General features: G+C 34.5%; 5 protein-coding genes, 2 long non-coding RNA genes and 4 other non-coding genes across 13 annotated transcripts; 10 read left to right on the top strand and 1 right to left on the bottom strand.

Moving 5' to 3' along the window:
* Positions 1-6466: 6466 nt before the first annotated feature.
* On the top strand, positions 6467-12741 carry LOC132294745 (WPP domain-interacting tail-anchored protein 2-like). The gene is made up of 5 exons (XM_059792713.1): positions 6467-6764; positions 8475-9036; positions 9131-10266; positions 10469-10666; positions 12270-12741. The coding sequence occupies exons 2-5, from the start codon at positions 8505-8507 to the stop codon at positions 12498-12500; spliced, it is 2097 nt and encodes a 698-aa protein (XP_059648696.1). The 5' UTR covers positions 6467-6764; positions 8475-8504; the 3' UTR covers positions 12501-12741.
* An 8287-nt stretch (positions 12742-21028) lies between these two features.
* On the bottom strand, positions 21029-22202 carry LOC132296102 (uncharacterized). The gene is made up of 2 exons (XM_059794344.1): positions 21926-22202; positions 21029-21798 (listed from the first exon to the last, which is right to left on the bottom strand). The coding sequence occupies exons 1-2, from the start codon at positions 22200-22202 to the stop codon at positions 21029-21031; spliced, it is 1047 nt and encodes a 348-aa protein (XP_059650327.1).
* A 497-nt stretch (positions 22203-22699) lies between these two features.
* LOC132296101 (glutathione S-transferase T3-like) lies at positions 22700-23973 on the top strand. The gene is made up of 2 exons (XM_059794343.1): positions 22700-23215; positions 23395-23973. Exons 1-2 carry the CDS (start codon positions 22700-22702, stop codon positions 23971-23973), a joined length of 1095 nt encoding a protein of 364 aa, XP_059650326.1.
* Positions 23974-27149: 3176 nt separating this feature from the next.
* LOC132294744 (uncharacterized) lies at positions 27150-33296 on the top strand. The gene is made up of 2 exons (XR_009478194.1): positions 27150-32012; positions 32328-33296. It is a non-coding gene; the product is annotated as an uncharacterized LOC132294744 (long non-coding RNA).
* LOC132298100 (small nucleolar RNA R160) lies at positions 28124-28202 on the top strand. Its single transcript, XR_009479525.1, has one exon. It is a non-coding gene; the product is annotated as a small nucleolar RNA R160 (small nucleolar RNA).
* On the top strand, positions 28932-29010 carry LOC132298096 (small nucleolar RNA R160). The gene has a single exon (XR_009479521.1). It is a non-coding gene; the product is annotated as a small nucleolar RNA R160 (small nucleolar RNA).
* A 2572-nt stretch (positions 33297-35868) lies between the features above and the next one.
* On the top strand, positions 35869-47754 carry LOC132294742 (uncharacterized). 2 transcript variants are annotated; one of them, XR_009478193.1, is made up of 6 exons: positions 35874-36267; positions 36386-36438; positions 37562-37625; positions 38292-38658; positions 45249-45596; positions 45813-47752. It is a non-coding gene; the product is annotated as an uncharacterized LOC132294742 (long non-coding RNA). The 2 variants fall into 2 exon arrangements; XR_009478192.1 differs by having other exon boundaries at positions 35869-36267; positions 36386-37625; positions 45813-47754.
* Positions 47755-65949: 18195 nt separating this feature from the next.
* Positions 65950-73792, top strand: LOC132294741 (uncharacterized). 2 transcript variants are annotated; one of them, XM_059792712.1, is made up of 3 exons: positions 65950-66251; positions 72707-72861; positions 73168-73792. In XM_059792712.1, exons 2-3 carry the CDS (start codon positions 72792-72794, stop codon positions 73647-73649), a joined length of 552 nt encoding a protein of 183 aa, XP_059648695.1. In that variant the 5' UTR covers positions 65950-66251; positions 72707-72791; the 3' UTR covers positions 73650-73792. The 2 variants fall into 2 exon arrangements, with proteins under 2 accessions (XP_059648695.1, XP_059648694.1); XM_059792711.1 differs by having other exon boundaries at positions 71112-72861.
* On the top strand, positions 68104-68187 carry LOC132298103 (small nucleolar RNA R160). Its single transcript, XR_009479528.1, has one exon. It is a non-coding gene; the product is annotated as a small nucleolar RNA R160 (small nucleolar RNA).
* Positions 69002-69080, top strand: LOC132298099 (small nucleolar RNA R160). Its single transcript, XR_009479524.1, has one exon. It is a non-coding gene; the product is annotated as a small nucleolar RNA R160 (small nucleolar RNA).
* A 48730-nt stretch (positions 73793-122522) lies between the features above and the next one.
* LOC132296100 (uncharacterized) lies at positions 122523-123512 on the top strand. Its single transcript, XM_059794342.1, has 2 exons — positions 122523-122706; positions 122866-123512. The coding sequence occupies exons 1-2, from the start codon at positions 122523-122525 to the stop codon at positions 123510-123512; spliced, it is 831 nt and encodes a 276-aa protein (XP_059650325.1).
* The last annotated feature ends 185 nt before the right edge of the window (positions 123513-123697 follow it).

Below are 123697 nucleotides of genomic sequence, written 5' to 3'. Positions count from 1 at the left end.
AATTTCTTGAAAATTTTGAATTCGTTAGCTTAAAAGTTTTGGTAAAATCCTACTAAAGTTTTCCTTGGTTCAATTTGGGCACTTAATTTGAAACCAGTTCCAGTGTTCTAATTTGCTGAACTTCATTGGATTTGTTAAGTACAGAAGCTTCAACATATGTAATATTATCGATGTGAACCTGTTTGATTTAATTTTAATATAAAAAATAAAAAATATATAAATATAAATATAAAAAAAAAAAAAAAAAAAAAAACTTATGCATAGTTACTGGAAAAATATATGTATCTTGATACAAAATCAACAAATCTTCGATGTCCTAATTATTATTACATGTTACATGATCTACCTAATGCAAGAAAAAAGACTGAGTCAACGAAGCAGAAAGCATAGTAGAATTATTTACCCAATGCACAAGACTTAGTTAAACATCAATTCTCCATGTTAGGTGATGGTTTGATTGAAAAGAATTAACATATATAAATATCTTCATCTTTCTTAAATACTTTTGTAGCTTATCTTTAGAATTGTTTTTATATACAGGCCTTTCCCATTGAAAGGTTGTGTCCTCCTTATTAAGGTATCAACAAATAGTGCTCCAAATTAAGCACATTTTTAATTAATTACATATATTTGGTTTGGAGAGTGAATTTGGCTTGGGGAGAGATCATCATACATACACATACGAAGATTTCAGTACATCCGTAATGCTATGTTATCGATATCACATAAGTACAAATACAATATTTATTAGTGATTCATATTATTGTATGCCACTGTTTAATCAGTTGGTGTCATTCATATTCTAAAAATATTAAAGTTATATATATATTTATATAGGTTTCTATATACATTAGTGTTTGATGAGTTAAAACTTGCAAGTGCTGTGTAACAATATGATGTAAACTATAATTAATTCGTATTAAGTCATTCATCACAAATAAACATGAATCCCATAATCTTAAAATTTCATTATTATCACATATCTATAATTCATAAATAAATATAGTTAGATATAAATACCTTGATCTGTGATTAAAAATATTGTAGAGATCAAATCCAACGTCGAAATTCTTTCTACGGAGCAAATAACGTACTAAACTACAATAGTCAAAATGTAGAAACCGATTTCTCTCTTTTGCCCTTTTACACATATAAAACTTTTACGTGTTGTATCATTAATTGTACATAATTGATGAAATATATGCACTTTTATAAAGACAGAGAGGACTAGTTTTCCTTTTAATAACCTAATTCCATTTTCTATCAAAGTAGGAAGCAAGAAAGGAAAACACTTTTTCAATAAGTAATTACCAAAAAGGTAATTTATAAGTTGACCAAATAATATAATATTAATCTGATATCTATTTTAATTAACCACCCACTAATATGTCACATGTCCAAATCATGTGAGTCACAATTAAATAAATAATCTTACACCTGACCCTATTCGGACATAATATTATTCGTTTTTGGCTTCTCCCGACCAGAGACCTCGGTCTCATCCATATTCTAAAAGTATTAAAGTTATATATATATAGGCTTTGAGGTTAAAATTTGCAAGTGTTGTGTTAATACCTTCATCCTATACCGACATAATATTATTCATAAGTTTATTCTATCCAGACATAATATTATTCAGAAATTTTTCAATATTGATTAACTTTGAAGTTCTGATGGGTTCACGGTCATCACAACTTTAAAACAGGTTATGTTATGATAATGATACCCTGTAAACTTTTCAACACTAGTACTACTAAGAGTTAAATACGTTTAATTTTGGAGTTCTAATGAGTTCACGGTTATCACAGTTTTAAAACCCGTTATGTTATAGAAATGTGTAGAACCTATAACACTTCACCTTTCTTAGGTGATGTGAGATAATGGCACCCTGTAACCAGTCAATACCCGCCTACATTACACCCGCCCATATCATATAGACAGTCACATATTGAAACTTGGGTTATTCTTATTCCTTAAATGGTTTTGATCCCTTCTGAGATTGAGAGACCTAGTTTTTAAGGTTGTGACATTTTAGTATTTAAAGATTTTGAATCTCCTTAATTTTTGTCTATAAAGTGCTATAATTCCATGTGTTTCAAATCAACATTTTGGTCCGCAAAACTCACCATTACAATCACTTAATTGCCTGTTGCTGTTGGCAATGTCTCTACGAAAGGGCTTAGTGGTAGGATTCACATTTCTCCAATTAATCTTGGAGGAGACATGTTGTTAGGAGTGATCCATGTGGTATTAACACTAAGTGCCTATACATTATTGCTTTGCATATTGTCCAACTACCATTTTATTTATTTTTGGCACCATTTTGGCTAGCTTTTCCAGGCAATTTTCTGCTTTGGGTAACAACTATAGTGCTTTGAAAAAGCAAGCCAAACATAATTAGGAAAAGAATGGGAAACAAGTAACAAGGCAAGGGTTTGGTATGCATTTTCTTTTGCACAATGCCGAATGCCAAAACGGTTCATGAATAGCAATCAATGTTTATACACAGTAACAATGAGTACTGTATCAATAAACAGTACCTATATATATATATATATATATATTTGAAAAACTCTGAAATGACCTTTTTAAATTAGCCATTATATTTTTTGAACTTGCAACACTCTTTTTGTCAAACATGTTTTATATTTTTGCTTTCAAAATTTTTTGCAACAAATAGACATTACCAAATATGCTTCCAATTATTACTATTCAAAATACAATACAATAAAACACTTGTTTTGTTTCGGGTTAAAATAAAAACAGAAAAATAAAACACGTGCCAAATAGGCCCTAAGTGATTTGCTGCATGGTAGGGTATTTTTAGGAGAAAAATATATCTTTAGCACCATTTTTATTTATTTAATAAATTTTGTTCCTTTCATGACTATCACAATTTATTTTTTATTTATTTTATTTTTTTGCAGTAGCCCTAGCTTGCTAAAATATAAATGTTACATTCAAGTATATATATATATATATATATATATATATATATATATAGTATAACCTATTATTTATATGAATGCAAAAGTGAAAAATGAATAAATATATGGTCATCACTTGACAACTTCATTTATTAACAATGTGCTGGTCCAATTGCTGGGCTTGGAATGTGGGAAGTTCTTGTTGAAGCCCAATCTGAATGTTCATTGGCCCACCCAGATGTCATAACCGAAATCAAAATGAAACACCAAAGTTTAGGGAAGTTTAGAGTTCAAGATGATTGGCGGGTCAAGGCCTCAAGTTTGTCTCTGGTTCCCCTAATGTTTTTGTACTTGTTAAAGACTAATTGGATTTTAGACAAGATGAATGTTAGGAGGGAATTTGTGCAATAGGTCGTCCTTCACATGCATCAAATGATATCACCGATACAGAATTCAACATTCTATATCGGGTCTCCGTGCTATGCATCAAAATAGTGATGTTTTGGTGCATAATATTGTGCACAGATTCTTTCCGTACAAGAGGGATTCGAAAAAAATTCTTTTCCAGTTACTTTTTATTGGATTAGTCCAGTGAGCGGTAAAAAAACTGACTTGGCGGAGTTAAATTCATATTTACTAAGTTTCTAATGAATTGACTTTCACTTTATGATCCCAGTTGGTTCAAATTTAAACCCTAAAAAAAAATATAATAACAAAGTATAGCAGAAGAACTATGGGAAGATATGTATATATATATATATATATATATATATTACATTTGCTAATTTTGGCACATATATGTGTGTATATATAAGGAGAGAGGCGGAAAAGATAAAAAAAAAAAAAAAAAAAAAAAAAAAAAAAAAAAAAAGGAATAAAAAAAGGGAAGAACACATAATAGAAGTAGCCAGTAATATACATATATAGAGAAACTTAGCCACACTTTTTTTTTTTTTTCAATCCTTCTCTTTAGAATTTAAAGTTATGAGGTAAGATTTAGTTTGTAGTGAAAGAATTAAAATTGTTCAATTTGACCGAATCCTACGCAATTACGGTTTGAAATTTTTGATTTGAAGAAGTTTTGTCAATTGAGTGATTTAGATCTATTTTTGAAGTAGCTGTATATTAACCCTAATAACGCATTATTATGATTTGTTCTTCCTTCTAATTTTGTTTAAGTAACATGTTATGTATATATATTTTAATTTTTGTTGAATTGTTTTAAAGTGAAGTTATTTTGCTTTTTAATTTTGTCTTAAATTCAACCAAAAGGTAAAGTTGAATTTTATAATAATATATTCTGTATAACACTACCGTCAAATGTTTACTTGACATCGTTTAGTGAGAGAGTGGAGAGGATTTTTTCCTGAAGGGATCTATATCTCAATTGTTGAATAAAAATGAAGTGAAACGAGAAAGTATTAAATATCGGAAGGTATGGTACCCAAAGTCATCCCAACCCTTGAATGTGGTGAGGCCCACCACCACATTCATGATCCAAGGATTGCCATTGCCCTGGGTATTATATCCTTAGGGTATGTAATACTTTAAACGAGAAAGTATTAAATATTCGAAGGTATAGTACTCCTAGACTATTCCAGTCTTTAAATGTGGTGTGACCCACCACTATATTCATGTTTCAAAGACTGTCATTGCCTGAATATTATATCTTGAAATATTTAATATTTTCTCAGTGGACCAAATAGTGGACCAGACAGCGTATTTGATCATATCCAAATAGGAATTAGGTTTGATGAACATATCCCATATGAAGGTCATGTAATCCATACATAAAATCATAATCCAAAAAAAGCAACAAACTAAACCTGTTGAACCAGATCTGTGTAGTCACTATACTGTCTATTTATAAGTGAAAGTTACTATATATATATATATATAATATCGTAAGTCTAAAGACTATGTCTAAACACAATAAAATAGACTTCGTATTGAATGGTGGTCTCAAATTAATGACAATTTATTATTGATATCGTTCGAAGATCACGACTCACTAGTCGTCAATCTTTGGAAATTAATGTCGTTTTACTTCATAAAAGTAATTAATGCATCACAACGTACGTCACAAGATACCTAGACTTAAATGGGCTTTTATTGTATTTATATGTTCTTGTCCTATTGTGTGTCGTTTAAAACCAATTATTGGATTATTTTCGAAAAATAAAAACTCTCAATTATTGGATTCTGCTGGTAAAGCTAACATGCGCCAGCGAACATGCGTCCCACTATGGTTTTCTAATTAATTGGGTCTCCCAATTAGAATATTTTCATTGGAATGACACCGTTTAGGATCAAACAAAATATTCTTAAATTACAAAATTTGTTTGATAGAGAGACTTATTTAATGACCTGAGATTATATTGTCACTAAAAATAGAATGAAATATTCCTAGCCTTTATTGCTAGACTAGAAGTAGAGTGGTTCAAACTTTTTTTTGGTTGGAAGTGTCAGCTTTATATCCAATTACATTTAAATTCTAATTAATAAGAATAATCCATAATAGTATGAATTTCTTTTTTATTTATTTTTTATATATTAGTATATTACTTTTCAAAAATCTTGTGCGGACCCCCGATCACAATTTGTGATCAGGTCTTAAGGTGATTTTATTATTATACTCCCAAATAATATAAAATAAAAAAAAAAATTATTGCACTTTTGACTTTCTTATATACATATATATTATAACAAAAATTAAAAAATATATAAGAATCATAATTCTGTACTAATAAAAAATTAATCATGTGCACTATATATATAATTATCAATTTATCATTAAAACTCCATAAAATTTGGTAGGGTCCTTTTTAATTTGAACGGAATTATTATTAAAGAGTTCTTTAATTTTTTAAATCAAAATTAAACTACTCCCTATGTCTCTTATTAGTAGTCAATTTTTCCCTTGTCCCAAATTAAATGTCCACTTTGAAAGGTCAAACAAAATAAATGCTATCTTTTCATAATTATTACATTTTTAACTTTTCAAAAATCTTACAACTTGGAATTATAAATTTTTAAAATTTGAAGAACAATTTAGTAATTTGAAATGAGGACAATGCATTAATTGCATGTCTCCTTAAAATATTATAAAACAAAAAATGAACAACTCATAAAGGACTGAGGGAGTATTATAGAAGCAAATCCAACTATACAGTTCGGGTTGGTTTGTTCCATTTGCGATAAAATGATTTTTTTATTTTATTTTTTATAATTTACACACTTATTCAAGTAAAAATAAAGTAATTGTAATTGTGAACGGACAATCATTACAGTAGTTAGTTGAAAATCAATCACAATATATGTAAGACTCTAGTAATTATTTTCAACCAATTTCAACCTCTGTTAAATAAAATTTTAAAAAATACAACATTTATTGGTTGGCGAATGAATTAAAATTAGATAGAGTGTTGTAATCAAATATAAATCCGATAGAGATGAATGGGACCCAATAAAGGCACATCATGATCTTTTGCATCTAAAGCTAAAGATGAGAGGACAAGAGAGCGCTCACTTTTTCTTACTTTACAGCATTGGACCAGAAAACCTAACCAAGCACAGAAATTAAAATGCACGAGAAAAGATCATGTGCATTCACAGGTTGACTGGACCATACGGGTCTATCCTGCATCCGCGGCTCATGTTAGACTCACACCACTCAGTCCTAGATCAATGAGAAGACTGTTGAGTCTCTCTCATTGAATTAACGGTAATTAGAAACATATATGGAATGAGAGACCACAGTTCACGAATCACGACCCCAACCGTAGTTTCTGTCTGTTGATTTCCTGATCCTAGTGAGACCCATAAAGATTTTCCAAGGTAACTCCTACTTTACTCAATTCTGTAAATTTTCCCTGAAAATTTCTGGGATGATGAAAGTTTCATTCACAATTACTGTAGCAGAATCCTTGCTCGAAATAATAATTTTGTTGTTGATTGTTTCATGCAATTCAATAGTTTTGACTTCCAAGGATGATAATTGTGTGTGTGTGTTTTGTTTATAACTTTTATGTATGGTTTACTGATGGCTCTGTGCTTGATGGTTGAAGTTCTATTATTTCGATTGAAAGAATTAATTGTTGAAATTTAATGTGATTTAGTGGTCCCAATATTGAATGACTGGTTTATATTTAATTTGAATTACTGGGTAACAAGACAATGAAAAAGCTATGAATAAGTTTCAAAATCTTCACTGACTTTTGAAATTGATTTGAATTGTTTAATTCAGATTGAGATATGATATACTGTGTGATAGCAGACGCTCCTTTTAAGAAAAATTGTAGTACTTAGTGCACTAAGTTTGATGAAGGAAAGAGATACCTATTTACACTAGAAGAACTATAGTTATATAATCTTCATGAATCTTCCTTTAACAAAAAAAAAACAAACTAATGTGCCTATCCAAAGTTTCATTAAGGATATTGAGAGTTCAAATCCCTTTGGGGCCAACACTAGGGAATTTTCCCGGGACAGAGAGACTGCATGTGCTCGGTGATGGATTATGGGATGCTCTAAGAGGCCCGACACCTCCATTGTGGACCGGGGGGGGGGGGGGGGGGGGGGGGGGTGGGGGTGTTGTAAAAGTGGTGTTCAGTAGACTAATTTGTAGGAGGCTAGAAGCATACTCTTGTGTTTTTTGGATTTAAAAACCTAGTATTGGCTTCCACTCCTTTTAACCTAATTTGGGTTTTCTGAATTTTTACTAAAACAAAATGCCTTTGATCCTAATTTGGGTTTTCTGAATTTTTACTAAAATAAAATGCCTTTGGTGTGTGTGTGTGTTTTCTCCCTTAAGTAGACCTTTTAGAGGTCACTTATGTCTTCTATATTTGTTATTCGATTTGATTATGTTATTTGACTGATCAATTTCGCCCTCTTAATTTTTATGTGACACTGTCACAGCATGGTTTCCCCATATTAGTTATAGAGTTCTTGGTTCATTTTTATTGTGTGACTACTTGCGTCTAACTATCCACACTACATTTAAATGAATATTTGCAGTGTGTAATATAACATGCATCTGAATTGTGAGTTAGTGAGATAGTTAAACCCTAAAAAGTGGTTGTGTCAATCCATCAAATACAATCCCATAAATAATGTTTGACATAACTCAGCTGTGACATTTCATCAAGGAAAATGCATAATAGTATTCTTGATAAAAATAGAGAGCATCATTGAAATTATGTTGACATTTTTTATGCTTCACACTCTGTTTAGAAGAAAAAAAAAAGGCTTCTAGTATATGGAACTGAGAAATACGAAGTGGCATATTCGGTTGTTTAATTTGTTTGTCAGTGATGCTGATGTTTATCCAACACCATCTAAAACTACTTTTTGTTGTTGTTCTTTACTTTTCCTTTTCCCTTTTCTTTGGTGGAGAGATTGGGGTGGAGATTAAGGGCAACTCTTCACTATTTGTTTTCACTCTTTTTGGGCATTGTTATATTTCTAATTGTGTTGAAAAAGTAAATTAGGTGCTTGGAAAGTTGGAATTTCTTTTTTCTATATATTTTTATTTTCGTTTCTCAGGTTGCAAGCCAGAACAAGATAACAACAGGAATGGATGACTATACTGCTCATAATGTTGATGATGATACAGAGTTGGGCAAATTTTACACACATGAAGGTGACACATCGGATGCTAAGGATACAGGAGAAATAGAGAGTATCATGGAACTTCTAACTAGAGTGGACTTAGACTTGGCATATTCTTCTGAGAAGTTGGCAAATTTGGATACACTTTTGATGCATGTGATGTCTTCTGAAAATGCTCTCGAAGCAATTGCCGCGGAAATTGATAATAGCTCGGAAGATCTTATGGAGAAGGCATTGTTATTTGATTTGTTATCTGCTATTCTAGATTCTGAGGTAAGAGATCTAGACAATTTCATGCGTACTCTCCAAGCAGTGATTGTTGATGCCCATCAGAAAATAACTTCTTGCAGACACTTGAGAGAGTTGTTTATTGTAATGGAAGTCAAGTTACACGATTCTGAAGAATCATTGAAGAAGTCAAAGGAGGAGGTGTTTGAGATCAAGATGCACTTAAGCAAGCTGCAAAGAAGACTTTTCAATTTTATTCATAATGATTGTAAGTAATTAAATTTTGTCCAATAAAGAACCAGTTTACTCTTAATTATATAGTGTGATGAATGAGTAGTTTTCTGACACATGCATGTTAACAGGGAAATATGACAGCCTTCTGGGGTTATCAGAAAACGGTCAAGTTGCAAATGTTGTTATGAAGCCAAAATTGCAGACTGTTGATCAACAAAGGCATATACTAAGGATGCTGGAGAAATCTCTTGGAAGAGAGCTACATCTCGAGAAGAAGTTGTCAGATTCAAAACAAAATGAAGAAGATCTGAAATTAAAGGTACGTTTAACTGAACAAGTAGCTTTGTGTATGGAAGAGGCAGCAGAGGTTGTTTGGGGAAGGTTTTTAGAAGCAGAAAATGCAGCAGAGGTGCTGATGGGGACTTCAAAGGAACTGGTTGGTCGACTTCAAATTGTTCAATTCAATTTAAATGGTTCATGTCAGCGGGAAGATGAGGCAAACTCTAAGCTCTTTGTTTGCCTAGAGCAGCTCAAAAGCAGAGAAAATACTTTTAAAAAGCTTGAGAGCCGCATTTCAGAGCTTATTGCTGAAAATTCTGAAGTATGCTCTTTGAGGGAGAGAGTTAAATTGCTTGAAGAACAACTGAAAAAATCTGAGTTTCAGCTGAAGAATGCAAATGCCTCCATTGAAGCCAATCAAGAACAACTTAGAGAGATGGACCATATGGTTGATTCTCTGAAAGAAAACATTTATATTGCAGAAAGTAGAGTGCAAACTGCAGAGGCTAAGATTACACGGCTAACAGACACAAATGTGGAACTTACGGAAGAGCTGGGTTTTCTTAAAAATAATAATGATAGTGACACAAAGAAGGTTAGCTTACTCGAGAAGCAGTTGAGGGAATTAGAAATTCAACTACAACATGCAAGGGCATCCTCTGAAGCAAGTCAAGAGCAACAGAATATGTTGTATTCTGCAATATGGGATATGGAAACTTTAATTGAGGAACTGAAATCAAAGGTTTCAAAAGCTGATATCAAGGCTGAGAATGCGGAGGAGCAATGTGTTGTATTAACTGAAACAAACTTAGAGCTTAACAATGAACTAAGTTTCATGAGGACAAGAATAGAATCTTTGGAGACATCCTTGCAGCAAGCTGAAGATGCAAAAGCAACAATTGCAAAGGACATTAATGTTAAGACCAAGTTTATTATGGACATGGTTATGCAACTAGCCATTGAAAGGGAGCGCGTCAAGAAGCAGGTATTTACTTCACCATCTCCTTGATTCAAACTTGGCATGCACCTATTACTTGCCCCTTTTCTATCTTGCTCTTTCCAATTTAATTCAGTAGCCGGAGACTTCCTTGCCATTTTTGACTTTGTGCTTTTTTGTTTTTAGAATAAGGGAACTGATATATCGGCTCATCTAATCTAAAAACTTACTGGATTTGATTTTGGTGCAGTTATATTCTTTAACCGTCGAAAACAAAATTTTGGTGGAGAAGTTACAGAAAACAAAAGGTGATATATTTGCAAGTCTGGATGAGAATTTAGGTGCTGATGATGACGAGTTCCTTTCTTCTAAGCATGATTCGTCTAATGCTACTAGCACAAAACCATTTGAGGAAGCACCAACTGAATCATCATCTAGAAATTTCCAGGTTAGTGCTACTATTTCTTTTCTTATTTTCTGTGACAGTGGATGTAGAAATTTGTGTGTGTATGTGCATGAGAGAGATAGAGATAGAGAGAGAGGGAGAGGCATCGATGTTATGTCTGCCTGATCCCCAGCCCCGATTACTAGTAACGGACTCGACTTCTTTAATGTGATCTAAATGATAAGATCAGGCTTAACACATTCAATTTCCTGCCTAGAGAAGAGAGACCACATACAATAAAACAAAGCTGTGTGAAGCCTTTGAGGGCCTCACCAATTAATGTCCAAAAGGAATTCTTCTTCCATCAAGAAATGCATCAGCGGACGGTAGTACCTACAAACAGATAATAGCTACTACTCTGACTATGATAGATAATTTTGGGATGAGAGTAATTTGTAGAAGCAGTTGAGCATACGTAAGCACCATCAAACAAGCAATAAGCTTAACTCATTAGTCATTATTCATGAGTATGTGTTTGATTACATTGAAGTGGTTGTAATGACTTTAAGATTGATGATACCGCTGACAAAGATATCATAGATTGATAATTTCTGGAGTTCAACAAATTATAATAACAGTGTATAATCTCTTTCTATATCCCAAATCCTATAACATTGCAACTGACTGGACCAGATTTGTTTGTTTTGCCATCTAGCATTTGTTAAATGAATTCTCTGTTTTGCAGATTCTCCTACCATTATTTTTTTGCCCTTTTTCTGTTCTTTGTCTTGCAGTTTATTTCCTTTTGGTTTCTGGTTTGACTTAAAAACAACCTTCATTCCTGTAATTCTGTGCTCCGTTTCATAGCTTAGTTCAAACACTGCAAAGAAGTAACCCTAGAGTTTAACGCAATGATACTGCTGAATGGGTGTTAACTCAGGCTTCTCTTTTGCTTCCAAGTTTTGCTGTTTAGAATAACTGTCTTTTGCTCTTCTTTTTGTTTCTTGTCTACCTTAGGATGGAAAAAAAAAAAAAAAAAAGACACTCATATCATGCTAGCAATTTTGAGCTATCTACCCATTGTATGTATTTGAAATTAGTGGCAAATGGTTTTCCTGTTACCTAGCAGCATATCGTATGTAGGTCTAATTGGTGCTTTGTAATTCTAAGCAATCAACCTATTACAATAGTTCCAGCACATGGGGTTCAAAAAACTGATGCACTGTTAATCATCTACTTAAATCTTCCATCAATGACATAATCAAAATATGCTGCCATTTGATGAGCGTAGATCAACTGTTCTTTCGCTGCCTTCTCAATTACCAACCATGATTTGATAGTTGGAGCTCAGCAAAACTGAAAAACGAAAGTCATTCAAAAATAAGCTTGTCAACAAATTCAATTTTTACTCTCTTTAAGTCAATATTTCTTATGATATAACTTGCTGCATGTTATTTTTCACTGCAATGTTCGGGATTAAACTGGAAATTTTAATATCACAAAAAACCTTGTTACAAAACTAATGGAGCATTTACTTTCAGAAATTTATAATGTTGACAATTTCTTTTACCTTTGTGAGCGAGCATTTTTGGCAGACAGACAAACTTTTTCTGTATGTGACTGTATATCATGATTCTAAACATCAGTTATAAATGATTTGAATCAGGTGGATGTATCACCAAAAGATGCATCTGCGTGTGTGACTGAAGTGGAATCTTCTGTTTCTGCAAATGATGCCACAAATATGGTTCCGGAACTTGAAGCAGATGGGACGGTAGAGGAAGGGCAACATAATCGAATGTGTATATTCATGGCGTTTATTGTTTTACTTCTCTCGGTGTTAGCAACATATATGATTAACAAGAAACCTCTCCTCTCTGACGCGCTTGATGGTTAATGATTCTTCACTTCCATACCGCCGGGAAACTTTCCAGTTTAGCACATGCATCGTGTTCTTCCAAATATTGTTTGTACCATTTCAGATTGGTTGGGTGTGTTCTTCATAAGTTGCTTAGCCTGCACAAAATTTGTTACTGTATATTCCCAAGATTGCTTCTTTTATTAGGGGAAAAAAAAAAAAAAAAAGGAAGGGTATCATTTCTTGTACTGGATAGTAAAAAAAAAAAAAAAAAAAAAAATTGCAAATTTGTTTATAAGATCTGGAGTTATATATGAATGCTGTTATGGTTTTGGCGATTTGCACAGAGTTTCTTTGCATCTTTTGGGCAGAGGCAGAATCACTTAAATGAACAAAATACTCTTACTTAAGAGGGAGACGGTGAATATTGATTTTTTATTGTTTAGACGATGAATTTCATAAACTTGGTTTGAAAATTTCACTGTACTTTGTGAGAGAAATTTCTTTGTATTATTGCAATTCTGAATTATGTTAGATTATTTTTGATGAAATAATACAAAGCACAGATGGATTTAAAGTGTGAAAACTAGCCTAATTCCGAAATATGATGCTCCGTATTGCTATGAGAATTGCATCCTTGATCTTGGGGAAGCTGCATAATTTTTGAAACCTGTTAACTTCCGCCTCGCCATCCTCTTGTTCTTGAATATTTTGTTCAAGTTGATTTCTTTCCTTTTTCCCTTTTATAATCCTATTTGATGATAATATATAACACATTTCATGAATAATTATCAAATAACTTCATTAAGATAATTAATTAAAATATAGTCTATGAGTGGATCTTTTTTCTCTCGTATCCATGCAGGAGTATAACATAATTTAAGTTATATACCTTATATATTTTCAATTTAATAATATAAAATATTTTTAAAATAATAAGACAGTATCCAATGTTTTACAGTGGGATATGGTTATTCTGTAACATTGAAGAATAGACGAAAATTGGTGTATTGGAAAAGATTCTAAAAGGATTGGAGAATTTGTAAATACTTTATATATATATATATATATATATATGTATATATATATATATATCGTAACTAAATCTCCACGGTTAATATCAAAGTGAAAGATGTATGTATATTGGCCAGAGTGACATTTGAAACTCCAAAATGTTGGAGTGAAGGTGACCTAAAAAAATTATTTGAGATGAGATTAAGGAGATATTTTAATTTTAGCGGATGTAATTTTAAATTTTTAATAGGTATATAAAAAAGGAAAATCAGTATAACATTTTGAGGAGTGACTCAAACAATTGAGAATAAAACCTTTTTTTATAATTATAAATAAAAAGATAAGATATAAAAAATATGAAAAAGTTTAAGTTTTTTTATAATTAAAAAAAAATACCACTCCTAATCATTCCAATCATTCTATATAACATTAAAGAAACTTGTAGAATTAGATGTGACCTTCTAAATACGTACTGTTTCTACCACGTTGAGAGAGTTATTGAACTAAACGCCTACAGACCATTTTCTATATCCTTCTAGATCCCATTTGTATAACCTTTCAGATATTTTATATTATTCCGATAGGATTTATGTAACTTTCTAGATACTCGTCAATCAGAAACTCATTTCATTGAATAAAACGCCTACAGACCATTTTCTATAAACTTCTAGATCCTGTTTCTATAACCTTTCAGATATTTTATATCATTTCAGATAGTGTTTCTGTAACCCTGTAGATACTCGTCGAACGAAACACATATAATTATCTATAAAAACAAATCGAGCGAAGGTGTCATCAAGGTTAAAACAGAGCGATGGTGTCATCTAGGTTATCTCTTCCATATATGCTATATATACATATTTTATTACGTTTCCATTATATTAATATAACATAGAGCGCTCACCAGATATGTAAATATAAATTTGGGTGCTAAATTAACATTAGTATATCCACAGTTGTTTGTTGATTACTTTGGTTAAACATAGTTTGAGTTTGCCTTTCCAAAGTTCAAAAATTTGTTGTTTCTATCAAGCTGCTCGCTCACTCTTTACGATCTTATTTTAGGCATTGGGATACAAATCTTAGTCTTTTTAGTGTTGTGTTTTACTGAGCAAGTCCAAGTGAATATGTTCTTTACCTCGAAGACGTCATACATGTGTATAGAACTTTGAAGCCTCACGCCAAAAATCATATAGCTCTGGTTATGTACTCCATTAAAACACGATGGCTTGATCAGAATCCAAACTGTTGATGGGCATGACTATGATTTTTTGCGTCGTCGTTTTAAAGGTCTATACACAAGCACGGTTGGAACACCATATTTGATAATCCAAACTCTTGATCGGCATCAACATACTGTTGTTGCTTGCATTGTGCAACTACCCAGTTGGTTTTATTCAATTTCCAGAGCTCAAAGTGAGATATTTTTGTGCTTTTATTTATTTATTTATAGTTTTATATACCTTCACTTTTGGCCAGTTGAGAATTTGTCTTGGAATTCAACGTGCTTACAGGGTGAAGGTGCCAAAAGCTGCTTAGGTCAATGAACAGACCAGCAGCTCAATAGCCTCTTACGGATTGACTGGTATAATTGATGGTAGAGTTCTCTTGTTAATTGCTACTAACATTTTCAGACACAGTTAGTAATTCAAATTTGATGTTTAGGTCAGTAAAGTTGATTGTGCTGATACGAGAAACAAAAGATTTATATACTCGGATAGTATTTATGGTGTGTTGTTATGTAATTCTAATTATCATTAATTTGTTATTATTATTGTTGTTGTTACTGTATCATTAATTTGATTTCAATGTTAATGTGGTGAAAAGCCGTCCTGATTGTATTGACATGTTCAAAGTTCCTAATGAGTTTCTGGAACAAGTTTGCATTAGTAGATTTTGCTGGACATAGAAGTGGGAGCATTGGGTGATGCAATCAAACGGTTGAAATTCATCAATATTTCGAGGATGGTGTGACACCTCTTTCCAAATATTGTATGCAAAAAAGAAATTTGAACGTTGAAGGCTTTTACTGTTAATGATTTGAAATACATGTATAGCCAAGCTTATGGATTGATCTTTTCATAAAAGATTTGGTGTTATAATTACAGGCATTAAGAAAGTGGTGGTACCTTTTTGTCTCAATTACTTACGGAATTTGAATATATTGATAAAACATGGATGATTTTGGAGCATATATATGGTCAATATCTAAGTATAGTTTCATTTCGAGAGCTTTGAAAGATATTAATTAGAGATATAATCCTAAGCTTTGAATTAATTTGTAAAAAGTTTGAAGATCCAAATCTGTGTTAACACAGCTTGAGAATTTTACCATCATCGAACAATCAGCATTGTATAGGGTAATTAAAGATTTAGTTTCGGATAATTAAGAAACAAAAATATAAATTAGACGAATGAATTAGTCGAAATAAATCCTACAACTCTCCATAAACCCTCAAGAAACTCGTTGAAAGAAAATGAATAATTCTATAATCCTCTATAATCTTGTAAAAAAAACAAAACTAGTTAATTTTATAATTCTCTATAACTTTTCAGAAATTTGTGGAAAAAAGTGACGTTACAGAAAGAGACATTTTAAGAAATCAATAATTCTATACATATTCGTAATTCTCTATAATCTTATTGAAACTTGTGGAAGAAAATCGATAATTTTTTATGTCCTTAAAAAAACTTGTGAAGAAAAGTCACTATATATGTCACCAATACGTAGATAATTTTATAGTTTTCTATAAAGTTACAGAAACTTGTTGAAAGAAATTCAATTGATAAATTTTTAATTATCTATAATATTTTATAAGCTCACTAAATAAACTAGATAATCCTATAAATTTATCTACATCCTTTCAGAAACTCGTATTGATAGGGTTCGAGAAACTCGTCAAAGTCTCTACAACTTTACAAGAAGCCACAACACGTTAGTATTATAAAAATTGTAATGACTCGGTCATTTTTCTTTCTTTCCATTCTATCAAATTTACGAATAAATTTTTTTTTTTTTTCTGTTGATTTCTTTTTTCGAGTTTTCTTTTTCAGTCACTTTTCACTATCTTTTCATTTTGCGTAACTTATCGGGTCGTGCTCGGATTTGATTCTGACCTTACATGCATTCATTTAACTTGATTTCTATATGATCCACATTTTTACTTTTGTAGAAAAGTATGCTAGATGTTTACTTTTGTCCGTAGAGGTATAATTGTAAAGATTCTTGAAAATTATTTTCTTTACTTTGGGTGTTTTTCGTAATTATATTTCGATAAAATTTTGTATTTAAGATTCTTTTAAATGTATCTTTTGAATGACACTTCATTTTGGGCTTTCTGAGAAATTCACTTTTTGAGTTATTCAGTGGGGGGCATTTATGTAATTATGAAAAAAATTTAGAAAAATTTCTCATTTTGGGTTCAAACTTTCATGAGAGGTTTATTTTCACTTTTTATGGACTCTGGCACTTCCGAAATATTTTTTAGATTTTTATTTCATTTATTTTGAATTTTCGAACCCCGCTAATCGTCAATCTTGTCTGGGCTATATCTCCTCGCTCGGGACTCGATTTTTGACCTTGTTTCTTCCGTTGACCTTAGAATTCCATTCCAAAACTTTTTTGTTCATGGACCATCGGCATTTGAACGCGTCTTCACTAATTTCACTTTTTGGACTGGGATGGGGCCTGTTCGGACTGTTCGGGATACCTTTTTGACCTATTTAGGATTAGCGGATGAGAGAGAAAGTTTCACTAACTTTTTATTTCCTAAAATAGCAGCAGCAGCCACCATTCTAGAGCTTAGAGGCTGCCCATTCTCTCTCCTCTTTTCATCTATTTCCTCTTTGAATTTTATCTTCGTGGTTTATACTTTTTTGATCTCCTCGACGACGCGATCATTTCTATCCGATCGGTTTCCGATTTGCAGCACTTTGATTTTTGGGCTGAGAGTTCAAGCTTGGATTTAGATCTTCTCACTTAAGGATTCTTGCTCTCCTTGTTGTTTCCATCAAAACTCCGAAGTTTCATCACATTTTATGGAGTTCAATTTTGGTGGGATTTGAGATTTTCATCTCAAGTGAGGTAGGGGTGTTTCATGTTTATAATCTTAGTGTTTTATATGTTTATGAGGTTTATATAACTTATATGCATGTTTAAAGTTTAGATTTAGAAATAGTTTTTCTTTTAATTAAATGATGATTTAATTTCATAGTTGAAGCATTCTTAGATTTAATTAATAATATGATATTTGGAGAGTCCATGACTTGTAGTTCATCATATATTATTTTTCGAATTTTTGGATGACTTTTGAGATTTAAAGATTTTTAATCAATTAAGTTGATTAAAAATTATTTAAGTGTTTTAGTGGCTTAATTAGACTTTTGATTTGATATTTGAGTTATTTATGATATGTTGCTTATTATGTGTTAATTTCATGTTATTTGGTGATGTTTTGCAACCTAGAGGAGTTAATTAATTTTTATTTTATTAGCTTCCATTTAATGAAATTATGATTTATTTGCACCTTTGATCTTTTCAAGGCTTATTATGTTACATGTCATGATAGTTGAGGACTTAGGACATGTCTTGTGTGTTCCCACGAATTGATTGTGTATGATATTTGATTATGTGCATTTGGTATATGTGTATATACTTATTGTGCACAACTTGTTGATTTTGAAAACTTTGGATGTCGTAAGAATGACCATGGCTAGGGCACGACTCTAGTACGGGGGACAGAAGGAGCCCTCTATTTTATAGTGTGCACTTAAAAAGCAAGCACCCACGGGCTAGTAACCCAAATGATGTTTGGGTCCAGTTTTATTCCGGCTTAACGTCCAAGTCTCCACTTGTTTGATTTCGCATTTCAATTCCAAGTTGCTTACTTTGTAAATTTATATTTTGTTATTTGGTATTTGAAGTTTCATGTTATTTAATTGCTTATTTATTGTGGCTTATGATTGGGATGTTGTAATATAGCTAAGGATGATCCCTTAGTCTCACCTTGGACATAGACATTAGGTGGCATGCAACACATGGATTGATTTATATCAACTTATAAAGATTTGCAAAACTTTAGGTTATACGCATATTCATTTCCTACGAGTAACTTTATGTTACTCACCCACGTAGTGAGGACATTTTTTAGGTACAAGAATCAAGATTCAGGATTTGCATTATGTCTTGGATGATTGGTAAACTTGAAGTATTTGATTCATGGAAATGTTAGCATGAAATGCTATTTTTAGTTTAAAATGTCAAAACTTGTATATTTGGTTCTAAAAATGTAATGTGTACATAAGTACACCTTTTGTGATGTATTTGACATGTATGTGATGAGGCCAATGGTCAATGACCTTATTCTTCACTTTTATGCTATTTGATATTATGCTTAAAAATGAGAAAAATTGAAAAATGCGAAACTTTAGCATGACAATTTCAGCTTGGATGGTGGGAATTGTGTTTTATCATTTTTCATAGTGTTCTTATATCATATATGACGTGTGGTCATGGGCCAAACAATTCTTTGAATGCATCAATGATGGTTGACTTCAAATTTCGCTTAAAATGATTATTTTTCATGATTTTGGAGCTTGGACATGTCATATTTTGTATATAGTGTATTTTGACGCCATGGGCCATTGAGACGCATTTTATTATATATATTACACTTGCTAGAATGATCACATTGCACAAAATATCATGGTTGTATGTTATGGTTGATGGTAGGCTTCAAATTTTTCATTTTAAGGCATTTTTGAAGTTTAATATGTTAGATTTTGCATTGAGCATAATTGGGGGTCATGGACCATTCACACAAGCTTCAAAACACTTATTACGTTTGCGTGCACAATCTTTTTAACCCATAATTTCATATTTAGTCATTTGAACACTTGGTTGCTCTCATTTTTTTTTACATTTTTCGCAAAATCTGGTTTAGCGGCATCTTGGGGTTTTTTGTTTGAAAATAAATTCTGGTCTTGACATGTTCACTTAGAAAATGTGATTTTAGGGGGGGTTTCTTCATAACTTTTTTCCAAAAAAATGTCGTCTCGGCCTCCAAAACCCTTCATCAAATCTGATTTCCTAGTGCGCACTTCATCAAGGAAAAAAAAAAATGTGATCTTAAGGGTATTTTGGGAATTTTATGTCAAAAATAAAATTTTCTTTCGACATGGTCAGCTTGGAGAAGTTATTTTAAAGGGGGTTTCTTCTTCGTGTTTTTTCAAAAAACGTCGTTTAGTACCTTAAAATGGCACCATGTTTCAACATTTTTTTTGCCCAGCAATATTCATGCTGTCAAAACACTATTCACGGCCGCGGCGACGTCCAATCTTCGTTTCAACTTTTCTCCTCCATCCGGATTTCGAATTAAGTGATTTTTGAGTCTAACTTTATTAATTTTTCGCCGTCTATCCAATGGTGTGCTCGGTAGCATTCATAACTTTCTAAAAATTATGATTTTTCCCCTAGGGCTAAACTGATCCATTTTTAAAACTTCGCTTCCGCATTTGTTCTTGTTTCCGCTTCCGCATTCCGAATTCATTATCTGGTCAACTTTCGAGTCGCATTTGACTTATCCGGGTTGTGAAAATTCAGAACGTCACAAAAATAATGCCATATGTGATTGTACCGCGAGAGTAAGTATAACATGGCAAATGTAAAGAGTAAGAAAAGTACGTGGCAGATGCAAAGAGTACTTGTCGAAGTCTCTACAACCTTACACGAGGAAATCACAACTAGTAACTCATGTCAATATTATAGGAATAATGCCAAATGTCATTGTACCGTGAGAGTAAACCCTATCCTACACCATCACAAGTGTTGGTCTTGTTTAGTGATTGTGAATAAGATTAAGAGCAACCGGTACAAGGGCTTTATTGCTAGCTAGGGAGTCAGTATTACTAGTGTTTGAATTGGTATAAGGCTAGCAATTTATGGGACCCAGAGGAAGACTAACAAATTACATCGCAACTGCTAACAATAGTATTGCGAGCCAAACAAGGCCTCACCTGCTGCAGCAACGGCTCTTTTCCCTTTTCTTTTTTTTTTTTTTTTTTGTTTTGTTTTTTTGTTTTGTTTTTCTTTGGCCCACAACTGCTTGGCTGTTTTCCCTTTTTTTTTTTCTTTTTTTTTTTTTTTTGGTTTTTTTCTTTACTATGTCTTTTTATATGTAATTTATTTTTATTGTAAAAAATAAATTTATGATTTTGATTATTTTATTTTATTTTTTATTTTGAAATAAAAATTTATGATTTCAAAATTTGTCAACAAATATATATGAATTTTTTAAAACAAAAAATCATATTGTTAGAAATGGCTTCTTCTTTTTCTTTTTTTTTTTTCTTTACTATTTCCTTTTATATGTAATTTAATTTTATTGTAAATTTTTTTATTTTATGATTTTGATTTTTTTTTTCTTTAAAATTTGTCAACAAATATATAAGAAAAAAAAATTGTAAAGTAATATTTTATTCATCAGAAACATACAATATGAAGAAATACATCTTACTCAATATTATTGTTAAACCTCTTCATTGCCAAATTTATTTCACAAATGCTCCATAAGATCTCTCCTGAGATCTCCATTGTTTTCTACATTGCGAATCCTGCTGAGGCGAGTGGAGATGTGTGCTGCCAAAAATGATCGGTCTCGATTGTACTGTGGAAGGTAGACCGACTCATCTGTTGGAGGTGTCCATTCCAAAATGTTAGTGTCGCCCTCGTTTTCTATGATCATGTTGTGCAATATGATGCACGTTCTCATTATCTTGCTCAGGTCTTCTTTCTTCCAATAATATATTGGTCCATGCGTTATAACCCACCTTATCTGCAACACACCAAATGCCCGTTCAACATCCTTCCTAACGGCTTCTTGTCTTTGAGCAAACAATTTATCTTTTTCAGTAGTTGGGTGCGGGATGGTTTGAATCAAAGCTGCCCACTTAGGGTATATACCATCAGATAGGTAATACCCCAACGTACGGTGATGTCCATTCATCTCGTAATTAACTGGAGGTATTATACCATTAATGATACGATTGAATACTGGGGAATGATCTAAGACATTCACGTCAATGTGTAAACCAGCCATACCAAAGAAAGCATGCCAAATCCATAGATTTTTTGATGCAATCGCCTCCAATATGAGGGTAGGCTTACGACCTCTCCCCTTGTGTGTGCCATGCCACCTTTTAGGGCAATTCTTCCATTCCCAATGCATACAATCTATACAGCCAAGCATACTTGGGAATCCTCTTTCTTCCCCTTCTTGAAGTAAATGTGCAATGTCGCTTTCGTTTGACGAGCATAGGTACTGCTCTGCATACAATACAATTACAGCATCACAAAATCTCTTCAAGCTTTCAATTACAGTGCGTTCTCCAACCTTTATGTACTTATCACAAAGATCCGCTGAAATTCCATAGGCAAGTATACGTATTGCTACTGTCATCTTCTATATAGGGGTGCACCCCCATACGACCAGTAGCATCGGGCTTCTGTTTGAAGAAGTTGTCATGAGTTGTAATATCATTCAAAATACGAAGAAACAACTGTCGTCGCATTCTAAACCGTCTACGAAAGTATTCAGGTGGAAACACAGGATTTTCGGCGAAGTAATCTTTCCAGAGTTGTTGTGCTGCATCCTCCCGATCACGTTTAATATATCGTCTTTTCTTTGGTTTAAATAATGCTTTTAGATTCTCAGGCGTAAAAATACCCATAATTGTTTTGATCCTTTTTTTGATGGAATTGATAAACCATCTCCCGATCAGAATCTGACGAATTTTCTAAAGAATCAGATTCGAAGATTTGAAAAGATTGTGATGATGATGCCAGTTTTTTTCTTATATAAAAGTTGAGAATTCAGAGAAGAGAAAAAGTGGTAGAGGAATCAAATAAGAGAAAATATGGACTTAAGGAATGAAGGAAAAGAAAATGGACTTGAGCAATTACAAAAGACTAAATTAGTGGTTTATATAGCTGTTGGAATATAGCCGTTGGGAATATAACCGTTGGAATATAGCTGTTGGGAATATAGCTGTTGAAAATATAGCCGTTGGGTATACAACAATCTCTATAAATACAACACTCATTTCACTCAATACTCATCATTCAACACTCATTTCTCTCATCCTTCAACATTCATTTCACTAAATCATCATCCTTCGACATTCAATGGATCAACGACCTCCATTCAACAACCATCATTTTAACCAATATGGAAACTTTGAAATACCATCTCACTTCAATTCTGGGTGGCACTCCCAAGATCCAATCCATTCTGAATATACATCTTAGCCCCAATTCCAAAACCAAATTTATCCAGAATACACACCTCAATTTCAAAATCCATTTTGTCACCCTTATACATCTCAATTTCAAATCCATCTCAATAACCCCTCAATTCCAAAATTCCTCTCAACCTTCTCAATCAAAGCCACCCTCAAAGAAAAAGGATGGGAATTGGTCCGAAGAAGAAGATATAGCATTGTGCAAAGCATGGATCATGATTGGTGAAGATCCAGTGACGAGTACAGATCAAAGTATGGCTACATTGTGGCAACGAATTCAAGCTCATTGGGTTAGGCAATTGGGAGACAAGATAACTGAAGAAAGATCATACGGTGCTCTGATGAACCGTTTTTCAAACTTTCAACGTGATGTAAACAAATTTTCAGGATACTACAAAAATGTCCACGACAAACCAATCAGTGGTTACAACGAGTATGATATGGTAAGTTTTTACTTTGTACAATATTTTTTATTCTTAATTTTAATCCAACTTATTAATTTCAATGATTATTTATTTTTTATAGATGAATGCTGTTAGAGAACTATATAAACTGTAACAGAAAAAAAAATTAAATACGAGCATTAATGTTGGAATGTTCTTGGGATTCGAAAAAATGGCAGATGCATTGCAACGTTAACGAAAATCCAACTAGACGACCAATGAAAAGAGGTGTTGATCTTGATATTAATGAGCCAAGAAATTGGTCGGAATCGACTCCAACAACACCAGGTTCATCAACTCCTACAGTATCAACTCCAGGGTCGGTAAATCTTGGTGATGACGATACACCAGTCGATATCGAAGGTTCGAATATGTCACGTCCCGAGGGACAAAAAGTAAGGAAGATTCGTAAAAAGAAAACGCTATCTCTTGAAGCAAGTATTCTTAAACAATTGGAAGCTGTAATAGCACAAGGCGTCATGTTTGGTGAAGCAGGTGTGGAAGGAGAGCGAATGAGACTTCAACTTTCCATGGAGAAACAACGGACTAAGCAGCTGGCGATAGAATCAAATTTGGAGAAAGAACGGACTAAACAGTTAGAAATAAAAACAAGAGAAACGATGGCTAAAATGGAGTTTGAAAGAGATATAATGCGTCAAGATCCATCGAAGGCTCCAACAGACGCATTAAAGGCATGGATCATTCAACAACAAAATCAAATCTTAAATAAACTAAATAAAGGTGGTGGTCATATGTAATTTATTTATATTTGTGAGAAAATATGCAATGTCTTTTTATTTTATTTATTTAATTGTGAGAAAATATGTAATGTCTTTTTTTATTTTATTTATGTAATTGGGAGAAAATATGTAAGGTCTTTTTATTTATTTTATTTATGTAATTGTGAGAAAATATGTAATGTATTTTTGATTTATTTAATTATGAGAAAATATATTAATTTAAATGTATTAAAAGAAGTATTCTATTCAAATATATAATAAAAAAAATTTCAAGTGGTTGAAAAAGTAGTCGTTTTAAAAAATACAAGCAAAAATAATAAAATAATAAACATCAATTAACCCATACCGTGACTAAAAGATAGCAATATATAATAATAAAAAAAAAATTCAAGTGGTTGAAAAAGTAGCCGTTTTATAAAATACAAGCAAACAAAAAAATAAATATGTTTTTAATTTTTTTTACTCAAAATATTAAATGTATTAAAAAAAGTATAACAAAAAATAATAAAATAATAGATATCAATTAACCTATACCGTGCCTGAAAGATAACAATATACTGTTGCTAACCACATCAATACAATTGTTGATGTGGCTAGCAATCTAACAAAGCTTTGCTAGCCTGTATTGTTAGCACTATACCACTTGCCCTAAACCCTCAATTGCTCTATGACAGCTGGTGGTATGGTCTCCAACCAGTTGAAAACCAACATTGCCCATTTCAGATCCAGCTCAAAACAATGTTGGGAGATTGTCCATTCTTGCAAATTTAAATCATTAATGGGATTAGGTACTTGTATAGACTATAGTCAACCTTGTGAGTTACTAGATATTAAGAAAAGTGAGTCTTTAGATATAACCCAATTACTCATATATTTTTTAATATAAATTGTCAAATTATTTTAAATTTTGAATATAAATAAATAAATATTTTTATATTAAATTTATTAATTTTTTGATCTCACTCATTATAATTTATTTCTTTTTATTTTTTACTTTTTTGAGAAAAAATTACTATATATCTTATTTTGAGAGTTATCACCAAAAACAAAAAAAAAAAACAAAAGAGAGAGAGAGAGAGAGAGAGAATGGTGCTCACATCTAGGTTTCATTATCCATTAGTACTAGAACTTAGTTAGTACTAGAATTTTTTGATCTCATTCGTTACAATTTTTTTCTTTTTATTTTTTGTTATTTGTTTTTTTGAAAATAAAGTACTATACAAATTATTTTCAAAGTTATCACAACAAAAAATGAAAAAAAAAAAAAGAAAAAGAGAGAGATAGAGAAAGGTGCTCACATCTAGATTTCATTATCCATTAGTGCTTATTGTGGAACATACATATTGCCATTACTTTCAAAAATATATATATAAGGTTTTATGAAGTATGGTTTGATTTTGAGTGCATTGAAAGGTTTTTAATTTGATATAGTCATAACCTTTTAAAATAACTTGTAGAAATCCAAATCCGTGTTTTCACAGCTCCAATATTTTACCTGTTTATTGTAGAGCATATTTAAAGGTTGAGTAAAGTACAATAACACCCCCTCAGGTTTGGCATAAGGACAGATAGATAAAAATTATCTTATTTTTGAACAATTACACCCGTTCAAGTTTGATAAAATAGACAAAGACACCCAACAATAATAAATTAACTTTATTATCCTTTAATATAAAATTGACAAATACAATTGGCTTAAATGTCCTTACCCTCTTCTTCTCTTTTCTCTTTCTCTCAAACCCTAACTCAAACAACTACTAATATATGTATAGACAAACGGCACATACACTCATTTACATATATCATCACCACTACCACAAATCACACACACACATGTATCACCATCATCCCTCAATATCATCATCATCAATTTATCACGGTGACGAGTAAGGAAGACAGAACTGCCGAAAATTGGAGCCCGATCTTGATCTAACCCACGACGGCGCTCAAAATTGGAGCCTGATCTTGACCTAACCCATGACGACGATGTGAGACGGTGGCTTCAAGACGACAGCGGCGATGTGAGACGGTGGCTTCAAGACTGCGACGACAATGTGAGACGAGATGATGGCTTCAAGACGGCGACGGATTCTTCACAGCAACAGAGCCCAGAAAAAATGGAGCTCGATCAAATCTGTACCCACAGATCGACCGCAACAGAGCCTTGCAGCTAGCGAAACATCAATTGCTGTTGAAGATGGTGAGCCGCTCATCGGCTGGTGGTTGGAAAGTGTGGAGGTGGTGTCATGGCCAAAGCTTTCGGGTTTGGGTTGGGAGTGGTGGTAATTGTTGTGTGTGTGTGTGTGTGTATAAATATATATTCAGTCGATATACCAACCCCAGTTTCAGTCGCGAAACTATTAAGGTTCCTGTTTTTGTTTGCAAGTTTGATCTAGAAAACCTGTCTGTGGCTTGATTTCATCTTTCGCTCTAGGCTTCATACTGCAGCCCTCAGTACTTGACCACCTTTTTCATAATAATCGGAACAACAAAGGATTCCCAAACACTCTCGATTGGTTAAGGCAACCAAATTTGGGATAGTACTGGTTAAGGCAACCAAATTTAGGCGAAACAGCAATGTTTCGTTCTTTTGTTTCACCACTTATATTTTTAACTTGAGGATCCTCTTTCCATTTCAAATGGATTTGCAACTGATTTTCTGTCTTTGTTTAAAAGGGTAAAGGATAACAAGATTTATATAGACGTATATTGAGATAGAGAGAGATAAAAAGGGTAATTTAGTTATTTAAATATTTTGATATTTTATAATTAAAAAAAATATATTAGTGAAGGGTAAAATGGACTTTTCACATGTTTTAAGGGTTTGTTTGAGGTAATGACAAATAAATGAAAGTTAAGCTTATTTTTAGACAACCACACCCCTTGTGAAATTTAGTTATTTAAATATTTTGATATTTTATAATTAAAAAAAATATATTAGTGAAGGGTAAAATGAACTTTTCACATGTTTTAAGGGTTTGTTTGGATAATAAATTTCACAAGGGGTGTGGTTGTCTAAAAATAAGCTTAACTTTCATTTATTTGTCATTACCTCAAACCTTAAGGGATGTCCATATACTTTACTCTTAGAGGTTTAATTTTAAATTTGGGTAAGATATGAGTTGAACGTGAGAGCGTGCTCGCTGAACACGAGAGCAGGTTGTAAATGTGACATAGGCTGTGCGGCGCTTTGAACATGAGAGAATTGTATGACGAAGGTTCGTACCCCACTCGAGCACAGGAGCCTGGACGGCTTTGAACATTAGAGAATTGTATGAGGTAGGTTCAGACCCCACTCGAGCACAGGAGCCTGAACACTATTATGGGGCTAGTTTGTCCTGAATAATGTTAGGCTCGTTTGCCAGCCTTTGACAATATTTTGGTCCAGCCCAAATAAACCCATATTCCATTATATCAAAATGAACCCAAACAAAATTGGCCCATATTCCCTCTATAAATTCAACTAATCAGAAGCCGAAAGTCATGATGCCCTAATCTCATTTCCAATCCGCCGACCACATGATGCCATGCCCTCTCGTCTCTCATGATCAGAAGCTTTGCGTCAAAGCTCTGCAAATGATCCTAGCTGAGCTGAGTTTTGGTGTTCGAGCTATGCTCGAGCTCGATCAAACTCGACTCGGCCAGTGCTCGAACGAGCCCGGTTAGGCTGTTCGTTTATGCATACTAATATATGAATCTATGTATACATACCCAGTGATCTTCCATGTTTGATTTCCAAATCTCATTCCCTATTTTGATATATGCATCTATGAATCTGTAAATGCATACCCATTGAGATTGAGTCTTGATATAAGTATTTGACTAGTTTTCTCATCACTGAGACTAGTGTGGAACTTTCATTAATGGTTCTCTCTTGTTCAGTTTTAGTGACGAAACATAGATCATTGTTGAGAGCTTAGAAGAACCCACCATTGCATTGTTAAAGCTTCCCCAGTTTTCATTCTTAAGAAGTAGGACTTTGTATGCCTTTTTTTTTTTGAACTGCTGGTAGTGTGGAGCCTATTAGGCTTGTATAAGCACCATATACTGTAATTGTTTAATGCCTTGCTCAAGTATTTGAAGTCCAGAAGTTATAGGTTTAAAAAAATAATAAAAAAATTGTTTTCCTTTTGGCATTTTGGAGTACTCTGTAAGGACTAAGAAGCAACACAAAATGATGAAATTTCTCAATCTGAATTCCAATGTGGAATCTGCATTGCAGTAGCCTTCAAAGTTCTCTGATTGTTTTGCTAGATGATATTATTTTCTAAAACATGGTTGCATTTGATGTCGAGTCCCTTTCTGGATGCTTATTTCACAACTCTTATGTCATTTGTTGTGTTGGGGCATTTGATTATTTGTAATTCCAGATATGTGAAATACTTAAATTTGCTGCCTGGACTACTGATCCCAATGCTTTGTTTAATTGCTTTTTGTCGCACCAAAATACATAGTCTGTTACTGTATAATCCTTTCAGACTATACGAGCATGGTGCCATAGAAATAATTTTTCGTCGTTCATTTGTTTTTTGACTCATCTGTGTCATACGACAGGACCAATGAAAATTTGGAAAAAGACATCCAGCTATGACTGTCAAATTTCTAAACTTGGATGTTAGAGTCCCACTAATAATGATCCTTGTTGTCAGTCTAATTCAATGAGATATGTTTAGGGATCATTCTAATTTTTTAATAGACTTCTTGACACGATCAATGACCATTTCTTTTTGTCACATGGGAGAGACTCAAAGGCTGCTGTTCTATTTTATCTTTTAGAATGAGGAAATACTTTTAAGTATGGTCGTCAATAGTTGGCCCATTTCTCTACCAGATTTGGTTTCCACCAATATGTACCTTTTGGAGCACTTTTAAATGTTAACATGATTAATATTGTTGCTGGTGATAATGTTACTGCTGTTCATATTATTTTTTCAAATTTAGCTAGCCATTTTTTTGGAGTACCCTGCTAGAAGCAAAGCAAAATGATGAAATTTCTTAATCTGAATTCCAATGTGGAATCTGCATTGCAGTAGCCTTCAAAGTTCTCTGATTGCTTTGCTAGATGATATCACTTTCTAGGCATGCTTGCATTTGATGTTCAATAGCCATCGAGTCCCTTTTTGGATACTTATTTCATAACTCTCTCAGGGTTCCATGAAATAGTTCTTCCACTTATTTATTTTCATATGTGTGGGATAGCTCTTTGCTTATAACTTAATAGGGTGTATCTGAAATCCATTCTCTAAAGATTTAGCATCTTAATATATATTACTGCAGTGTCGGATGTGTTATGTTACTTATAAATATTTAGCAATTAAGTGTTCCCCATGTCATTTGTTGTGTTGGATCATTCTGTTACAGCAGTGTCAAATGAAATGGTCATTCGATTGTTTGTAATTCCCCATGTCTTAATATGTATTACTGCAGTGTTGGATTTGTCATGCTTCTTAAATTTGCTGCATGGATTACTGGTCCTAATGTTTTGGTTAATTGCCTTTTGTCATGTTGACTAGGATTTTGTTCTTAACAAGGAGTTATTTCCACCTTTATGATTCAAAATAAGAGATGCAGATCTTATTCTTGTCTTCACTAAGTTAAGAAAGAAAAGGAAAGATTTTGAGCACCAAAATACATAGTCTGTTACTGAATACTCCTTTCAGACTTTACGAGCATGGTGCCACAGAAATAATTTTTCATGGTCATTGTCTCTTGTCTCATCTGTGTCAAACGACAAGACCAATGAAAATTTGGAAAAAGACATCCAGCTATGACTGCTGACTTACTTAACTTGGATGCTAGAATCCCGCCATTATTGGTCCCTTGTATATATTCATTTTCTGCATTAAATTGTTGCGAGTTTAATTCAACTAGACATGTTTAGGGATTATTCTGACCGCTTAATAGAAATGTTGGATATTTATTTGACATGTGCATTGATAAGTGACCAAATGGGACAGACTCAAAGATTGCTGCCGTAGCTTATCTTTTAGAACAATGAGTACTTTTAGGTAATATATTCAAAGATTTGCCCTTCTTCTTTGCTATCTTTACTCTTTAGTTTCTATCAATTCCTACCTTTTGGAGCATTTGCAAATGATAACTTGATGTATAATTAATTTGTTATTGCTGCTGATGATGATATTACTGTTGTTATTATTATTATTTCTATTATAGTTTTTGTGATGTCGTGGCCGGAATTTTGGTGCCGGCTCGCAACCAGCCCGTTGGATGAGCTTTTTGTGGGCCTGAAAATGGTTATTTGGTTATTGTAAAATTTTAATTAAACCCTGAAAATGTTTGTCATTCCAAAGGGGTTTAAATAGGCTTGTGCAATTTGCCTTTTTTTACCTTCAGTATATGAGATACCTTAAAATCCCCAGAGACATACCATGCACTAGGGAGGAAGGAATTGTGCTTTAATTGTCTTACCATGTTGAGGTGAACTTGTGATTGCGAGTATGAATGTTCTTTTTTGCTGTCTCAGTGGTATGCCTTTTCTTGTCCTTCTCCTCCTTTTGGTTGATGGGTTGATGATATGAGTGCTGGTTTACTGCTAATTCAATTATATGTCAAAGCTCTTCTTGTTGTTGTTGCTTAGATGACTTGATGTTACATAATGTTGGTTTAGGTATTGGAATAAAAAGTGAACATCTTTGTCATCAGTATTATTCAACTTGCAAGCAAATAGACATTGGCACAATATATGATTAGTTGCATGGTCCGTAGGTTTTGTATCACAGAGTAAACTTTCTGCTGTAGCTTTTTGTTTCTCCCCCATCTTCACCCACTGATTCAACCTTCAAGGTAGGTACAGTTCAAATCCTAGTAATGTGCTAGCTTCTATTTTACTAGTTTATTTGTACTTTTGCCTGTAGCATGTTCATTTCAGCCGCTCTAATAGTAAAAGTGTGCTTTGCTTACGTGTACAAAAATGTGATACTTGATCTGACAAAACAAAACTTGGAATGTTGCTTCTGCTGCCTCATAGATATCCTAAACCCTTGCTGATGTAATTGTGATAATTTCATTCCCTTCAATCGAAATATTAGTTTATGGCTCAATTAAACACGTATGCAGTATGCACCATTCTATCACAAAAACATATATATATATATGAGAAAATGAAAAGTAATGGCATGGGTCACCCCCTTCTTTGTGCCCAATCCGCTGACGAGTTAAGTGAGACCTCTCTAGTAAAGTTACCATCTAGGGAACCATCAATTTTTCTTAACATACTTATTTATCTCAAATTTCTTTGTCTTTTCTATTATTCTCCATTTTTTTTTTACCAGTTTTTGGTTTTCTCAGTATGTAGTAGAGCTAGTTATTTTACTATTTTAATGGCAACAATAAACTATAAACTGTTATCTCATGTAAAGGGAAGTTAGCAATATATTTTTCATGTTATGGATTCGAGTTCTATATGTTAGTTGCAACTGTTTTGTTGAGAGTCATCAACTAAGCCAAATAACTCTATTCTTAATGAGCTTGATGTATTATTTTGTGCTTAGATGGAAATTAAATTATTGTACGAGTGTTGCCATATGTTGTTGGTGCAAAGATGCCTTACAGAATTTCAGTGTTCGTAAGTTGTTGCTTTTATGCTTTGTGCTTATTTATTTTCTTCTTTTGTTCTTCTCTTTATGAACTAAGCCACTGATCATTGGCTTTCTAGTTTCTTTTTCTTTTCTTTTTTCCATAAACCATGTATCATGACAAGAAACTAACAAAACTCTACAATACAATTTTCTTACTGCCTAATATTGCACTTCTTTGAGTCGATTCCATTTTCTTTTTATTGCAAATTTGAGAATTCTACTATCTAATATTGATACATTTGCGATTTCTAATATGCAATCCATGAATTCTAATATGTAAGCCAAGACGTGGAAATTGATGTTCATGGTGGTGCAATCCCTATAGCTATTATAGATTGTATTGGACAATCAGAACATCTATTTGAAGGGGAAAAATCGTCTCCAGACACCCTCTCACTGGAGGGTGTCCATTGCTGACATGGAGGCTAGTAAATGGGTGACATGGCAGGGGTAAAAATGGTATTTACTCTTCTTATGTATGTATATAATCTGTACCTATATATCTGTACCTATGTATCCGTACATTGTCTTCCACTTCCTCGCTGCCCACTGTCACACTGACCTCCACCGCACCATCCTCACAACCTTCCCTTACCTCACCTTCCGCCTCTGCCACTTCGACACCAACTTCGTCCACGCCGCTTCCATCCGCCGCGCGCTCGACCAACCCCTCAACTACGCCCGCATATACCTCACAAATATTTTTTCACAATCACCAAGCAAATCCATCACAAATATATGTAAATTTTTTTTTTTGGGTGTGTTTGGTGCCAGGATCTAATGGCTGAAAACCGGCGGGACAAGCACCGGTGGTGATTGGTGGCCAGATTTTTGGGTAGTGTTTGGTGTTTGTTCCTCTCCTCTTCGTAACGACGGCGAATTCGCCCAAATCAGCCTTTGCTCCTTCCTGGTGCTTGACCGCAGCAGAGAGTTGATGTTGAGGCAGAGGGCGTGAAGAAGATCATGGTGTGGCTCGAAGTTCAGTCTTGCTGCGATGGTGGTTTGTGCTGTTCAGTCCGGTAGTGATGGTGGTTTGTGGTGTACGTCGCAGCACTACAGCAGAGAGTTGATGTTGAGGCAGAGGGTGTGAAGAAGATCACGGTGCGGCTCACCCCAGACTCTGTCAGACTGGACTGAAGCTCGCCGGAGTCAGACTTGCGTGTAATGTACGTGTATATGTGTCTGTGTATATATGTATCTGTGTGTATATGACGATGGAGTAAGGGTAGAGAGAGAAAGAGGAGCAAGGACGATACCGGAGTTCCTGAGAGATAGAATGGACGGTGGAGATCCGGCGAAGGTGCAGGCCATCAAGTTGTGGACAAGTAGGAATCCGCTCTTCTGCAAATCCACGAGCACCACCGGCCGCCGTGGCTCCACTGCGGCAGCTCCAATTTCGGAATCGGTGGCATAATTCTCAACCCCAATCACATCACAAAATGCATAAATGTTGAATTGGGAGAAGGGGTATTTTGGAGATTGGAAATTTTTTTTGTGGTGCACTGGTGTTGCCGGCGGTTGCGGTGGTGGTGAAGGAGGACCGGTGGTGAGGATGGTTTTGGTATATTGTATTTGTATATGGACATTGAGAGGTGCCATGGAGAGGATTACTGCCCCTATTTGAATGGAATCAAAGAAGTGACGCATTGGCACAAGTGGCGTTTCCTGGATATAAATAAAGAAGAGGAAATTTGATGCAGTCAGTCCTTGTTTTGCTTTGTCCTTTTTTTTTTTTTTTTTTTAGCTCTATTATGATGTGTACAGGTAGTTTGTGTTTGGGATAGTGTTGATGTAAAGTTTTTTATGTTAATGGATGTTATTTGGGACTGGATAAAATAAGGTGAATTGAGAATTGGAAAGTAGACTTCTACTTTTACTCGTAGCATTATTGGTTAATTGACAATGTTTTATTTTTTGTTTTTTATTTTACGTTGGTGTATTATGGTTTCCAAACAGCTCTTTGCATGCCACTGTGCCAGGTTCAACAATTTGAAATCTTTCCTATTTCCCTCTAAATTTGCCCTCTAATTTTTATAGGCAAAAACAGCCAAACTTGAGGCCTGTTCAGGAACATTTTGTTCCTTTTTTATGCATTTGACACAATACATACAAGGTTGTGCTTCATTTTTGTATGTTTGTTATAGAAAAGGAAAACTCTTCTTCAAGTAAAACATTGACTATTGTGGAGCGAATAAATGGTCCTTGTCAATGATAGATTTTATTGAGTTTTGAGGGTGTTGAGAGATGTAAATGGGATATAATCATAAACTCACGATTAAAATTATTTGTGGAAACTTTATAGAGTGTTTTTTGAAGTATCTAATTTAAAAATTTTACATTTTATATTTTTTAAATATGCCATTAATCTTTTCTATCGTATAAGAATTTGGCCTTCATTTTAATAATATGATTAATTAAAAATAATATATAGAATGTTAGAGATGTAGGAAGATTTTAGATGTGTGTGTGTCTATATGTATATATATATATATATATATATATATATATATAAATATATATTTAGGTGGAGAGTTCTAAGACCCTCCGTAAGTGAGGAGCCACATTTCTAACAAAGGAGGATGTTTATATATGGATGGGAAGAAGAAAAGTAATAAGATCAAATCTTACAAAAACTAATTCTATATGGAGAAGCTTGTGAAAAAGTTGTTTAATAGATAGTGGTTGAGTTTGCAAATGGAATCACTCTTATCGTCTCTCAAAACTAATCCACACATTTTTTTTTACTCCGCCTTCAATAACTGAAGGTGAAGTATTTTATGTTATGTTGTTACGTAATTCTATTTCATGCCAGAACAGCATAGGGCTATAAATTTGTGCTTGACTCTGTTGTTTTTGTTGAGGACTGTTGGTAATATTGAAGAACCCATTTTAGGGATTGTTAAAGCATTTTTATTAATCCTACTGTTATTCTCAAACTGATGGTAGTCAGGGACAGACCTATTTTTCCCCCGGAATTTTTAATTTTTTTTATTAATATACCATGTTATTTTTTTCTTTTTTCTGTATATACCTCTAAAATATTGCTAATGCCATCCTAAAATTATTACAAAATTCAGTCTTGCCCTCTCCTACATAAAGTTTTAGGTTTGCCCCTGATGGTAGTGGAATCCTGTTAGGTTTGTATCAGCGTCATATAAATTGCATAGTGCCTTTCAAAAGTGTTTGAACTCTACAAGTTTTAGGTATAATAATTTTTTTTTTTTTTTTCCTTGTGGCATTATGGCTATAAGATCATCACCAATTAATTATATTGGTCAACTTTGTGCGGTGCGGAGATAAATCAGGTGCGGAGCTTGAAGCAAGAGAAGAGGTCGGAGAAAAGTGAATATGCGAGTGTATTTTTTTGTTGTGTAAATGACACCACTTTCCAATCACTTTCTAATACTTTATGCAAGAAAGAAATTGTAATTTGAATGTATGCCTTTGAGTTTATAATTTAATATGGGTCCATTTCTTAAGATTAAAAGAAAAACTATCATTGTGGAACATATATATACATATATGGTCAGTTTGGTGATTTAATTAAATGCAATCCTAACCTTTAAAATAAAACTTGTAGAAAGTCGCAAATATCCAAATCTTTGTTATCACAGCTAGAACATTTTACCTGTTATCAAGCATTGCAGGGTGTACATGTCATCAAGCAATGCAAAAAAAATTTTAAAAAAATTAAAATTAATATATTGAGATGGTAAGGACCAGAAATGAGCCGAGTTGTTTGGGTTTGACTCATCCAAAGCTTGAACTTGAACAATGTTAGGCTCGTTTGCCAGCAACGATACGTAAACAATATGGGCCAAGCCCATAGTTGTAATCAAGCCCATATTTGTAAGCAAGTGAGATTCATTGAAATAATAAGTCCATATACAAAAATTAGATTCATTGAAATAATAAGCCTATATAAAAAATACACCCCCTGAGACCCTTGTTGTTAGACTTAAAAGCCCAAATAAAAATGGTCCATATTCCCTTTAAAGACCGAACTGATCAAAAGATTCAAAAGTCCATTTATATAAAACAACAAAAAGAAAAACTCTAATTTTGCCTCTCATTTTGTGATGTCATACTCTATCGTCTCTCATTTTGCCTCTAAGGGCCGTTTGTATTTTTTTTTTTTTTTTTGACTATTACAGTGTTAATTTTGACAATAAAATTATATTTGATGTTATTTTATTTTTTTTATTTTCAATATTTTTACAACAAAGTATCTTTCTTAAACGTATTTTTAAATTTTTTTATTTTTTAAAACTCCTATAAGTATTATTTCTATTTTTGTCAAAAAAAAAAAAAAAAAAAGAAGGTTTAAAACAGAATATCAAAACAATCCGCCTCATACTTCGCCCCCAAGTATTTCATATTTTTTGACTAAATCAATGAACGACTTGTGAATTACTAGGAAAGTGTGGAAAGGAGACTGATTCACAACCGTTACGATTCTGACGGATTCAAACAATCTCATACACACACACATATATGGCTATACATCTATAATTATTTGTTGGGGTGTGTATATATATAAATAAGGCAAAAGTGCACTAAACACTCTTTCAACTATAAATAAGAGCAATATTGGAAGTTGCAAACAAACCTAGACCCCCCTCTCTCTCAAACTCGATCGACAACAACTCTGTAAAACTCTTCTCTCACTCTCCACATCAGACGAAACTCGCTATTGCCGTCAATGCTGATGATGGTAAAATCAAATTCAATACGACAATTTTTCAAAAATCTGTTAAACATTTTCTTCATCAATATGCTCAATTTCAGTCTTATTTTAAAGTTTTAATTAGTTTTAAAACTCTGATTTGCAGGAAATCTGTAAGGATTCTACCACACCGAACACATTGGGCATAACGGGCAAATTGTACTATTTTATTTTTCTAATTTATAAATATGGATGTATACTATAGCTTTTGTTTCGGTTAAAATGTCTACCTTCAAACCCTAGGTCTGATTGTTGTTAATGAAATGCACCGAACTCTAACAATTGGCTGGCACTGTAAAACTGCTCTCTGTAATTTTCTCCTACTTTCTTGAGAAGTTACTTACCTTTTGTTTCTCAGGCTTTGCTTGGAGTGACTGAATATAAGTGGTGTATCTTAAACTTGTTTTGTATGTTCGTCTCTCTCTTTTGCTTTTCTCTCTCTTTTGATGTCTCTTTCGGGACTAATTCTTCAATGAAATTGTTAATTATTGGTGTGGGTTTGATGTGTTCCTTCCTTTCTTACTTCTTCTGTTATTTATTTATTTCATTAGGCATTCACATAATTTTTATGATTTTTTTTGGTCTTTTTAGAGGATATATGGGGCTTACATATGGTGAAGGTAGTGAATCTTGGACTGAGCATTGTCAAATAAAATCTTGTCTTCTAGTTAGAAAAATTGTTTATTATTCATAGTGTGACATTAATAAGAAAGCAAAGCAACGTTTGTTAAATTAGGTGAGTATTGGTATCTGTGGTCTTTCATCTTTGGAAGACTAGGTGTGGTGCTTTTATAGATGCTCTGGGTAAGACATTAGGATGCGTTTATGAGTGAATGTCCTCATTTATGTTTTTCACAAAAACAAAATGATATACAATGCATGTATATTTTGATTCTTATAAACCAATTTCTATGTACAATGCACGTATATTTTGATTCTTATAAATCAATTTCTTATACTGCTTCTTTTCTTGCTTCTTGTTGGCTTTTTATTTTTTTTCCTTCTTTCCGTTTCACTTTTCTGGTTTGCATACTATGTTTAGCTTATTACTAGCAAATCGCTCTGATTGTTGTTCAAATAATGTTTTTGACTCAATTTCTTATACTCAATTTCTAGAAAGCAATGTAATTACCTGGCAATCAATTACATGAGTTATTATATACTATGTTCAGCTTATCACTGGCAAATTGCTCTGATTGTTGTTACTTATCAAAAAAAAAAAAAAAAAAATTGCTCTGATTGTTGTTCAAATAATGTTTTTGACATTTTTCTTGTGACACAGTTGCAGAAAGCTTGCTACACTTGTTCTCAAGCAGGATCAGAAGACTTGGCGGCTCCGAACCTTTGTAAGTAAAATATACTGTTATTCTTTTGTTTGCTGCCTGCAGTTAATTTCTGTATAACTTCAGAAGACGAGTATGCATTCGATACAGCATTTTGGGTCTTTGGGTGCTGTGAAAGGGTTGACTAGTGATGGTGTTCGTGTAACTCAGTTAATAAACAGGTCAAAATGCATTTAATGACATTTAACTTATTTAATGACCTCTTTAACATGTTAAACTTAAATGGGTCAAACTTGCAGATTAACTCAAGTATAAAATAATGGATTAACTAAATTGGTATCAAGTGCCTTTCTGGATTCTTGTTTAACAACTCTCTTAGGTTCCATGAAATAGTTCTTGTACTTCTTTGTTTTCATATATGTGTAGTATAACTCTTTGCTTATAACTTAATAGGATGCATCTGAAATCGTAGCCGTGGTCGAAGATATAGCATTTTAATATATATTGCTGCAGTGTCAGATGTGTTGTGTTACTTTTGAATATGTAGCAAGTCTTTCCATGTCATTTGTTGTGTCGGCGCATTCGATTGTTTGCTAATTCTCAATATGTGAAATACTTTAATTGGCGGCATAGATTACTGTTCCTAGTGTTTTGTTTAATTTCTATTTTGTCATTTTGACTAGGATTTTTGACAAGGAGTTATTTCATGATTCAAAATCTGAGGTGCAGGTCTTATTCTGATCTCTACGAAGATAGGAAAGAAAAGAAAGGATTTTGAGCACCAAAACACAGCCTGTTACTGTATACTCGTTTCAGACTATACGAGCAATAGAATTTTTGGAAAAAAGACATCCAGCTATGACTCTCTATTTTCTCAACTTGGATGTTAAAATCCCACCATTATTGATCCCTTATATCTATTCATTTTCAGAATAATATTGTTGTCAGTCTAATTTAACAAGACATGTTTAGATATCAATCTGACTAATATTTATTTGATACAGTTATCTATCAATGACCACTTCTTTATTTCACATGGGACAGACTCAAAGACTGTTGCTGTCTTTTATCTTCTAGAACAATGAAGTACTTTTAGGTAAGATTTAAGTTCCTACAAATTTCTATGTTTTGGAGCACTCGCAAATGATAACCTGATTTACCATTAATTTGGTGTCATTGCTGTTGCTGCTAATGTTTCTGTTGTTGATATTATTCTTTCTAATTTAGTTTTTAATGGTAATGCGACAAAACACATCCTTTTTGTATTGACATGTTCTAAGCTCTAAATGATTTTTTGTGATAACCTGGACAACTTGAGTATTAGTGGATTTTGCCTGACACAGAAGTGGGATTGGGTCGCACAATCAAATTTCCGTGCTTTGTCAAGCTTTAGGGGTTTTGAGTCTTTAGGAGGCATTGTTAGTCGAGCTCAAGCAATGTTTAATTGTCAGCACAAGTTTAATTGTCTTAAATGCCACCTCTTTTTATCCAACGAAGCTGAGGCAATATCTTTACATTTAGGCAGGGGCGTAGGGACCCAAATTTTTTGGTCCCTGCATTCCTATGTGTTTGCCTGTTAGCATATATCTATATATATGTAAATTGTAAACTGTGCTTGGGAAAACAAAATATTGTATAGTTGTTAACTTAGAACTTGGTTATACTTTAACTTTTGTCAAATTTTGGTCCCTCTCAGAATCAAAATTGCTAGACCATAATACAAATCTTAGGGCTGCTTGATCAAACTTTAGTCAAACCCGAAGTCACATTGCCGATACTAACAGATTTAGTAGCATTATTCTATGGCTCGTAGACTAGTGATATCTCTTTTAGGAGTTAAAAAAGTATGGTTTCATATATTTTAGTGATAATGGGTATGATGTGATATTATTGTCACTCAATTTAGCCTTGCTTCCTTGGCTAGTAGATCATACACTTACAGGCATTGAGAAAAGTGCTTTAGTGTTATTTTATTTATTTATTTATTTTGTCACAATTACACTCTGAGATGAGTTTGTAATTTGAATACTTGTCTTCTCCAATTTTTACCACTTTTGTTCTTCTTGTTTGTCCTATTGTTTTTAGGTGTTAATTGCACTGGGTTTGTCGTTAGTGATTATAATAATCAGGGCATACTTTGTGAGTATATATATTCCAGCCAATTCTAACAGTTTTAGAATTCTGGTTTAGAGTTTGTTTCACTAGATTTGGATCAGTCCTCACAAATGCATATAATTCTCGATTTGGTCGGTTTATTGCAGGATAGCCCTTCCTTTTGGCAGGGATTGAGTACTATAAGTAGTTGGGTCCATTTATTAAGATTTCTCATCACTAAGATTAGTGTGTATGTGACTTTAAAATTTTAAATATTACAAGGAGAGAAAATTTGATGAAGATGAAGAAAAAATGCACTTAAGAGAGCTGAGAGTACATAGCATCTGATACAAACTATCATAGCAACACACATATATATATATTTATAGATACAAACTATCATAGCAACATATATTGGTGGGAGAGTACAAAGTAAATAATTGGATGAAGCTATAATCTCGAACTCGCCTAACAATTTTCAGTTGAGTAAGCTTGTCAATTGATTCAATTCTATAGTTGAGAAACAAGTAATGGACTCCCTTCTTTAAACTCTCTCAACAGCAGCTCTTTCTCACTCTAAACCACTACAGAGATATCACTGATATCGCCCCTTCAGTAATATTTACTGTGACTACTTTCTTAAATTCCCTCTCTCTAAACATAACCACGACAACAGCTCTTTTCTTACTCTAAAACATTGACAGGGCGATCCCCTCAGTAATTGATATTCTTGTCTTAAATTCTCCCTCTCTCTTAACATAACCACTCAACCCCATCTTTCTCTCTTGCAGGTTGCAGCCGAAGTCATCTCTCTCTCTCTTAACATAACCACTCAACCCCATCTTTCTCTCTTGCAGGTTGCCAACTAATATGAAGAAAAAAAAAGACATAGATTTTGTCAATTTGTAATACTATGTACTCTGCTAATGTACTTTGTCACACATTCCCACCAATTTGTGCTGGTTCTCTGTTGCCCCTCCAATGTATGTTGGTTATAGAAAAGAAAAAACTCTATAGTCTTATTCTATGCTTAAAATAAGACACAGTATCAATTAAGGCTGCAACTCAGTCTCAACCTAACATATAAAATCAAGGGCGGATCCAAGAATTGTCAATGGAGTGGGCTAATATTTATTTGGGTGGGCTAATACTAGTAATAATTTATTTATTTTTTTGGTTGGGCTAAAATTGGGTATAGAAAAAAAACAATAATAAAATAAAAAAATTTGGGGTGGTATTGAGCCAACCAATGCCCACCCCTGGATCCGCTAGTGTATAAAATGTTCAACTCTAACCCAAGTCTAACGGTCTAATCCGATCTCTAACCCTAACTTCTCAACTTGAGCACAACTCATCTTTGAATTTTTAAACTTAGGTTTGCAACTGTGTTGAGATTGTGGGTTAGAAAGTTAGGTTAATTTGGGTTATCTATATAGTTAATCTCCACATTGGAAATTTAGAGTGATCTTTTGTTAGTGTCAGATTAGATTACTCCTCAGCATAAATTTTTTAAAACCTTAATACAAATTTATATGAAGAAAAAAAACGAACAAATTCTTAAAATATTGATTCTTCAAAGTGTGAACATACAAATAAATTAAGATTTAAACAATGAAAATTGAAAAGGAAAGGTGATCATAATTTGAATATTTATATATAATATATGTTAAACAAAATTTGTACAAAACAATATAGAATTTGGGTTTAAATTGAGCTCGGGTTGCTGACACCTTAACCCAAGCCCAACCTTAATTAAGTTCAAGTTGAGATTTTTCCACCCAAACCCAACTCTAATTGTAAATGTTAGGGATAAATAATAATGGTTGAAGAAGTGTTGACGGAGCGTTGATGAAGCTGGTTGCGTGGGGTGGATTTGTGAAGTTCCTGGAGGCGCGTATGGTAGCGTGAGTTTGAAGGTTGACCTCCGCCGGGGATGAGGCTGATGGTGCCATCCTCGAACTACGATAAACTGATAAGACTGCTATCAATAATCGACCGGCTTTGATACCATGATAGAATATGTGTAAAACAATATTACACATATTCTAATATGGTATCAGAGTCGGTCGATCACTGGTAACCTATGTTTCCTGGATTTGCCGGTTCTGGCTAGAGTGTCGGTATCAACACGACACAGAAACGGACATCAGATCTAGGTTGGACTCCTCATCTTCTCTTCGGACATGGTTGATGATGAAAATACACAAAAGGATGCGTGGGTTGATGCCAGTGAAGGATTTTTTTTTTTTTTTTTTTTTTTTTTTTTGTTGAATCGACTTCCGTTTGCGGTGTTAGGAAGCTCTGTGATTCGAAGATGGCATCTGCTACCAATGATCGACTGGCTCTGATACCATGTTAGAATATGTGTATATTACACATATTCTAACATGGTATCAGAGTCGGTCGATCACTAGTAACCTATGTTACCCGGATTCGCTGGTTCTGGCCGGAGTGTCGGTGTCAACACGACACAGAAACGGACATCGGATCTGGGTTGGACTCTTTATCTTCTCTTCGGACATGGTTGATGATGAAAACACACAAAAGGATGCGTGGGTTTATGCTAGTGAAGGATTACAAAAAATAAAAATAAAAATAAATCTTCTTTTTTTTTTGAATCGGCTTCCATTTGCGGTGTTAGGAAGCTCTGTGATTTGAAGATGGCGTCTGGTTAGAAAACATCTTTGAAGGCTTGAAGATGATGTTTACTTTTTGCGGTGTTAGGAAGCTCTGTGATTCGAAGATGGCATCTGGTTAGAAAACATCTTTGAAGGCTTGAAGATGATGTTTACCTTTCACGCGCTATCAATGCCCAATTTGTTTGTAATCTGCCGAGCGCGAAAACACGCTTGTGATATGGGTTACAACTGTTCTCCCACACACACACACACACACACATATATATATAATACAAATAAACAAATTCTTAAAAAATTGATTCTTTAAAGTGTTGACATACAAATAAAATAACATTTAAACAATGAAATTTGAAAAGGAAAGGTGATCATAATTTGAATATTTATATATAATATTCAAATAAACAAATTCTTAAAAAATTGATTCTTTAAAGTGTTGACATACAAATAAATTAAGATTTAAACAATGAAATTTGAAAAGGAAAGGTGATCATAATTTGAATATTTATATATAATATATTTTAAATAAAATGTGTACAAAAAAAAATATAGAATTCGGGTTTGAGTTGAGCTTGGGTTGCTGACACCTTAATCCAACCCTAATTAAGTTCGGGTTGAGATTTTTCCGCCCAAGCCCAACCCTAATTGTAAATGGTAGGGTTGAATAATAATGGTTGAAGAAGTGTTGACAGAGTGTGGATGAAGCTGGTTGCATGGGGTGGATCTATGAAGATCCTGGAGGTGCGTGAGGGAGCACGAGTTTGAAGGTTGACCATTGCCGGGGATGAGGCTGATTGTGCCATCCCCGGCAGTGATGATGATAAACTGATAAGGCTGTTATGAGTGATCGACGGGCTCTGATACCATGTTAGAATAACATGGTATCAGAGCCTGTCAATCACTTGTAACTTATGTTTACCTGGACTCGCCAGTGGTGGCTAGAGTGTATGTGTCGACACGACACAGACACAGACAATGGATTTAGATTCGGGTCGAACTTCTCACATTCTCTTCGGACACGGCTGATGACAAAAACACACAAAAGGATGTGTGGATTGATGCTTGAGAAGGATTACAAAAAAAAAAAAAAAAAACAATCATCTTTTTTTTGTTGAATCGGCTTCCATTCACGGTGTTAGGAAGCTTTGTGATTCGAAGATGGCATGTGGTTGGAAAACATATTTGAAAGCTTGAAGATGATGATCTGCCTTTCACGCGCTATCAATGCCCAATTTGTTTGTAATTGGCCAAGCGTGAAAACACGCTTATGTTATTGGTTACAACTGTATTCTTTTATATATATATATATTCCCTCTGTCCCATATTAGATGTCCCTTTTAGGGAGTAGAACTTTTTAAGGGGCATGTAATTATTGCATTGTTCCCTTTAAAAATTACAAAGCTACCCTTTCAAGTTTAAATATACATATAATCAAGTTTGAAATTTTTTAAAATTTTTAGGATTTTATGAAAAGATGTAAAATATGTTGTTTAAACTTGGTAAGTGGACAAGTATTTTGGGACAACCCAAAAAGGAAAGATGGACAACTAAAAAAAAAAATTCATGTTTTTTTTTTTCTTCGTATTATTCAACGGGGGAGAGAGAGAGACCATAGAAGTGAGGGAGAGGTAGATCACTTCAGCTGCAACCTGCAACCTGCAACCTGCAACATAGGAGTGAGAAAGAGAGAGAGAGAGAGATAGGGGTTAAGGGGTTATGTCTACAGAGAAATTTTAAGACTGATTATCAATTACTGAGGGGATCGCTCTCTCAGTGTTTTCGAGTGAGAATAGAGTTGTTGTTCCGGTTATGCTATGTACTCTTATCATATACAATTTTCACCGATGTATGTTGGTTCTCTCTTGCCCCCTCCAATGTGTTGTCGTAATAGAAAAGAAAAAAATCTTCAGTCTTATGCTATGTTTGGTTGGAAAGACGGATCGAGGAGGGGAGGGATAGGCGATACTTCTCATGTTTGGTTGGAGGAAAGGGAAGGGAGGGAGGAAGCAAGTTGGGATGAAGCATCCCTCCTAACCTGTTGTTTTTTTATCGGTCCAAAATTAGGCGGAAGAGAGGAGGGAAAGAAAGAGTAACTAACCCAAAAAAAGTAATATACCAATTTTAATCTTTCTACTATCCCTCCCATTTTTCCAAATAAAAAGTGAGGGAGGCACCTTCTCTTCTAGGCATGCCTCATCCATCCCTCGCTCTCTCCCTTCCATCCTTTTTTTTTCATCCCTCCGACCAAACGGAGCATTAATGATACAACATTGATCATTATGGAGGTCATTATCAGTATAGTTTCACTTTGAGGGTTTCACTTTGAGGGTGTTAGAAGGTATATATGTAATTCTAATAGTATATTGGATATAATCCTAACTTTTAGAATTATTTGTAGAAAGTCCCAAGATCAAAAAAAAAAAAAATTTCAAACAGTCTAAGTTTGAACATAGGACCTGCTCTTGATACCATGTTAACTACAATCTACTCTAGAAGTTTAGTTGTTGGAGAGGATGTAACTTTAATATTTAAACATTCCAACACAAAATATATATATCGTCGATAGAGATTTACTATGACATTGCAAACTAAATCGATCATCTTTCTCTTTGATTCCTATCTAAGGCAAAACCAAAAAGATGAAGCATTTGAATATGGTGGTTCTGCTCATCCTCTTGGTTACAGCAACTGGCTAGTTTCACATCTCTCCCTCTCTTTATACATAAAATGGTTAATATTATTTAATTACATCTATAAAGTCTCAGAGCACTGCTTAAGATGTAGTTGTTCACGTAAAATATACACACACACACACACACACATACACACACACACACACACACACACACACACATATATATATTTACACACATAAATATATATATATATATATATATATATATATACAGATGCGTGTGTGTATAATGTGTAGTTGGGAAATGATTTTTGTTGAAAGAAACAAAGAAGGTAAGAAATTCAACTACAACATACAAGGGCATCCTCTGAAGCAAGTCTAGAGCAGCAGGACATGTTGTCTTCTGCAATCTGAGATATGGAAACTTTAATTGAGGAACTGAAATCAAAGGTTTCAAAAGATGAAATTAGGACTGAGAATGCAGGGGAGCAATGTGTTGTATAACCTGAAACTAACTTAGAGACGACAAGAATAGAATCCTTGGAGACATCTTTGCAGTAAGCTAAAGATGCAAAAGCAACAATTGCAAAGGAGATTATTGTTTAGACCAAGTTTATTATGGGCATGGTTACGCAACTAGCCATGGAAAGGGAATGCATCAAGAAGCAGGTTTTTTACTTCACCATTTCCTTGATTTAAACTTGGCATGTACCTATTTCATGTACCTATTTTTTTACCCCTTTTCTATCTTCCGCTTTCCAATTTAATTCAGTAGCCGAAAATTTCTTTACCATTTTTGACTTTGTGCTTTTTAAATTTTTTATAAAAGATTTGTTATATTGACACATTTAGTCTAAAAACTTAGTGGATTTGATTTTGGTGCAGTTATATTCTTTAACCATCCAAAACAAAATTTTGGTGGAGAAGTTGCAGAAAACAAAAGGGGACGCATTTTGCAAGTTTGCATGAGAATGTAGGTGCTGATGATGGTGAGTTTCCAGGTCAGGGGTACTATTTATTTTATTTTCTATGACAGTGGATTGAGAGACATCGATATGATGTCTGCCTGGTCCCCTGTCCGATTTATTGGTATCAGACTTGACCTTTTTGATATGATGTATATGATAACATTGGAATTAACACATTAAAACAAATCTGTTTGAATGCCTTATACATTGAACCATTGAGGGCCTCACCAATTGATGCCCCGAAAACGTTCTTCTTGTGTCAAGAAATGCATCAGTAGTACCTACAAACAGATAATGGCTATCACTCAGGATACGATAGTATGCTTTGGGATGAGGGTAATTCATAGAATCATTTGAGCATACATAAAGCACAATCAAACGCACAATAAGCTTAACTCATTTGTCATTACTCAGAGCATGTTTTTGATACATTGAATTGGTTATGATGAATTTAAGATTGACGATACCTCTGACAGAGATATCATTGAATGATAATTTATGGAGTTCAACAAATTATAGTAACATTGTATAATCTCTTTCTATATCCCAAATTCTATCACAGGACCAGATTTGTTTGTTTTAACATCTACCTCTGTTCCCAATGCATTTGCTAAATGAATTCTCTGTTTTGTAGATTCTCCTGTTATTTTTTTTGGCCCTTTCTTTGTTATTTATCTTTCAGTTTATTTCACTCTCTAAAATTGTTCCTTTTGGTTTCTGGTTTTGACTTCAAAAGAACACTTTCATTCCCGTAATTCTGTGCTGCTTTGCATATTTTAGTTTTAACACTAGAAAGAGGTAACACCAGAGTTCAACGCAATGATACTGCAGATTGAGGTTTACTCATTCTTTTATGCTTCCCGAGTTTTGCCGTTTCGTATCACTGTCTTTTGCTCTTCTTTCAGTTTATTACCTTAGGATGAGAGAAAAAAAAAAAAAATGGCATTGCATGCTAGCAATGTTCGTGAGATTTCTTGTTTGGTCAGCAGTTAACACTGAAATTATAATATCACACTACCTTATTACAAAACCAATGGATCGTTCACTTACCAGGAGAAAAAATAAAGAAAATTATAAAATACACTGTAATTTAGTCTCAAAATGGAGTCATTCTTGTCATCTCTCAAAAAATTTATTCAACGCATTTCTTACTCCCATCTTCAAAGGTTATAGTTGCTACATAAAATTTTCAGATATGAATTAATTTTTCAGATATGAATGGGTGATTCAAATTGATGTTTAGGCCCGTGGAGTTAATTATGCTGATATGAGAAACAAAAGGGTTATGAGAGTACATGGCATATATGTAGCTCTTTGCATGTCACTGTGCCAAGTTCAACAATTTGAAATCTATATGATTTCGCTCTAAATTTGCTTTCTAATTATTATAGACAAAGCAGCCAAACTTGAGCCCAGTTCAAGAATATTTTGTTTCTTTTATATGTAATTTCACTTTGAAATGAGTTTTTATTTTGTAATTTGAATGCATTCCTTTGTCCATTTTTACTGGTTTTGTTCTTCAGCTGCGATTGTTTTTACTGCGTGACGTTCACTAGTGGTTCTCGCTTGCCCCTTTAATGTATGTTGGTTATAGAAAAGAAAAGCTCATCAGCGTTAAAACATTGATTATTGTGGAGCACATATATGATCATTAATCCGGTATAGTTTTCATTTTGAGGGTGTTTGAGAGATGTAAATTTGATATGATCTTAACCTTTAAAATTAAATATACGTGTGGAAACTCTCTAGATTCAAATTTGTTTCCCCAACTCAAGCATTTTACCCAAATTTTAATCTACCATAAAATTTTGGCCTCAATATTCTAAATTTTCTACCAATTGCGCATCAAACAAGGCATTAGTAAAATGCGGTAGAAAAATATGAATATGTTGGGTATGATACTAAAAAAAAAAAAATTTAGAACATTGAAGGGTTGATAAAAATTGATAGATTGTGGTAAATTCTAGATGTAAATATGTATATACATTTGGGTTGAAAGTTCTAGTCACTAAATGATATCTATTGACGGGAATTCATTCTGATCGTTGATCATATATATATTGGTATGAGTGATATTCATAATTAGTTGAACATTTTTAATTAGTTAAAAGCTAAAACCTCTGAGTGTGAGGGTGATAAATTTTAGGAGTCCTGAGTAACAACTAACAACTCACGCATATTTACTTCGTATGTGATATTATGAGTAGTGAACCTAGTGTGACCAATGGACACAATCCATTCCAGAGGCGGCTCAAAGTAAATCGGGTCTTAGATGAAAAATAAAATGTGGCTTTTTTATATTATAATATGCTATATACCATAATAATTAATTAAAAACTATTCTTCTTGCTTTTTGAGATGCAATATAACCTAATTTAGAAAGTACCAATGTTGCTGCAAATTCTTTAATAAAAGAAAAGTGCATTCAAATTGAGACTTGAAACTAATGAATATTGAGTCGAGAAGAAAAAAAATTGTAAAGTTGTAATGAAAGAAGACTAAGAAGGGAGATGAGTTGTAACTTGTAACTAACTTGTTGAGTTTGCTAAGAGATGAGAGAAATCAGAATTCCGAATGGACGTGAAGATTAAGAATAAGAAAAATAAATAAATAAAAAGTAAAAATTTAGAAAAAGAGAATATAGAAAGTTTCTTTACTTCTCCATACAACGGCTAAATATTTATTGTGGTACAACTTACCGAAAAATTATTAAATATATATTGTGCTGGTGTAAAAAAAAAAAACGTGTATAAAATAGACAAAGAGAAATAAAATATTAATGAGATATTTTAGGAAATAAATAAAAAAAATGAGATATTTTAGGAGACAAATAATTTCTCTCTTGGTTAAAGTTTAATAAAAGGCCTCAATGATGATAAGGAGATAAAAACAAAAAAAGAAGAGTTATTTTAGGAGATAAATTTTTTTAGAATTAATGTTCAAGGAAACCATTACAATATATCATATACTCGGTAACTATAATATTTTGGACCTTTTTATTAGTTGGGGCTTTAAGCGACCGTCTAACTCGCCTAAGGGTCGAACTTCCTTTCAACATGAAATCAACAAATGTTCAGTCAAACACCACAATATCAAATAAGAAATGGTAAAAATCAACCGAAAGAGTAGAAAAAATAGTCTCTATTAGACAACAAAAGGGCGAGGGGTATGTTTGGGTTGAACAAATGTAAACAAAAAAATTTAAAAATCTGAACATGGTCTAATGAATAAATTCAGATAAATTTATAATTTTTTATAACCTAAACTTGTCGGAAAGAAATCCAATAATTATATATATATATATATATATATATATAAAGTTACATGCAACGAACCACGATACCTTGAGAGTAAGCCACATAGCACGCACGTACTAGGCTGGTGACAGTAAGAAAATAGCATAATGGTCACATATATAACCGTGGATACTGAAAATTAAGGTGTTTTTTTTGTTTTGTTTGGTGGGTGGAGGAATTGAGCATGTCATTTTATTTGACAATGGATCCAGAGAGTGCCGGAAGGATGACAAAATGGATAGTGATTTAGCGTATTTTTAGTCACTCCTATCAGCTCTCAATTATGCACGTTTGATTATAATTGAAGATAAAATAGTCTACTTAAATGTTACTCTCTCCGCTTCAAATTAAAAGTTCACTTAGAGAACTGTGGCGTTCATTTAGAAAACTGTCACTTGAGTCACAGTTCAGGCGGTTTTGGACGGGGTAAAAAAAAGTTAAACGGAGCAAGGATGGGGTGAAAAACTCTCCTGTTTAGGCAGTTTTGAACGGAGACGAGGCAAGATTTTCTAAATGTTTGTGAGGACAAAAGAGGGTACACCTGCCCAAAACTGTCCCATTGCCGTTCCTACCTGTAAGTTAAATCTTTTCATAAAAGATTTGGTCAAAGAACAGAGGCATCAGGAAAAGTGCTTTGCAGTTTTACCAATGAATTTTTACTTTTGAACTTGATTACATGCCTTTCTCCATTGTTTATAGCTTGTGTTCTCTTAGTTCGTGCTATTGTTTTTAGTTATGGTACATACTTTGTGTGTTGATATACATAGTCGGCCAATTTTTTTTAACAGTTTCAGATTTTTGGTTAGAAGTTTATCACCAGATCGGATTTCACTCTCCAAAAGAATACTAGAAAAACTCGATTAAAGATGGATATAATCCTAACCTTTAAAATAACTTGTACCATTTTCCAAACGTAGAATGTTCCAAGTTCCAAATCTTTGTTAACACAATTCGCTATTTCGAGAATTGAAGTACATATATTGAGATAGTTGCAAATAAATCGAGTTGTTGGAGCTAGATTGAATACTTAGCTTGCACACTATTATTGGGCTGGTTTAGTAAATGAGCCCACCTCAACAATGTTAAGTTCGTTTACCAGCATTTCACAACTTGTCGATCCAGCCCATATATGTCAACAAGTTGTTTCAGCCCAAATATGTTACCCCATAGGTAAAATACACCCCTTATTGCAGAATCAAAGGCCCAAATAAGATTGGCCCATATTCCCTTTAAAGATCCAACTAATTAAAAGCCCATTTCAAATCAGCCTCATGGAACACGGTCGGCCTCTCACTTCGGCCCTTCATTGTTTCGTATTCTATGCGACGTCAATGACGACTTCGACTCGTGAAATAAATTGTGAAATAATTAGTCATGTACTATATAGATCTGAGATTGCAAATATGTAACTTTTCAGTCAATTTGCTAGCATTTTATCCAACGTCAAGCAATTTAGCATTTATTATTTTAGGTTCTAATTTCAAATTTTTGAATTTTTATTTATTTTTAAATATGCCATTAACTATCGGATAAAATTTTGGTCTCAACATTTTAAATCTTTTACCTAAAAGTGCATCATTCTAAATATTTGTAAACATGTAATTGTGTTTGTTTTTTGTGTTTTTTGAAAGGTAAAATTTAATTTATTAATGTAATAGAACAAGTACAATAGCCTGAGGGAGACAATGGAAAAAATACAATCCCGGCCCAAAAGCCAGCCCAATCCAAAGCAGACCCAGCCACATCAGAACTAGACCCAAACAGCTTCAAAACAGCCTCCTAAGGAGGGAAACAAGACTTTGAACAACCAAGTCAACAATTCGGTGAACAGCCGTGGATGCAGCAAGGTGGATATTCCGCCTTTTTCCTCTAATCTGATGGTTTGGGAGGGGGTCGAAGGATTGTGTCTGGGATTTCCCATTTGTGAAGGATGCATCTGTTGATTTTTGTGTTTAGTGGAGGTTCAGCCATGATTTTGGTTTTGGCTGGTTCAATGATACGATGGAGAAGAGAGTTAGCAAAAGGTATGATATTTTGTTACTATTTTTCTTCTTTTATGTCTTTTATATTTTCAATATAATAATATATAAATTAAAATAAATAAGCCAGTATATGTTAGGGATGGGGGAGGATTATAGAATATTGAAGAATTGGTAAAAATTGATAGATTAGAGAAAATTTTAGATGGAGATAGTCATTTAGTTATAATTTAAGTGAAAAGTTATATATAGTAACTAAACATCAGAGAGGAGATTGCCTAAGGATGACAAACTGTTACGACTGAGGTTCTTAAGTTGATAAATTAGGAGTGGCAGACAAGCTAGACTGCTATTCTTTTGAATAACTAAAAAAAAATAGAGAAATAATGTGGTGGTTCAAATTTTACAAAAAAGAATTCAACAATTCGGTTCCATTGATAAAAAAAATCCACCCAGAATGCTGACGATGATCCTTCTAGACGATAGTAAAAAATAAAAATAAAAATAAAAGGTTCACGTTGATCAAACAAATCCATTGAGAAGGTTGATCCTTCCGGAAAGCTTCCAAATGATAGTGAAAAGATTTCAGAAAGCTTCTAGACGATAGTCCTTTCGGAAAGCTTCCGGACGATAGTGAAAAGAATCCAGAAAGCTTATAGACGATAGTGAAAAGAATCCAGAAGGTTCATGATCAAACAAATTTAGAAGGTTCGCGATCAAACAAATCCAGGGTTTGAACGTGTGATTAAGAAGGCCAGAAGGATGACAACATGAATAGTGGTTTTGCCGGCCTAGTCACTCTCATCATCTCTCAAATATATGAATCTCTAGCTCCTATCTACAAATGTTGAGATCTGTTGATAAGAATGTTGTCAGCGCCACCCTAGTTATCTTTGACGAAGGTGCATTCATAGAAGTGACCGTGAACGATGATCCATGCTGAATCAGGCGAATTATGTTTGGTCACATCGGACATTGAGCAGCCGTCTTCATGACCTACCTAATCATACATAAATAACTTGTTTATCAATCACCTATTCTAATTTGTATAACACTCACTTACTCTTATTCCTCAATGTTTTGTGTACATTGTATTTATTTAACTCAAAACGTTACCCATTGAGTCTCATACTTTCTCACTCTACATTTCTAACAAAATAATATAAAGCACATATGGATTTTGAATAATAAAAACCAGTCAAATGAATTATATAATATGTGCATCAGAATTACATCTTAATTACGAGAATAAATAGATAGAAAACTGGACGGTAATGGCTAAAAGAAAGGAATAAGCAGCTAGGGTTTTACTCCAAATCAGGTAGCTGTAACAACCAAACCAAACCCTATGCATTCAAAATGGTGTTATTAATTATGATATAGTTTGTATAGAAAATTGCGAAAGGGACGTACTGTTTTTGTATTCCTAGATTTAGAATTTAGGGTTAATTCCACTTATACCCCCTGAACTATGTTAATATTCCACACACACCCTTTACATTTCATAATTTCACCTACACTCCCTATCAGTAACGGCCGTCTAATTTACCAACGGGAATATGTAAGTTTACTATTTTACCCTTTAATTATATATTAAAATTTATAACTGAAAAAGACTTTTACACCCTCTTAACACCATTTAATTTCTCTCTCTACCCTCACACACACACATATATATGTACCCACACACTATATTTATATATATAGGGAAATGATATTTCCTCCTACTCGAACAACCAAAATATCCTCCTAAACCAATGTGGCATAGCCATGTCATCTCACTAAGCTATATAATTTTCTCTCTCTAAGAATCTGTCATTCTTTTTCTGTTTCTGGTTTATTACTCTCTCTCATAAATTATTCTTTCAGTTGTTAGATTCTTCTCATCGCCTCTCTTTTTCTCTTTGATTTGATTAAGGTTTATATATAGAATCCAAGAGAAAGCCAGAATTAAAGAGAGGGAAACCAACAAGAGGAGAAATTTTAATGCTCTGCATTTCTGGAATCTACAGTTGTCCGACGGCATGGCGCGACCAAAAATGGGTATTGAAAATGGGTCTGCGACGGTAATGGACCAGGCGACTTCCAACGGCGGCGAGGCTGTAATTGGATTATCCAATTTTGGCAACCTTCACTGTTGTTGGCAGCAGATAGCTGAAACCCAAATCCAAAACCTGCCCCCAACTGAATCAACTCAGCCTAGTTTATGACTCAACACCTCTGGATCGAACCCAGTACGGATAGCTATGGACGATGAAGCCAGTTTTTCCGAACTGAATTTTTTACACAAGCTTCATCGACCAAATGAGGAGCATAGCTATACTCTCCTTCTCCTTCTCCTTCAACACCACAGCGGCAACCACCCACCATGGAGAATGTGGTTCTTTTACAGATATATGTGTGTGTGTGTGTGTCTCACCATGTTACAAACCCACGCCACCAGAGAGATAAGAGAAAATGATGGCGGCGATGAATCGGCGGGCCGTGGAGTTAACCTGCAAGATTAGGCACTCACTGTCGTGTACGCGAACTGAACCGTGACCAAGGAAGTGGGCGGCGGCGGAACCCATCAAGCTGTACCTTTCTTCTCTATAAACCCATTTGTCTCGCCTCTCTCTCTCTAACCCATTTGTCATCCTCAACCACCACCACCATCAAATTTTCAATCAGATTCCCCACATTTACTATCACTATGCAATACAAACAAATCAAAAAATCTCAAACACGACGTTTTTAGATCTAAACTTTGAAGAATAAATTGAGAAATAGATGAGTTTTTTTTGTTTTTTTGCAGTTGGGTCTTTCAGAAAGAGAGAGTAAAAGTGCGTCGTGGCATGATTTATGGGATGTCGTGTCATGCCACGTCTAATTCGGAGGATATTTCGGTAGTTGGAGTTGGAAGATGTATCACGATTCATATATATATATATTCTTTTTTTTCTTTCTTTCTTTCTTTTTCATTAACGTCGGTGACAAAGCAACTACGCCACCGATGGAATACACAACAACCGATCTCGTCGTTTCTCCACCTCAACCTACCACCACCACGGCCGACCACCAACCACCATCCACAATCACCCTTTGCAAACAACACCACTAGCAGACCCAAGATCCAATTGCGAAAAAAAAAACGTTGTAGTTGCAGGGTATGTTTGGGAGAACAGAATGAAGATTGATGAAGTCGAAGGAGGTGTCTAAGTCTTCAACCCAAAATTTGAATCATGTGTTGTATTGGCAACAAGAAGATCGAACCCGATGGCGGCGCGTGACTACCGTCACCCTTCAGCAATTTGAGTCATAACATTGCCGAAAACTCCATCTCCGTCGATCTCAAGGTTCATAAATGATCAGTTCACCGCTGACAATTCCTCTCCCGGAACTCACCTGATCTCGCCAGAAACCCGACTCAATTCATTGTTATTTTTCTTTTTTGTTTCCAAATCAAATCAGGAAAAAAAAAAAAAAAAATTAGAAAGAGATTTCCAAAAACAAAATTCCAAAAAAAATACAGAGAAGATTGTTATTTCCAAAAACAAAATTCCAACTAGAGAGATTTCCGAAAAAAAAATTCCAACTAGAGAGATTTCCAATTGAGAGAGGGAGGCTAGGATTCTACAACGAGAAGGGGATTTCAGTTCAGAAAGATACAGAGAAGATTTTTTGGTGCATGGATTAATACTATGGGCTCAATTCCGGCGACTTACAAAGTTGAAGCAATCGGTGAATGGTGTTCTGGGGTCGATAATATGAGTACACTGGATTAAACTTTTTGAGTTTATAAGTTAAGGATAATTTTGTAAATTTGCATTGGTCAATGAGGTTAAAAATGTCATTTTAAGTATTGGAAGGGCAAAATTGACCTTGTACAGAATTGTTCATGCTGACACCGTTAGTTATTTAACAGCAGGGGGTAGTTTGTTACATAAATCAAAACCTTAAGGGAGGTAAGTGAAATTATGAAACGTAGAAAGGTGCGTGTGGAATATTAGCATAGTTCAGAGGGTGTAGGTAAAATTAACCCTAGAATTTATTAATAAGGAAAATGGCAAAAGGGATGGTTTGAAAATGATGTGGCAATCCATTTAAGCATAAATTAATCATATTTGACTTCAGTACTGACATAACCCGCGAATATCGCAAACAAAACACCGATGATAAGATTGAGCCCAACTATATAATTTCAAATCATTTAACAATTGATATCGGTTTGCATTTTTTACTCATTTAACTTTTTTCACTGATATGCAAGTTAAATTTATAATAAGATGAAATATTATTTCAAGTGTCAACTCGATCACAACTATCATAGTTGTAACGTTTAGTCGGTAATTGCCTTGCCTTTGTGGGAAGAATGAGGAAGAAAGAATAGATGTAGTCAGTTAATTATAATAATAATAATAATAATAATAATGATAATGATACTAAATGAATGAATGAGACATTCTTTTGACTATATTTTTTTTCTCTTTATAAAGCTGGATAGAAAATAGATATTAAGAAAATAAAAATTATTATTTATAATGTAAAGTAATTGTATTACCCTTCACCATTTTCTGTTAAATTATATAATAAAGATAAAATAATAATAATAAAAAATGAACAACTCTTTCTATTATGTTGCGTTTGGTGTGTATGCATAAAATGGAATGCAAGTGGAATAAGAATGAGAATGGGAATGGAATGGCCATTCTTATTCTATTGTTTGGATGTAAATATGAAATATGTAGGAAAAAAATGATAATATTCATTCTAGTGTTTGGTCGGACTAATTTAAAATTTAGAATGGAATAAATTTCAAATTGAGTTCTTCAAAATATCCTTCTTATTAATAAATAAATTAAATTAATAAAATAACATTCTTCTATAATTTTTTTAAAAATAAATGGTGGCAATGGTGGTGGTAGAAGTGGAAAGCGGTAATGGTATAGGTGGTGGTGTTAGAAGGTGGCGGTAGTGGCAATGGTGGAAGGTGGCAGTGGTGATGGTGGAAAGCAGCGGTTGTAGTGTAATGGTGGTGGTGGAAGGAGATAGTGGTGTAAGTGACGGTGGTGGTGGAAGGCAGTGGAGGTGGCAGCAACGGTGGTGGTGGTGGAAGGTAGTGGGGGTGGAATTCGGTAGTTGTGGTGAAAGGCGGCGGTGGCAATGGTGGTGGAAGGTGGTAACGGTGGTTAAAGGCGACAGTGGTGGTGGTGGTGGTGGAAGGTGGTGGTGGTAGTGGAAGGTGGTAGAGGTAGTGAAAGGTGCAGCGGCGACGGTGGTGAAAGACGACGGCGGTGGTGGTGATGGAAGGTGGTAGCAGTGGTGAAAGGCGGCGGCGGTGATGGTGATGGAAAGTGGTAGCGGTGGTGAAAGGCGGTGGTGGTGGTGGAAAGTAGCGATGGTGGTGGTGAAAGGTAGCGGTGCTGAAGGTGGTGGCTGTGGTGAATGGTGATGGCGGTGGTGAAAAGAGGTGGGCGGTGGTGAAAGTTAATGGCGGCGGTGGTGATAGTGGTGGAAGTCAGTGGCAGTGGTGGTGAAAGGCGAAGGTGGTTGTGCTGGAAGGTAGTGGGGGTTTTTGGACTTGAAACATGAGGGAACATGAGTGTTTTTTGGGAAGTTGAATTTTAAAAAAAAAAATTACTTGGGAATGAAATGGTAATTCTATAGGTTTAGTTGTGGAATGGATTTTCATTTCAATGAAATGACCATTTCCAGTTTAAATTGCAAACCAAACAAAATGGTTTTAATTGATTTGGAATGTGTATTCCATTCCATTCCATTCCTGCACACCATACGCAACATTAGTTTATCAAACTCAATTAAACAAAAGGGTGAAGTACACCTTTACTTTTCCATGGATGTTTTTACCCTCGTTTCACTCATATATTTTCCATTAGTTACACATTTATGCGAAATAAACCATATTGATTAGAGGTGCACAAAAGAATCGTGTAACCGAATCGAACCAGACTGAATCAGGGCTTCGGTTCCGGTTCTCACTGTTTTGGTTCCAAAAATTAGGAACTATTTATTTACGGTTCGGTTCCATTTCCAGGCCAGTGGAAACCGAACTGAACCGGAACCGTATATATATATATATATATAATATTTGATTATATTATAGATTTATATTTAATTCTATGGTGTCAATTTAGTAATTAGTAAGTATAGTACTATATTGTCAAGTCAAATGGAACCTCTAAAAATAGAGGGAATGCAATTTACCCGAATAGTCTGCATCTAAAATATATTCTAGTATTTATATTATATTAAATAAAGTATAATGTTTTCTTTATCTATTTTATTTTCATTTTTTAACAGTCCAAATGCTGCCATAATATGATAATATACTAGAATATTATTTTTGTGTACTGCTTTTTGGAATCTACCAAGTTTTATCAAGACTATAATAACATATTATACTCATGCTGATGATATTATCTTGTTTGCTCATAGAGGCTTATCTTCAGCCAACATCCTCAAAAGATATTTGCATGTCTTGAAGTCGGCAACAGTGCAAGACGGCTCATCTTTCTTAGTCAATGGTTCTGTGGAACCAACCTGTGAATGCTGGTTTGGTTTGGTTCCATATACACACGATTTCGATTCCGGTTCCATTTTTAAGGAATTATTGTGACCGGTTTCGATTCTTGGCGGGAACCGTACCGAACTGAACTGAACCGTGTGCACCCCTAATATATATTGATGGCATCACTATGAGAAAATTAAATTTGATTATACATCTTTTTTGTATTTTAATTTGAGTGATATGAATCAAGCGTGAATCATGATAGAATGGTATATCCTTAACTTTTAATCATTTGTAAAAACAACTTTCACGAATGAGTTACTTACCTAAATGTGTAAAAATAAAATTTAAATAAAATTTTTATTAGTATTGCGAGGTTAGTAAATCTTTTTAATGAAACTCTTTTTCACCCAATAAAATACAAAAGACATGCGGATGGCCATCATGACAAAAATAGTTCTAAAGAAAAGAAGGTTAAAACTTAAAACACTGGCTTTGTTTCTGGTTTAGGGAATGTTTTCCTTGGGCTCTTGTTGGGTTATTGTTGGGTGGACTATTTTGGGTCTTGAGTTTTTGTTTTGGGCCTTGTTTTCTATAGGCCCGCATCTTTGCATATTCCTTTATCCCTTATTAATACTTTTTTTTAATTTAAAATAAATATTTTCTATATTTTAATTGTAGTATTGCCTCTTTAAAAATTTATAATTCTAAAGAGTTACATTCAAATTTAAACACCTCTTCATAAGACCTCTCCTGTTTTGTATTAACCATTAGTCGCTCTAATTAAATTTATTTGTATTCTAAATTCTGTATTAAAAAAGTGATTGGTTATAGGTTTGGACTGTTAATCACCTACTTAAATCTTAAAAACAATAACATATGTAAAATGCGATGTCATATTGTGAGCACAGGTCAACTGCTCTTTTGCTGCCTTGTCAATTAATCAAATATGATTTAATTGTAAACTATAATAATTCGTGTTAAGCCATTAATCACAAATTTACATGAATCCCATATCTTAGAACTTCATGATTTTCACATATCTATAATGCATAAATAAATACTAGTTAGATATAAATACTTCGATTCACGATATCAATTCTTGTTGAGATTAAATCCAACGTCCAGATCCTTTGGTTACGAACTAATCTGTAACTCTGATCAACAGGCAAAGTGGAAACTGATTTCTCTCTTTTGACCTTTTGCACACATAAAACTTTTACGTGTTGTATCATTAATTGTACATAATTAACGGAGTGTATGCACTTTTATAAAGGCAGAGAGATAACCAGTTTTTTCTTATAGTAACATAATTCTACTTTCCATCAAAGTAAGGAATAAAAAAGGAAAACACTTCTCCAATAAGTAATTACCAAAAAGGTAATTATAAGTTGACCAAAAATAAATAATATTAATTGATATCTATTTACTTACCCACCAAGTAATATGTCACATATCCAAATCATGTGGGTCACAATTAAATAAATAATCTTACATTCTCCCACTTGGCACATATGATAATTTCTGTAGTGGTTTAGTAAAATAGTCATTAATGTGCACTATAAATCAGATTAACTTATTAAATTGGTCATCATAAATACCATGGTAAATAAATTACCAATGCGAGTCATGGCAGTTATATATCCTTAAATGACATAGTCCCTTCCATGTACCACAATACTAGTAATCTATTCAACATAGTCTATAAATGAAAAATATCGATAATGATCTAACAATAATGTCTTTTCCAAGACTATTCCTATTACTACTTATTAAAGTAATACGTACATGTACATTAATTAATAGGAAATATCAGAAACACATTTGATCAGCGCAAAATGTCAAATATATATAAGCACTATTTAAGCAATCCACAATTAAAAAATAATCATCATTGACTACATTTAAGACCCATTCTTTCAACATGTTCTATAAATGTCTTGGATGGTAGTCCATTCATTAATGGATTGCAATCATAAGTTGTGTGCTTATAATTTCAATAGACATTTGTTGTTTCTAAATATCTTCTTTAATGATAAAGTATTTCAACTTTAGAATACCTATCGTTTTTCATACAAGAAGATCAACAATTGCAGCATAAATTTTCAGCAATCTGAAAACGGTACCCATAACTCCAAGTCCTGAAATAAATTCTGCAACCATAAATTATAGCCTCAAAACATGCTACAAATTAAAATTTCATAATAGACAAAGTAATCATAAATTACTTTGCACTTTTTCATAATATTGTTCCTCCAATCAAATCTTCTAGAACTCTTTTAATATATGCTTTATGAGACAATTCTAAAAACAAATCAATGTGATCTATAATGAAATATTTCTATTCCTATCACATAGGATGCTTCATCCATATATTTCATTTCAAGGTTCTTAGAGATAACTTTTAGTTTCATATAATAAACTAAGATCACTACTAACAAATAAAATATCATCAATATATAGAATCAGAAATATAAACTTACTCCTACCAACCTTCTAGTATATACACTGATCAACAGTGTTTTTCTTAAAACCAAAAGAAATAATGGTATCATTAAACTTAATATACCATTGTTAGGAAGCTTGTTTAAATCTATATATTGACGTCTTAAGTTTACGGACCATGAATTCTTTACCCTCTAATATGAAGTCTTCAAGTTGTTTCATATGGACTTCCTCTTATAAACTCCTATTCATAAAAATTGTATTCACATCCATTTGATGTAACTCTAAATCATAATAAGTTACTAATGTCATGATATTTTAAAAGATTCCTTCTTAAATACTAAAGAGAAGGTTTCTTTATAATCTCTTAATTCATGACACTAATCCATTTAGTAAAATCATTACTATTAATGACTTGTGAATATGTAACCGGATCCGTATATATCTCACTATATATCAAAATCAGATTCTTGCAGATATATCACATAGTCATCCAGAATAACAAATTTCCTTTCTCTTTGAGATCGTCTTAATGTTATTCCTTATGATTCTTCTACAATCTATTTATTGGTGACAATATCATTATAGAGTTGTTGATCATTCAATTATTCTTCGTTGTTATACGGTTCAACAACTGAAGGAACAATTATTTCCTTATAAGTTATGGATAAAGATATTTGTACCATAACTTCTGAAATGATCAAATTCTTATTTTTATCACTCCCACTAATTTCACCATTCTTAATGAATCTGACATTACCGGTTTCAATAATTATCGTACTATGTTTCGGATAGTAAAACTTATACCCTTTAAATTACTTAATATCCACAACATTATGGGTAACGAGGAATTACTTAACATACTCCTAACCAATTCCATAAGAGTACGATTACGCCTTACAGCTACTCGCTTCTACTGTGGCATATATAACAAAGTGTATTGAACACAAATGGCATACATTTCAAGGAGTTTAACAAACGGTTAGAGTATTAACCTGTTTCATCATACTTTACATAATATTCACCACCTCTATATGACCTTATGATTTTCACTTTCTATCTAGTTGTTTTTCAATCTCATTTATGTATACTTCAAGAGTACCCACTATTTGAGATTTTTCATTCAACAAATAAATATATCCACAACGTGAAAAATCAACTATAAAGGCGATAAAATACTTTTCTCCTCCAAAAAATGGAACGTTAAAAGGTCTACAAATATCTGTATGAATAATTTCAAGAAGCTATTTACTTATTGTGGCTCATTTCTTTGTGTGTTTGATTTGTTTACCTTTAATACAATCTACACACACATCAAAATCAATAAAGTTTAGATTTAGAAGAATCACATCTTTTACTAATTTTCCTAACTTTTTACTAGATATTGACCTAGTCTTTTATGCCAAAGATAAATTTTCTATTAATTGAGTTACGCTTAATTCTAACATTATGATACAAGATCAAAAGGATTTTAATAAATAAACCATCAAATTTGAATTTACAGAAATCATCAACAATAATACCATAACTCACAAATTATAATTTCTTAAATAAATATCATTACCAAATTTAAATGAAAAACCATTAACATAAAGTTTTTGAAATAAAATCAAATTTTGGGAAATTGAATAAACATAAAAAATTTAAAATAATTTAAATAAAATCCATTGTCTAACATTAAACATAGTGTCACAATGGTTTCAACAAAACTTTTTCCCAATTATCATAAATAAGAAATTCTTATTTGAATTTGTGGTTTAGGTCATAAAAAATTCTTGCATCTATTAGAAACATAAATATTAGTACTTAAGTCAACCTATCATGTATTAAAAAGAATTTCAACAAGTAATTCGCAATATACAAAAGCCAAAAGCGTACTTTTTTTTTTCGAATCATTCTTTATATATATGTCATGTAATATTTCTAAAAGTGTTCAATACATTAATGACACTTTTTCATTATTACATTACTTTCTTTTAGTAGATTGACCTAAATTTTTTAATTTTGGGTGTTGCTCACTTATTGCCTTTTTTGACTTATTTCCAAATTTTTTTCTAACTTCTTGAATCATCAGATGAACATAATGATTACCTTGCTACTTAAGTTTTGTCTCCTCGTAAATTAACATAATGGTCAATTAAATCACTTTCCACTTGTCTTAATAGTGCTAATTCGAAATGACCCATACTGAATAGACAATAAATTGAGAATAAATTGAATAAGAAAATTCTTTTCCACAATTATCCATAAGGTTCTCAATTTGGTAGCAACATTAGTCATCCTAAGAACATACACATACATGGTAGTTATATCAATTAATAATTTTCGTTTTAGATATTTATCTACAACACGAAAACATTCTTATAATCAAATATTCCTTAGCACTATCACTATGAGGAACAATTATTCGCATAACCATAATACTTAATCTGTTCGATCTCTCCCAAGCTTTATGGAGAATCTTTTCTTCCTCACTGTTTTTATCAGTAATAACAGTAAGTTTCTCAATTTAAAATATTAAATTAAGATTTAACACATCTAAATTTTGAACTCAACTTACTCATTTCATTATGAGAAGTTAGTCATATTGAGAATCAGAACAGATGTAGCATGCGTATTAAGTGATGTAATAAAACAAATATAATAAGATAAAATCTTAACAACAATAATGCTTTGAGTTAACAATACGTATGTATAACTTAAAAATATAAATACAATATATAACTATAGTACCCCTTTGGGTGGCAACTATAAAATACTAATAATGATGCTTACATGTATTTATATGTATACATTTATTGGTGATGCATTATTTAATTAAACAAATAAGTTACCTTTGGATATCCTATATTTACCTAATTAAAAAAAAAAAAATACATACGACCCTTTAATTTTTATTTAATCACTTGAAAATCAATTCCCTTTGAGGAATTATTTATCATAATTAAATAAAATCAATATTCATGAATATCACAAAAAATTATAAGCATCATAATTCATGAAATATTGCAATTATGTTTACTATTAAAATTAATATTCATCAACTATTATGGTTAGGCCACTTTGGTAGCTACCAACCTTTACATAATATGAATATTAAATTAGATAGTAACTAATTTATGATTAATTATGTCTATTACAAAAATTAATATTCATCAATCATTATGATTGGGCTACTTTAGTAGCTACCAATCTTCACAAATATGAATATTAAATTAAACAGTAATTAAGTCATCATTAAGTTATATTTACTACTAAAATTAATATTCATCGACCATTATAGTTAGGCCACTTTGGTAGCTACTAACCCACACATAATATGAATATTAAATTAATTAGTAATTAATTATTTATTAATTTACCCATTTAATATTATACACACATATTCATAATTGTCGATTAAAGTTTAAGCAACTTCGATCTCAAAAACTTAATAGTCCGAAATTTCATAGAAAATATCTTTTTATTTTATATACACAATAAAATATATTATTTTATTTTCGGACTTAAAGATCATAATTGAATCAATTTAAAATTGATTCTACAATATGTATGTATGTTTGGGTACGAAACAACAAGTTATTTGCATGTCTAATTTATTAGATTAAATTTCTAAACTCACAAATTATTCTAGAAATTCAAATTCCTAAAATAAATAAATAAATACATATATTTTATGTATTCAATAACTTTAATTTTAATTTATTTTAAATTAAAATCAGAATCTTCAAATCATTGGACAAATACTTATAACAATAATTTAAACCTCTTTAATAAAATAAATAAATACTTTAACTTTATGTATTTATTAATTTTTAAATAATAATAATAACGAGTCTTTGTAATCCTTTCACAACTGAATAATCTAAACATACAATTCTAAAAGAATGGATTATACAATCATTTAATTTTAAATTTATACATATTATTTATGCAGCTTTAATGAAAAATAATGAGTTCCTAAACCGTTAGCTCTGATACCACATGTAAACTATAATAATTCGTGTTAAGCCATTAATCACAAATTTACATGAATCCCATATCTTAGAACTTCATGATTTTCACATATCTATAATGCATAAATAAATACTAGTTAGATATAAATATCTCGATTCACGATATCAATTCTTGTTGAGATTAAATCCAACGTCCAGATCCTTTGGCCACGAACTAATCTGCAACTCTGATCAACAGGCAAAGTGGAAACTGGTTTCTCTCTCTTGGCCTCTTGCACACATAAAACTTTTACGTGTTGTATCATTAATTGTACATAATTGATGGAGTATATGCACTTTTATAAAGGCAGAGAGAGGACCAGTTTTTCTTAGAGTAACATAATCTACTTTCCATCAAAGTAAGGAATAAGAAAGGAAAACACTTCTCCAATAAGTAATTACCAAAAAGGTAATTATAAGTTGACCAAAAATAAATAATATTAATTGATATCTATTTACTTACCCACCAAATAATATGTCACATGTCCAAATCATGTGGGCCACAATTAAATAAATAATCTTACATTAATTGTAGTTGTTTAGCAAAACTGAAAACACAAAAAAGTTAACCAAATATAAAATTTGACAAATGCAATATTTACTCTTTTTTTAAGTCAATATTTCTTATGACATGTTTCATATTCTTTTTTTCACTCAATGTTCGTGAAAGATTTCTTCATTGGGTAGCAATTTGACACTGAAATACAATATCACAGAACCTGATTGCAAAACCAATGGAACTTTCACTTGGCGAAAGGAAAAGAAAATTACAATTTTGACCATTTGTGTTACCTTTGTGTGAGAGCATTATTGTAGAATGGACAACTTTTTCTGTATGTGACTGTGGATATATATCACCAAAAGATGGTTCAATATGGTTCTAAACGTCAGTTATAAATGATTTGAATCCGGTGCATATATCACCAAAAGATGCATCTGCTTGTGGAAATTTGAAGCAGAGGGAATGGTAGATAAAGGGCAACCTAATTGAATGTGTATTTTCTTGAAGATTATTGTTTTTAGGAAAATAATAATCGCACAGTTGAGATAATTAAGCCTAACATTTCAACTAGAATGCTCGGTTAAGGGTTTTATTTTATTTTATTTATTTTATTTTTATATTTATTTTTTTCGGAATGGTTAAGCACTGTATTGTATTTATGTATAGGAAAATGTACAAGGCAAAGGGCAACCTGATGGATATTTTTTTTTCTTTCAAAGTTTTTTCATTTTTTTTTTTTACAAAAAAATAAATTATTTTATCATGTGTTAATGTGCCCTTAGAATCAAATTTTTGGCTCCATGTACATGATAGTCGGAAGTGTGATTAATGAGGACGTCTAAAACCTAAGAGAGTAATTATGATGATTTTGTAGGCGGATGCCAGAAGCAATATCAGACTACCACATTAAAATGAGCTAAATGCGCACATTCCTACATTGACAGGTTTTGAAGAGGGGAAATACTTCGATGATATTTCCAAATGGTTCTAGCCCCATTCGTATAAAACTCAATCACAAAATCATGTGTGCTCTAGCCCAATATATGTGTTGGAGCGGACAGTCACAATTGTATCTTTATTTATAATAAAATTAGATGGTGAGTATTAATTTTTTATCTTTTTTTGGTTTATAGATGAAGAATTTCATGAACTTTTTTTATTAAAAAAAATTACTGTACTTAATGTTGAAAAATAAGTTTTCCTTATCATTTATGAATTAAATACAAAACATATATATAGATCCTAATTTTGAACAAGTAATGCGCTCTCTCGGTAAAGAGTCGTAAATTTTTTTACAAATAAATCACTAATATATAGTATCACATCGAGATGGTCTATTTAACCTAGCTCTTTCTAACACCCTTCATAGCCTCCTCCTCAACCGACACCTCTGATGAACTAACAGCTGTAAACATCTCGGTCTTCTTTTAGGGTTTGTTTCCAATGAGGGGCTGTTTCCTCCCTCTTTCTTTTGGCTATATTATCAACAATGCAGAGGCTTTTTGGGTGGCCAACTGCTACTAATCGGGTGAACGTCGTATAAACGGAGGAAGATAAACAGGATCGACGGAAAACTGGTCGGGAACGGATAGTTGAAAGGAATCGGCGGCTAGGGTTTTACTCCAAATCAGGTAGATGTAACATCCAAACCCTATACGTTCGAAATGATGCTATTCTACTATTATACTATAGTTTGTATAGAAAACTCCAAAGGGATTGCTTGTGTATTCCTAGAGACGGTGGATAGAGTTTTGATGCACAGACTGTTTTGTTTCCATAAATTTTCCATTTCATTTTCTATTCTGTTCTTTGCTTTGCTTTGCTTTTCTGGCCCTTACATTGATTTTACTGGAAACTTTGTTTGGTTAAAACTGTTGAGACTGAAAAAACATCGTGATTTTGGTTGAAGACATGTATCCTTAAGAAATAGGTCAGGAGTTTCGGTTTAAGTATCATTTTCTTAAAAAAACAACAGAAAAGGAAAAAATCATGTATCTTATTAGCATTTAACAATCCAGGTCATTCTTTGGGTGGGATCTGCCAGAACTGATTCCGAATTCGGTCCAAACATCAGCGGCCTTTTGTTTGGGGTTTCAAATCCAAAAGTTATAATCTTTAGCGAGAGAGAGGGGTCATTGGGGCGGGTACGGGTCGTTTTACCTGTTTATATGATATATTGATGTGCTTTATAAATTGGGACCTGGACCATTTTGGTTGGTTTTGCAGCCGGTTGACAGGTCTGGCTGGTTTTGTTTATAAGCAGATCCTAAGGGGAATATTGTTTTTCCCCTCTCGGATCCATTATTCCTGCCTAACTTCGTTTTATCGAATGTTCCCCCGATGGGACAACTTGTTCCAAACCCGAACCACTAATATTAGAGCGAAGAGGCGGACAAGTTACATTATTAGGAGTGCACAAAAATATTAGAATTGATAAACCGGATCAGACCAAACCATGTGGTTTGGTTCAATTCTATGATAGAATGGTTCGGTTTCGGTTCTAAAATTAAAGAATGGTTGATAATGGTTTGCTTCCGAGTTGAGGTAAAATTGAATCAAACTATTAACCTATTTAATATATATTTTACATAAACGTAAATGCACAATTTTTAGTATTAGAGAATAAAATTTACCATGCAGTCTTATGTTATATAATACATAGGATAATCATCTCTCTCTCTCTCTCTATATATATATATATTTCAAAATTTGATTTTTCATTCGATTTATATATATATATATATATATATATATATATATATATATATATCTGTGTGTGTATATTTCAAAAAAAAAAAAAAAAAATTGGCAAGCACAAAGTTATTGGGGGAAAAAAATTATATAAAGAACTTAAGATGTATTCAAATTTTCATTTTCTTACAATTTTTTGATCCACGTGTATCTTATATGAGTTAATCAACAAAAAGTACAAGTAATTTTTTTTTTTTTGATAAGTAAGAAAGAATTTAAAAGAAGCCCTCAAGAGGGGAGCAATCCCAGAAAACAAAAGTCACCCAAGGCAACACGTGTCAGCCACGAAGGGTAGGGACTGCGCAATCACAGTGGCTTGTCACTGATTAGCTTTCCTCATCTGAAACTGTGTTGTTGGTATTGGTAACGAACTAGGGTTCTTTCTCGTATGCATACATATATATCTATATATTTACATTGTCATTACGATATTGCTTGACTTAGGTAGAAAAATGTGGAGCACCAGATAGCCCCTTGCTTCTTTAAGTTCAGTTGCAAGGAAATATCGAGAAAAGGGAACTTGGGTGCTAAATTAACATTTGTTTTTGGCACCAACATTTACAAACTGTTCACCGATTCAAACTTCTTTGTTCAGGTTTGTGTTGCCAAACATAGTTTGAGTTTGCCTCTCTCAAATGATCGAAAAATTTCTTGTTTCTTCAGCTAAATTGGTCTCTATGACCTTATTTTAAGCATTGAGAGTCCGAATCAGAGTCCTTTTGTTTTGGGTTTTGTGAAGTGATGAAGTTCTTTTAAGCCGAAGTTCGGTGTAGAATATGTGTGTGTATAAATGGTCTTCAAAGTTCTATGATTGCTTCATATTGATGTTGCCATTTTGCTATGCAACTACCCAATTGGTTTCAAGACATTTTCCAAAGCTCATTTCACAAGTGACTGGGTGAGTGATATAGTTTTGTTCTTATACACACACACACACACACACACACACACCTTTCACTTTTGGCCAGTTGAGGTCAAATGTGCTTTATAGCGTCAAGGGCACCAAAAGGTGCTTTGGTCAATAAAGTGTGCAAATGGAGTATGCATGACCCTAATTGCTTTAACGCATGTTTTGTGAGTGTTACTGGTCAAATGTATCTTAGTGATCTTCTGTGCTGAATGCGCCAGCTGGTCAATAGCCTCCTACAGATTGACTGGTATAATTGATGCAAAGAGTTCTATCGTTAATTGCTACTTATTTTTTTCAGATATTCCTGTCTATGTAGTGATTCAAATTTGATGTTTAGGCCACTGTGGGTATGATGGTATGAGAAACAACAGATTTGTGGTGTGTTGTTATGTAATGCTATTTCATGCTATAAGAGCACAGGGCTTTGGATTTGTGTTTGTCTTGAGGCCTTGGGGATTTCATTGCCTCTAGACTAACTCACCAGGGTGTTGTTAAAGGCTCCCAGTTTTGATTCTGATGTCATATGAGATTGTGATATATATCATATTTATTATTCCGACACTTTGTTTCAAACTGCCAGTAGTGGAGTCCTTTTAGGTTTGTATCATCATCATATAATTTCTTAGTGCCTTGCTTATATGTTCGTAAGTCTTGAAGTTTTAGGTATAATCAGAATACTTTCTTGCCTTGTGGCGTTATGGAGTACCCTGCAAGAAGCAAAGCGAAATGATGAAATATATTAATCCGAATTCCAGTGTGGAATCTGCGTTACAGTAGCCTTCAAAGTTCTCTGATTGCTTTGCTAGATGGTACAACTTTCTAGGCATTGTTGCACATTGTATTCTTTAGGTAAGATGGTACAACTTTGTAGGCATTGTTGCACATTATATTCTTTAGGTATCAAGTCCCTTTCTGGATGCTTATTTTACAACTCTCTCAGGATTCCATGAAATAGTTCTTGTACTTCGTGTGTGGGGTAGAACTCTTTGCATGTAACTCAAGAGGATGTATCTGAAATCCTAGCCATGCTCTAAGGATCTATAATCTTATTTTATATTATTGTACTGTCGGATACTTTTGAATACGTATCAAGTAAGTGTTCCCCATGTCATTTGTTGTGTTGGTGCATTTTACAGTTTTCTGGTTCCTGATACAAGAAATACTAATTTGCTGCATGGATTACTGGTCCCAGTGTTTTGTTAATTGCATCTTAATCTTGTCTTCACTAAGTTATGAAGAAAGGATTTTGAGCACCAACATGCATAGTCTGTTACTGTATACTCCTTTCAGACTATACGAGCACGGTGCCACAGAAATAATTTTTCTTTTGTTCATCGTGTCTTGTCTCATCTGTATCAAACGTCAAGACCAATGAAAATTTGGAAAAGGACATCCAATTATGACTCTCAAATTTCTTAACTAGGATGTTAGAATCCCATCAATATTGATCCCTTTTATCTATTCATGTTTTTGTATAAAGTTATTGTCTGTCTACTTCAACGAGACATGGTTAGGGATCATTCTGACCGCTTAATAGACATGTTGGATATATATTTGACATGTGCATCGACCAGTGACCATTTCCTTTTGTACTTGTCAAAAAAAAAAAAAAAAAGGACCATTTCCTTTTGTCACATGGGACAGACTCTAAGGCTGCCACTGTATTTTATCTTTTAGAACAAGGAAGTACTTTTAGGTAAGATCTTAAAAAATAGGCCCTTCTTCACTGGATCAAGTTTATACCAATTTTTTACATTTTTTAGCACTCGTAAATAATAACCTGATGTATCATTAATTTGTTATTATTGTTACTGCTGCTGATGTTACTATTGTTGTCGATATTATTATTTCTAATTTAGTTTTTAATGTTAATGCAGCAAAATCCATCCTGTTTGTGTTGACATGTTTTAAGCTTTGAGAATGAGTTTTTGTGATAACCTTGAAGGCTTTGGGGGTTGAATCTTTAGGAGGCATTGTTTGTTGAGCTCGATTAGTGTTTAATTTACCGTATACAAGTTTAAGTGTCTTGAATGACACCTCTTTCCAGCCAACAAAGCTAAGGCAATATATTTCCATTGAGGAGGGACCCAAATTTGTTTGTTTGAAGAAATACTAATTTACTGCATCGATTACTGGTCCCAGTGTTTTGTTAATTGCATCTTAATCTTGTCTTCACTAAATTATGAAAGAAAATAAAGGATTTTGAGCACCAAAATACATAGTCTGTTACTGTATACTCCTTTCAGACTATACGAGCATGGTGCCACAGTAATAATTTTTCTTTTGTTCATTGTGTCTTGTCTCATCTGTATCAAACGTCAAGACCAATGAAAATTTGGAAAAAGACATCCAATTATGACTCTCAAATTTCTTTATTTGGATGTTAGAATCCCATCACTATTGAACCCTTATATCTATTCATGTTTTTGTATAAAGTTATTGTCTGTCTACTTCGACGAAACATGGTTAGGGATCATTCTGACCGCTTGGTAGACACGTTGGATATATATTTGACACGTGCATTGACCAGTGACCATTTCCTTCTGTACTCGTCAAAAAATAAAAAAAATGACCATTTCCTTTTGTCACATGGGACAGACTCTAAGGCTGATGCTGTATTTTATCTTTTAGAACAAGGAAGTACTTTAGGGTAAGATCTTCAAAAATTGGCCCTTCTTCACTGGATCAAGTTTATACCAATTTCTACATTTTAGAGCACTTGTAAATAATAACCTGATGTATTATTAATTTGTCATTATTGTTACTGCTGCTGATGTTACTATTGTAGTTGATATTATTATTTCTAATTTAGTTTTTAATGTTAATGCAGCAAAAGCCATCCTGTTTGTATTGACATGTTTTAAGCTCTGAAGGCTTTGGCGGTTGAGTCTTTAGGAGGCATTGTTTGTTGACCTCAATAAGTGTTTAATTTACCGTATACAAGTTTAAGTGTCTCGAATGACACCTCTTTCCAGCCAACAAAGCTAAGGCAATATATTTCCATTGAAGAGGGACCCAAATTTGTTTGTCTGGAATTTTGCAGGGTCAGGGACATTGTCACTCAATTGAGGCTTACTTCCTTGGCTAGTAGATTTAGTGTCTGATTTCCCTTCAGCTAATCTGTTGAGAGTCCCTCAGAACCCCTCAATGGCTCGAGCCCTTCGTTTGAAGGGCTCATGGCCCCTTTCTACCACACTTCATGCAAGAATGAAATTGGATCCTTATTGTTCAGGTGTGGTTGGGTTGTTTTGTGAATGATCTAAAATACTGATATAGTCAACCTTGTGACTTTATGTTTTCATTAAAGATTTACTGTAATGAATACAGGCATTAACTATATGGTTAATAAAGTTGACTAATTGAATTATTATATTAATATACTAATATAAGTGGGATGATGATTGACACCATTTTTCAGCATTTGCACTTCATTTTTACTTTTTTTTATAATTGAAATAATAAATTATATTTGCTTAGAATTTAATAATTCACAACTAAAAAGAGATAGCTTTGTAATTGGAGACTTGAGAGTCTTTGAATTTCATGTTTAAAGTTGCGATTGGATCCATTCATTAAAAAGAATCGATTTAATACATTTCTTATGTACCCATAGATGCTATATTGGATTTGAATCAGATTTCGGATCAATCTATATTGATTGACTGCCTCCATTATGTTGTTACTTGCAAGTACCACTATTTTTGGTTTTGGATCTTCCAAATCATCCCTGCAGGAGATCCAGACCCATTTTTGTTTTCTGATACTTCGATAAAAAGATTCATTTTTCTTCATAAAAAAATAGGAGGTAGAACCAATAAAGTTTTCTTTTTAGATTCATCCCTGGAGTTGAATACCTCATTCAAGAATTGTTTTTGATGTCCCTTCTCTATTATTGGTGTCATATCTGTGAATCCGGATCCCCTCCAACGGAAGGGATCTTGTGCCTTGGTCATGTGCATTGTCTAGATTGCTGGTGCAATGCACTATATAAAAGCTGTTGTCGTAGTGCATAAGCAATGTGAGTTGTTTCATGATCGATCTAATGACAAAACGGCACAAGATGAAATGACATAATAGAGGATCAGGTTCCGTATATGTGGTTGCTGGTTTATTAATAGTTTGCTACAAAGATTGAATTTATTGGCACTTCAAATTTTTGTGATCCTACTATTACTCAAATACTATACATACAAAGGGCCCCATTTGTTACTAACTCCGTTACTTGTCTATTCATTCATACATGCCAAACATAAACAGACCTGACCCCTCTACAGTCACCTCCACTAGCGTGGAAAATACAACAATGGGGAATCATAATCCACGCCCCTTTTATCATCAATCACTCATATTTATTGCCATTACATAAAATTTTATAACTAAAGTTTATTCATACTCTCTCTTTCTCTAATTATTTTGGTCCTTGAGATGAGCTCCACGGCCACCGTTGGCCTTACCATAGAGAGAGAGGTGGACACCAGGATCACGGTGAGTGAAAGAACTGTCCAAGAGAATGGAATTGTTCACACCCTGCACGTTGCTGTTTATGAATGCAGTCTTCAATGGCCACACCAGTTTGTCAGGTTTGTCCTCCATCTTTACGTTGATCCCTTCATCATTACTATTTCTTTCTGATTTTTTACCATCTCTGAGCAGACCACGATGGCCCAATTCCATAATAGCACCTCTGTTTTGACCTGCAAATGTTATAACTCTCACCCCAAAATCTTTGGAGTCCGAATACGTCTTATAAAAACCTTTGTTATCATTGGAGGTGTTGGGAATGATCACTTTAGGTTCTTCAAAGGTTTCTTGCATAATTATAGTTTTCTGCTCGGATTTTGATGGAATCTTGGTTTCGGGTTTGCCTTCAAACTTTATTTGTGCAGGAGGAAGGACCAGAGGAGATGTTGGGTTTCTAGAAACAGGCTCCATCTTGGGGGATAGAGGTGAGGTTTTTGCCAAAGGGCTGATGATTTTTGGGGAGGATGTTGGTGTGGCAGCACGAGCATTGACAGTGGTGGTGGCGGCAGCAGCAGAGATAGAAGAAGGTGGTGCCGGTGGTGACATTACTTTGTGGGCTGGAGAAGTGGGCAATGAAGAAGCTGAAAGTACTTTTTTGTTGGGAGATGGTGGTGTTGAAGAGGAGGATGCAACTGGAGGAACAACTGGGGATTTTGGTGATGGTTTTGGTGCTGGAGACGTTGGCAAAGAAGATGAAGAAGCGGAAACTTTGATGATTGGAGATGACGGGACAGAAGTGGTGGCAGGAGGTGGTGCAGCAACAGGAGAAGGTTGTGGTGATGGCAAAGCAATGGCAGCTGGAGGTGCAGCAGCTACAGGTGGTGCTGGAGGTTGGGCAGGTGCCTGAGGCTGAGCTACTGGGGGCGGCCTAAGTGTGGGTCGGACAAATGGTGGCCTTGGCTGGCGAGCAGGTGGTTGAGCCTGCGCTAAAGGTGCTGGGGCTGGGGCTGTGGGGCGATTCATAGAAGCTGATCGGAACCATGGACGAGCTGGTGCTTGCTGATTTGCCATAATATATGTGATACGATGAGTTTAGGCGGTGTATTTCAAGCAAGTTGTATGTATAAGCAAACAACCAACTTAGACTCACATTTATAGTTAATAGACATGGGTGCTAAACAAGCCAAAGCAGCTGGGAGGCATCGGATTCACCAAGCACCTACAATTAAGTCAAAATCTCAATAGATTGGCATCAAGTATGGGCTGGAGTCTTTCATTGATGAAGGGTAAAAGACTAGTGAATTGCGTTTTATCTTGGCCCTTAAGACATAAATTAATGGTTTTCTAAGTATTTTATTAGACCAATTTCAACTTTTGGCCCTAAAGCATAGACACTCTAAAGTTTTAAATATTATTCTCATTTTGTAAAATATAGTCGCAAACCTTGAGCTCGAGTGCGCATATTGTGCATGAGCGTGTCTGCACATTCTATGAACCGTTATTTTTGAAGAGTTTAATGTGCTAATTGCGGCTTCTAGGTACAAGAGCTACGCATTAATGAACCATCAGAGAATTGTGATGCCATATGTTTTTGTGCTTATGGAGGCGCCTATTAGATTCATGTGATCTCTAATATACGAGTTGGGCACGTCATGTCACACTTTTGAAATGATGCATTGTCATTGGTGTGTATACAAAGGACGAGACATGCAAGGCGCACTCAATATACATAAAGAATAACCAAAAGGGTTGATGTTTCCAAATGGGTTGAAATTTACAAAAAAAAGTTAATGTTCTTGGAGTGATGCTCACAAAAGGATATTCTGACGCAGAAAAATCTAAATGGCCTAGAAACTTTGCAAAGCTTAAGCCCAAGCTGTGGGTCGGTCTTGATGGCTGGACAACGGACCACCGAGGGCCTGGGCTTTGATCTAATTGGGCCTCCAATTGTGACTTAATTCTATGATTAAATCGGGCTAATTTAAAGTTTAATTGAGCCGGGGAGTTTAAGTGGGGCTCTAATTCCACTATAAATTAGTTTGATAACAAGTCTACAATTGAGGTTATTTTGAGCAAAATAGGGCTTAGTAACAATAATCACATGCTAGTGATAATATAATAATATATCTATGCCATTATTAAAATTGGAGATTATTACATATAAATGGTGCTAATGACTCGTATTTATCATTTGATGGAGTCAAAGTCTCATAGTTTCAAAAAAATGAAAACAAGAGTCAAAGTCTTATAGTTTCAAAAAAATGAAAACAAGAAAAAACATTGTTTACCTTCACTGATGTACCACTTTTAGACGCATGTGTATCACTTTTTGTGTATGCAGGTACCACTTTTTGTCATTGCTAGGGGTGCACATGGTTCGGTTCAGTACGGTTCTTGCTGGAATCGAAACCGGAATCGGTCTGAACGGTTCCTAAAAAATGGAACCAGAACCGTAAGCAGTGGAACCGTTGACCAAACTTAGACCGTAAGGAGAGGCTGAGAGGAGAGGCGAAGATCTGAGTAGAAGTGATTGAATCAGAGGCTGAGACAGTCAAGTAATTAAACATCATCACTCACGTCTTAACTACTGTCTCCAATTATGGCAATTTTGCCTCAACTCACTCTTGCCATAAAATGTTGTCGATTTTCGAGCACCGCCTCCATCTCCGATCGACTTTAGTCACCGATCATTGGTCACAAATGCTGACGTTCTCACCGATTTTCTCGAACACTCTCTCCGTGTTCCGGACCTCATTTTACTGGATCAAGTCTTCCCTAGCCAAAAATCGATAGAAAACCCTCCTAAAATTGACTTAATTAAATCAGAGGCTGAGACAGAGACCGATCTGACCGATCCAACTGAATCCACTAAATTAGAGGCTGAGAAGAGAATCGAGAGTCGCGAGTCTGTGATCTGAGAAGATAAAGACCAGTGAGAGGGCCGAGAGGCTGAGAGGAGAGGCTGAGAGGAGAGGAGGGGAGGCGGAGCCACCGAGTGAGTTTTAGAGGTTAGGTAAAGTAGTGAACCTAAAACTTAGGTTTAGGTTTTGAGAGTTTTGTGACTTTTGATTTTTAATATTTTATCCAATATATGATAATCCGAATTCTGAAATGAATACGTGGATGATTGGATGTGGTCACTTCGAAACTTACAGGCTAGACAAGGCTCAGTCGGCCATAGCCCATAGTCCACAGCCCACAAATATAATTATATATATATATATATATATATTACGGTTCGGTTCGGTTCAGGAACCGAACCGTGAGACTGGAACCAGAACCAGAACCAAACCGAATCTAAACTGTTCCTCATTTTAGGAACCGGAATCGAAACTGTGAGAACTGGAAATTTGGTTTCGGTCCTCACGGTTCCAGTTCCACGGTTCTTTTGTGCACCCCTAGTGATTGCAAAAAAAAGTGGTACCTGATGCACAAAAAGTGGTACCTCTATGTCCAAAACAAAAGTGGTACCTGATGCACAAAACAAAAGTGGTAGCTACGTGCCAAAAAGTGGTACCTCAGTGAGGGTAAACAATATTTTTCTATGTCCACATCAATATTTTCGTCAATTTCATTTTTTTTTTTGAAATTATGAGATTTTGACCCATCAAATGATAAATATGGATCACTAATACCATTTATATGTAATAATTCCTTAAAAAAGTGTAGATTTTTTTTTTATTTTTTATATACATTTTTAATAATATTTTAAAATTTTAATTTAATATAAGAAGATGGGTAACCAAAAAGTCCTACAGTTACACCCTTACGAAAAATGTCTCTATCTGACAAGTTTTAACTAAATTACGAATTTGATATATGAGATCATCTAATCGGCACACACACCCGATGCATGAACCAAAAAACAATGTTGATACCTTCGCATTGGTGGCAACATGCAATGTTTTTCATTTCTTGTGATGAGAAGGATGTCTTGCCACAATATTCTTGGTGAGTTTGGAATTTTTTTTTTCTTCTTCCTATTTTCTTTGAATTCCTGTGAGATTTTCGATAAATTCTCACAAAATAATTTGTTTCTTTTACATGGTCTTTATGAAATCATGTTTTTTTTTTTTTTTTTTTTTTTTTTTTTTTTTTTTTTGTTTTTGTTTTTGTTATTTTTTTTTTTTTTTGCCCCTTTTTAAGAATGATGGTTTCTTTCCCTTGCTAGTAGAGATATACTGATGTACTTGTAATTAGTGTTGGCTGTAGTTTCAAACAACTAAATAATTTCTAAGTGAAGAGAGAAGAAGAATGAAGAAACAAATATTTTTCTGTATTGTATTGAATTCTTTGTTGTGTTGATATATCTTAACAACAAATCACTTACACCATCTCTGTTTTGTGGAACAACTAATAGAATGCATCATTTCCACTTTGTTTTGCCGAACAATTAATAGAATGTAGCTACATCTTTCCTTTTGCCACACAAACCTCTCTGATGCTTCTCTCTCTGATGCATCTCTCAATGCATTTATCATTGATGAGATATGGTAGTTAGATTTTAACCCTATAAAACCTAACTCTCCATACTTTGTATAACCACAACCAAAACGAAGATGGAGAGGAAAACTAACCCATCTCCTCCACCACCAGTCCCCCCACCTCAAACAACCACGGCTGAGACTGATAATGAGTTTGATATGAACCATCCTAACTTTCCGAATACCATCATGGGTAAGTTGACCCGTGTCATCAAGAAGATGCAGATGATGGAGAAAGAACTACGCTGGGTGGAACGTCGCTTAGCAGACCTGGAAAACGAGCTCGATAATGCCCTCAGCAACGAGCTATTTCCTCTGTGACGACCTTGGTTTTTAAGCCAGCGCGTCCTGTGATGAACCGAAGATTGACCCGATAATGGATCCGATATGCGGAAGCAAAAACAGAAAACAAGACTCTAAGAAATCAAAATGACCTTCCATGAGGTCGTAGAACTCAATGAGAACTGACGCGGAAGCAAAAGACCAAAAATATGACAAATAAGCCCCCAGGGGCAAAATAGTCATTTTTGAAAACTATAGATTCGGGTGCCACCGAGCACACCGTTGGAAGGACAACGAAAAACTAATCAAGATGGACTCAAGAATCGCATGATTCGGAGTCCGAACGAATGAGAAACGGCATGACGAAGAAAAACGAGCACTTAAAGCAAAAAGGGTAAAATGGTAATTATCCAGGAAGAACCAGGTGCAACCGAGCATACCGTTGGAAAGACAGCGAAAAATTAGTCAAGTTAAAAAAAAAATTCACTTAAATCGGAGTCCGGACGAAGGAGAAAAGCCCAAAAGAAGAATTGACGTCGCGGAGGCCCGACGAGGGGCCATGGCGCACACGGCGCCCATGCGCGAGCCCACCGGCGTGCATGCCAGCGCTCAAAGACATGGCTGGTGGCAGCCCTTGGCTGCTGCTACGTTTTTTTTGATCTGCCCAGAACTGAGGCTTGAAACGGAGGTCAAGACGAGTTTTTCTGGAAAAACACGAAGAAGAAACCCCGCCTAAAATTGAGTTTTCTACCCGACAGCATGGACAGAATCGAAAAAAACTCACTGTGAAATCCCGAAAATGCCCCTAGATTAGAACTGAGCAAGAGGGTCATAAAGCTGCTAAATCAAAATTGGAAGCTGAAACTTCAAGAGGGATTTCCAGTACCAAGACGACATTTTCTGGAAAAACACGAAGAAGAAACCCCCCCTAAAATCATGTTTTCTAAGCGACTATGTCGAAAGAAGAAAATAAAACTGAGGTGAAAGGTCCATAATGCCCCTAGATTAGAATATGCAAAAAAATACGAAATGAATTCACAAGAGGCTCAAAACACAAACGATGAGGTTTTGCCCGGAAACGACTATGCACGCAAACGTAACTTACCTATTTAGATGCACTACAATGGTCCATGGCTTAAAAATATAACCGATGCAAAATCCGACCCCCCAACGGGCAAAAAGGCAAAAATAGACTTGGAATGGAAAACATGGAATCCAAAAATGAAAAACGGGATCAAATGACCGTTTGGCCCTTGGCCACACTTCATACAAGATTAATAAGACCCTATAAAAGAATGAAAATGGAATTCCCACACCCGATGCAATCGTGGTGAAGCAATGACTTGCGATTTTTCAAGTTTTTCATAACATTTCATGAAGTTAAAAAGTTACATAGAATACAATATACATGTCATTGGTCTCCGGCCTCATCTCATACATATCAAATACATTGAAAGGAGTGTACTTAAGTACACATTACATACATGGAATCAAACATACATATTTTGACATATAAGTCTACAAAATGACATTTCATGCTAACATTTGCATGAAATAGAAACTTGAAAGCTACTCGACATCCAAGGAATGCTAGGCTTCACGAACCAAGTTTTCGTACCTGAAATATGCCCCAGTATTGTAGGGGTGAGTAACATAAAGCTACTCGTAGGAGATAAGTATGCATCGACCTAGCATTTTACAAATTTATCACCTTAAGGTGAAACATGTTAAAGGGGCTCATGCCACCTAACGTCTATGTCCAAGTGAGACTCGGGGAGCATCCTAAGCTACCTTAGAGTCTAAGCAACAAGAATCATGATATACATAAGTGTATGAAACGAATCATGGTTGGGATAATCCAAAGAACACGACAAGAAGAATGCTTAAGCATAGATTAACATGAATTGCATTTTCAATACAATTGAACTAGGTCTAGAGTAATTCATACAACATGACAAAAGCATATTTGAATACAAGTTAACAAAAATGAAATTATCCATGCAATTCAACAACAAAAGAGCATGTTATACAATGCAACAAGGTTTAAGTTCTCAAGGCCATCAACTTAGAATCTAAAGCACAAAATAACAGTAGTGGTTCATGCCACCTAACGTCTATGTTATAAATGAATCAATATGATCAATCCTAAGCTTTATTAGAACGTTAAAACAAGATTTTCAATATCGATGCAATTTAACCAACATTGAAACTTCCAATACAACGCATAAAGCATAATTTCGCAAAGTTAACATCCTGTAACTTAAAATGGAACGACAAATAAGAAACAACAAGTTACAACATCATTTAGTTATCAACTTGAAAATGAAATGCGAAATCAAACAAAGTGGATACTCGGACGTCACGCCGGATCAGACCGACAACATAGTTACTTTAGGGTTACTAGCCCATGGGTAACCTCTCTATGTGTGCACTAGACCATATAGAGGGACTATCCCCCGTACTAGAACCACGTCCTAGCCATAATCAAACAACGACATCCCCAAGTTTCCAAAATCAACAAGTTGTGCAACAACACATATATCAACAGGAATATGCAAGATAATCAACTATCTACTAAGCACAACCAAATTTGGAAACCTATACAATACATGCTCTAAATCCACAACTAATATGATATGATGAATGTCGAATCTTCAGTGTGCGATTCGTTACACGCTATGCATGAAAGATGTTAAACTCGAAGTGTGCAAATCATTACACAAGGCAACAATATATTCAATAAGGAAAACATATTATCACGAATACAAACATAGCAACCATGTTATCCAATGTTCAAAACATAACGAAATGAATATACAATAAGTCTAAGTCCAAAATTTGAATATAGAAACCACTTCTAAAACACAACTAGATCATGGAGCAAATTGAAAGAATTTAAATAGATATACACAATTAAATTCTCTAGATTCCGATTCAATTCCAAATAACCTCAATTTAATACATGTTAAAGGACATGGTATGGTCATCACCTATATCCATTCTAAAAGTCAATTAGGTTGTTGGAACAACAAAGTAGAACTTTAATTAAATCATGCTAATTTAATTACCAAGGTTCTAAAACAACTTCTAATAGTCCCAAATTAATATATACTAGTAAACAAGTCATGGCCAATACAAATATCAAGTTAAAACCTTAATTAAGCTAATGGGACCACAAAATAGATTTTAATTAATTCTTTTAATTAAAATCTATGGATTTTCAAACTTAACCAAATGCTCTCAAATTAACCTATGTTGGAAAGCATGCCAAGAACTAATGTAATATCACATTACAAGTTTATTTCATTCAATTTAAGACCATGTGAATTAAACTTTCACTAAAGTTAAATATAAATTAAAAGTTCCAATTCTCATGCAATTAATCTCAATTTAATATATATGAACAACTATACCTAAGCTTAATTTTCTAGCATGCCACAATACAATTCCAAGTTGTATATCACCATGAGGATTAAATCTTAAACATGGAATTTAATTAAATAAAAGATTTCAAAACCTCACCGAATATTCTAAATCAAATATATGTGAAGCTATATGGTATGTAGATCAAGAATATCAAGTCAGAATTCGAATGGAGTGAATAGTGCACTCGGGGCAAATTAATTAATAATTACTAATTTTTAAAACACCTCCAATTACTTTCAATTTCAACTATGTTGAAGAGCATGCTAAGTCCTAATGTAATATGCTAACACATATTAATTTCAAGCTAGTTAAGGCCATGTGAATTAATCTTTCACTTAAGATAAATATTAAATAAAATCTTTAATACTTATTCAAATGTTCCCATTTTAATACACGACAATGAGCATATCAAGGGGCAATATAAAATCATGCTACATGTTTAAACCAAGTCATGAGCAACCGGGAAAATTAGATCCCGTACAAGAAAAATAAATAATAAAATCTCTAAATTTTTATATTTAATCATGCAAACAAGTAGTATAAGCATCACAAGCATGCTATATAACAAGAATTTAAACTTAAAACATCTCCTACCTCAATTTGAGATGAAAATCCCAAAGGCCCACCAAAATAAAAGTGCTCCGAATTCGACGATACCGAGAGGTTTTGTTGGGGACAACACCGTGAACAAGAATCCGCAAGAAGCCCCATGAAAATCATAACTTGACCTCAAAACCAAACTCAAAAAATGGTCAAAACTGAATTCTAATAAGGGGGAAAGGTAGAGCACGGCGAGGGGAACAACAAACGTTAAGGCCGAAGACTTTCTATCAAAGAAAAGTGAACCAAAAGAGGAGAGAGAAGATGGCAGCACCCCTTGGGCTGCCATGGGAGCTCCAGGTCGTGCATGAAGAGGGGAGAAGATGAAAAATGAAATATCTCACCCCCCTTTTATAGAAATCTCAAAAAGTGCCCCGAACGGGCCCCGTCGGGTCTGAAAAAGTAAAATTTGAGCAGACGCGCTCAAATGGCAAAACTTTGTGAATGAAAAAGATTCAAAATGATAAAATATGAACAACTAAAGAAACGGCGTCAAAAACTGAGTCCTGAGCATAAAGTTATGCCCAAAACAAGTTTGGCGAAAACCGGGGCTAGAAACCCTGAAACTGGAAAACATCGATCAGGAGGAAATTCCAAGAGTACACAACTCGATGAAATGTGAAAATGAATCCCGTACGAGGATCCAGGCTCAAAACAAGACATTTTGCAATAACTTTCATTAATTGCACAATGGCCCCTACAAAAAGGGTTAACTGCGAAACTGCCCCAGAATGAAAATATCTTCCAAAAGATATTTTCTTAGATGCCCCTGACATAAAATATCTTCAAAAGATATTTACGAAAAACACCCCAAGAAAAGAAAATAATTTCAAAGAACTTTGCATCCATGCCCCCTATGGTCACCGGGAGCAACCAGAGTACTTTCTTGCAAAAGTAAAGATACGTATTTCATGGAAACCACTCAAGATGAATGCACGTGAAGTCAAAAACCAACTCCGAGCATGAGAAGTGAGGTTGTGCCAAAAACTGACAAACGGAGATAAGACAGAATAGGGAAAAGGACGAAATAGCGCATAGTGTCGAAAAACGAAAAATGTGAAAATGACTCAGTCCTTAAAGGAAGTTGTCAATCCACGGAAAAGAGTCTCAGGAACCAATTCTGAGCACTCGAGATGACACTAAACGACACGAAATAGAGCTCAGAAAAGAAAATTAAACTAAAAAAATTCATTCATAAAATTTCAGGAAAAAAGGAAAGGAAGGCAAATGACCGGGTCGTTACATCCTCCTTCTCCCATATCTTCCCCAAATGAAGGTCAGAACCCAGATGATGCGTAGAAAGGAGCCAGCAGTTCAACTCTTTTGTTATGTGATACATATAGATCCATGTATTTTGCAAGCCTTTTGTAGTTCCTATAAGGTACTTACTTTCATGCGTACTGCATGAAATATGAAATATAATTAATTTTTTTCCTTGCAGGCCTAATTTTTTTTGGATTAGCAGTGATTTTACTCATGCAAGTATTGTTGCGTAAATGAACTATTCGGATTAATGTCAAGAATTAATTCATATGTTATGCCTAATTCTTTTGTAACACATATTAGTAAAAAAGTGTGATGGGTATTTAACAACTACCTTCAACTTCGTAATTAAAAGTTGTGATGTATGTTAACAAAGAATTCATATATACTGTAGAATAACATTGTAACACATATTAGTAAAAAATTATGATGCATATTTCACAGTAACCTTCAACTTCGTAAATAAAAGTTATGATGCATGTTAACAAAGAATTCATATATAATATAGAATAACATTGTAACACATATCAGTAAAAAATAATGATATGTATTTCATAGTTACCTTCAACTTCGTAAATAAAAGTTGTGATACATGTTAACAAATAATTCATATATAATATAGAATAACATTATAACACATATTAGTAAAAAATTATGATGCGTATTTCACAGTTACCTTCAACTTCGTAAATAAAAGTCGTGATGCATGTTAACAAATAATTCATATATAATATAGAATAACATTGTAACACATATTAATCAAAAATTATCACAGTTATCTTCAATTTCGTAATCAAAAGTTGTGATGCATGTTAACAAATAATTCATATATCATATTAGTTAAAAATTATGATGCGTATTTAATGATTCCTTCTACGCTCCCTTCAACTTCCTTTGCTCTACATTGCTCATAAAAGCTGTGATGTATGTTAAGATAAATGTTATATTATATACAAATATGTTGTAACACATAGTACTCAAACATTCTGATGTCTAATAAATGAAATTTGTATAACAGTCCTACAACATTTCAGAAAATTTGCCAGCCATCAATTTTACCACATTAACACAAATTAATTGTACGAAATTAATACAAACTAATTATTCGTTTGGGATCCACGAATAGATGACAGGGTGTACAAATCAACTTTTTTTTCATTCCTATCATCATTCAAGAGCTGGAGCAGTATTTCAGAACGCATCGCCTTCGCGTCTGTTTGCAACATTATGAAAAGTATAACACTTTTAGTTAATTCATGATACAGTAAATGAGAAATCTAACCATTAATGTAATTACATGCATTATATTGTACGAATAAGTTATCACATATTTTTACTTACATGTTCCAAAGTGGGGGATAAACATTTCCCATTCCACCACTCCATAAACCTCATGACAAATACTCCACATGATTCACTACAATGGCAACGTTTTTTAATTGAAAGTAATTACCTATATAAATGTATAGGGCAATTTTCTAATTAAATACATAATAACTTATTCTTACATATCTGGTTATCTGGGTATTGCCCTTGGTGTGTTGGGCAGAAATTCTGTGAAATCTTCCTCACACACGATCCCAATAAACTCTTTCTGTCGTGCATACCAATATTTTGTAAATGATAAATCTTCACTCCTAATCAATTATATCAAGAGAAACTAAATATACGTACCAACACTTTAACATAATCTATATATTTATGGGGACTTCCCAATTGACAAAGGTAATCAACCTTCTTCTTCGGACGGTTGACAACCAACATAAACCAATGTCCTTGTACACATGCAGGGAAAAATAACTACAGCAAGGTGAGTATACAGAGTTAATGAATAATAAAAGTAAGGTTTACAAGATTATGGAGTAAAGAAAAGAAAAAACACACTAACCGGTTATGCTATGTCCGCATCAGGTAGAAAACAGTACTCACCGTACTTCTTGAATTTTTCCCACACTTCTTTAAGGCGACTGATGCGTTCAGGTTTTTTCTTTAATTCTCTTACCTTGAATTCACTGATTAATTATATGGCTCTACTACTAAAGTAGTACCTGTCCCCTTTGGATCCTTGCTTGTTATTTAATATATTCCTAAAGTAATTTATTACCTGTAAAAATTACAGATTTTTTACATACATGCTAAAGTAATTCAATTAGCATTCATACATATGTATAAATAATGTACAAAGTTAATTTAACTCTCATCGTCGGACACCTAATTATCAACGAAGACACTATAAATCTCATGGCGAGATACGATACTACCGTACATGGAAAGAATTGGTTCACTGACACAATTAACATCAAAGCTTAAGAATTCAGTTTTATTTTCAACAAATATTCTGCTATATATATGATCCAGAAATGTAAATATCTTAAGCCACTATTGCTCTGAAACATTTTTTACACAATAAACAATATATTACACAAATATATATAGTTTATTCATATATGGTGTACATGTTTTATTGCAGAAAAAATTAAGCATTCTACAAACACTGTCACATGTGATAAAATACATACCAGAGCTACAAAGGGAAGTGGAGAGATTGCTTCACAAGAAGGAAGAGCTTTTGTCAATGCTGTCTAGGCAAGAAGATACAAATAGTATTGAAAATAAAGGACAAGTAGTGGAGAATATTCAAAACTCTCTATCTGTTGTCTCAGCAAGTCAACTAGGTGATAGAGAAGTGATGGTTCAGATATCCATAGCCAAGCACAATAAGAGTCTAAATTTACAAGATGTTGCTGCAACTTGTTTTGGTCTAAGTAACATATTGTCTTAACAAGGGTATTTCAGTCATTTTGCCTACAACCTCAAGGGTATCAAGGGTATTTTAGTTGGCAGAGCAAATTTAAATCACTTCTATGAAGGTGCATTGTGTCAAATATGCTGAAAATTAGTATTTCTCCTGTATGCACAACAAGTGACAATTGAAGGGTATTTCTGGAAGTTCATGAACAATCCTGTTTTTAATATCTGAAATTAGCATGAAGAGTGCACTGATCTACTGAACTATAAAATAAAATTTTGAAGTTAATTTCTGGTGTAAATTTGAGGCTGCTGAAGGTGAAATCAAGTTGTGGCTACCTCTGGTGTTAAAATAAAGTTCAAGCATATGTGGTTATGGTTTTTACATCTGCAGAAGGTGCTCTATTATACCAAAGTGAGCTAAAGTAAGATTTGACATCTCACACCATTACAGCCATTTTTCTGGTTTTGTCACTTAATCAGAGGTTATATTGTTTGTATCTTGCTATGAGCTGCATGTTATTCATCCTACCAAGTTTCCATTACTGATTAAAGGCTATTGAAATTCTAGATTTACCAGAAAACTGATTATCTTTGTGGTTGACCTATTAAACCTCACATTACACAGGGTTTATGACCAGTTTACTGTGATTTGAACTGAGAAGACATTATACCTTGCTATTATTGATGAGATTTCTATTTGACCATGTGTATTAATATGAACTATGACTGAGGGTGTCCAGTACAAGACAGTGCACTTATGAATTTACATTTCAGTCCCTAGTTGCAGAGTTTCTGCAAAAACTGGTTTGGAACAGATTTTGGGGCTCAAATTCAATTCATAAATAAGTGTTCCACCTCTAAGTTTTGTTTCAAAACATAAACCAAGTATAGGAGAATATTTTCCAGGCCTGACACCTTGCGGTATACCTTTTCTAACGTCGGTTGACAAGGATCACAGTAGCTAAAAAACTAACCTGGTCCTATTTGTTTTGTTATTGATTATGTGCTAAAGTGTGATTATCTTGCTGTGCTTATTGAGAACATTGTTGGTGCAAGTTTATTATGATAATTTAAAGGTGTGACAACCTATACTTGCTCAAGGTTCAGGTGTTTTCAACTTGGTGTTGTGACACCTCCTTGCAAATGGTAGTGAGGCTTTGTACATCTTGTGTTCATGTGGTTTGCTTGACTTAACTTGCAACATATATCCTTCTCAGCTCAATTTCTACTTAAGTGAAAAGAAGAAGAAAGTTGTAATCAGACCAATCTGCCACCAACCACAACAAAGCTTAACAATTCAGTATCATACTCATGCAATCCATTTTGAACAAATATTCCGCTATATATCTGATCCACAAATCTAAATATATCAAGGAAATATTAGCTCGATTATAACTCAATGTACCTTTCATATAAGCTAAGCATTCAAATTAAATAACCAGCCTAATAAAAGTCGGTGCATTGGAAATCTTATGATTTATTTGTCTCAGCATTTGCCACATATGTCAACAACATATTTTGCTCCGTAGTCAGACTAACCATTTTGCCGCCTTTGTATACATATGGACAAAAAAAATATTTCTTCACTTTCAATTTACTCTTCCCCTTTTCCTTTTTTTCTTTGACATCACTGGTTCCCTCTTTAACATTTCTTAAATCAATAACCTTATTTAAATCATTTTTTTCCTCTGCACTTACCAACACCTCCTGCCTAAGACCAGAATGACCCTTATTCTTTTCACCCTCTGCATCACTGCACTCATGGTCACTTCTATTATTACTTTCCTTACTCCCATGCGATTCATCTTCACTATTATCTAAACCACTTCCCTCGCCCATATTTCATTATGACCACTAGAGTCTTCATCATCATTCATTGCACAAACCTTACCACCTCTGCTGTCATCTTCACCTGCTTTCTCAACCGGTTCAACATCCCCATCCTTACCACCTCTGTTATCATCTTCACATTCCCCACCTACACTGCTGGCATTGCCATTGTTGTCCCCATACACTTTTCCTTTTTTTCCGAATTCCACGCTTCTTCAATGAAGTCAACAATTTTCCTAGACTCCTCTTCAAATTTCTTAGATTATATTATGCTAATGCAATGTCCATCTTCACTTTTTTAATGCAAACCTGCGTATATACAATTCAATGACATCCATAAATTTTAAAACAAATATTCTACATACATTTTCACTAACTAAATGATTACCTCTACCTCTGAGTCAGAACATTCATAATCATCATATTCAAAGCTCAATGAATCAGACGGAGAAGGGGTCGAGCCATCTTTGGCTGTACCATCATTGCCTCTGCTTCTTCTATATGTTTTTGCCTTAAAAGGCACCAACTATTTAAATTCCATATGAAAATACATTAGTCAATCATTATATTATCATATAACACAATAAATTACATGTTCACAGCAAAAACTTTAATAACCTATCCACAACCAAAACCTCCGTTACCCAATTCCCATCTTACGCGAGACCGAAAAATTTCTGTGGTCCAAAAATCAAGGCTTTTACTATCTCCCTCTGGGTAACCTTCATATTGTGTCTCACAGCGCATCGTATAACGCAGCTGTTTTCAATTCCAACACACAAAGTAAATAAAGAAGAAATCTAAGGAAAAGAAAAAGGAAATCTGAAGAAAAGAAAAGCAAATGTTGAAAGCAATGATACCTGCAAAAACATCAAACAACCACGATAGGACTTTTTCAGCTTCCCATTTGTACGTGGTTTCATAGTTCTCAAAAAACAATCGCGGACATAGCTGCACCAGTTGTAAATACTAATACCATTAACATCATCCACACTTTTCAACAAGCCCTAGTGGCATGTATTTCTGCCAGTAGGACTTAGTAAAGTAGAGCAAGCAAAGAGGACAAATGCTCTCTTGAATTCATCATTTGCCTTTAACTTTAAAACCTGGTCAAACAAGAACTCATCATGAATTCCGCCTGTGTCGAAGTAACCACCTTCGTCTATCTACTCCGCATCGTAGAAGTGGACATTTGGAACTCCAAATGGTATCCTAAGAATCGGGTGCACATCGGCTGAATGTATTGACATAAAGCATCCGTCCCCAAGTCTTTTATGAGAATTATCAGGGTTATAATTCTTTAGTAAGTACATACATAAGTCCGGAGACATTTATGTACATTTCAGCTTCAATAAATTTCCGAATCCAATGTCCTCCATAGCTTTTCTCTTATCGTCATCAAGCTGTGCAACAGCTTGAATAAACTTCGACACGGCACATCTATGCCACTCACCTGGATGAGTAATTTTTTTGGCCTTTCTCTTCTGCTTCATAGCCATACCATTAAAAAACAAATATCATACATATAATCTTTTAGAGAACTTAGCCATAAAATTAAATCATTACAACTAAATATAATTACCTTCTCTTTTATGGGAGCTCTTTTTTCTAGAGCGAGCTTCTCATACACTTCCATTAATCTTTTTTTTTTTTTTTTTTCCCTTACCCACGGTTCTTTCTCACTAGCCGACATACCATTCCATGTCATTTTGCAAGCATTATGCACAGAATTCATCAGAGCCTTTGACATCCTTCCAAGTTTGTTATTAGCTTTCCGATACTTGGCTATATAGTTAGACCTGTAATCATAATAAATAAATTAATATCAACTTTTTAGATGACTCAATATTTATTAAATGAATGTATATTGCATCAACAAACTAACTTTCCTACCATGTCAAACAACAGAAGATAATATGCAATACAAATTATCAACTTTTTAGAGGACTCAATAGTTATGTTTTATGCCTACGTCTGTGTTCTTCTAGTCTTAAAAGAAATAATTGTAAAGATCTGATTGATAAAGTTATTAAAAACATTTCTCATTGGAATACTAAGCTGTTCTATCTTGCTGGTAAGTTGGAGTTGATTAAAACAGTGGTGAATCCTATCTTTTTTTTTTTTTTTTGTTTCTTATCAAGTTAGAAGTGGTCAGGAAATTAAATTGTTTTTTGACCCTTGGTGTGAGGGGTTAACAATTACACAAAAAATTGGTCATATTGCTAAAACGTTATGTTTACACAAGGATATTTTAATCCAGAGTATTATGCTGAATGGAAGCTGGAGTTTTGCTCTGTTGTAACATGATTTGCTTCTTCCTTTCAGGGTTTATCTTGACACTATCAGCATTCAGTGTAAACCACATGGTGGGTCGCTACACCGTAAGCTTAAGAGTGTGTATTAAGGCGAGGGCCAAGTTTTACATTTATAAAAGCCACTACTACCTTCACTAAAAATATAGTTAGGGCGAGTAGGGATCGTCCTAAGGGATTGGAGTCGAATTTGATTGTGGAATCACTATTAGGGTTAGTAGGTCGAGTGATCAAACAAATAGTTGGTTGGTTGATTAAACTAGACAGCAGATTAAACTAAATAATTGAATGCAATAAAGAGTAAGTAAGAGAGAGAGATCTTGGGGTTTAGAGGTCACCACTAAACAATACTTTTCTACACCCTTAACAAGTGACTAATGAGGGAAATGTGTGTTGCAATATTGATGTGTGTGTGTGTGTTTGGTTGATTCAATTAGTAAGGGTGACCAATTAAGTATATATTGTCTAAGCAATATGTGAAAAGCACAATATATCTAACAATTAAGTATATATTGTCTAAATAGCATGTCAAAAGCACAATATATCTAGCAAGTCATTAATCATTTCATTAAGCTCACAAGCTAAATACACCACAAGGTTAGAGACATATGCTACTTGCATTCAAAACTATGGAACATCAAACAACAAGCATGGATTGTCCTCCCATCTAACAACTATACTACCACTACACTACAATTAAGCTAATGACATGAAATTAAACTAATTAAGTTAAGGGAGAGGCACAATCCATCAAGAAATGAGCATGAACCATCAAGAAAATTACAAGAGCATTCCATTAAGCACTATGTTTTGACAATCTCTAGATCTATGGTATTAATACACGTAGACATGCATCAATAGCACAAGAAATAGAGACAAACACATAAACATCTATTTTAGCATACATAGACATATGGATAGAATGAAATGATCAATTGGAAGCATTACACTACATAAATCATTGAATAAACAAGATATATATATATATATATATATATATATATATATATATATATATATATATATAAGTGCCAAAACATGTATTACAACACTAATCCCTCAATAATACACAAAATTAAGATGTAGAAAACATGCTTGGGGCTAACTTTAGCCCCAAGAGGATGTCTAGCCACTCATGGTAATGCTTCTCCAATCCTCAAGGGCAAACTCCATGGAAGAAATCTACTCCTTGGTTGATGAAGAGCTCCCAAGCTTGTGTCTCTAGCCTTCTCCTCCTTTCTTCCTCCCTAAGAATAGCCTCTATTGTGATAAATCAATCTAAGTGTCTCCTCCTCAAATAGTGTATCATATTCTATATATAGGTAGCTCAACTGACACACAAAATGAGCTGGGGTCGTGCACAAAATATTCCCCAATGATTGGATAAGGACAACTTTCAATGAGTTGAAAATTTAACTTTTTCGCACTGGAGGAAGTTCGATCGATCGAACCTTGGACTTGGATCGATCGAACATAGCTGAGATCTATTGAACTGAAGTTGGATCGATCCCTAATGGCGGTGCCTTTTTGGATAAAAACAAATTTGAGATATTTCGAAGATATTTTTGGGAAAAGGGCAAAAGTGGTTGGTAGGGTGGTACAACTAGATAAGATCAATCATTTGGATAAGGATAAGGTAGTTCGATCGATCGAAGAATGATGTTGGATCGATCGAACTTTGATCTGAGATCGATTGAAGATGTTAAATTCCACCTTTTGCTTCCTTTTGCTTCCACTTGGCTCCTTTCTTTGATTCATCCCAGAATTGCTTCATTTCTGCTCTTATTTGTCTGAGTTAGCTTATTTTCAGGATAAGTGCCTGAAAATGGAAATAACACGAAATCAAACTAAAACGGTAAAGTAAGATAGATAAAGGTACTAGAATGCCTAAACTTAAGGGGTTTAAATACGCACTTTTCAGCGCTCATCACACCCCCAAACTTAAATATTGGGAGTCCTTAGCAATGAACTAGAAAGTAAAGGAATGAAATGAACAACTATACAACTATAAACTAGAAAGCAATAAATGGATAACGCCACTTTCGTAGGAAACATGATTGCACTTAGCATATGCAACAAGCCTTTTAAACCCCTAGGTTACCCCTAGTGGACGAGTGAAGTCTCGTGAGGGTTTCCAAAAATGATACCCACAAACATTAAGCTCATTCTTTCAAAAGAGACACCAATATTGCAAACAAGCATTGGGAGAAAACTACCTAAAGTATGCAATTTTTCAAACATTTCTAAGCAATCTCCCAAAATTTCAACATCAAACAAGCAAGTATGGTCCTCCACACATCAAGAGAATGATCATGTAAATCAAAACAACTTTAGAATCCTTTTTGAGTGGACTGGCATCAAATGTGTTGCTACCTAAGCTAACTAAAGAATTAATCACATCCTTACCCTCAAACTAGCACACAAATCTAGTACCGATCATCAAGACAAAAAGTGAAACTTTTATTAAAGCTTCATTCATCTAGGTGCGCTTATTCTTTTCACTCGATTTTTTTTTTCTTTTTTTATTTTTATTTTTATTTTTATTTAGGATCAAAGATGGAAGCATGGTGCAATTTGTTGATCTATTAAGCTTTCTAGCGATTCATAAGGTCGAGCGTTAGGTTAATGACTCCCAAACCAGACAGCTTTAGGGCACTAGGTGTTCAAGCACCCTTACGGACTTACAAGCTTAAATCAACTAGGCTACAAATCAAGACAACCTCCATCTAATCATTTTTCACTTCTCACCTTTTGGGAGAAGTCCTCACTTTTTTATTACTTGTGCAACTTTTTCTTCTTCTTATTCCCCTTTTTTTTTTTTTTAATTTATTTTTTATTTATTAACCTAGAGTTTGGGCCCTCCACCTTTCGGCGCGAGATGTTCAATGCTTGATGAGGCTAGAATCCCGACTACTTAGTGAAAAGGGGTTGTTATCCACCTTTATCAAGAATGAAAGCTTTCAATGCACTACTAGCCCAATTAGGATATAACTAATTCAATAATCAACAAAGCATGTACCCCACAAATGAATGCTAGTGTGCGCTTGTGCTAGTGTAGAATACTAGAATGAATCTCAAAACAATCACAAAATCAAGATGATGTGGACCACAAGTGCAAGCAAGATATCAATCTTTCGAAAAAATTTACTCCTAAATGGCATTTGCAAGGCATACAAGGAGTATTGGACTCTCAAGTTAAGCAATTTTTAAATTCTAAGCAATATAGTCCTCAAAAGATCAAAATCATCGCTAATATGGACCAATCATAAAAAAAATCTCTCAAATACATAAGTCATGCTCAAAATTTTGAATTTAGAAGCAAACACTATAACATACACCATTACGCCCAAACTTAAATGGCACAATGTTCTCAATGTGCAAAGAGAACAAAAGGAAAGAGTATACCGGTGCAATTAAGGCAAATAATGGCTGGGACTGAAGTATTCAAAGTGGGTGGCATGGCTCCCCTGAACTTGGGATTAATTGTGGTCCTGAAATTTGGCTTTTAGATAAATTCATCAGATAACAAAAAGGATAATCAGTGCACAGTGGACATGTAAGTGTAAGTGGGATAAAGCAGATAAAGTAGGGAGAGAAATATAAGGGTGGTCCTGAAAATTGTGTAGTATTCTCTCTCATTGTAGTCACTGTAATGCACCTGATAGAGTCAAACAAATAGATATAAGAACATAATAGATGACATCCATAACAAAAACATATATAAAGAAAATAAAGTATAGAGTACATCAAAAGAGCAAAGCTGACATATCCGGCTGCAAATAATATACAGTGACAAAAATGAAGTATAGATCACAGAGGTGTAGTATGAAAAGATAGAAGAAAATGGGAATCTCAGGTGGACGAGGCAGGACGGGCAGGGCGAGCTCCACGGATATTGTGAGATAGTCTCGGAGTGCAGTCATGACATCCGTGCAGAATGTAGCAAAATCAGCCCGGTGGGCCACAGCATCGGCTTCAATGGCAGCAATATCAGCTCTGATAGCAACCACTGCATCCTCCAGAACCTGAAGACGCTTTCCAAAGCCGGGGGTAGGACTAGGAGCCTCAGGTACGGATGTATCAGAAGAAAGATCCTGAGTCTGCTCCTCTGCATGAATGGGTGATCCAGCAGGAAAGTGCTGCTCTGCGTCATCTACGGGTCACTCTAAATCAATATCCATACGCTCGACAGCCGGATCAACTGGTACGTTGTTCACTGCCCGGTCTGCTGCTGCTGCTGGTTCTGCAGCCTCTTGTAATCGGGTAATAATAGCGTTATAGCTCTTATCCCAGTCCTTCTTCAAGAAGTAACAGGATCCTCTCTCAGAGTGCTCCCCAGGATGGAAAGGATAGCGCTGATCAATCAATATCTAGGTGATGAGGTGGCCAAATGGGAGAGACTTAGCCCTTCTGGGCTTCTCCTTGCTGATATATTCATCAAAGAGCTTCCTCATCAAGCTCCAGATGAGCACGGGAATAGATACCCAGTGGCCCGTATAGAATGCGTAGAGGGCTGTTAGATAGTCTCCTTACTGCTGAATCTTGTGCCCGGCCCTATATATGTTCCGAAAGAGAACGGAATCAAAGAACCATAGGTCATCTGGAAGATAAGTGCGGGTGGCGAAAGTCTCGCCATCGGCATGATGACCTGTCAAAAAAACTGCCATATCGGCATAAGAAGGCCTGTATGGTAGTGATCGGTGTAGACAATGGCATGATCTGGCTAGTGTGTCCACAGTAATAGAAATCTGGTGGCCATTTATGGTAGTGACCAGCTCTGCCGTGGTACGCGGGGATGGTCGGAGGTTCTGGAAGAACATCCGTACTAGCCGCGGATAGACTGGCTCAGTAACTGGGACAAGAATAGCTGCAAGGCCCTTTCGGATAATATCATCATAAGCTGATCGGGTCAGCACCGACCTGGAGAAGAAATCTGTATCAAAAACTGACTCATGGTCCACTGTCATCTGTGCATATCTAGGCGCGGGCCTATCACGTTCTCGAGTTGGCTGAGGTGGTCGGTGTGGTGGAGATGGTAATGGTGAATGCTCAGCCTCAGCCTCATCCTGTGATGGAGATGGAGATGGTGTAAATGCAGGCTGAGCCTCAGAAGTAGATGGAATATGATCAGCTTCAGCCTCATGAGAAGGTGACTGAGGTGGAGTAGGCTCTAATGGCTCCTCCTGTGCAGGGTCATGGTCATGAGAAGGACCGGCCTTGGCATCGAAAGTGTGCCTGCCCCGGCGGTGATAGTATCCGTGGGCTACAGTCTTGCGCTTAGGCATGGCCTGAAAAATAATTTAAAACTTACAAGGGGAGTCAGTGCCAGAATAAAGTATTGAAAGCATAAAATAGAAACATGTCAAATAAGATAGACAAAACATATATGACACGAATCTATACAATTGATATGAGATGAACATGCTAAGCAGTATAAGTGTAAAATGCATCTAATGTGAAAAATCACAGGCATTGGGCATATATAAGATAGCATGATCAAGATAAGATGCATGGAATGTGTGTATGAAATCTGCGAAGTTCGATTGATCACAAAAAAAATGTGAGATCGATCTCAAAACTTCGATCGATCTGAGAAACTGAAAAAAAATGAGTTCGATCGATCTCTCAAGATCGATCTGAGATAGAAGTTCGATCGATCGAACTGTGCAAAGATGAAAGTTGAAAGGTCACATATCTGTGACATGGATGGCACGGGGCTTTCACGACATGGTCGTGGGCCCATCAACACAACATACAATCAATCCTACTCACTTTACAAAGTCCATACTCCCATAAATCGAATCAAAACACATAAATATATACACAACATATATAAACATATATACATATATATACACAATGTTTCAAGCTTCATTAATGGTGGATTTCATCATCAAAATGTCTTAGATCTAGCATGTAAAGTACGAATACATAAAATAGAAGCTTAAATCACAAAGTGGATCTCAGATCTCACCCAAAATCAAGGAGAGGAGATGAGATGTGAAGGGGGTGATGCAAACTCAGATCCGAGAGGAGAGAGAAGAGAGAGAGAGTCGAAGCTCACTGGATCTCGCCGAAGATTCGTCGGAGATGATGACGAAGATGGGTGCACAGTGGCGACAGGAATGTGGGACTGAGGGTTTGGAAGAGGGTTGGATCGATCTAATGAATCGATCTTGAGACCCTCAGGTTCTATTTTTAAAAAATTTTCCCGAACAGTTCGATCGATTGAATTGAGATTTCAGATCGATCGAACTGTGATGATCTCTCTTCAAAGTAATTTTTGAAATTTTTGAAAACTTAAAATTGAAATATAGAAAATATTTTATTTTTATTTTTATTTGAAAAATTAAGTAAATAAAAGAAAATAAAAGAAAATCTTTTTGGTATTTTTGGAAAAAAAAATAAAATAAAAATATTTTTGAATTTTTGAAAATTAAAATGTTAAACAAAGTCAAAGATGGTGAGATGAAGAACAGAGATCGATCTGAACAAAATGTTCGATCGATCAGACAGAGAACAAAAATATGTAGCTTTTGGTTCAAAAATTTGGCTAAGTGCTAGAACTTACAGATCGATCGAACTTTGAAGTTGGATTGATCTAAGGTCTTCTGATTGATTTGAGAATAAGTTCAAACGATGGGACAGAGAGGTGATTTGGATGCAGGTTGAAATTTTTTCTAAGTGTTGGATGCAAATAGAAGTTCAATAGATCGAACTTTCATTTGAGAACGATCGAACTTATGCAAAATGCTCAATCACAACATAAAAGCTCATGCAATCCTAACCACAGTTCCTAGCAATGCATATGAACCAAAAACAAGTATCTAGACTTCGTAAGAAATGACATTTAAGATAGAAATGAGGGAGGAATAGGGTTTTGACACCCTACGAAATGCTTTTGCTAGTTTTTAATGTCTCTAGCAAGACATTGGGCTCTTTTAGCCCGGATCAAAGATCTTGTAATGCATCCCCTCCTTGTTGGGGTGATAGATGCTTTGAACTCCACCCAATAAATGGTTCTTTAAAGAACTTGTTGAATTTAGCTCAAAAGAAACTTTTGATCCCTTGTCAATGCAATCACAATCTTTGGGCTTCCATGCCCTTTCAAAGTAAGAATTTGAAACAACACTTTGAGAATGCAAGGTTGAAGATGATCCTTTGGAAGTTTTGGTCTTACATAAAAGCTCACTTCCTTGACATGGAAGATCATGACATTTATCTACAACATTAACCTCTCATTCATATTTTTCAAATGAACTGGGTGTGGGGTTGAAGATATTCAACTTCACCTTCATGTGGACAAATGAGATCTTTATTATCCCCGTCCTACAATTGATGTTGGCATTAGCGATTGCCAAAAAAGGACGGCCAAGGATAACGAGAATTTGGCTTTTAGGATTGGGGACCGGTTTCGTGTCAATGACAACGAAATCAACGGCGAAGAAGAATTTGTCAATCTTTATCAATACATCCTCAATTATACCCCTAGGCTTCTTAATGGATCGGCCGACAAGTTGTAAAATTACCGACGTTGGTTTCAATTCACCTAGGCCCAATTTGACATAAATCGAGTATGGAAGAAGGTTAACACTTGTTCCTAAGTCAAGAAGCGCCCGATTAATGATATGATCACCAATGATGCATGATGTGGTAAATGATCTGGGGTCCTTAAACTTTAGTAAAGTGTTATGTTGCAAAATTGAGCTTACTTGCTCGGTCAAAACCACTTTTCTTGGTGCTTGGCTCTTGTCCTTCTACTTTTGGGTGCACAAGTCTTTCAAGAATTTGGCATAAGCCAGAATTTGCTTGATTGCATCCAAAAGTGGAAAATTGACTTTCACTTGCCTAAACATTTCCTTGATTTCATTGGTTTTTGCCTTTTGCTTGTCTTTTGAAATGGATCCTTTTAAGGCATCCAAAAATGGAGCTTTTGGCTCAAACACTTTTTCAGCATTTTCTTTTGAAAACTCTTCAACACAAGAATTTTTCAAATCACTTTGTTGCAAATTATTTTTCAACAAAACCTTTTCAAATTCATTTTTCGGCAAATCTTTCTTCAAATCATTTTCAAAATCATTCTTCAAATCACATTTTGAAGCTTTCTCATTCGCAAGATCATGTATATGCAATAAAGGAGGAATGGGATGTGAAACGGGACTGGTGACAACTTGAGGTTACACCGATTCACTCTCTTCATTGGACATTTCAACTTGATTGTCCACAACCCTACCACTCCGCAAGGTAGTTAACGCATTGACATGCTCAATGGTGTAACCTTCCGATGAGGAATGGGTTTCCACAACACATTGTTGCTTAGGTGGGGCATTCATAGGCATCTTTCCCTTCTCTCTTACATTAAGAGTGCTTGCTATTTGCCCTACTTGGGTTTCTAGCTTCGCAATAGATTGAGAGTGGGAATGAAACAATTGTGTGTTTGCCTCAAGAGTGCCCAAAATATTCAAAAATTTTTCTTCAAAGGCGGGACTTCTAGCATTTCCTTGGGAATAAGATTGGTTAGGAAAATGAGAGTTAACAAATTGATTCCCTTATGATTGATAAGGTCTATAACCTTGGGATCCTTGGTTTTGAAATGGAGGTGGAATGTACTTCCCTTGAAAACTACCTTGGGAAGGGTTTGAGTCCTCTCCTTAGTTTTTCCAAGAGAAGTTCGGATGATTTCTCCAACTTGGATTATAATGTGTACCATAAGAATTGTTCCCTTGGTTCACAAAAGCTGCATTGACTTGTTCATTAGGTTCATTTTGCACTTGTCCATGAGGACAATGAGAAGTAGAATGAAGAACACTATAACAAGTCATACATGATTCATTCGATGCACGATGAGAATGGTTAGGGAAGGAAGATACTTGGTTCGCCGAGTTTTCGTTAATAAAAAATTGATCAAAACCTTTGAGATAAAGACTTCATTTCGGCGGCTATTTCATTTGAATGGTCGACTTGATGTAAGCCAACACTCTTCCTACCTTGTGAATTTCTATCATTCTTGGATAATAATGTTCTATGCAAAGAATTTTCACTCATGCTCTCATAAAGACACCACACGTCATCTTTATGCCTATCAATGTATGAGCTACCCATGGAAGCATCAACCGTACCTTTGTAATTGTCTGATAAGTTCTCAAAGAAATATTGAACTAATTGCCATTTGGGCATGTCATGATGTGGACACTTCCTAAGCAATTCATTAAAGCGTTCCCATGCCTCATGAAATGTTTCTTCATCCCCATGTGTTAATTCTCTAATGGAAGTTCTCATGGCATTGGTCTTAGAAACCGGATAGTACTTCTTTAAGAACTCTTGTTGTATTGCTGCCCAAGAAGTGATTGAAAAAGGCCTAAGATTGTTAAACCAATATTTTGCCTTATCCTTTAAGGTGAATGGAAGAAGTTTGAGTCTTAAGACTTCTTCCGGCATGTCCGTATATTTTACGGTGGAACATACTTCAAGAAACTCATCCAAATGCTTGTAGGGTTCTTCACTTAGAAGTCCATGATAGTTAGGAAGCATTTGAATAGTTTGTGGCTTAATTTTATAGTGATGTGCTCTAAATGGTGACAATTGAATGCATGTGGGTGCATTGTATTCATTATGTACATAGTGATATCTTAAAGCAAATGGAGGATTAGCAATTTGAGGTACAACATGGGCACCTTGATTTTGATTTCCTTGAATGATGGGAGGTTGTGGAGCATACATTGGCCTTGGCATTCCAAATGGAACTTGGCTTTGTTGTTGTTGTGGTTGGTGAATGAATGGCCTAGGCATGTCTAATGGTGCTTGAATGTTCTCATGATGCACATTTGGATGGAGGATACCTTGTTGGTCTATGTGACCAAGGTCCTCTACATGCTCTTCATTATGGCCTTCCATTGATTTAATGGATTGGGTAGAACTAGAACTTCTTCTTCCCCTAGGATTTCTAACTACGGATTCAAGATGCAAATCAAGAGGGATAAGGGTTGGTCTTAGTGATCTACGACCATGCATGCACAATGTAAAACACACAAACACAATGAATGAACAAGTACTTCGACTTCACAATAATTCAATAAAACTTCCTCCATAAACACTTAACCCATACTCCTAGGCTATAACAACAATGATGCAAAGAACAATTAAGAATGCCTCCACGCGGGCTCACAATTTATCTAAGAATTTAAAAATAAGCCTTCACGCGGGCCGACGATTTAACTAAGGGATTGAGTAAAGAAAATCTCACAAAGGTCTTTTAGCACTTCAACTCCAAATTTAAAGCTTAGCTTAGCAATTTTTTTAAATTTTTAGCATTTTTCCTTGCTTGCTTAGCTCCTTTGCTTGGTGGCTCATTTGCTTTCCTCCTAACTCAATGCACCTTGTCAAAGATGAACAAACACAATAGGTAATTAAAAGAAAAATAAAAATAAAGTAAAGACACGATCAAAAGAGTACTAATTCCTAATGAATTCCACAAATACGACGTTGCCTAATCCCCGGCAACGGCGCCAAAAACTATGGTGGGTCGCTACACCATAAGCTTAAGAGTATGCATTAAGGCGAGGGCCAAGTTTTACATTTATAAAAGCCACTACTACCTTCACTAAAAATATAGTTAGGGCGAGTAGGGATCGTCCCAAGGGATTGGAGTCAAATTTGGTTGTGGAATCACTATTAGGGTTAGTAGGTCGAGTGATCAAACAAATAGTTGGTTGGTTGATTAAACTAGAGAGCAAATTAAACTAAATAATTGAATGCAATAAAGAGTAAGTAAGAGAGAGAGATCTTGGGGTTTAGAGGTCACCATTAAACAATACTTTTCTACACCCTTAACAAGTGACTAATGAGGAAAATGTGTGTTCTAATATTGATGTGTGTGTGTGTTTGGTTGATTCAATTAGTAAGGGTGACCAATTAAGTATATATTGTCTAAGCAACATGTGAAAAACACAATATATCTAACAATTAAGTATATATTGTCTAAATAGCATGTTAAAAGCACAATATATCTAGGAAGTCATTAATCCTTTCATTAAGCTCACAAGCCAAATACACCACAAGGTTAGAGACATATGCTATTTGCATTCAAAAGTATGGAACATCAAACAACAAGCATGGATTATCCTCCCATCTAACAACTATACTACCACTACACTATAATTAAGCTAATGATATGAAATTAAACTAATTAAGCTAAGGGAGTGGCACAATCCATCAAGAAATGAGCATGAACCATCAAGAAAATTACAAGAGCATTCCATTAAGTACTATGTTTTGACAATCTCTAGATCTATGGCATTAATACACATAAACATGCATCAATTACACAAGAAATAGAGACAAACACATGAACATCTATTCTAGCATACATAGACATATGGATAGAATGAAATGATCAATTGGAAGCATTAAACTACATAAATCATTGAATAAACAAGATCTATATATATAAAAGTGCCAAAACATGTATCACAACACTAATCCCTCAATAATACACAAAATCAAGATGTAGAAAGCATGCTTAGGGCTAACTCTAGCCCCAAGAGGATGTCTAGCCACTTATAGTAATGCTTCTCCAACCCTCAAGGGCAAACTCCATGGAAGAAATCTATTCCTTAGTTGATGAAGAGCTCCCAAGCTTGTATCTCTAGTCTTCTCCTCCTTTCTTCCTCCCTAAGAATAGCCTCTATTGTGATAAATCAATCTAAGTGTCTCCTCCTTAAAAAGTGTATCATATTCTATATATAGGTAGGTCAAGTGACATACAAAATGAGCTGGGGTCGTGCACAAAAATATTCCCCAATGATTGGATAAGGACAGCTTTCAATGAGCTGGAAATTTAACTTTTTCGCACTGGAGGAAGTTCGATTGATCGAACCTTGGACTTGGATTGATCGAACATAGCTGAGATATATCGAATTGAAGTTGGATCGATCCTCAATGGCGGTGCCTTTTTGGATAAAAGCAAATCTGAGATATTTCGAAGATATTTTTGGGAAAAGGACAAAAATGGTTGGTAGGGTGGTACAACTAGATAAGATCAATCATTTGGATAAGGACAAGGTAGTTCGATCGATCGAAGAATGATGTTGGATTGATCGAACTTTTGAGATCTCTGAAAATGTCATCATGGCTCAAATCCATCTTGAAGTGCTGAGATCGATCATGTTGGATCGATCGAACTTTGATCTGAGATCGATCGAAGATGTTGAATTCCACCTTTTGCTTCCTTTTGCTTCCACTTGGCTTCTTTCTTTGATTCATCCCAGAATTGCTTCATTTTTGCTCTTATTTGGCTGAGTTAGCTTATTTTCGGGATAAGTGCCGGAAAATGGAAATAACACGAAATCAATCTAAAACGGTAAAGTAAGATAGATAAAGGTACTAGAATGCCTAAACTTAAGGGGTTTTAATACGCACTTTTCAGCGCTCATCACCACATAAACTGATATGGAATGGTGCTTTATTTTCTTTTAAGAGAGCATGGGAATGTTGCAGAGTTCCAAATATTGAAGTACAGTGGTATAAACTGGTTTGGGGTAAGGGTAGGCCACGGTGGTCTCTAATTGCAGTGCTGGTGTTGTAGAATCAACTCCTTATTATGTTGAATTCATGGACAAAAAAGCTGTCTTTGGCTTCAAGATACTCATTAGATCTTCAAGGTTTGGATACTATGGATCATATATTCATCAATTGTGCCTTTTCTCATATTTTTTGGAAATGGATTGCTGAAGTCCTACATTGGAATATGGATTTGTTTACAGCTGTTAACACAGTTTGGGAGCTTTTTCTCTGCTTTAATTCTCAGTACCAGAATTCGACGGTTCTGAAAACCTTATTTGCAGCATCTTTGTGGGCTATTTGGAAGGAAATAAATGCTACATTATATTTGGATGTTTGCACTCTGTGACACCCCTAATTTTAAATAGGATAATCTCGATATTTAGTTAATTGTTTGATTTCATTTTAAATTAATTTTTGCTTACTTGTCTAATTGTTTAAGTTGATTTATTTGTTTTATGGTGAAATAGTATGGTTATGTAGTATTTTTTTAATTGGTTACTTATGTAATTGTTTAACTTAACTTATTTGTTTATTTGACATTGTATGTTTAAATTGAATTAATTGTTAAATTGATTTATTTGTTTAAATTAAATGTATTATGTTTATTTTTAAACGGAGTTGGGCTTGGATACGAACAACGGACTATTTGGATAGTGTAAATGGGTGCAGTTTTTACCCATGGATGAATATACATGTATATATGGGTATACATGTATATTGTGTTAGATCAATTACTAATAATTGTTAATGATTAAATTAGTATCATTATTTTTATTTATGTAAAATAAAGTTTTAGGGTTTTAGATATATTCATTAAAATTGCCGACTTATATATGTATATGTTTATATGTTATTTTTGTGTTTTCTATGCCGTCTCCTCTTATGACTAGAATTAGGTTTTGTTAGAAGCCTATATATATGTCTTTATAAGTCTGCCTAGGGTTAAGAAAACCCTATTCACTTGTATATAGAGAATTCACGGACAGTGAGGTTTGAGAGAAAAACAGAGAGAGGGAAAGTTAGGGTTTAGCTAGGATCAAGGGCTAAACCGAGGAGGGGTCTTGGAAGTTTACTTGTGGTTTGAACCAGGAGCAATAAAGGAGTTGAGAATAGTCTCGGGTTGCCGAAAAAATTAGGAAGAGGACGTTAAGGTTTCAAAACTTAAATCAGAGGCAAGTTTTATTCTTACTCTCTTCCCTTAACCTGTGTTCTGTGTATGCCTAGATGATCTCTAGGATTTTAATCGAATATTAAATTAATTTTGTATGCTTTTTAAATCTGTCCTGGACATGCACACTTATGCTGTGTTACATGGGATGTATTGGTATCTCACTACCATTCATGAGTTAATTGTTATGATAGGTCTGTTGTTTTTACCATACCTGGTCAGGATATGTACGTCGTCACCATGCCACGTTCTAATGGGATTGCTAGCACTTATTTGTTCTACATAGAGGAGGAAACGGATGAGGAGATTACTGTATCATTAGATAACATACCAATTGTACAGGAATTTTCGGATGTTGTTCAGGAGATTCCAGGGTTTCCACCTAGTTAAAAAATAGACTTTGTGATTGACTTAGCTCTAGGAACTATGCCTATTGCTAAAACACTTTACAGGATGGCACCAGTAGAGATGCGAGAGCTAAGGGATCAGATTCAGCAATTACTCTGCCAAGGTTCCATTCGTAGTAGTACTTCACCCTAGGGAGCATCGGTTTTATTTGTGAAGAAGAATGATGGTTCCCTTCACTTGTGTATAGATTACAAGGAGTTGAATAAGGGAACAGTTCGGAAAAAATACCCTCTACCCAGGATTTAAGATTTTTTTTGATCAGTTGAAGAGAGCTACGTACTTCTCTAAGATTGATCTGCGTTCTGGATATCATCAACTTCGGGTTAGGGATCAAGATGTTCCTAGGACAGCGTTTTTCACTAGATCTGGATCTTATGAGATTCGTGTCATGCCGTTTGGATTGACTAACATGCCAGCGGTCTTTATGGATCTAATGAATAGAGTCTTCAGGGCTTATTTAGATCAGTTTGTCTTTGTCTTCATTGATGACATTTTGATTTATTCTAAGTTAGAGGATGATCATGCTAGATATCACATAGTGTTGCAGATGCTTCATGAACACCAGTTATATGCCAAGTTTGAGAAGTGTGAATTTTGGCAGTAGGAAGTGAAGTTTCTAGGTCACGTGGTGTCAGAAAGGGGAATAATGGTAGATCCAGCCAAGGTTTTAGCAGTGGTAAAGTGGGGACAGCCTACTTCACCACCGAGATTCAGAGTTTTCTCGGCTTGGCAGGATATTATCGTAGGTTTATCCAAGGGTTATTGAAGATAGTAGGACCACTTACTTACTTAACTAAGAAGGGGGTACGATTTGTATGGGATGAATACTGTCAGGAAGCCTTTGAGGAGCTAAAGAGCAAGTTGACTTCTGCACAGGTTCTGTCTACTCCACAGAGTGGGATAAAGTATCTTGTCTACACAGATGCTTCTTTGCAAGGTCTTAGGTATGTGTTGATGCAAGAGGAGTAATCAATTTCATATGGATTTCGAAAGTTTAAGCCTTATGAGCTTAATTATCAAATACATGATTTGGAATTGGCATCTGTGGTCTTTGCCTTATGCATTTGGAGAGTCTTTCAGATTATTTAATGATCACAAGAGTCTGCAGTATTAGTTCACTCAGCGGGAGCTGAATATGAAATAGCGCCGATGGTTAGAGTTTGTGAAGGACTATCATATCTCTATATAGTACCATCTAGGGAAAGCGAATGTAATGGCGGATACACTCAGTTGTCAACCCTATGCGAGTTTTTCTGCTTTATTCACTACAGAGTGGAATGCTTTGAAGACAGTTGATGAGTTGTCTGATACTTTTATGGCTTGCATAGTAGTTTCACCTTCTATTATTCACAAAGTCTTAAAGACGCAACTCATGGATCAGCAGTGTATTGACAAGTTACAAAGATAGCTTCTGCGGAGGTTCCATTTTACTATGTTAGGACTGATGGAGGTTTGAGATACAAGGGACGTTTAGTGGTACCTTCTGCTGACGATTTGAGGAAGGATGTGATGGCTAAGACTCATCACTCTGAGTTTTCTGTTCATCCAGGAGGAGACAAAATGTATCAGAATATGAAGTGGCATTTTGGTGGGCAGGTATGAAGAAGGACATTGCTATTTTTGTCTCTCAATGTAGTACTCGTCAGATGGTCAAGAATAATCATCAGAGGCCGTTAGGAGCTCTACAGCCACTACCTATACCAGAGTGGAAGTGGGAGAATATTTCTATGGATTTCGTGGAAGGATTGCCTAATTCTTTTAAAGATCACAGTTCCATTTGGGTCATCGTTGATAGATTGACTAAATCAACTCATTTATTGCCTATTCGCACTGACTTCACTTCAGAGCAGTTGGCAAGACTTTACATTACAGAGATTGTGAAGTTACATGGCATTCCATTATCTATTATATTGGACAGGGATTCAAGCTTTGTGTCAGGATTTTGGAAGAGTTTTCAGCAGGCTTTGGGTACAGAGTTACATCTTAGCACTACTTATCATCCTTAGACTGATGGATAGACTGAGAGGGTTAATCAGATCATGGAGTATATGTTTCGTTCGTGCATTCTTGATTTCAAGGGCCATTGGGAGGATTATTTGCCACTAATCGAATTTGCATATAACAATAGTTTCCAGAAGACTATTGGTATGGCACCGTTTGAGGCCTTGTACGGCCGACCGTGTCGATCTCCTGTTTATTGGATGGAGGTTAGGGAGAGTAGATTTTTGGGTCTTGAGTTCATTAAGGATACTTCTGAGAAGATTGCTTTTATTAGGGATCGTATGCGCACTGGCCAGAATAGGCAGAAGAGTTATGCCGATTGTCGTACTCGTGCTATGGAGTTTCAGGTTGGGGATTAGGTTCTACTCAAAGTATCTCCTATGAAAGGAGTAATACGCTTTGGGAAGAAAGAGAAGTCGCCACCACGGTTTGTCGGTCCATTTATGATTATCGATTGTGTTGGAACTGTAGCTTATCAGTTGGCACTTCCGGATAATTAGGTTATGTGCACAATGTGTTTCATGTTTCTATGTTGCAGAAATTTCTGCGAGATGATGATTGGTATTAGTATATCAATGTTGGAGAGATAGAGTTGCAGACGGATGCAATATATTTAGAGCCACCGTGTCGTATTGTCAACCGTCGGGATCAAGTTCTTCGTAATAAGGTTATCCCTTTCGTGCGTGTTCAATGGAGTCACCCCAATGAGGCTGAGTCTACTGGGAACGGGAGGATGTCATTTGCTCGCAATTTCCTAAAATAATGGAAGAAGGTAAGAGCGAATTCCGAGGACGGAATTCCTTTTATTTGGGGGGAAGAATGTAATACTGTAATACCCCTAGTTTTCAAAAGGATAAAATGGGAATATAATTTTAATTTTTACTGTATTTTTATGGCTTACGCGACTTATGGGTTTTCTTAATTGATAATTTGTGTTTGTCTTAAATTACTTATTTATTTGTTTTATATATATTTTTTGGTTAGTTGTAAATACTTGTTTGTTAATTCATTGGTTAATTGTAATTTTTATTTGTTTCATTTAATTGTTAATTGGGATTAAATTTAATTGTTTGAGTTGTTGGTGTTAGTTGATGTGTGTTACATTAGGTTTGTATATTTAGTTTAGGGTTTTAATTTATGAAATTAGATTAGCCGACAGATGGTTAGACTGGATTAGGATTAGGGTTGTTCAGAGGTCTATATATATATAGAACATTATATGTCGGCAAGGGTTTTTGGTGTGATACCTGATTCACGTATTAGAAAACAAAAAAACGGAGAGGTGAGGGGAAAAATATGAAGGGAAACTGGGAGAGGTTTCCAGCCATGGATTGAAGCTCATGTCAAGAAGGAAGGTAGGGTTTACTATGAGATAGAACTGAGCAGTAGGAAGGTCGCCGGTAGTCGTCCGTTCGTCGGAGACTCCATAGACGGCGTTGTAAGGTTTCAAACCGAAACCTAAAGGCAAGTTCCATTCTATCTTCTTCCTATAAACTTATGTTCTGTGCATTCTATATAGTCTCTAGGAATTAATTAAAATTTTAAAACTGATGTTTGATGCATATTTGCCGGACTGTAAACTGATTAACGTATAAATAACTGAAGTTTGCTTTCTTTGCATAAACTGTTTGGATTATGTTTTAAACTCTTGTAAATTAATTCATAAAGGAATGTAAGGAGCTTCTAGGACTGTTGGGACTTATCTTGCACCTTAAGAAATTTAAGAAAACATTGGAATAGAGGATATAACTTTACCGGAATCAAGGAAGACGAACAGAGAAAACATTAACTGTTGTTGTTTTCGGTTTAGATTTTTGTCAATTAATTCATACTGGAATTGGAGAAGTTTCTAGGATTGTTAGGACTTAAATTGAACTTAAAAAATCTTTAACAAATATTGGATAGAGGACTGAATCTTTGCCGGAAGCGGAGAAGGCAAACAGAGGAGGAAAAACGGAGGTTGAGAGAGTGGAGGAGGCTCCACCCTTCAATGAAGCTGGCTCCATTGAAGTGGAGCAGGCTCCACACTCTTGTGGAGGTGGCTCCAAGAGGGTAGAGCAGGCTCTTTACTTTTGTAGAGCCGGCTCCTCTTTTGGAAATGCACAGTAAGTGCGTTTTGTTGATTTTTCTGATTACGGGGGCTTAAATGAAATTAATGGAAAGTGATGTGGGGTTTTAAATGTTTAAAATTAACCTATTAAAACCTTAAAATATTTATTATATGCTAGTGTGTTAATATTAATGGACATTATGAATTTTTAAAGATTAATGCGCATGTTGTCCAGGAAGGAGGAAGTCTTAAGTTTATAGTTTGGTTAGCCAATTGAATGGACTGAAATGAAAGATATTTTAGGGATGTTGTATCAAAGATATTTATGATATATTTAAGTTCCATAGGGTTGGTTGGGTTGTGGTTGTGGACGTCATATAATTTAAATACATTGTTGCATGCTGTCAGGAGTGGAGGAGCTTTTATTTGCCGGTTTATTTTAACCAGTTTATTTGGGTAAGTATAAAATACCGTTGGGGTTTTATATAATGTGCAGTGAGACTTCTTAGTTGACATATTATGTTAGGCACAGGTTTTAAGATGGAGGATTAAAAAGGACGTCATGTAATGAAACGATAATTTTCATGCTGTCAGGGATTAAGGAGGATTTTCATTACTAGTCTTTGTTTTAATAATTTAAATGAACTAGTATGAAAGTATGGTTAGGGATGTCTAGTATAATGTGCTCAGCTCATATTTCTGATAATCATTATATCATGTTGTGGATGATAATTGCTGAACTATTATATTTTCTATTCTGTCAATTATATGGAAATGGATAGTTTAAATTGTTTACCACTATTTTAGCAATTTAAACAGATGTTTCATGATTTTAATCATGTACTATATGCATAATAGAATCTTGCTTATATCTGGTTGCTATTATGTTGGACTTTAGATGTATTTGATGTTCTAATGAATGTGTATCATTTGTGGATCATTTGCATTATATGTACCAGTATGGGACGGTGACATATCAGGGATGGATTAGATCAAAAAGCTAAGTCCTACCCTTTCTTACATATGGAATGGATTAACTAAAACAATTAACTCTTACATGGATACATGTCCTGTTAACTAAAATAGTTGAACGATGTAACGGATGGTTGCTTTACTTTTCTGTACTAGGAAGGATTTAAATATATATTTATGGTGCTGTGATACGAGCTTGAGTCTCCTGATCACGGTTAGGGTACGTATATCGCCTGGGATTGATAACTAGGCCTGATGATGTTTTCTTGGTTGTTTTACTCGGGTTGAAACGGATTATGTGGGCTGGTGAACGTCCTATAGTGTGTACTTAAATCTAAATGGGCTACTTTAGCTATTACCGTGCTATCTAGGATGTATCTGCATATCGGGTTTATGTATGGATTGTAGTAAGATGGAACTTGCATGTGGGCCTGACCCACTCTTATTTTTTAGGTGTTCCTCAGTACCAGGCTTAGAGCTTGATCGTAATGATGCAGGTACAGTCATTCACTCTGCCAACTAAATAGGATTTTCTTTCTGGTTTTTGTTTCAGTTTTTTTTGGATTCTGTAAAGTTTTATCATTTGGGATTATTAGGGGTTCACTTGATGGATTCCCGAGTTGTACAGATTGGAAAGTTTAATATTATTAAAGTTTTATCATTGGAGCTTTTTACTTTTAGAATTCCTTTCAGCGTATTATTTTATTTTAAATTCTTTTGTACTCTTGCTTGTTTACATATTAATTACTTGGTATCGCTCGAATCTGTGCCCGAACTTAATCACCGTGGCTCTAGAATCGAGGGGTATCACAGTTGGTATCAGAGCACTCCAGGTTCTAGTGTCCTTAGGAGTGTCTTTCGTTAGAAGTCTTCCGCGTTGCGTCTCTTAAAAACTTAGAGCCATATTAGGATTCGTTGTAGTCTTGTACTGTTTATTAGGAGCAGCAGCTGATGTCAATTATATTTCATAATTATGGAATGGTTGACAGTAGGAGGAGGATGGGGTCCAAGGCAAAAGCGATACAATGCCAAAGGAGTAAAGGAGTACATTATCAAGTTCTTTATCAGAGCAGAACTTGGGATCGAAGGTTTAGTTCCGGTTGGCGTTACTTTTAAAAGTATAAGTCAAGGAAGGATTTAGGAGTGTGTTTTAGGTCACCACATAAAGGGGCCAACACGATTTCACTTGTGCTCATAAAAGCAACAACCGAGGACTAGGAGTCCGAAGAGGATTCTAGTGGGGGAGATTTTAACATACCCGGGAAAGAAGGTATAAAATCTTACAAATCAAGGATCACGCGAGAGTGATCTTGTTCGCTAATAGTATAATGAACGATACTTATAGAATTGGTGTGGATCGGCCTACATATAGTTAACCTTTCGTATTACCTTTAAAAGAGGTAGATAAAGGGAACTTTTCATGCATTTAGGATCGGATGGAGATCTTATCGGAACGTATCAATGATATTATATCACGTTCTGGGGAGTATGGGGATTAGGTTGTGACATTCTAAGTTACTTTATTAAGCTACATTAGACGGTTTGCATTCCGCGTATGAGGAGGATAAAGGTTAGGCCTTTGTAATTTACTGAGGCAAATTGATCTGTTTTGAGCTATGGATTGAGCTTATGTCTCGAGGTTGGTTGATTAACCTGAAACTGGCAAAGGAGATTGTGAATCAATCAGGAAAAGTTGAGTTCTAAAAGAGATTTTCTTACAAGGAGGAATGATGATTTACATAGATTTTAGTGTGTTTTATTATGTGTGCATTATTCCTTTTTGTTAATTATTCAGGATTGGGAATGTGGTTTAGTTGGGGACACAAGTGTGTGATCATTTAACTACCATTTTAGAGGAATAGCGTTGATTATGCTAGGATTTTGGGCATATGGTCATAGGATTTGGTAAGTATACATACCTTTAGCCAATTTAATAATCCTAGATATGCGTAGTTATAGTACGTTTTTAAGATAGGATAAGTAAACTGGCAGTTTGAGTCAAATGATATAGATTCATTTGATAAACTGTAACGTTACGATGGTTTATTGGAGGAACTGGCTTGGCTGAATATCTTCTAGAAAATTTGAAACGGGTGTTCCCAAGTCAGCAGGAGGATTTTGTACTGGTTTAAGTACTTGTTGGAACGACACCGACTGAAGATAGTAGACGGATTAACTATTCATTAGTCTATCCTTAATTAAGAATTTGGTTTATGAGGGTGTGTTGTTAGGAGGAGTAACCGTAGTTGCATATCAAGGAAAAAGAAAAGTCTCTTCATTTGCACAAATAATATGGAATTTTTTTTTTTTAGGTCATAGTTCGTAACGAATAGTTGTTACTAGGAGCTTGCTGACTTTTTGGAGGATGAAAAGGTTCCATGTTCTTTTGAAGTTAGACAAGAAGTTTAATAGACACTTACTTGTGTTAGAGAAGTAGGATGTCAAAGACTTGAAGTTGAGGCCGAACATCTAATATGGAAGCTGGTGCTACCAGACTAACGATACTTTCGTTAGACAAATTGGAAGGAGGATGTAAGGACTAAGGTTCACAACTCTTGGTTTTTATTTATCCTGGAGAAAACATGATGCTTCATAGAAAGAAGAAGATGTTTGGAGAATTGGCATGAGGAGGGACATAGTGATGTTGTCTCAGAGTCTGATATCAATTAGATAATCACGATGGACCGTCAGAGATCATTCGATCCTTGCCGCCACTTCTCGTGCTAGAGCAGGACTAACAGAGTAGGTTCCACGGATTTGGGTGAGAGATTTCTAATTCTACACAAGAGTCAGGATTCTGATTGGGATATTGGTTGACTGATACAATTAAATCAGCTTTAGTTTGTCTAATTTAGAACTGGTAAGATATCAGTTCCTACGAATAGCACGGATCATGAGACGGCTTAGATGGATAGCTGTGGTGATTCACACTTTACATTAAGTTGCGTCTAGTGGAGGTAATAGTGAGGAGGATGATTTTACCAACCACTATGGTAATTGAGCCTTCGGTGGTTATTGTGAAGTCAGTTGAGTTTTGGCGTGTGAAAATAATAACACTTGCTATTACCAGGGAAATGGAGGCAGCCAACTTGGAATATTTGAGCAGACCCCGCAGGAGGTAGTACCTTACTCAGATGAGTTTAGGGTACTGAAGGAGGATTGGTAGTTGGTTTTTTTTTTTTTTTTTTTTTTTTTTTTTTTTTTTTTTTTTTTCTGATTTCAGGAAGGTCGGAGTGACTGAGATGTAAAATTCATAAATTTTACGGTGCGGTCAAATGGATAGAAGTTACAGCATAACTTACCAGGTTCATCTTGGTGAGCCGGTACGGGTAAAGACATGTATATCACTGTCTCTATATGTATCACCTGCTAATAAGGTGGGAAAATTGAGGCTTGGATATCATTGGAGGTTTTAGCCACTTCCTATATCAACAGGGAAGTAGGACTAATTATGAAAGGGAATGGTTGGTAGAAAGTACCGACATTGGTGGGAATTTTAATTCCATATGGATTAAGAGTCGTGGATAAGCAAGTTCGATAGTGGACATCACTGTTGGTGGTGGTTGTTTTGGCGGGTTAGGTCAGTTCTACATTACACTAATAACGGAGTTACAACATGTGCTTATTTAGTAAGGTCGATTAACAATGCTGTGTCAAAGGAATTTTCTGAAGGTGTTGGAGCAACAACTATGTTTCGCATCTCTAGACGAGAAATTTGATCGAAGTAGTACATTTGATCATAGCGGATATGCTTAGGATATATATCCTAGGTTGGCATGGGTAATTGGAAGAGTTACTTAGCTTTTCAAATATTATCTGTGCTATTGTTAGCACAAGGAGGTTCGTGCGACAATGTTTGAGGATTTTGGATAGGGTGTAGTGCCGATATCTCACTGTTTGGTCTGGCATGGAGGCGAGGTTATATAATAAGACCCTGTCTTTATTTCAGGATACATCGGAGATAAAAACTCTCTTTTGGAAATGGTTGCGCGTGGTTTGGAGGCGGCAGTCGGACTATGTGGATAGTTAAACTCATACATAAGAGTTTTTATCAGGAAATGGTTATTTTGGCGGACTTCCGTATAAGATCACTGTATTTTGGGAGGAAGGTCAGTTGTACGTATTGCACTGACTTTTCACGACTTTTGCCTATCAAATTAGGCAGTCGTCTATTGTTTATCATTACCAATTAGCTAGCGCTGGATGCATAGGAATTTTATGCATCTGTTCTGTGGCACTTGGAGGACTAGAGCTTGTCACCCTACATATAGGTAAGATTGGATTGTTGATAGATACAACCTAGGAGTGGTACATTTATGCTATTTTCTTATACATAGAAACTTAGTCTAGTTTTGGATATGTTGGAATTTGGTGGAGCTCATCTAAAGAGGCTGTGCCACACGAAAACGGAAAATGAATTTTTCAATAGTCATTAATTCAGAGTTTCGTGAATTCCGAGGACAGAATTCCTTTTGTTAGGGGGGAAGAATGTAATACCCCTAGTTTTCAAAAGAATAAAATGGGAATTTAATTTTAATTTTTACTATATTTTTATGGCTTACGCGACTTATGGGTTTTCTTAATTGATAATTTGTGTTTGTTTTAAATTACTTATTTATTTGTTTTATATATATTTTTTGGTTAGTTGTAATTATTTGTTTTTTAATTCATTGGTTAATTGTAATTTTTATTTGTTTTATTAAATTGTTCATTGGGATTAAATTTAATTGTTTAAGTTGTTGGTGTTAGTTGACGTGTGTTACATTAGGTTTGTATATTAAGTTTAGGGTTTTAATTTATGAAATTAGATTAGCTGATAGATGGTTAGACTAGATTAGGATTAGCGTTGGTCATAGGTCTATATATATATATATATAATTATATGTCAGCAAGGGTTTTTGGTGAGACACCTTATTCACGTATTAGAAAACAGAGAAATAGAGAGGTGAGGGGAAAAATATGAAGGGAAACTGGGAGGGGTTTCCAGCCATGGTTAAAGCTCATGTCAAGAAGGAATGTAGGGTTTACTGTGAGATAGAACTGAGCAGTAGGAAGGTCGCCGGTAGTCGTCCGTTCGTCGGAAACTCCATAGACGGCGTTGTAAGGTTTTAAACCGAAACCTAAAGGCAAGTTCCATTCTATCTTCTTCTTGTAAACTTGTGTTCTGTGCATTCTATATAGTCTCCAGGAATTAATTAAAATTTTAAAACTGATGTTTGATGCATATTTGCCTGACTATAAATTGATTAATGTATAAATAACTGAAGTTTGCTTTCTTTGCATAAATTGTTTGGATTATGTTTTAAACTCTTGTAAATTAATTCATAAAGGAATATAAGGAGTTTCTAGGACTGTTGGGACTTATCTTGCACCATAAGAACTTTAAGAAAACTTTGGAACAGAGGATAGAACTTTACCGGAATCAAGGAAGACGAACAGAGAAAACATAAACTGTTGTTGTTTTCGGTTTAGATTTTTGTCAATTAATTTCATACTGGTATTGGAGAAGTTTCTAGGATTTTTAGGACTTAAATTGAACTTGAAAAATCTTTAACAAATATTGGACAGAGGACTGAAGCTTTGCCGGAAGCGGAGAAGGCAAATAGAGGAGGAAAAACAGAGGCTAAGAGAGTGGAGGAGGCTCCACCCTTCAATGGAGCTGGCTCCACTGAAGTGGAGTAGGCTCCACACTCTTGTGGGGGTGGCTCCAAGAGGGTAGAGCAGGCTCCTCACTTTTGTGGAGCCGGTTCCTCTTTTGGAAATGCACAGTAAGTGCGTTTTGTTGATTTTTCTGATTACGGGGGCTTAAATGAAATTAATGGAATGTGATGTGGGGTTTTAAATGTTTAAAATTAACCTATTAAAACCTTAAAATAGTTAGTATATGCTAGTGTGTTAATATTAATGGACATCATGAATTTTTAAAGATTAATGCGCATGCTGTCCAGGAAGGAGGAAGTCTTAAGTTTATAGTTTGGTTAGCCAATTGAATGGACTGAAATGAAAGATATTTTAAGGATGTTGTATCAAAGATATTTATGATATATTTAAGTTCCATGAGGGTTGGTTGGGTTGTGGTTGTGGACGTCATGTAATTTAAATACATTATTGCATGCTGTCAGGAGTGGATGAGCTTTTATTTGCCGGTTTGTTTTATCCAGTTTATTTGGGTAAGTATAAAATACCGTTGGGGTTTTATATAATGTGCAGTGAGACTTCTTAGTTGACATATTATGTCAGGCACAGGTTTTAAGATGGAGGATTAAAAAGGACGTCATGTAATGAAACGATAATTTTCATGCTGTCAGGGATTAAGGAGGATTTTCATTACTAGTGTTTGTTTTAATAATTTAAATGAACTAGTATGAGAGTATAGTTAGGGATGTCTAGTATAATGTGCACAGCTCATATTTCTGATAATCATTATATCATGTTGTGGATGATAATTGCTGAACTGTTATATTTTCTGTTTTGTCAATTATATAGAAATGGATAGTCTAACTTGTTTACCACTAGTTTAGTAATTTAAACGGATGTTTCATGATTTTAATCATGTACTATATGCATAATAGAATCTTGTTTATATTTAGTTGCTATTATGTCGGACTCTGGATGTATTTGATGTTCTGATGAATGTGTATCATTTGTGGATCATTTGCATTATATGTACCGGTATGGGATGGTGACATATCAGGGATGGATGAGATCAAAAAGCTAAGTCCTACCCTTTCATACATACGGAATAGATTAACTAAACAGTTAACTCCTATATGGATGCATGTCCTGTCAACTAAAATAGTTGAATGACGTAACGGATGGTTGCTTTACTTTTCTATATTAGGAAGGATTTAAATATATATTTATGGTGCCATGATACGAGCTTGAGTCTCCTGATCACGGTTAGGGTGCGTATATCGCCTAGGATTGATAATTAGGCCTGATGATGTTTCCCTGGTTGTTTTACTCGGGTTGAGACGGATTATGTGGGCTGGTGAACGTCCTATAGTGTGTACTTAAATCTAAATGGACTACTTTAGCTATTGCCGAGCTATCTAGGATGTATCTGCGTATTGGGTTTATGTATGGATTGTAGTAGGATAGAATTTGCATGTGGGCTTGACCCACTCTTATTTTTCAGGTGTTCCTCAATACCAGGTTTAGAGCTTTATCGTGATGATGTAGATACAGTCACTCACTCTGCTAACTAAATAGGATTTTCTTTTTGATTTTTGTTTCGTTTTTTTTTGGATTCTGTAAAGTTTTATCATTTGGGATTATTAGGAGTCCACTTGATGGATTCCCGAGTTGTACGGATTGGAAAGTTTAATATTATTAAAGTTTTATCATTGGAGGTTTTTACATTTAGAATTCCTTTCAGCGTATTATTTTATTTTTAATTCTTCTGTACTCTTGCTTGTTTACATAGTAATTGCTTGGTATCGCTCGGATCTGTGCCCGGACTTGATCACCCGTGGCTCTAGAATCGAGGGGTATCACAAATACCCTTAATTTTAAAAAGGATAACCTCGGTATTTAGTTAATTGTTTTATTTCATTTTAAATTAATTTTTGCTTACTTGTCTAATTGTTTAATTGTTTAAGTTGATTTATTTGTTTTACGGTGAAATTGTATGGTTATGTGGTATTTGTTTAATTAGTTACTTGTGTAATTGTTTAACTTGACTTATTTGTTTATTTAACATTGTATGTTTAAATTGAATTAATTGTTAAATTGATTTATTTGTTTAAATTAAATGTATTATGTTTATTTTTAAATGGAGTTGGGCTTGGATATGAACAACGGACTATTTGGATAGTGTAAATGGGTGCAGTTTTTACCCATGGATGAATATACATGTATATATGGGTATGTATGTATATTGGGTTAGGTTAATTACTAATAATTGTTTATGATTAAATTAGTATCATTATTTTTATTTATGTAAAATAAAGTTTTAGGGTTTTAGATATATTCATTAAAATTGTCGACTTATATATGTATATGTATTTTATATGTTATTTCTGTGTTTTCTATGCCGTTTCCTCTTATGACTAGAATTAGGTTTTGTTAGAAATCTATATATATGTCATTATAAGTTTGCCTAGGGTTAAGAAAACCTTATTCACTTGTATACAGAGAATTCACGAATAGTGAAGTTTGAGAGAAAAACAAAGAGAGGGAAAGTTAGGGTTTGGCTAGGATCAAGGGTTGAACCAAGGAGGGGTCTTCGAAGTTTGCTTGTGGGTTGAATCAGGAGCAATAAAGAAGTTGAGAACAGTCTTGGGTTGCCGGAAAAATTAGGAAGACGACGTTAAGGTTTCAAAACTGAAATCAGAGACAAGTTTTATTCTTACTCTCTCCCCTTGACCTGTGTTCTGTGTATGCCTAGATGATCTCTAGGATTTTAATCTGACATTAAATTAATCTTTTATGCTTTTAAAATCAGAATTTAACTATTTATGTGTTGTAAATTCAATTTGTTTCTTCGCATAAATTATTTGCTCATATGTGTTCTAAGTTTTTGTTAATGATGCCTAGAAACTGTATTAGACATCACAGAAGGTGCTGCAAAGTCGTCGGAGGCGAAGAAGACGAAACAGAACTGTCTATGGCTCTCTGTGAGAGTGAGAGCCGGCTTCATGGATTGAGGGAGCCGGCTCCCTAGGTCGTTCCCAGGGTAGGGGAGCCAGTTCCCAATGGTTGAGAGCTGGCTCTCAACTTGTGAAAGCTGGCTCTCATGCCTAATTATGTACTAGACGTGGATTTAGGGACTGTTTTGGTATTTTTTAGGTTCTTGGACTGTTTTGGGTTATTAGTAAGGACTCTAAACATTATATTATGTTATATTAGAACCCATATTGCATATATAATGTCTTTATGCTTATGGATTAAATAGTATAAAAGTTTAAACAATCTTGCATGCTGTTAACAGATAAAAGGTTATAAGTGCTGTAATTTTATTCTATCAATTTAACGGACTGTAATATGATTTTTAAATCAGTATTGGATGCATAATAGGGTCATATACTTATTAGATTTTATTATGCTTATTTTGGACTTTAATTGATGAACCATTAAATATTGTTCTATCAATTGCATGGATGTTATTTTGGACTTTAATTGATGAACCATTAAATATTGTTCTATCAATTACAGGGATGTTGTTCTGGATTTTGGTTGATGAACCATTTAAATTATGTTTCTATCAACTATATGGATTATGTGGGTTTTATTTGATGTACTGTTTTAAGTGTTGAATCATTTATGGATCATATGTATTATATGCACCGGTATGGGACGGTGGCATATTAGGGATAGATTAGACCAAAACACTAATTCCTACTTATTCATACATACGGAATGGATTAACTAAGATAGTTAAAACCTACTTAAATTTATGTCATGTTAACTAAAACAGTTGAACGACATAATGGATGTTTGTTTTATATTCTGTATTATGAAGGATTTATATATATAATTATGGCACCGCGATATGAGCTTGAGTCTCAGAGTCGATGGTTATATACAGTGAATGCGTAGCTGGCTATGATAGGTTGAGGTATACCTTGTTAGGCTTAGGTACTCATGCCCACTCAGGTGCGTTTTGCATGTTGCCTTCTATTCAGGTTGGACCCTTTTGTAGTCCAGTGAATGTCCCTTAGTGTGGATATATATATGTATGGACTAGATAACTATTGTTGAGATATCTAGGATATATCTGCGTATCGGGTCTTTATTTGGATTGTAGTTAGATTAGAACTTATTCGTGGGCTTGACCCACTATTATTTTTCAGGTATCGGACGGTTCCAATCTTAGAAATTGTTCGTGCTGAGCGGAGACAATCACTTATTCCTCCGCCTACGTAGGATTACTTTTTATTGTTTTAGTTTTGGATTTTGTTTCCTTACTTTACTTTCCATTGGGTTTTATTAGGGATCCACTAGATGGATTCCCGAGTTGTACGGATATTGGAAAGTTTAGATTTTATTAGTTTTAACTTTTGAGGATTTTAATATTTAGTATTCTTTTCAGCCTTTATTATTTTATTCTTAATTCTTTTTGTATTCCTGCTTGTTTACATACTTAATTGTCTGGTATCACTCGGATATGTGCTCGGACTTGATCACCCGTGGCTCTAGAATTGAGGGGTATCACATACTCTTTCTAATTCAGAGGCTAGACATATCTTTTTTGATGTTCTCACAGTACAGAACGCTAGCTTACAAGATATTACTATATAAATTGTGATTTTTTGTTGCTGTCTTTTCTTTGTGCTTTGCTGAAGTGGAGATTCTAGGGGACCTTATTTTTTGTTTCTGTTTTGTTACCATGAACTGATTATAAGGGTCTGCATTTTCTGTTTTTGGAGTTGTTATTTTTTTATTCATTCGTTTGCTATTTTACTTTTCTTTTGGAGCTTTTGGATGCTTGTATCCATTTTCTTTTTAGGTTTTCATGTTCATTTATCTGAGGGAATACCCTTTGTGCACTTGTAAATATCTTTTTCCTTTTTTATATACAACCATAATTATGAAACAAAACTAATTATGTTTTTTTTTTTCAAAAACCCTTTCACCTGGTAGACTGCAAATTTGGTCAGCATTTATAACCTCAAAACCTTCTGCCTAATGGCCATGAAAATTTCAAGACCACCATTACTTTCTATTTCACAGCTTCAATTTTCATTTCATATTTCTATAAAAATAACAATCACAACTTCTTTCAACATCTGTGTATTATGAATTGCATAGTACATCAACAAACCTTCCTAACATGTGTATGTATATTGTACTTCTTATTTCAATTAATGAGATACACTTCATTTTTTATTTCATATTTTTATTAAAATAACAACTACATATTCTTTCAACGTCTGTGTATTATGAATTGCATACCATACTAACATATGTATTTACAGTTATACAACTAAAATTAACACAATTTCAATTTACACTTCTACAACTAAAATAAAAAACACTAATCTAATCAATCAAATTTTATATAATCAATCAATTTTTGTAAAACCTAAATACTAAAATAAAAGTAATTATGGATATAAATTAATTTCAACAGCTTAAGGAATATTTACCTATACATGACGAAGACTAAGGCAGGCGTTTTCACCAATTTCTGCTCACCACCTCCAATATCTTCTTTGTTCATTGTTTTAGATACCGATTTCTTTTCCAATTTCTTCTTTCCAATACTTTTTTTCCTTACTATTATATTTCCCCAAATGTATAAAACCCTCGCAAAATCACAGTATAAAACCTTCTCAAAATCACACGATTTCTTCGTTTATGGAATAAGATGCAACAACAATAGCAACTGAACAACAACAATTGCTACTAAACGAACCAAAGGGAAGATGGAGAAACGAAAATACAATACCGGCTCTGAGGGAAAATGACACAAACCTGAGGAGGGAGGACGAAGGATGAAGGAGGGAAGAGAAGGTGAAGCAAGAAGAAGATAATTGAAGCTGAGGAAGTAAATTAAAAACTAAATGACCAAAGGGAAGCCGCCGGCGCAAGGTTCGGATCGGAAAGCAAAGGACAATTTTAGGAAGATGAACAGTGCTGCAGCTCGGAGAAGAAGAACGCAAAGAGAAGAGAAGAATTAAAGTAAAAAGGGTAAGTAAGTATGTAGTTAGGTCCTACGTATAATTTTTATATATCGTATTCGTATATGGTAATTATGTATTTTGCCTGCAGTATTCGTACATGGTAAAAAAAAACTAAGTTTAAAGAGTAACTGCTGACTTGGCGCTTCGTCATCACTGACAAGGCAATGACATGGCAAAATGTGCTGACGTGTCTTCATCCTAGCCCTTGGATCTGCCATGGACACCCTCGAGTGAGAGGTTCCATGGAGAGGGTTATAGCCCCTCTCAAATAGATGCATCTCTGGCTCCCATTTGCAAACGTGGAAATCTATTGATAAGAATGCTGTCAGCACCTCCGAGTGATCTTTAAGAAAGTCAGTGCTGACGTGGTCATGGACGATAATCCATATTGAATCAGTCGAATTGTGTTTTGTCATGTCGGACATTGAGTAGCCTTCACCTAACTACTTAGCATACATAAATAATTTTGTTCATTAATCACCTACCTTAACACTAACTTTCATTCCTCACCTAATCTTTTATGTACATTGTATTTATTCAACTCAAAACAGTACATAACCATATTTTCTCTCTCTATCTTGCTAACAAAATAATACAAAGCTCATATGAATTTTGAATAATAAAAACCAGTCAAATGAATTATATAATATGTGCATCAATATTACATCTTAATTACGAGAATAAATTGAGAGAAAACTGGTCGGTAATTCCTAATTCAAAGGAATTGGCGGTTAGGTTTTTCTCCGAATCATGTAGATGTAACAACCAAACCAAACCCTATGCACTCAAAATGATGCCATTAATTATGATGTAGGTTGTATAGAAAATGGCAAAAAGGAGTAAATTATTAAATAATTTTGGATTACATAATTTTGCCATCATACAAGTAAATATTTTTATTTTATTTAAATTTTTTTTCTTGCGTTGTGTGGTGTAGTTTGTAATGAGTCAAAACTATATAATTTTGTATTTTTAACAATTTATATTATATATATGGGAGACACGTAATATTAGTTTGCATTTTGTACTCATTTAACAGTTTTAACTGACAATATCACAACTATAACTTTTAGTCGATAATCGCCTTTATGAAAGAATGAGGAAGAAAGAGATAATAGACGTAGCTAGTGAATTATTTAATAATAATTTTTTTTTTTAAATAGATGAATAATAGTATCTCATTTATCTTTTAAGGTGGAAGACTAATAATTGATATTATTATAAAAACAACTTGAGTTAATTAATCCACTTTGGATATGGTTCAGCAGTTTACTCGCTGGACTTTGGAGCTTAGCAAACTCAAAGTTTGGGGTTCGAGTCCCATTGGGTGTTCTTTGTGGCTAGCTTCCACTGCCTCTGTAGTGACTTACCAGGCCGGGGTGGGGAGGCGCCCTTCCGGGTACTAGGGGATTAGTCGAGTTGTTAAGGGGCCCTATTAATAATAATAATTATAATAATAATATAATAAAATAAAAAAACTACTTTGAGTTACTTACCTAAATGCATAAGAAAACTAAAAATAAAAACAATTTTTTTTGTTAGTATTATGAATTTAGTAAATATTTGTAATGAAACTCTTTTTTACCCCCGTAAAATATAAAAGACATGAGATGAGGTGGGATTCATGGAGTGACATGGGCATCATGACAAAAATAGTTCTAATGATAAAAGGTTAAAATAGTCATCTTACTAAGAGCATCTCCAATAGACTCTCTAAAATTAGGCTCTCCGAATTTGCTACATCAACATTTTTCAATAGCCACATCAGTCTTTCCCATAGCCACGTCAGCGTTTTACAGTCTCCAACTTTTAGCTATCGCATGCACTCCAATGGTGCATTTTCGCTCTCCAAAAATATTAATATTTTAATATTTTTAAAATTTAAAATAAAATTTATTTTTTAACTTTTTCCTAACGGCTATATTTATAATGGCTATATTTTTCATGTTATATAAACAACCATTTATTCATCTCATCATTATTACATTTATCTAGCTTATTGTAGCAAAATATCAATTCACATCTCTTTCAATCTCAAAATTCCAATGGATTCCTTATCACGGTTTTTTCCTTTGTCAGGCTTTAATTCTTCATCTTCTTCATTATCATCTTTATCATCCTCTTCATCAGATAATGTTATTGACACGATGATTCAACGTAATCAAGACGCCTTTCGTGAAATTTTAAATTCAGTGAACCCAGAGATAATAGAGCAAGTTTTTAAACCGCGTAAGAGGTGGTACATTCATCATGATTGAAAGGGAAGCCACCACCGTCAACTAATGAAAGACTACTTTGACGAGAATTGTACATATCCATTGGAGTATTTTCACAGATGATTCAGGATCCAATGAGAACTATTTCTTTGTATCCTGAATAATGTTAAAGCTTATGACGACTATTTCATCCAAAAAAGGGATGCAATAGGTCATTTAGGGTTATCTTCTATACAAAAGATGACAACTGTAATATGTATACTCGCATATGGTTGTGCAGCTGATCATTGTGACGAGTATATTAAAATTGGCGAGAGCACTGCCATTGAAACCCTAATGACATTTTGTAAGGCCGTTATTGGTGTGTATGGGGAAGAGTACATGCACCCACCTAATGAAGCCAAAATAGCACGACAACTTCAAGAAGGGGAGGAGAGAGGATTCCCAGGTATGCTTGTTTTTATCGACTGTATGCATTGGGAGTGGAAGAATTGTCTTGTGGCATGGCATGGCATGCACAAAGGATGCTCTCATACGCCTACGCTCATATTGGAGGCGGTTGCCTCAAAAGATTTATGGATCTGGCATGCATTTTTTGGAATGTCGGGTTCATACAATGATATTAATGTGCTGGATCATTCTTCCGTATTCGACAGTATCGTTACTGGCCAAATTCCTCCGGTTAATTTCGTTGTGAATGGCCATTACCATACAATGGGGTATTACCTATCTGATGGTATATACCCTAAGTGGGCAACTTTGATGCAGATTATCTCGCAACCAACTACAGTAAAAGAAAAACTTTTTGCTCAGAGATAAGAGGCCTGTAGGAAAGATGTGGAATGAGCTTTTGGGGTCTTGCAGAGCAAGTGGGCAATAATGCAAGGACCAGTGCATTTTTGGGATAAAGGGGACTTGTACCTTACAATGAAAACGTGCATCATCCTTCACAACATGATCATTGAAGATGAGCGCCGTGCCAATATGGGAAGATGGACTCTGCC

This window comes from Cornus florida, unplaced genomic scaffold (assembly GCF_030987335.1).
Source record: "Cornus florida cultivar Cherokee Brave unplaced genomic scaffold, ASM3098733v1 CherokeeBrave_3.0.0_Hap2_Chr02, whole genome shotgun sequence".
NCBI lineage: Eukaryota > Viridiplantae > Streptophyta > Magnoliopsida > Cornales > Cornaceae > Cornus > Cornus florida.
Note: the sequence above shows the minus strand (reverse complement) of the source record. Positions and strands in the feature narration are given on the sequence as shown.

Excerpts from the sequence above, each read along its gene's own strand:
- LOC132296101 (XM_059794343.1), top strand. The coding sequence starts at position 22,700 with ATGGAAACTTTGAAATACCATCTCACTTCAATTCTGGGTGGCACTCCC. Across the intron at positions 23,216-23,394 it reads GTTACAACGAGTATGATATG|ATGCATTGCAACGTTAACGA; the intron begins GTAAGTTTTTAC and ends AAAAAATGGCAG.
- LOC132294741 (XM_059792712.1), top strand. The coding sequence starts at position 72,792 with ATGGAATTGTTCACACCCTGCACGTTGCTGTTTATGAATGCAGTCTTC. Across the intron at positions 72,862-73,167 it reads TGGCCACACCAGTTTGTCAG|GAGGAAGGACCAGAGGAGAT; the intron begins GTTTGTCCTCCA and ends TTATTTGTGCAG.
- LOC132294745 (XM_059792713.1), top strand. The coding sequence starts at position 8,505 with ATGGATGACTATACTGCTCATAATGTTGATGATGATACAGAGTTGGGC. Across the intron at positions 10,267-10,468 it reads GGGAGCGCGTCAAGAAGCAG|TTATATTCTTTAACCGTCGA; the intron begins GTATTTACTTCA and ends ATTTTGGTGCAG. Across the intron at positions 10,667-12,269 it reads CATCATCTAGAAATTTCCAG|GTGGATGTATCACCAAAAGA; the intron begins GTTAGTGCTACT and ends GATTTGAATCAG.
- LOC132296102 (XM_059794344.1), bottom strand. The coding sequence starts at position 22,202 with ATGGGTATTTTTACGCCTGAGAATCTAAAAGCATTATTTAAACCAAAG. Across the intron at positions 21,799-21,925 it reads CCCCTATATAGAAGATGACA|AGCAGTACCTATGCTCGTCA; the intron begins GTAGCAATACGT and ends TATTGTATGCAG.
- LOC132296100 (XM_059794342.1), top strand. The coding sequence starts at position 122,523 with ATGGATTCCTTATCACGGTTTTTTCCTTTGTCAGGCTTTAATTCTTCA. Across the intron at positions 122,707-122,865 it reads AGAGCAAGTTTTTAAACCGC|CTTATGACGACTATTTCATC; the intron begins GTAAGAGGTGGT and ends ATAATGTTAAAG.